Raw genomic sequence first — 144,179 nt, 5'->3', positions numbered from 1 at the left:
TATTGAACCCGGAGTGGATTCAGGAATAGACCTTGCATATTCAGAGTCTAGTGAGGACTCAGATCCAGATGTATGAGGAGTATATAGCGCTTGTGGTTGGAACTGTGTTGTTCATAGTGATCTATGTTTTCAGGACAGTGTGCATCAGCATCAGGACAGAACAGAGAGTTGCAGTACAGCTTATTGCTTTGGAAGCAGGATTGCTGGCTATGATAATAGACCAGTGGGATCCAGCTTATACATAACAGGGCTGAAAATAGGGGTCGCTACCTTTGACAGCTGTTAAGGGTGATAGATTAACCAGGTCAGGACAGATTACAGATCCGAGATATAAGACAAAGGACCTGGTGGGAAATAAGGATACCACCAATTCTAGAAAATGCAGGAATGCCAAGGAATGGATGTTTGGATGCTGAGAGATGGAAGCATTTAAGTAAGAAGCATGCCACATGGATTGATAAAAATGACTATGGGATGCAAGTTGCAGTGGGGATCAGAACCTCTGAACGACATGGTCCATTTTAAATACTGAGAATGAGGAACATGATTGAAGTTACAATGTGAGAATGTATGTAATGCGATTTGCAGCATTCCCCCACAGGCACAAGCAGCCTCCCCCCCCCCCTTACCGAGTCAGACTGAAGTCTCCACAGCTCCCTCTGCCCCTGTAACAGGGGGGATGAGATCAGCCCTCTTCCAGCAGCAGCCCAGTAAAGAGTGAGGCACCATGTGAAAAGGAAGGTTGATTACAGCGTCAGTCCCACTGCAAATGCGGCCAGGCTTCCCAGCATACAATTCCTCTCCTCCTACGTATTCAACTACAAATCAATACCCTGGGCTAACAAAGAGGTCCCGGATAGTTTCTCCACCCCAGTAAACAGACCCCGACAGCAGCAGGAAGCACTTACCTAAGGCAGTGAGGACAGGTTTCACTTACAGACCACCAGCAAACCGCAGGAGATTGGAGAGGAAAACGCAAAGATAGATACCACTGATTAGTATAAAGCTATGGAGGGTACAGCTGATAACTATGATGCTGCGTGGAATGATTTGGAGCCATTATGCTGCATCTCTGATGGGGTGCTAAGAAAATAAAAGCAGTTCAGGTGAATGCTATAATACAAGGAGATACCAGCAGACAAGAAAATAGGGAGTCAGGACAGCAATTTCTAGCCAGGTTACTTGTGGTTGCCAAAAAGCAGACAGAGGACTTAGCTTCAGAATTACCAGAAGTATTTCAGGGTTCGGAGGAGCCTATTGATAGATTTTATGCTAAATGTACAGCAGTGTTCACAGATCATGATTATGACCTGAAAAATACTAGGGAAGCTAGGTTTCTTAAAAATATGTTCTTGACAGGATTAAGAGAAGAGTGAGGCCAGAATGTATCTCTGCTACACTTGATCAGTCCCTTCCCATGTTTAGGAGGATAGAGGACCAGATTATCAGTAGGAAAGCAAAAGAAGCAGCAAAAGCCAACCCCTGTTATGGTGAAGATACCTCCGGATGTATTTAATAATGCTGTGAGAACTGTGGTGCAAGGGACAGGTATATATCACAGGGGAACAGGGGGAGAGAAGAAAAGGAAAGATGGGATAGTTCACCAGAGAAGAGTAAACAAAAATAGTGGTTCCCCCCAGGATGGCTATCACTGTCACACAATTATAATGCCTGATTGATACATGGGCGAGTCGTACTGATATAAGAAAATGGATATGCTACAACGATTCATGACAGTGAAAACAGTAAAGGGTGTAGGGACAGATGGGGCAGTCCATCCCTTGCATGAAACAGAACCCAAGAATGCGTGAATAGCACGTACCACAGACTTGTGTGCCCAATTGCTAGTCTCAGATAAATGTCCTAAGCTTGATAGGTGCTGATATCCTGAGTGCAATGAATGCAGTTATTAATTGTTTGGAAGAAAAGTATTACTGTTACATTGTCTGAAGCAACCCTGTCCACTATGATGTCGCTAATTTAGCTAGATGATGAAAAACTGCAAATTGACAAAGATGAGGACATTCAGCAAATGATCGAGCAAACAGCTGCAGTATGGGTAAAGGATAAGACAGATGTTGGTTTATTAAGGATAACACAAGTATCCATCAAATTGAAGCCAGGTACTGTACCGGTGTGTATTAGACAATATCCCCTGAGCAGAGAGCAACCAGGTATGTCTAATTGAAACAGATTCCTTGCTCATCTTTTTGTACCATGAAGGATGTAAGGTTTCAAGAGACAAACAGCGAAATATAAAAAAAAGAAAAAGAGGAAATAGTTGTTTTCTTAGGCTGGGGTCACACATGGCGTAAGACAATACGCCACGTATTATACGTCCGTACTACGGCCGTAATACGGAGAAATGTTCCCAAAATAGTGATCCGTAGTCAGGGTGTGTCAGCGTATTTTGCGCATGGCATCCTCCGTATGTAGTCCGTATGGCATCCGTACTGCGAGATTTTCGCGCAGGCTTGCAAAACCGACATCTAATGGATTTATGTGCTCAAATGTTAGGGAAAACATATATACAGTATATATATATATATATGTCATTGTGACACATATATATATATTCTGTATTTAGATTTCAATCAGCGCGATATCTGTGAACAGCCGGTAATTCAATTGCCGGCTTTTCATTTCTCCTGCACAAACCCGACAGGATATGAGACATGGTTTACATACAGTAAACCATCTCATATCCCCCTTTTTTTTGCATATTCCACACTACTAATGTTAGTAGTGTGTATGTGCAAAATTTCAGCGCTGTAGCTGCTGAAATAAAGGGTTAAATGGCGGAAAAAATTGGCGTGGGCTCCCGCGCAATTTTCTCCGCCAGAGTGGTAAAGCCAGTGACTGAGGGCAGATATTAATAGCTAGGAGAGGGTCCATGGTTATTGGCCCCCCCGTGGCTAAAAACATCTGCCCCCAGCCACCCCAGAAAAGGCACATCTGGAAGATGCGCCTATTCTGGCACTTGGCCACTCTCTTCCCACTCCCTGTAGCGGTGGGATATGGGGTAATGAAGGGTTAATGCCACCTTGCTATTGGAAGGTGACATTAAGCCAGATTAATGATGGAGAGGCGTCAATTATGACACCTATCCATTATTAATCCAATTGTAGGAAAGGGTTAAAAAACACACACACACATGATTGAAAAGTATTTTAATGAAATAAACACAGCGGTTGTTGTAATAATTTATTGTTCTCTCAAATCCATTTGCAGTCCCTCGCTTGGCAACATAATAAACGCACAAGATACATACCTTCTGATGTACTGTCAGGTCCAACGATGTAATCCATCTGAAGGGGTTAACTAATATTACAGGCAGGAGCCCTGCTAAATGCAGCGGTGCTCCGTGCCTGTAATCCCCGGCGAATGAATGAAATGTAGGTCATTGACCTACATTTCATTCATTCGCGGTGAGGCGCCCTCTGGTGGATGTTCTCATGAACTGCAGCCTGGGAACTTTTTCCCACGCTCCAGGTCATATGAGGACATCCACCAGGGGGCGCATCACCGCGACTGAAGGAAATGTAGGTCAATGACCTACATTTCATTCATTCGCCGGGGATTACAGGCACGGAGCACAGCTGCATTAGCAGGGCTCCTGCCTGTAATATTAGTTAACCCCTTCAGATGGATTACATCGTTGGACCTGACAGTACATCAGAAGGTATGTATCTTGTGCGTTTATTATGTTGCCAAGCGAGGGACTGCAAATGGATTTGAGAGAACAATAAATTATTACAACAACCGCTGTGTTTATTTCATTAAAATACTTTTCAATCATGTGTGTGTGTGTTTTTTAACCCTTTCCTACAATTGGATTAATAATGGATAGGTGTCATAATTGACGCCTCTCCATCATTAATCTGGCTTAATGTCACCTTCCAATAGCAAGGTGGCATTAACCCTTCATTACCCCATATCCCACCGCTACAGGGAGTGGGAAGAGAGTGGCCAAGTGCCAGAATAGGCGCATCTTCCAGATGTGCCTTTTCTGGGGTGGCTGGGGGCAGATGTTTTTAGCCACGGGGGGGCCAATAACCATGGACCCTCTCCTGGCTATTAATATCTGCCCTCGGTCACTGGCTTTACCGCTCTGGCGGAGAAAATTGCGCGGGAGCCCACGCCAATTTTTTCCGCCATTTAACCCTTTATTTCAGCAGCTACAGCGCTGAAATTTTGCACATACACACTACTAACATTAGTAGTGTGGAATATGCAAAAAAAAAGGGGATATGAGATGGTTTACTATATGTAAACCACGTCTCATATCCTGTCGGGTTTGTGCAGGAGAAATGAAAAGCCGGCAATTGAATTACCGACTTTTCACTAACAGCGCTGCGTATTTCTCGCAAGTCACACTGCTGGTCCGTGTGGAATCCGTATTTTTCTCGCCCCCATAGACTTTCATTGGCGTATTATTTGCGCAATACGCTGACAAACGCAGCATGCTGCGATTTTGTACGGCCGTAGAACGCCGTATAATACTGAACCGTAATATACGGCTAATAGGAGCAGCCCCATTGAGAAGCATTGTGCCGTATGTAATGCGAGTTTTACGTACGTAGTTTTTGCGCTCTTACGTACGTAAAACACGCATGTGTGACCCCAGCCTCAGGTCACTGCATTTCACCTCAGCTGAAACACATAACACCAGAAAGGGTAAAAGGTCATAAGCCAAGCAATTGTGCCCACTTCCATAAGTACACTGAGAACATCCCTAGGGCTGATCCGCTACTGTAGAGAATGGATTCCCTCCATCACAAATCATGCACCCTCTATTTGATGTGTTGTCAATGTGAAACAAGGGTCAGCCATACCAACTGACCACAGAAGCAAAAGAGGGATTTAAGGACCGGAAGGAAGCCATTCTCTCAGCCCCAACACTAGCTATCTCAAGTTATGACCTCCCTTTCCATTTGTACTGTCATAATCCAGGGGAACATGTTATGGGTGTACTGTTTTAACACAAATACTTGCCAATATGCAAGATCCACCAATCCCTAATGTAAATCTAGAGCTTTATGTAAATGGGTCACAGTTTTTTTCAAAGATATAGCACCTCATAGAGGTTGTGCAATAGTTGATCAACATGAGGTGGTAAAAAGTGAAGCTTTACCTTCTAGGATGTCTGCTCAGGAAACTGAATTGAAAGCACTCGCTGAGGCATGTATAATGACAGAGCATATACCAATAATGCCACGCATTCGGCATTTTCCATGATTACAGTCCCATATGGAAGAGCAGAAAGTGTATTGGTTCTTCTGGTAAACCCAGTAAAAATGCAGACTTGGTGGCTCAACTTCAAGTTGCTATGGTCAAGGTGCAAGCTCACACTAAAGAGCGCACTAGAGAAGCTGAAGGTAATAACCGAACTGACATTGCAGCAAAAGCTGCTGCTTTTCTTCCTCTCCCCGCAGAGACATACACGGTGCAGGTGTCCGGGGGGGATGTACCTACAACTACTCCAGAGCCTGCAAGATCAGGCCTCTGCACCGAAAAAGAAGGATGGCAAAGGCACTCATGTGCGAAGGAAGAAGATGGACTGAGGAGAGCGGACAGTAAGTACTGCCTTCCTAGGGCACTGTTCCCCATGATGTACGCTCTCTCTCTCATGGACTGTCCCATCAGTCCAAAGACGCAATGGTAAGTCAGGTAAAAGCTAATTGGGTGACCCCAGAATTCCATTGTGCGGCTGCTAGATTCGTATAGGGTTACGTAATCTGTGTATGCCTAAATGTGGAAAAAAGTGCACTGCCTGACCATTGTACCTGCTCCTGCTACCTCAAATTAATTTCATACAGCTTCTAGAGGTAGGCATCTATGAATATGTGTTGGTATGTATAGACTAGGTGACATTTTTTTATAGTATAACTGATTATTTTTTTGATGCTCTAAATGTTAAATCAGCATACATGAAACAGCTTATAGTTATTATTAATCATCATTCTATAGTACATAATTATCTCACATCCTCTCAAGGAGGCTTCTGTCAGGTGGTAAGAACTGCCTGTTGCCGCTATATAGATCCTTCCAGACTAATGAGAGTTACTCATGATATAGAACAACTTGAAATGATAAAGGGAAGGGGTGCGAAAAGCTAATTGACTTGATAATTTACCCCTCCCTGAATGGCTCTTATGGATAAACCCCGTGAACCTGTTCAAAGGAATAGGTGGATGGATATCGGGTGTAATTCATTTCCTAATTCAAGCAGCTTTAGTGATACTGATCATTGCAGTGATGATAAAGTTACTGTATTTTTCGGACTATAAGACGCACTTTTTTCCTCCAAATTTGGGAGGAAAGTGTGGGTGCGTCTTATAGTACGGATGTAGCATGTGGGGAGGGGGCAGCAGAAAGTGGGATCGCACTGTTATCCCACTTCAGGATGTCCCTGCTGCCGGAATCAGCTGCTGGGGAAAGCACGTGGTCCCGCTGATTAAGTGCAGTGAATATTTATTAGTGGCTCCCCGCCCACCGATCAGCTGAGCGGTGAGCCGGGAGCAGCAAATGAATGCTGCACTTAAGCAGTGACACACATGGCTTCCTCAGCTGCTGACTCCTGCAGCAGCTAGGGAGATTTGTGTGTCCTGGGGAGGAGGCAGCAGCAGCAGGGGCCAGAGGAGAGAGGAGATCGCTGCATACCTGCCTGCCATGCTTGGACGCCGAGTGTTGTGCACAAACAGGACCTGTGATGATGTCAGAAGTGGGCGGGCTGGAGCATCACATGGCAGCTCAGAGCCCTCCCTCTTCTTGACATCATCACAGGTCCTTCAGGCTCCCCACTAGAATTTGCAGCTTCCTTTTATAATCTGAGCTGTGGAGAGGCAACAAGAGGGAGGGCTCTGTGTGCAGTCATGGGATGCTTTTACCTCACCACAGTGGCTGGCTGCCACAATTAAGAGGTTAGTCTTTACAATACACAATAAAGCACTCTGCCACTCCTGTGGTGAACTAGAACTCCCAGCATGTCATAGGATCTGCAGGACATGCTGGGAGTTATAGTTCTCCCATGGGATTTTAAAGCAGCACTCCAGTGTTATTTTGCAGTGCTGGAGTGGTGCTTTCACTATAAGCCCTGTGCCCTCATTCTTATACTCACCCTCCAGCGTCTTCACATAGTACTGTACAGCCACCACACTTGTCCCGCAGCTTCCAACATAATAACATACTATTATATGCAATAACACCACATATAATAGTATGTTATTTATGTTATTAAATATTTTACCACATTTTTTTGCTTCAAATATTTTTTTTCCCTATTTTCCACCTCTAAAACCTGGGTGAGCCTTATAGTCCGGTGCGTCTTATAGTCCGAAAAATACGGTATTTGTTATGTAATAAAGAAAATTCTCAGTTCTAATTGTAAATGTTATCCAGGTAAAAGTAAAGCTAAAATTGATCACTACCTTGATAATAAAGCAAACCCAAGTGATGACTACCTCAATAACCGCACTCCATCCTGAATGCATATTCTGCAACAAGCAAACTTCAATAGACTTGGCGGATTGCATTTCAGAAGACCAAAGGTCTGATAAAAGACAAAGAGCCCACAGAGAACTTCCAAAGACTCATTGACAATATGGACTCTATGAATTATACTAACAAACAAAAACTATATTCTATGTTCTAACATATATTTTAATATATTAATATAAATGTCTATATTTCTATGTCATAAAAATGTATCTATATCATCCCCTTATAATAATCCCTCGATAGAAATAGGGTTAGAAGGAACAGAAGGTCTGACCCACAAGTATAATTTGAATGGATACACAGCATGTCGGAATCCCATGATATACACTGGATAAGCCATGCATTTTGTGAAGTAGGGTTATCTTGCAGACCTGAGTAACAGGAAGGGATCAGCTACGGCAAGGTAGATCAGATGATAAAAAGAGGGGAATTGTTAAAGAAATGGTTAATCTTCATCTTTTAAATATCAGAAAAATAGCAGAAAAACAAGTATTGCACAATGTTATCATCTGAGTCTCATTTAGCACGATTTCCGGGAGATTCTACATAGCAGTGGTCAATAATTCCCGGAAACTGTCAAGGGTGTCTGGTTGTTTTTGTCCAGATTCTGTTTTGTCCGAAAACACCCAAAAATCTTGAATGATAAGCCAGAATCTCATAAAACTGCAGACATGTGCAAAGCCTCCCCGCATTCCTTCACCTAATTTATCTTGTATACTAGGATGTGTCTGACAACCCATTGCCAATTTATTATGTAACTCTACATTTCCTTTTGATCTTGGGCCTTTAAAAGCCCAGCCCTGAAAATAAAGACCAGAGACTACTTGGACAGACAACGAGCATGTGTCTCTCTGATTATTGCTTCATCGCTTAGGTACCTATAAGGCCGGTTTCACATGTCAGTGGCTCCGGTACGTGTGGTGGCAGTTTCCTCACGTACCGGAGACACTGACTTACGTAGACACATTAAAATCAATGTGTCTCTGCACATGTCAGCGTGTTTTCACGGACCGTGTGTCCGTTTGAAAAACACGAAGACATGTCAGTGTTCGTGGGAGCGCACGGATCACACGGACCCATTAACGTCAATGGGTCCGTGTAAAGCACGTACCGCACACGGATGCTGTCTGTGTGCCGTCCGTGTGCCGTGCAGGAGACAGCGCTACAGTAAGCGCTGTCCCCCAGCTTGTGGTGCTGAAGCCGCCATTAATTTCTTCTCTCCAGCAGCGTTCGCTAGAGAGAAGATATGAAAAATCTTTTTTTTTTTTTTTTTTTGTGTTTCAAATAAAGATCCCTGTTATCACCCCCCTTCCACCCCCTGTGCGCCAGCCCGCTTGAAATAAAATACTCACCCGGCTCGCTCGCTGCTTCCTCTCAGCGCCGCAGCTTGTCCTGTATGAGCGGTCAAGTGGTGCCGCTCATTACAGTGATGAATATGCGCCTCCACCTCCCATAGGGGTGGAGCCACATATTCATCACTGTAATGAGCGGTACCACGTGACCGCTCATACAGGAAGAAGCTGCGGCGCTGAGAGGAAGCAGTGAGGGAGCCGGGTGAGTATTTTATTTCCAGTGGGCAGGCGCACATGGGGTGGGAGGGGGGTAGTGACAGGGATCTTTATTTGAAACACACAAAAAAAAAAAGATTTTTCATATCTTCTCTCCAGCGAACGCTGCTGGAGAGAAGAAATTAATGGCGGCTTCAGCACCAGATGCAGGGGACAGCGCTTATCTCTAGCGCTGTCTCTTGCACGGTCCATGTGGTACCCAGTCGGAACACGGGCGGCACACGGCTGCCGCTCGTGTGCCACACTGATGTGCCACGTGAGCACACGGACACGGATAACTCCGGTACCGATTTTTCCGGTAACGGAATTATCTGGACGTGTGGGACAGGCCTTAGATAGAACACCTGAGTGTTGTGAAATTGGATTCTGGGCTCCCCCGGTGGCCACTTGTGGAATTTAACTTGTGTGCATCATCCCCTCTGTTCACCTGCTCCTATCAGGATGTGGGAGTCGCTATATAACCTTGCTCCTCTGTCAGTTTCATGCCGGTCAACAATGTAATCAGTAGCCTTTCTGTGCTTGTTCCTGCTACTAGACAACTCCCAGCTAAGTTGGACTTTTGTCCTTGTGTGTTTTTGCATTTTGTTCCTGTTCACAGCTGCTGTTTCGTTACTGTGTCTGGAAAGCTCTTGTGAGCGGAAATTGCCACTCTGGTGTTATGAGTTAATGCTAGAGTCTTAAAGTAATTTCTGGATGGTGTTTTGATAGAGTTTTCTGCTGACCATGAAAGTGCCCTTTCTGTCTTCATGCTATCTAGTAAGCGGACCTCGATTTTGCTAAACCTATTTTCATACTACGTTTGTCATTTCATCTAAAATCACCGCCAATATATGTGGGGGCCTCTGTCTGCCTTTTGGGAAAATTTCTCTAGAGGTGAGCCAGGACTGTCTTTTCCTCTGCTAGGATTAGGTAGTTCTCCGGCTGGCGCTGGGCATCTAGGGATAAAAAAACGTAGGCATGCTACCCGGCCACTTCTAGTTGTGCGGCAGGTTTAGTTCATGGTCAGTATAGTTTCCATCTTCCAAGAGCTAGTTCTCATATATGCTGGGCTATGTTCTCTCGCCATTGAGAATCATGACACCTGAGTAGGTTAGAAATCCCATCTCTAACACGGCGATACTAAATATGTGCACTTTTATTGTTTTTTTATTTATTTACATAAAGAAATGTATTTATTGGAACAATATATTATTTATTTATTTAGGATTTTTTTTTTTTTTTACACATGTAAATATTTTTTTTTAACTTTTTTACTTTGTTCCAGTGTGGGACATCATGGTAAAGTGTCAGATCGCTGATCTGACACTTTGCAATGCACTGTGTCAGATCAGCGATCTGATAGGCACTGCAGGAGGCTTGCTGGTGCCTGCTCTGAGCAAGCGCTTGCAAGCCACCTCCCTGCAGGACCCTGAAGGAGCCCCGCGACCATCTTGGATCTGGGGCCTGCAGGGAGGAGGACGGAGGAGACGCTCGGAGCAATGCGATCACATCGCGTTGCTCTGAGGGTCTCAGGGAAGCACGCAGGGAGCCCCCTCCCTGTGCGATGCCTCCCTATGCCGCCAAAATGCTGCGATCATGTTTGATCGCAGTGTTCCGGGGGTTAATGTGCCAGGAGCGGTCCGTGACTGCTCCTGGCACATAGTGCCAGATGTCAGCTGTGATAGTCAGCTGACATCTGGCCGCGATCGGCCGCGCTCCCCCTGTGAGCGCGACTGATGGCGTTAGACGTACTATCCCGTCGGTGGTCAAACGGGCCCATACCACCTCGACGGGATAGTACGTCTAATGTCAGAAAGGGGTTAAAGTTGAAATCACCCCCTTTAATGCAATAAAAGTTAAGAAATAAAAGATGTTAAAAAGGAAAAAAAAATCAACCTATGTGGTATCATGAAAGTCCAATCTATCAAAATAGAAAATTAATTAACCCAATAAATAACTGATGTGACAATAAAAAGGAAAATAAAATGCAAGAATTGCCTTTTTTGGCAGCAAAAATATGCAATAAGGTGGTTAAAACATTTCATCTACCCTAAAATGGTATGAATGAAAATGACAGCTCAAGGCACAAACTACAAGCTCTCAGACTGTTCTATTACCCACAAATTGAAACCGTTATGGGTTGGACAATGGTGACACATGCACATTTTTTAACAAATTTTCAGAATTTTTTTCACCACTTAAATGAAAACAAAACAGCAAAAACTATGCATGTTTGGTATCATGTAATTGTACTGAGACGGAGGATCATATTTGTGGAATTATGATTGTTTCGCTATTTTGTTGCCCTTGAAATTTCAATAACCTTGATAACATTCCAAAGTGTGTAAGTGAAAGAATTTCTGTCCGTGGTGCTCATAGTCCATACTGAATAAATTCAGATGTTTTGAAAATGTTGTTTCCATTTTTTTCAAAATTTGCATGTCATTAACATATCTATGGATCCTGTGATTTTCAAAACTCCACGAACTTCTTGGTGTTGCAATTTCAATTTTGAGCAGCGTGAAATAATTGTAAGTAAAGGAGAACAAAATTTAACATGTATATTTTAGTGGTCCTTTTGTGGTCATAAAATAAAAAAAAATGTAAAAACTAGACATGCATTTCTTTCATTTTCCCATAAATATGATCCGATATGGACAAAAAAATATTTAAAAAAATATATGAAAGAAAATCCTTGGCAACCACATTAAGAAAAATATGTACAAACTGTTTGAATATACAAACCAGGAAACATTTTACAGCTCTTTAAACCGCATGTACAAAACAAAAACTGAATGTGCCTGATCACGAACGTGTGAAAGTGGCCTGGACTTGAACTGGTTAAAAACCTGGGCACACACCTTATTTATGTGGTTAAAAAAGGCTTGTACTTTCCCCAACCAGGCAATCCGTTCTCTTACATAAATGACTGTAAATGCCACTATGGATCCACTTCCGCACTCTAATATTACCCTTGCATTGCAATGGGGTGAATCCATGCTGACCTCCAATTTACGCTGCAGGTTTTCAGTGTGTGAAGGAGTTTTTGGCAATGCTTTCACGATGCTGTTACTGTATTTGGCTATGTGCGCATGTTGAGTATTTGATTGCAGACATTTCTGAAAGATTTCTGCATTTCTTGGCAGGAAGATCACTGTGGCAAAACGTGTGTTTTTGTCGCTTTTTTTGTTGTGTTTTTGTATAGCAATGAAGGCTTTTTTTTTAGCTAAATAAAGATATTTAAAAAAAAGTTTTGTGAAGTTATTTCTTGGTTCAACACCATCTTTTTCATGCTGATGCAGTGGCATCAGTTTAATAGGATTGGTGTCAGCAGCTGTCATTGACACCTAGTCTTAGTCTTAGGGTACCGTCACACAGTGCAATTTTGATCGCTACAACGGCACGATTCGTGACGTTCCAGCGATGCATTTACGATATCGCTGTGTCTGACACGCTACTGCGATCCGGATCCCCGCTGAGAATCGTACGTCGTAGCAGATCGTTTGAAACTTTCTTTCGTCGTCTAGTGTCCCGCTGTGGCGGCATGATTGCATTATGTGACACAGGTTGTATACGATGTGCGCACAGTAACCAACGGCTTCTACATCGCAAATACGTCATGAAATTATCGCTCCAGCGCTGTGTATTGCAACGTGTGACCGCAGTATACGACGCTGGGCGATACTTATACGACGCTGCAACGTCACGAATCGTGCCGTCGTAGCGATGAAAATGGCACTGTGTGACGGTACCCTTAGGCCAGAGTCACACTACCGTATAATACGGACTAGTGCTATAATATAAAACATCGTATAGCACTCGGACCAATGTTAATCTATGGGGCAGCTCCCATCATCGTTTTTTTTCTCAGCCGTATTATACGTGCGAGAGAAATCGCAGCATGCTGCGATTTGCACCGTATATCAGCTGAGACTCACCAACGGACCAGTGTGACTTGCGAGAGATACGCACAGTTGTCCTTTAGAAAAGCTGGCAATTCAGTGCTGTGTAATGTAAAATCACACTGACAGGTTAAAATAGAATAGATAAAATAAATGACTACACATAGCATAGGTATATATATATATATATACATACTGTATATATATACAGAATATACATATACCGAATCTACTCGAGTATAAGCTGAGATTTTCAGCCCAAAAAAATGCGATGAAAGTGCCCCTCTCGGCTTATACTCTATTCATGGTCGGCGGGGGGGTCAGCGGGTGAAGGGGAGCGACGACGGTCACATACTCACCTGCTCCTGGCGCTTCTGACGTGGTCCCTGCATGTTCCATGGTCTCCGGCGCAGGCAGCTTCTTCCCCGTTCAGCGGTCACGTGGTACCGCTCATTAAAGTAATGAATATGGACTCCACTCCCATAGGGGTGGAGCTGCATATTCATTACTGTAGTGAGCGGTACCACGTGACCGCTGAACAGGGGAAGAAGCTGCCGGCGCCGGAGACCATGTGTCCGGGAGAAGCTGCCAGGGACCGCGCCGGGAGGAGATGAGTATTTCATATTCACCTTTCCTCGTTCCAACGCTGCCCAGTCTTCCTCGTCCTCTGCAGTGACTGTTCAGGTCAGAGGGTGCGGTGACATATTAGTGTGCGCGCCGCCCTCTGCCTGAACAGTCAGTGCGGAGAGACGGGACACTGAGGAGCAGCGGGCAGCGATGAGAGGTGAGTATGTCATTTTTTTTATTGCAGCAGCAGCATTATCTGTGGCACATTGTTATATGGAGCATCTTATGGGGCCATAATGAACTGCATGGAGCATTATATGTGGCACATTGTTATATGGAGCATCTTATGGGGCCATAATGAACTGTATGGGGCATTACATGTGGCACATTGTTATATGGAGCATCTTATGGGGCCATAATGAACTGCATGGAGCATTATATGTGGCACATTGTTATACGGAGCATCTTATGGGGCCATAATGAACTGTATGGAGCATGATATGTGGCACATTGTTATATGGAGCATCTTATGTAGCCATAATGAACTGCATGGAGCACTATATGTGGCACATTGTTATATGGAGCATCTTATGGGGCCATAATGAACTGCATGGAGCATTATATGTGGCACATTGTTATATGGAGCATCTTCTGGGGCCATAATGAACTGCATGGAGCATTATATGTGGCACATTGTTATATGGAGCATCTTATGGGGCCATAATGAACTGTATGGAGCATTATATGTGGCACATTGTTATATGGAGCATCTATGGGGCCATAATGAACTGTACGGAGCAATATACAGGGGTTGGACAAAATAATGGAAACACCTGGAAAGATCAACAAAAGTTAGTTTAATATGGTGTAGGTCCACCTTTTGCGGCAAATACAGCCTCAATTCTCTGAGGTATGGATTCATATAAGGTGTGAACTGTTTCCAAAGGAATTTTAGCCCATTCTGCAGTTAAAACACCCTCCAGTTCTTTGAGCGACGATGGCGGTGGAAATCGACGTTTAGCTTGAATCTCTAAAATCGACCATAAATGCTCAATAATGTTGAGATGTGGGGATTGTGGGGGTCAGATGAGATGATCAACTTCATTAGAATGTTCCTCGTGCCATGCTTTAACGATTCTAGCTGTATGAAGTTGGAGCGCCCCCAGACGCAGGGCCGCGGGGTACTCGATACCGGGCCTCTCTGTCTCAGTTCTGGGGTTGTCACGGTGGCTAGACCCGGTCCGTGACCCTGCTAAGGGGCGTCCAATGAAAGATGTGATGATGGTGCGTGGTGCAGGTCGTGATGAATAACGAGGAAACAGGGTTGCAGTCTCTTTACCTCTTTACTGAAGGCTTCAGGATCCTCAATCTAGAGTTCTGCTAACAGGGCTGGCTGAGACCGGCCGGTCCGAAGGCACATCCAGAGTTCCCTTTGCAGGTGGAAATCAGTGCCTACCTTCTAGCGCCTGTGTGTTGTAGTACCTCCCTGCTGAGCACCACGGGATAGTCCTCACAACTGTTGTGTCTGTTTCTGATGTTCTTCTTTCTCACAACTCGTATCTATTCTGATGTTCTTTCTCCGTCCCCCAGATGATATGGATAGGACGCACCCGTATGACGGGTAGGCCTGGAGTTCTTCCGGGACCCTAGCGTCGCCCCTCTCCCACAATTGCCCCCTATGTCTGCTTAGGTGATTTAGGTGAGACAGCCAACCTAAAATTAACTGTCCTGCCGCTGTTTGAAGTATGCCACCGCATTCGAGTGCAGGCGCGGCTCCGTAACGTTCTGTTCTGTTCGCTAGGCCACTGTCAGGATCCCACCCCTGACAGAGACCCCCCTGAATCTTCCCCCGCAACACCCTCTGCCACAGGATGTTGCCTGGTTCCAACCCAGTCAGCTTCTGACTAACCTCCTATCCAGCCCCCAGTTTTACCAGATTGTGAGGAGTGGCCTAATGCATAGAACCCTTTGCTTCACCTGGTGGCCAGAATGTGAAGTGTAAAGTGTGACTGTGATGCCTGGTCAGGTGAACTCCTTAAGAGGATTACTTACCGGTAATACTCTTTTAATGAGTTCACGACAGCACCCCACATGAGAGAGAGGGATCCGCCCATAGGAACAGGAAACCTACAGACTAAAAGGAGGCGGTCCCCTCTCCTCCTCAGTTTAGTTTTCAGAGTATAAAGGGAACCACAAAGTTTTAGTATTAACTCATAATCAGCAATTAAAATTGTCTTAAACTCTATACAACCATTATTTGTGAGCTTAAAAGAAGGAAATTGTGCAAAATTTGGGAGGGTAGTAAATGGGTGCTGTCGTGGACTCATTACAAGAGCATTACCGGTAAGTAATCCAGCTTTTTACCCTTCGCCACGACAGCACCCCACATGAGAGATTTTCAGAGAGTCATTATCTGGGTGGGATTACTGTACTAAGAACAGCTCTACCAAAGGTCAGGTCAGAAGATGTAGATAGATGAAGTCTATAATGGTTGTAAAAAGTAGAAGATGCAGACCAGGTTGCGGCCTTACATATTAAATGGATTGGTACATCTGCTTGTTCAGCCCAGGAGGAAGCCATTGCTCGTGTTGAATGTGCTTTTATAACCACTGGAGGAATCTCGCCTTTTGATGCAGAGGCCAAGCAGATAGCTTCTCTGATCCACTGAGATATGGTAGCTTTTGTTACCCCATGTCCTTTCTTGTGGCCCTGAAAGGAGACAAACAGAGCCCTACTCTGCCTCCATGTCTGAGACCTTTCTATATAGGTCAGGATGGCTCTTCTGACATCTAAGGTGTGGAACTTATGTTGTTCTGGAGTTGCAGGGGAATCAAAAAAGGAAGGGAGAAAAACTTCCTGTGATCTGTGGTAGGTGGATGCCACCTTAGGGAGGTATGAGGGGTCTGGTTTTAGGACTATTCGATCTTGAAATATTAGTAAGGAAGGTGGGTCTACTGATAGGGCCTGGATGTTGCTAACCCTTCTAGCTGAGGTTAGGGCTACCAATAGGGCTACTTTATATGTTAGGACATTTAGAGGTATGGAATCTAGTGGCTCAAATGGGGAGCTGGTTAAGGCCTCCAGTACTAGATTTAAATCCCACGGAGGTAGATGGGGAATATGGACCGGGTTACTACGTTCACAAGACTTTATAAATCTGGAGATCCACCTATTAGCTGCTATATTGCATCCATATAGGGCTCCTAATGCTGAGACCTGAACTCTTAAGGTGTTTACCGATAACCCTAATTCTCGGCCTTTTTGTAAGAACTCTAGAATAGGTGTCACCGGAACTTGCTTAGTGAACGGTACTGTATAAAAGTTTAAGAATTTATTCCATACCCTACTATATATTAGGGTGGTAGATCTTTTTCTACTTAGTAAAACGGTGTTTTCTAGTTCCACTGAAAACCCCCTTGAACTTAATAGTTGCCTCTCAAATTCCACGCCGTCAAGTGAAGACCTTTCACTTGTGGGTGGAAAAGGGGCCCTGGAACAGCAGCTCCTTGTCTGATGGAAGAATCCATGGGTCGAATAGACATATGATCTGGAGACAAGAGAACCATGGTCTCCTTGGCCAAAAAGGTGCAATGAGGATTACTCTTGCTCGTTCTCTCCTGATTTTTCTGATCACTAGTGGAATCAGAGACATCGGAGGAAAGGCGTATGCCAGTTTGAACTTCCAAGGGTAGAGAAGAGAGTCCAACATGTCTGGATGATCCATGAAGTTCAGGGAAGCGAACCTTTTTACTTGTCTGTTGTCTCTTGTGGCAAACAGATCTATTTGTGGTATACCCCATGTTCTTGTTATCATTCTGAATATGGTTCTGTTTAAGGTCCATTCCCCCTGGCGTAACATGTTTCGACTGAGGTAGTCTGCTTTGATGTTTTCTACACCTCTGATGTGTAGGGCTGTTAGGGATGCAAGATGAGTCTCTGTTAGCTGGAAGATGTCTGCTGCTATGGTCATCAGACTTCCTGACCGTGTACCACCTTGACGGTTCACATATACCACTGTAGTGGAATTGTCCGAGAAAACCCTTACATGTGCTCCTTGAATCTGTGGAAGAAAATGATTTAAGGCATATTCTACCACTCTTAATTCTTTCCATTTGGAAGAACATGTTAATTCTGCCTGATCCCAGGTATCTTGGGCCAGACTATCCTCCATATGTGCACCCCACCTGTCAAATATACAATACAGTCTGTATAGAGTCTTGTGCTTGGGTGCAAGGAAACACAGAAGACACAGGCTTGTTTAAGTAGTTCTTGTATTACTTCATACAAGTAAGGGTTAGCACAGTTGCAGGCAGGATACAAGACAGGCAGGAATAAACCTTAAGTCCATCTAGTCACAGAAACAGGTTAAAGGTTCTCGCTCTACTTCCCTTGCCAATGTTGATGGTACGCTGAGGGATTCCTGAGTCCACACATGTCCAAGGATCTGAAGCAGAAGGTGGTTAGGATAATAAGTCCATGTCTTCCAGGAGCAAGGTGACAGGTAAACTGCAGACTTGATTCTGAAGCACTTATTAAACAGCTGATGCTGCTTTTAAAGGGCAAGTGGCAGAGAACAGGGCAGAAGCATTGAAACTGAGAACTCCATGCTGGTTAAGGGCAAAGTAGATACAGCAGAACAGAAAGCAAAATGGCCGACAGGAAAAACCAGGTTCTACTAAAAATAACAGCAGATATAGCAAATTGTCTAAAACCTTACACCACCCCATAGGGCTGGCGTCGGTGGTAATTATCTTAGAAGGGTCTATTATCCATGGTACACCCTTTGAAAGGTGCTCCATATCTAGCCACCAGGATAGGGATTCTACGACATCTCTGGAAAGAGTTAGTTTACTTTCCAGATGTCCTTCTTTTCCCTGAACCGACAATACTTCATACTGTAATTGACGAGTATGAAATTGAGCCCACGGCAAAGCTGGAATACATGAGGATAATGATCCCAGTAAGGACATAGCCTTCCTTAGTGTCATGTGTGGGTTTTCCATTGCCTCTGACACTCTTGTTATAGTCACTCTTTTTGACTGCGGGAGGAAGCATTTCTGACTTACGGAGTCTAGCTGGATTCCTAGAAATATTTGAACGGTTTCTGGATTCAGCCTGGACTTTTCGAAGTTGACAATCCAACCCAACTCCTGTAGGGACAAGATCGTATTAGATAATCGAATCTTACATTGAGGTATAGAATTTCCTACTACTAGAAAATCATCTGCGTAGGGTATTATCAAAGTGTCCCGTTGGTGTAGATGAGCCATCACTTCTAATATCACTTTTGTGAAGATGCGGGGAGCCATAGAAAGCCCAAAGGGCATTGCTACGTATTGAAAGTGACGAACCTGTCCTGCCAGGATGACTGCTACCCTTAGGTACTGCTGGTGTTCGGCATGTTTGGGAAGATGATAGTAGGCATCTTTTAGGTCTATCCCGGTCATGACACATCTAGGGAACAAAAGTTTGATGGTAGAACTAATGGATTCCATTTGAAAAGTATGATTACGCAAAAAAAGAATTAAATTTTTTGAGATTTATGATGGTTCTGAATGAAACATCTGGTTTATTGATCAAAAATAAAGGGGAATAGAACCCCTTCCCTTCTTGATCCTGGGGAACCTCTATCAAGACTCTTTTAGACAGAAGAGATAGGATCTCTGATTCCAGAGCCCTTTGTTGTTCCCGTCCTTTTGGTGATGTTACTACAAAAAAATCCCAAGGGATTCGATCAAACTCCAATTTTAACCCGTATTGAATAATGTCCAGAATCCATTGGCTAGATGTTATTTGTTTCCATTTAGGAAAGAAAAATTTTAATCTGCCGCCCACTTCATGGTCAGCGGTACTTGCTACGCTTCGTATTATAGGATCTGCTAAACAGAGCACCTTTTTGTTTTGGATCCTTTGTCTCCCAGTGCTCCTTTTGAGTCTCAAATGGTTTGTTTCTGGTAAAGGGGCGTCTTCTGAAGTCTCTCCTGTAAGATGGAAGAGATTGATTAGGGAAGCCTTTCTTTCTCTCTCCCGCTTTATTTAGGAGCTCATCCAATGTTTTCCCAAAAAGGAACTCACCCTGGCAAGGGATCGCACAAAGTTTTGCCTTTGCCTGTGCGTCCCCTTTCCAGTTTTTTAACCAGAGTGCTCGCCGGGCTGTGTTTACTAGGCTGGCTGATCTGGCTGCTAGGCGTAGCGAATACACAGAGGCATCTGCCAGGAATGCTATCGCTTCTTTTATTAGAGGGATTTTCGGTAAGATTAACTCTCTCAAAGTTCTACCTCTAATTTGTTCCTCCAGCTGTTCCATCCACACTAGTAGTGACCTTGCGGTGCAGGTACTAGAGATAGCTGACCTGAATGCCCCCGTGTTAGCTTCCCACGATCTTTTTAAGGTTTCTGCTTTACGGTCCAACGGGTCTGTTAGGACCCCCAAATCTTCAACTGGTAAGACCGATTGTTTAGAAGTTGAAGCAACTGCGGCATCAACCTTCGGCACCTTTGACCACAAATTTAGTTCCTCATCGCTGAAGGGATAGCGTCTCTTAGAGGATGATGGTAGGAATCCTCTTGTATTCTGCTTATCCCATTCTTTTTTAATTAGTTCTTTAATAGTGGGTATGACGGGGAAGTATCTACGTTTTTTTCTGTCCTAACCCCGCAAACATGATGTCTTGAGCTGATTTTTTTCCTTTCTCGTCTGGACACCCCATCGTGCTTCTGACAGATTTTACTAAGTTGTCTACACTGCTGTTAGGTAGACAAAGCCCCCCTTCATTCTCGGATGAACTCGGCTGGGATTCAGATTCGTCTGAGGATCTATGTACATCCTCTGATTCTGAACTTGCTGGAGATCGGGACCTGCTTGGTTGGCGGGTACTGGTGCTACTTGTATGCGCCAAACCCTGCATTTCTTCCCGGATTATGGCTCTAACATCAGATGGAGTAATTATATTCTCCTGCCGTAAGGTTAGCATAATACATTCTGAGCATAACCTCTTAGCATACGAATCCGGAAGGGGCTGCGTACACAGGGTCGGACTGGCGTGTCTGGGGCCCACCAGAGGAATGGACACTAGGGGCCCACCCTACAGCTATATGCAAATATCTGTCATTATAGTGGAGCATCGGCTGTAAAATACCGGCGGCTGCTGCACATCTACCGTGTGCCCCAATAACTGGGATGTATAATTACGGTAGTTTACATTAATGGAGTTCTTGGTTAAAACAAGTTATCACTGATCCATGGGCTCCACAAGATAGGTGATCGCTTAGATCCGACCATTAGAAACTGCACCGATCGGAAGAATGGGGAAGTTTTATCCCTGACAGGACACTTTTATCACTATTTTAAAATGTAGCGGCAGGTGGGATTTCTGACCGCCGCTCCATTCATTCTCTTTGGGGCTTCCAGAAAGAAACAAGTGCAGCCACAGAGTGAATGAATGGATCAGTGATCTAGTCAGACATGCCACTCCAGTCTAATGGGGATAAAAAGTTCCACATTTTGCTGAATGGGTCCAAGCAGTCAAACCCCCACCAATCAATACATTATCACTTATCCTGTGGAGAGGTGATTACTTTTTTCCACAGGAAACCCCCTGTAAGTGCATCTCCACCGCTGTGTACAAAGCATTAAAACTCTAATGGAAATAAAGAATCTTCTCCTAATTAATATCAGAGAGAACAAATGACCGCCATACACAACACAATCCACTATACCAAGACCAATAATACCACATACAGGAAGAAATACCACCACACCATGACCAGACCACATAGTGACCGAATAATACTACATACAAGGGACAAATACCACCGCACCATATCAAGACCGCATATTACCACCACTTGGTGACCAAATAGCACATACAAGGGACAAATACCACAACACCATTTCCAGACCACATATTACCACCACATAGTGACTGAATACTACAATACTGATCAGTAATAAAGAAAAAAAACACAATACTATCACCATAAGAGCCAGTATTCACAGGAGATCTGTACTTAGTATGCAGTGTCTGTGTAGAGGTAATACAGAGATCACTGGTGGTATTATACACAGGAGCTCTGTATATAATGTATAGGTAATACAGTGATCACTGGTGACATTGTACACAGGACCGCTGTATATAGTATACAGTGTATAGTGTCAGTGTATAGGTAACACTGACTCACCAGTGACGTCTCTAGGTGAAGTCCTTCATCTTTCATCCAGCACAGACCGCCATCATTTCTTCCAGCCAGGACTCGTTTCTGCAGGAAATAACACAGTTATCTCGAGCTCCGCTTGCAGAACACATTACTTAATTTTTCCCAACTTCTACATTACACCATATGAAGAAAAAAAGGCGATATAGTGTCACTCTGCACAGTAACAGGACCGCCCCCCCCCCCATTTAAAACAGTATACTGAAAAAATAAAATAAATACATCACTGCAGTAATAATATCCCTTAATTAGCCCCTATGGTAATAATATTCCCCATCCTGGCCCCGTGTGTCTCATTCCTGGCTCCAGCCATGTTCTCGCATCCTGCCCTCATGAGTATCCATTCTACCCCATATGATCTCCCCATCCTGCCCCATCTGTCTCCATCGTATCCATCCTGCCCCATGTCTTTCATTCTGCCCCGTGTCTCCAATCATGCCCGTATCTACCTTCTGCCCATGCCTCCAGTCCTGCCCATAGTGTGTCCAGCAATCTGCCCCAGTGTGTCCAGCATATTGCCCCAGTGTGTCCAGCATATTACCCCAGTGTGTCCAGCATATTACCCCCAGTGTGTCCAGTAACCTGCCCCAGTATGTCCAGCATATTGTCCCAGTGTCCAGCAATTTGCCCCAGTGTGTCAAGTATTGCCCCCGGACAGTGTGTCCAGCAATCTGCCCCAGTGTGTCTGGCAATCTGCCCCAGTGTGTCCGGCAATCTGCCCCAGTGTGTCCAGCATATTACCCCCAGTGTGTCCAGCAATCTGCCCCAGTGTGTCCAGCATTTCCCCCAGACAGTGTGTCCAGCAATCTGCCCCAGTAGGTCCAGCATATTGCCCCAGTGTGTCAAGATTTGCCCCCAGACAGTGTGTCCAGCAATCTGCCCCAGTGTGTCCAGCAATCTTCCCCAGTATGTCAAGCATATTACCCCCAGTGTTTCCAGCATATTACCCCCAGGTTGTCCAGCATATTGCCCCCAGTGTGTCCAGCAATCTGCCCCAGTGTCCAGCATTGCCCCAGTGTGTCCAGCAATCTGCCCCAGTATGTCCAGCACTGCCCCCAGTGTGTCCAGCAATCTGCCCCAGTGTCCAGCATTGCCCTCAGTGTGTCCAGCATTGCCCCAGTGTGTCCAGCAATCTGCCCCAGTGTGTCCAGCACTGCCCCCAGTGTGTCCAGCAATCTGCCCCAGTGTCCAGCATTGCCCTCAGTGTGTCCAGCATTGCCCCAGTGTGTCCAGCAATCTGCCCCAGTGTGTCCAGCACTGCCCCCAGTGTGTCCAGCAATCTGCCCCAGTGTCCAGCACTGCCCCCAGTGAGTCCAGCATTGCCCCAGCGTGTCCAGCAATCTGCCCCAGTATGTCCAGCACTGCCCCAGTGTGTCCAGCAATCTGCCCCAGTGTCCAGCATTGCCCCAGTGTGTCCAGCAATCTGCCCCAGTGTCCAGAATTGCCCAAGTGTGTCCAGCAATCTGCCCCAGTGTGTCCAGCACTGCCCCCAGTGTGTCCAGCAATCTGCCCCAGTGTCCAGCACTGCCCCCAGTGAGTCCAGCAATCTGCCCGTGTCCAGCATTGCCCCAGTGTGTCCAGCAATCTGCCCCAGTATGTCCAGCACTGCCCCCAGTGTGTCCAGCAATCTGCTCCAGTGTCCAGCATTGCCCCAGTGTGTCCAGCAATCTGCCCCAGTGTGTCCAGCACTGCCCCCAGTGTGTCCAGCAATCTGCCCCAGTGTCCAGCATTGCCCCAGTGTCCAGCAATCTGCCCCGGTGTCCAGCACTGCCCCCAGTGTGTCCAGCAATCTGCCCCAGTGTCCAGCATTGCCCCAGTGTGTCCAGCAATCTGCTCCAGTGTCCAGCATTGCCCCAGGGTCTCCAGCACATAAGTCAGACATAAAGAAAAAAAAAAAAAGTAAAATCCTCACCTCTCCCAGCGCAGGTCCAGTGCGCTCAGCGTCTCTCCGGCTCTGCAACGCTCAGGACAGAGAGGCTGAGCGCGCAGTGATGACGTCATCGCACCCTCTGCCCTGAGACGTCGCAGAGTCAGAGGGCGCTGAAGACGCTGCAGCTGCCGCAGGAACCAGGAGAGGTGAGTATTAAAGGGGGGCCCAATGCCAGGGGGGGGGCCCTGGTCGTGGCGGCAATATTGCCTTGCGCTGGCGTGTACTCCGGAGGACAGAAAATGAACTTCAATCCAATATTGCGGCCAGCATGCAGCCAGCGGGTAAGGAAAGGGTGAATCAAACACCCGAAAACCCCGCCCATATGACCCAAAACTGGTCCCGCCAAATTCAGGTGACAGGTTCCCTTTAAGTGTTTAGTACCAGACACTAACTGTCCGGTATGAACTTTGAACTTTTAAGTTCGGGTTTGCTCATCTCTAATAGCCACACATGCGGTTTGCTCGCCAGTGGCTTCTATTTTTTTTATTTGAAACGCTGCAAAGTGCAGAGTTAAATATAGATTGCTGAGCTCATACAGCCCGTGCTGGATACATGCTGCTTGTGGATTGGGTAGAATGTATCAGCTGTCAGGTTCACTTTAAATAAAAAATTTTACATAAAAAAAGGTGTCCATGTAGTACATAGTTAACTGAAGCCCAGTTAATAACGGGGGTGAACTCTTCAATGGCATTCAAATGCCCTACCAATATTCGGTTATTCAGTTGGTACGACCCCTTTAAAAATTAAACAAAGGCAATTGCATGTGTTACTTTGAATACAGTCCTACAAATGAGTCCTCAGGCGGGGTAAGACAGGACACAGTCAGATATCATGCACCCATGAAAGTCGCCACAGTGTTCAAAAGTTATCAAAAATTATTATATGACCGTTGATTGGTAAAGGGGTGTGCTCATGTTCTTGAGTGGTCCGCTCCTCTGCATCCTGCTTGCTGGGGGTGGCATGCTCCTGAAGATTGACAGTTCAGACCAGTGGCATAGTCGTGCTGCTGGTTAGAACTATTCACTCTCTGATGATGCCAACAAAGGCAGCTCTGGATCTGCAATATCGGAGTAGGAGCGATTCGACCAGCTTCAGAGCGGTGATTGCAATCTGTATACCAAACCTCATGCAAGCGCACGTTTTTTGCCTTTTACCAGACATTCTTATTTGCCAGGAAACCTCAGCAGCTACCAAGCACTAAACTATAGATGTAAATACTCCTCCATTCTTAAGAACAGAGAGAAATTTTAATAGAATGTAAATGGCAAAGTTGCCTTATTTTACAAGTACTTTCCAATTTAACCATTAATGAACATGAGACAAACCCTTTAATGGCATGGACTTTCCATTTACAATTTAATGATCAATTAAAAACTGCAGCAACTGCACCTCGGATGTTGCCCTTACAGGTACTCCGTTACTTGGCTTAGAAACATCGGGGGTGTGGCTTGAGCTCTGCCAATGTAGGAGGCAAGAGTTCAGAGCTCCTGAATAAGGCTAGTTTCACACTAGCGTTTACTGCATTACGTCGCAAATCCGTTTTTTTGCCGAAAAAACGGATGCGTCAAAAAATTGAAAAACGGTGACAAACGTATGCCACGCATCCAGCATTTCGACGGATCCGTCGCAAATCCGCTAAACGTTTCCGTCGAAAATACTGGATGCGTTGCATACGTTGTATCCGTTTTACCATCCGTTGTATCCGTTTTTCCGACGGATCCGTTTTTAAAAGGGGAGGCTCCCAAAATTTGATTGGCTACTGGAAAATTTGAAAAACTATATAGTACTGTATTTACAGCCCATCTTTGTGGGTTTTAGTTTTGTGGCAGCGATGGAAGGTGTTCTTGGGAGGATTGCTAGTTTGGTTACCGACGTTATCTTTGAGACAAATCGCCTGGATATCATAGTGCGGGAGAAGGAGGCGGCAGCGGAAAGGCGTAGGATGCTTCTGCAGCAACGGAGACGAAGACGAATGTGGATTCATCCGATTAATCAACTACGGATGACCCGGGGTGTCCAGTCCACTCTGTACCTGGAGTTGCGGCACAATCCACACAAATTCCACAACTACGTGCGGATGAGGATTGAACATTTTGATTTTTTGCTTGCAAAACTGGAGGATGTCATCCGAAGACAGGATACAAGGATGAGGCTTGCCATCACACCGGCGGAGCGGCTGATGGTGACCCTGCGGTAAGCCTCTTTTTTTTATTTCATTGCTGATATTGAATGTTATATTACATGCTGCAGAAAATACTGCGCTGGCATATTGCGCACTATTTTCTGCAGCATGTAGTTTTGGTTTTCTTGGCGGACATTCAACTGCTTTATTTAAATGTCATTGCTGATATTGAATGTTAACAGACTGCAGAAAATACTGTGCTGAAATATTGCGTTGCATTTTCTGCAGTTTTTTTTTTTTTTGGTTTTTTTGGGTTTGATGACATGCAACTGCTTTTTTCCTGTCATTGGTCATTTTGAATGTTATATTACATGCTGCAGACAATACTGCGCTGACATATTGCGCACTATTTTCTGCAGCATGTAGTTTGTGTTTTCTTGGCGGACATTCAACTGCTTTATTTAAATGTCATTGCTCATATTGAATGTTAGATAACAGACTGCAGAAAATACTGCGCTGAAATATTGCGTTGCATTTTCTGCAGTTTTTTTTTTTGGGGGTTTTTTGGGTTTGATGACATGCAACTGCTTTTTTCCTGTCATTGGTCATTTTGAATGTTATATTACATGCTGCAGACAATACTGCGCTGACATATTGCGCACTATTTTCTGCAGCATGTAATTTGGGTTTTCTTGGCGGACATTCCACTGTTTTTTTACACCGGATTCATGCTGGTTTTATTGGGTCTCCTGTCATTTTAAAAAAAATTAACAGTGCCATATTATAAAAAATTGCACAGACAAACAATTTTTAACATTTTTTTTTTTTTTATAAAGTTTCCTAGCTACGGGTGAATCTATGACTTCGCTCCATTATCAGTTCAGGCTGGGCATTTCAACTATCTCTGGAATAGTGAAGGACACATGTCGGGCTGTTTGGACCACTTTGCAACCAGAGTATATCCCCCAACCATCCACGGAAATCTGGTTGCGAAGTGCTGAAGAGTTTCAGCAAATTTGCAATTTCCCTAATTGTGTGGGTGCAGTTGACGGGAAACACATAAGGATTGCGAAACCGGCAGGAACAGGATCGGAGTATTATAATTATAAGAAGTATTTCTCCATCGTCCTTATGGCTATTGCAGACGCCAACTGCAGGTTCCTTGCCGTGGACATTGGAGCGTATGGACGGTCCAACGATTCGCAAGTGTTTAAAAACTCTCCGATGGGTCGTTGCCTTTATGGAGAGAGCTACGATTTCCCGCCAGCCAGACCACTGCCAGGAACAAATGACCCAGCCCTGGAATATGTCTTTGTAGGTGATGAAGCCTTTCAACTGTCGCTGCACCTACTGAAACCGTACAGTAGCCGGAACTTAAACCATACCAAGCGGGTCTTTAATTACCGGCTTACTAGAGCACGAAGAGTAGTGGAGTGTTCCTTTGGCATATTGACGGCGAAGTGGCGAGTTCTGCTGACGGCTATCAAGCTGAAAACAACAACTATAGACGAGGTAGTTAAAGCCTGTGTGGTGCTCCACAACTTTGTCCTGTCAAAGGAGCCCGTTTCTTTGGATGATGAAGAGTTGGAGACCACCTTGTGGGACTACCGCAGCAGCTCGGTTCGCTCTACAAGTTCAGTTACAAGGATGAGGGACCAGTTTGCCGATTATTTTGTCTCACCTGTCGGGCGGATCCCGTGGCAAGACATGATTGTGTAACCTGTTTCCCATGTGTAACCTGTTTCCCATGTGTTTTGGTTATGTAAAAAAAGTGTTTCTGCCCCCCCCCCCAAAAAAAAGGCCCAAAAGCGTGGTTTTCTTGCTAGTAAAACCATTATGTTATACCCTTTACATGTCTGGTGTTTGTTTTTATTAAACCTTTTTTTATTATATTACCTTAATAAATCCACACACACACAAAGAGTAGAATTGTAATCCGAATTTTATTTTAACTCTTTTTTTTTTTTTTTTTTTTTGTTTTGCAAAAAAAATATATATATATTTTCCAACATTTTTATAGAAAAATTAGAACATTTTTTAGAATCTTATTTACACACTTTACAAATTTTCAAAGTGTTGGGTGGAGATATGAGAGGAGGATGTGCCGGAAGGTTGGACCACGTCGATAGGTGGGGAAACCCTACTTGTTTGGGGTGCAGTGGAAGTGGGGGTTAAACCAAGAGGCTGACCAGAGGGGGGTGGTGTTGGGGTAGGTGGAAGAGAAAAGTTCAGTAAGGAAAACATTGGGGAAGTAATTTGGTCTAGGGGCCGGGATTGTTGTGGGGACTGGGTCGGGTATTGTGACTGGGTAGGGTAGTGGGAGTGGCGTGGGGTTTGGTAATGGTGCTGGTGTGGGGATTGGAGCTGGGTTTGGTAATGCTGCTGGTGTGGGTATTGGGGCTGGGTTTGGTAATGGGGGGTATGGTGTGGAAATGGGGCCTGGTGTGGAATTGGAGTGGAGGTGCGGTGAGGTGTGTGGGTCGATTCATTAATGGCCTGCAGTGCAGCATTATGGCAGGTATTCATTACCCGCATCTGTTGCTCAAAAGAAAGCTTCTCCATGCTCATGAGCATGGATTGGAAAAAAAGGTTGGCCGGATCGGGACTTACAGCTGAATGCAGCCTATCCAAGCGACTGCTGGTTTCCTGGCTTGTTTCACTGATGCGTGATTGCACCATGTTGAAACCAGCAGTCACTTGCTCTCCCAAAATTTTGAAAGAGCCTTGGAAGGATGCATTCAGGTGTAAGAACTCAGGAGCATAGCTCCTTTCCTGACCCCTCTGGCGCTGCCGCCACGAACCTAATGGTGGTGTCGAGGTGGCAGGATCAGAGGGGTGGGGTAAAGGGAACGCTAACTGTTCAGCATCAGATGCGAGCAATGAAGCCTGCAATAATGCTCCACTGCTTGGGGCGGATGAAGTGGAGGGGACAGAGGGGTCAGAGGAGAGGACAGAGGGGTCAGAGGAGGGGACAGAGGTGTGGGGCCTACCGACGTGGCCCTCAGTGGCGGACTCAGGAGGGATCGCTCCAGAGGGCGCAGAGGAAGATGCAGGCGCCCGGTGGCTGGAGAAGGTGCTGTGAAAGAAAAAACAAATGAAATTAATACATTGGAATGAAAAAGCCCTGACTGAAAGCAAACTAAGTAGACAGGTTAACATGGTTATTAGTGGGCTGTAGAATACTTACACTCTGCTTAGCATTGTTCGCCTCAGGAAGGAGAGGGCCTGGCCATATTTATATTTGCTCCTCTTCCTTCCTGCAGAGCCACTCGGGGCCTTCATCTCATCATTGAATTCCCTCTTAAAGCGATCCCTCAGTGACCGCCACCGCTTCCTAATCTTTCCAACTGTGAAGACAAGAATCAAAAGAAAAAACCAAAAATTGGTAAATGCAATACATTACAGTCAGCTCAAAACATCACTGGAAAGTGAATACTTACCTAGTTTGCTCTGCTGCTGAGGATGAAGGCTCTCCCGCCTTGGAAACAGGTTGCGACACACTTCGTCCCAGAGCCGACGGGTGACACCGGTATCAGCATGCCTGCGGTCAGCCATGTTCCACAGCGGCTCCCGCTCGCGAACCTCCTCGATGAGACAATCGATGTCAATGTCATCATCATCATCCTCCTCTTCTGCGGGAGCACGCTGTGAAGCCTGTGTCAAAAAAAAAAAAAAAAAGGAAAACAAACAAATTAGTACACTGAAATACTAAAGTACCAATAGAATCCCCCTCCCCCCCAAAAAAAAAACTCACTGATGGCCGACCGTGGCGACGAGTCCGCCGACTCTGGGACTGTCTGGGAGAGCCTTCAGCGGCAGCAGCAGGAGCAGCAGCAGCAGCCTGAAATGAAGGAAACAAATTCTCAGTTAAGGTAGGCAGGTGTTTAGTAATCTGTTTTGTGTATGGTGCAGTGTGATGTGCGAAGCAACTGTTTCACCACTACTTACACTTGGTTCCTCCTCCACTTGCATCTCTCCACCCGTCTCGCCCCCTTCTGACAGCTCCTCATCTGATTCAGCTTCCTGTTGAAACATAATGTATGCATGTAGTTATCCATAAAAATTTAATTTAAAGAAATTTAAAAAAAAAAAAAAAATTTGTGTTAACTTACCGATACACGCTGTTGCTGTGGAGGAGGGCTGTCAGAAGAGGACATCGTTTTGTGGTCCTGGTGGGCAGTGGCTGTGTCCTGGTGGGCAGCGGCTGTGTCCTGGTGGGCAGCGGCTGTGTCCTGGTGGTTCTGTAAGTTAAAGACACACTTGCAATCTGCTCGACACATTGAAGTAGCAGATTGGGGTCTTCAAAACTTACTTCTAGCTCTTTAGCTGTGGTCCTGGTGGGCAGCGGCTGTGTCCTGGTGGGCAGTGGCTGTGTCCTGGTGGGCAGCGGCTGTGTCCTGGTGGGCAGCGGCTGTGTCCTGGTGGTTCTGTAAGTTAAAGACACACTTGCAATCTGCTCGACACATTGAAGTAGCAGATTGGGGTCTTCAAAACTTACTTCTAGCTCTTTAGCTGTGGTCCTGGTGGGCAGCGGCTGTGTCCTGGTGGGCAGTGGCTGTGTCCTGGTGGGCAGCGGCTGTGTCCTGGTGGGCAGCGGCTGTGTCCTGGTGGTTCTGTAAGTTAAAGACACACTTGCAATCTGCTCGACACATTGAAGTAGCAGATTGGGGTCTTCAAAACTTACTTCTAGCTCTTTAGCTGTGGTCCTGGTGGGCAGCGGCTGTGTCCTGGTGGGCAGTGGCTGTGTCCTGGTGGGCAGCGGCTGTGTCCTGGTGGGCAGCGGCTGTGTCCTGGTGGTTCTGTAAGTTAAAGACACACTTGCAATCTGCTCGACACATTGAAGTAGCAGATTGGGGTCTTCAAAACTTACTTCTAGCTCTTTAGCTGTGGTCCTGGTGGGCAGCGGCTGTGTCCTGGTGGGCAGTGGCTGTGTCCTGGTGGGCAGCGGCTGTGTCCTGGTGGGCAGCGGCTGTGTCCTGGTGGTTCTGTAAGTTAAAGACACACTTGCAATCTGCTCGACACATTGAAGTAGCAGATTGGGGTCTTCAAAACTTACTTCTAGCTCTTTAGCTGTGGTCCTGGTGGGCAGCGGCTGTGTCCTGGTGGGCAGCGGCTGCGGTCCTGGTTTATCTGTTATATGTATAATGGATCTATAGTTAGACCACCCCCTGAACTAGGTAATGTTCAATGATAAACACCCTACTAAAATGATGTCAGAAATGTTCATACAGGTGAACACCAAAACCCCCCCAAAAAGTTGCACGTTATACCATTCATTTCCATGTCCCAAAAAACAAAATTTTTTAATGTTAACACCATGAAAAAATATATTTGACACATTTTATTTAAAATAAATAACCTCTCCCCCCCCCAAAAAAAAAAAAAAAATACTTTACAGGTTAACCTTTATTAAAAAAAATGAGCCCTCAACCAACCCTGTATTGCATGTGTAACCATTGGTACATACACCAGTTTTAAATTTACCTTTATGAAATAATACTACGGACATTTTTTTAATAAACATTTTATTATAATTTTTTTTTTGCACTTTTTTTTTTAAAAATCACAAGGAGCTGACATGCTCTTTATTTTAAATACAAGTACTTCAACTGCAAATGGTTATAACTGTAATAAAAAAAAATTCAACACTTTTATTAAATAGAAAAACCCCACACTCACACATTCAAACCACAAGCTGCACACCGCTAGACTTTTTTAAAAAACACATCAGATTTAAAAAAAAAAAAAAAAAAAAAAAAAAAAAATTTAAACCACATGCTGCACAGACCACTATACAGTCAATACATCAGAAAAAGGCAAATAACCAATTATACAGCATGGACAAATGCACATGCCATCAACAAGACGTACCCAAAAAACATGCATGGTATGTGTCCACATTCAGGATCGCATCAGAATTTGGGCAGGATTTCCCATCAGTATTTGTAAGCCAAAACCAGGAGTGTAAAAATTAGGTAAAGTATAATACGAAAACAGGCACACTTTTGCTTTTATCACCCACTCCTGGTTTTGGCGTACAAATACTGATGGAAAATCCTGACCACATCCTGATGCAATCCTGCACATGGACACATACCCTCCCACATGAACAGGCATAAAATTGGCAAAGGCATAATATGGTGCAGGCACATGGTACAAAAGCACACAGCCGTCCAAAAATGCACACATACACATGCACGCACATAGCTTTATGCAAATACACATATGTACAACAAAGGCAGAAAGGTGAAACCAATCAGAAGACGCATACACACACACACATACAAAAGGCTGACAATCCTTTGGCTGAAGCAGCAGGTCTTCACAGTGGCTGGCATCATGGTGGATCTGGACTCTAGCATGGCACTGGCTGGTGCAGGACGATGGCAGGCCTCAGGTTCTCTTCAGGTTTTAAGCTCTTGCTGTAGTCAGTAGTACCTCATACACACAGAAATGCACAGGCACACAGATGCACACTAAAATTGCAATACTCACACTGGCTATGGTGGCTGGAGTCTTGTAGCAGGATGTCTGGAGTCTTGTGGCAGGATGGCTGGAGTCTTGTGGCAGGATGGCTGGAGTCTTGTGGCAGGCTGGCTGCAGTCTTGTGACAGGCTGGCTGGGGTCTTGTGCTTGGCTGGGGTCTTGTGGCAGGCTGGCTCTTGCTGGCAGGCTTCTTTGCTTCTCTGTGTCTTGCTGGCATATGTGGGGTTCAAGGCCCAGGCCAGGTTTATATAGATTTGGGGGTGTCTGACCAATTGGCAACAAAATACTTCTTCTGAGCATGCTCAGTGTAAAAAAAACGTATTGCAGCGCTGCATTGCGTCGTACGACGTGTCCCGACGCATCCGTCGCTCATAGGCTTCCATTGCAGCCAACGACGTATGCCGCAGGATGCGTCGCGACACGTTTTTTAGGCGGAGACAAAAAACGTTACAATCTACGTTTTTTTGAGACGACGTGTCGCCAAATTTCGACGCATCCGTCGTAAAACGTACACGACGTATGCCAATCCGTCGCCATACGTCGCCAATACAAGTCTATGGGAAAAAAACGCATCCAGCAAAAAGTTTTGCTGGATGCGTTTTTTCTGAAAAAAGACGTTTTGAAACGTAATGCAGTTAACGCTAGTGTGAAAGTAGCCTAAGACATCAACAAGCAACTCCTAAATATACAAGAGGATGATATTTTATTATTAACCAGTGTTTTGACCCACTCCTGAATATGGCTGGTCATATTGGACGCAAGTATAAGACTTTAATTCAAGAAATTTTATTCATTTGCCTCAGCTGAGTTAAACCGTGGCTTTGCAAAGGCTGGCGACAGGATATTTACTGCTTATTTATCTGAACAAAAACTTATATACTGGACCCTCAGTTATTTTCTCTACTATTATCTAGTATTTAAAACGGGTCACAAGGAATATTTAAGCTCTAAAACCTGGCTATTAACAGGACCACAAGAGCAGGGTTACAGCATTTGAGGAAAAATAGTCCTGATTTTTGTGTCTCTCTATCTATATTGATATAACAATTTGGAGGCAAGTGCAAGTTCTTTCATTTGCGGATTTCACAGGCTTGGCCCGAAGCATTTCGCATTATAATAGCAAAATTAAATAAGGGCACAATGCTGTTTCTGAAAGTTACCTCAGGTGGAAAGCGGGTGCATTGATACCAGTGACAACGTTTGTAAAGAAGTTCCGGCTGCTTCTCATCTCCATAGACGCTTCATTAACAAGCAGACTGCGCCTCTGAGTGAGGGAAGATTACGGAAAACCTATCTTCATACCACCTGCCTTATCAATTTTTTTTACTGGGATTTATTGGTCTCCTCAGGAAAAAGGTGTGTAACTGTGTCTTTATTAATATAAAGACATTCAGCAACACCACAGAAGAAGATCTGAGACTTGGATCCGGGGGTGATATTCATCTATCCCCTTTTCTTGTTTTTCTCTCTTTTTTTTTTTTTTTTTTAATTTTGTGTGTGTGAGTGTGTGTGTGTGTGTGTGTGTGTGTTGGGACTCTCTCCTGGAAACTTTTATCGGTACATAATCTATTAGAACTTTCAGTGACTTACTACTGCAACAACGATAATAAGATTATTACCTGTGCACAGGTTTGCAATATACTCCTCTCTAAACTCGCAAAATAGAACTTTACTGTTTGGAATATATTCTAGTGATAAGAGACATATATATATATCTCCTTGGGTAAATCTATACAAGTTAACATCTGCCATATTAAGATTATATATTGTTTCTTTCTATTCCTTAGGTTACTCTACAAGTCATAAGGTATATTATATTCAATTGTACTGTATTGTCGTGATACTCTATACACCTTATTTTGGCTAAACTCATTTTGGAAGTATTCTAATCCAAAATGGAGTCGTCGGGGAGAAGAGCAAGTGTTAAACACTACAACAATACTCAGTCAAGTTCAAGTGGGGATATGTCAAATCAACATAGTCCTGAAAAATCTAGGTCTCCCCACAGGAAGGGGGAACAAAATTTCATGTCTGGAAGACCTTCCCACATCCCTTCACATAGCAATGCTGTTAAAAGGGGGGGTAACCAGAAATCTTTACCTTCCAATTCTCAATCTAACATTCCCCTCCAAAAAGGGAATAATAAAGGGGCGTTCAAACCACCAATATTCAATGTTCCAAAAACAGAGGAAATGGATATGTCCAGTTCCTTTAAAAGAAAAGGTTTGGTCAGTCAGGAAAGCAAATTAGACCCTTCCCTCGAGGACTCGATAATTCCTCTGGATGACCACTCACCCAACGGCAGCCCTGATAGACAGAGGTTCAAGAAGGATCATACAGAACCTCCTTTACCAATAAAGATTTCGCCTCCAGCTATTAATTTAGATGATTACATTAATTCCAACAGACAAGCTACTGAGGGTTTTCTTGCCACTCTTTTTAAGTCTTTTAGTGAATCCATGAGGATAGGATTTGAGATACAAAACAAAACCCTCCAAGAAACTTGTACCAGCTTTAACCTAAGATTCGAAAAAACCGAAAAACGAATTACCCTTATAGAAAAAGACACCTCTTCTCTTTCTAAACAGAATGCTTCTCTCCAATCCGAAATTTTATCCCTCAAGAATAAACTAACTGATCTTGAGGATCGGAATAGAAGAAATAATTTGAAATTGAGAGGTGTACCTGAAAGTGTTCTCCAGAAAGATCTTTCGGGATACTCTAAAAATTTGTTTAAACAACTGATCCCAAACCTTACTGATTTAGAGTTGAGCATAGATCGCATACATCGTCTCCCTCGTCCCCAGGAGATTCCCAAGGATAAACCTAGAGATATCATCCTCAGGATACATTTTTTTGAGACGAAAGAAAAAATCCTTAAAACCATCAGAGAAAGAGGGTCCTTCCCAGAGCCATTTAATAACATTAAATTATTTTTGGATTTCTCAAAGGCCACAATGGACCTAAGAAGAAGTTATGGAGAAACAACATCTAAACTGAGAGAATTACACATCCCATATAGGTGGGGGTTTCCTACTAAATTAATAGTTTGGTATAAGAGTAAAAACTATCAAATTAGCTCTCCCCAGGAGGGTTCTAGATTTATTAACTTCCTCCTTGAGGAGATGGCCCTCAAGGACAAAGACTAAAAAGGGTCCCTTTTTCCAAATCTAAATATAAAATTTGCCTTTTAATATTAAAAATAATTACTGTCCTCAAAACCAGAGATGTCTTTTTAGGATCTCTGCCACTAATTTTGTGTTGAAACCCCCTCGTAGGTGAGACCCATTTACTTGGTGTCCTCCAGGAGAACCTTTAAGGTTCACAATTTTTTTAACATTTTTGACAGGTTATAGTGAGGTTAACTATTCTCTGCTTAGTTTTGTTTTATTTGTATTTAAATACCGATGAAGATTCTTTCATACAACGTTCGGGGCATTAATAGCCCAAACAAAAGATTTTCTATCTGGAAGGAAATTAATCTTGCTAATGCAGAGATTATTTGTTTACAGGAGGTAAGACTAATAGAAGATAATTGCCAGGTCTTCCACCATAAGAAGTTTCCTCATTCTTTTAAGTCGCTGCATTAAAAAAAAAAAGCCGGAGTCATTACAATGGTAAATGGCATTGTTCCTTTTCAGCTGGTGAAAGAAATAACAGACCATCTCGGCAGGTTCCACATCTTGGCTTGCTTAGTGAATAATCAGCCTTGCACAGTGGTAAATGTGTACGCTCCTAATAAGAATCAAATTTCCTTCTTAAATAAACTATTAAAAAAAGTTGATAAGATCAAAATAGGAGACACTATTTGGGTAGGAGATTTTAACATCGTTCCAGATAGTGCCATGGACTCTTCATCTCTAGTACGTCATAAATCACCGGTTTTAAAAAAATGGCTGATCAATAATGAATTATTTGACATCTTTAGATGTCTTAATTCTTCCTCTCATGAATTTTCACACTTTTCTGACGTACATCAGACGTCCTCTCGCATAGATTTGGTCTTATCAAATATCTTCACCCTCCTCAAATTTAAGAGTATTCAATTCCTTAAAAAATCCTTATCTGATCATACCCCAGTGTTAGTGGAATTTTTACTAGGTCCTTCCCTTGGCAACAGATATTTATGGAAGTGTAACCCAACCCTATTCAAGATACCTGAATATAAACAAGAAATAGAATCTCTTCTATCCAATTACTTCAAAGAAAATACAACTAATAATATAGACCCTTTCACATTATGGAATGCTCACAAGGCCGTCCTAAGAGGCGGACTTATTCAATTGGCAGCTAGGTATAAAAAGAAAAACAGGGAAAAAATAGTAGATTTGCAAAACCAAATACACTTTAAAGAATCACAGCAAAATAATTTGCAAGTTCCCTCCCCAAGTATACAAAAAGAAATTCTAGAGTTAAGGCAAAAACTAAAATCTGAAATCCTACAAGAATATGACTCTGTCATAAAAGCTTCAAAGTTCAAGGTGTACACCTCCTTGAATAAACCTAACAGGTACATGCTAGCAAAAATAAAAAAGGAACGTATTAACAAAAGAATTTCTAAAATTATTGCTCCCTCGGGTAAGGTTTTGATTCACCCAAAAGATATCGTTAAATCATTTGCTGATTTTTTTAATAGTCTGTATAACCTAAAAAATGATCCAAATTCCCCTTGTATTGATCCAGATTCTATAAACTCTTTTCTATCTAGTATTAGCTTACCTAAGATTACGCCATCTGATTTGGAGTCCATCAACTGCCCATTTAAAGAAAAAGAAATTATCGATACTATCAATAAACTAAAATCCCCCAAAACTCCTGGCCCAGATGGCTTTTCTAATGATTATTATAAATCCTTCTCAAAAATTTTAGCCCCTCATTTAGTCCCCATTTTTAATCTAGCCTCTGCCCAAGGTTCCTTCCCTAAGGAAATGCAGGAAGCAGTAATTATAATGATTCCTAAGAGTGGGGGGGATCCTGAAAGGATTCAGAATTATCGCCCAATTTCTTTAATCAATAGTGACTCTAAAATATATTCTAAAATATTAGCCGACAGGCTAAAATCTATCCTCCCACGTTTACTAGTAGACGATCAGATTGGGTTCACCGAGGGTCGCCAGGCTTCGGACGGGACCAGAAGAGTAATCAACTTAATGAATATTATCAACAGTACGAACTCACAAGCCGTTTTTCTGGCACTGGATGCTGAGAAAGCCTTTGATAGGCTAAACTGGTCTTACCTGAAAGCAACTCTTGAAAAGTTTGGCTTTGATTCCAAATTCTTGTCTACTGTATTTGCTCTATACTCGGCACCCAGTGCCAGGATATACTCTAATAATTTTTTGTCTGACCCATTTACCATCTCCAATGGTACGCGACAGGGGTGTCCTTTGTCCCCTCTGTTGTTCGTCCTCGCAATGGAGCCTTTTGCAGAAAAAGGAAGATCAAATATGGATATTTTGGGAGTCAACCTGAAGTCTCGTCATTTTAAAATAGGGTTATTTGCCGATTACTTATTTTTCACGCTTCTGGACCCTATAACCTCGATTAAAGCTTTATCTTTGGAACTTAAGGCTTTTGCTGATATATCTTACTTTAAGATTAATCCCCAGAAATCAAAATATCTTACCTTCAACATGAAGGACTCTGATATAAGGAAGTTAACAGAACAGACAAACTTCGCTAGGGGTAATGATGAAATACAATATTTAGGAATAACTATTTCTAATAAGCTACAAAATATAATTAAAGTCAACCTAGAAAAAACTCTAAACTCGATCACTAGTGACATTACACATTTTGCTCATTCTGAACTGTCCTTATTTGGCAGAATAATGACTATTAAAACTTTTGTTTTGCCCAAGGTTTTGTATCTTTTCAGGACCCTCCCTCTTACCTTTTCATATCAATCTATTTATAAATTCCAAAAGTTGGTACATTCATTTTTATGGGGCAGGAAAAAGGCTAGGATCTCCTTAGATATTCTATGTAAACATAAACGCAATGGTGGGGCTGGGTTACCAAATTTCTATACTTATTATTTAGCCTCATTAGTTAAACAAACTTGGTATTGGTTTGAAGGCAGATCTTATCCAGCCTGGTTTCAAATTGAAAATGAAATGAAAAGCCCCCAGTCTATTCAACACATCTTTTTCAGCTTCTTATTTCACAGACAGCAGAGGGAATCCTCTCATCCTATTTTTAGAGCTGTTATTTAGGCTTGGAGGTTATTGCTCAAACCTTCAAGGAAGAACTTTAACAGAACCGAACAAATCTTGAAGTTTCCTATTCAACTATTATCCACGATTTATAATTTTTCACTATCCGATTCCTGGAGTAAGTCAGGAATTAAAAAGATTGGTAATATATATGATGGAATCAAATTCCTCACTTTTAGTGAGTTAAAAATAAAATTTAATCTTCCCTCTTCTGAATTAATCCCTTATATAATTTTAAAAGAAGGTGTTCAGAAACTACTAGGTAGCAAACCTCTTAACCTAGATATTCTCGTTTTACTACTGTGCAATATTAAAAATAAAAATATATGGAGCCTAAACAACATCTATAGAATTTTCAATAAAGATGGTGTTGGTTTCAAAAATGTTTACTTGAAGAGGTGGGAATCTGACCTCAATAAATCCTTTCAGGCTGAGAGCTGGGACAATGCTATTAAGACCACTTACAAATCCACCATTTCGTTAGCTTTACATGAGTCCTACTTTAAGGTAATTACTAGGTGGTATTATACCCCAATTAGATTAGCACACATAATTCCGGATTATTCACCAACTTGCTGGAGGAAATGTGGCCACCAAGGTAATTTATATCATCTTTTATGGAGTTGCCCAAAGGTAAAACTTCTATGGTCAAAAGTTTCTAATTATATTAATTCACTCACGGATAATTTTGTGCTTACACCACAAAGAGCTCTTTTTTCCCTGGACATGGAAATAGTTGACCCTCAGGTTAAATTCATTATCATTCATATATTTCTTGTTGTCAAATATATGTTAGCTCTTTGGTGGAATAAGCCAGAACTCCCTAAATTTGAAGACATTATAGATCAAATTCACCAACACAATTTTTTGGAGTGGAGATTCGCTGTAAATAATAGTGGTATTAAAAATTTCTTGAAAAAATGGAAGATTTGGATTGATAAATTCTATACTCCTTAACCTCCTAATAGATTTTCAAATAAAATAAATAATTGTAATTTACTTGTCCTTCCAAAATTTCGCTCTCTTTTAAATGTATTTATGCATTTTGTTACTGTTGAACTATTGTATTACATTTGGTTCTCTATTTTTTTTTGTTTTCTTTAATTGTATCCCTTTCCATTCCCTCTCCCTATTCTTCACTGTTATATTTTCCCTCCCCTATTCCCATTTCCTGTTTTTTTATTCAAAAAATTAATAAAAAATATTTAAAAAGAAACATCAACACATTTGTTTTGTTAGGCGCTTTCACATTGCGTTAAAGTGGAGCGCCCCCAGACGCAGGGCCTTGGGGTACTCGGTACCGGGCCTCTCTGTCTCGGGGTTGTCACGGTGGCTAGACCCGGTCCGTGACCCTGCTAAGGGGCGTCCAATGAAAGATGAGATGATGGTGCGTGGTGTAGGTCGCGATGAATAACGAGGACACAGGGTTGCAGTCTCTTTACCTCTTTACTGAAGGCTTCAGGATCCTCAATCCAGAGTACTGCTAACAGGGCTGGCTGAGAGTGGCCGGTCCGAAGACACCTCCAGAGTTCCCTTTGCAGGTGGAAATCAGTGCCTACCTTCTAGCGCCTGTGTGTTGTAGTACTTCCCTGCTGAGCACCACGGGATAGTCCTCACAACTGTTGTGTCTGTTTCTGATGTTCTTTCTCACAACTCTCGTTTCTGTTCTGATGTTCTTCTCCGTCCCCCAGATGATATGGCTAGGACGCACCCGTATGACGGGAAGGCCTGGAGTTCTTCCGGGACCCTAGTGTCGCCCCTCTCCCACAATTGCCCCGTATGTTTGCTTAGGTGATTTAGGTGAGACAGCCAACCTATAATTAACTGTCCTGCCGCTGTTTGAAGTAATGCTTGGAGCCCAATACTTCCTCGGCGTTCCGGCCACCGGCTACGCGCCTCAGTAGGATGTTGCCGATCTCGGGGCACGACTCCTACTGGTATTATCTCCTTTTTGCTGTGATCTCGTTTCTCACTGCTTCACAATAAACCTCGCTTCTTGTCCTTTCTTAAGATACCGCCGCAAATCAGTGCAGGCGCGGTTCCGTAACGTTCTGTTCTGTTTGCTAGGCCTCTGTCAGGATCCCACCCCTGACAGGGACCCCCCTGAATCTTCTCAAGCAACCCCTTCTCTCACTAGGTGTTGCCTGGGCAAAACCCTGTCAGCTTCTTCTCTCACTTTCTATCCAACCCCCAGTTTTACCAGATTGTGAGGAGTGGCCTAATGCATAGTACCCTTAGCTCCCCCTGGAGGCCAGACGGTGAAGTGTATTGGTGCCTGTGATACCAGTCAGGTGAACTCCTTTAGTGCCATCAGAAATAACATCACTCCCCTTAGCAGCGGAGCGTCAGTACTGCAACGACCAGGACTCTGGGGCGCTGCAAAAGCATCCGTTCACTGGCCCCATTAGGGCTTATGTCTGAACCCCCACAGAACAATTGGGTCATAGCCTATAATGGTGCTGGCAGAGCGAACGTACGCTCTGATGTGCATCATTTTTGGGCATGTATGTCTACTGGAGTCAGACACCTAGATGCAGTCTCCTATGTCTTAGTGTCCGCCTCCAGCAGGCATACACGCCTGAAATGTTGCATGACAGATCACACGTTCGCTCTGCCGGCACCATTAAAGGCTATGTCCTCATTGGTGTATATGTCTGGCTCGCATTTTGAGGAGTGGTTCAGATGCAAGACCTGATGGAGTCACCGAACGGGTGTCTGTACACAATGTGAAAGCACCCTTATTTACATTTGTAGTTTTAAAGGGAATCTGTCACCTCATTTTGGCCCTATAAACTGCGGCCACCGCCATCAGGGGCTTATCTACAGCATTCTTTAATGCGGGGGGGGGGGATGGACCTACAATTACTCCAGAGCCTGCAAGATTAGGCCTCTGCATCAGAAAAAGAACAATGGCAAAAGAACTCAGGTGCTAAAGAAGGTGCCAAAGAAGAGGATGGACTACGGAGAGTGGACAGTAAGTACTGCCTGCCTAGGGCACTATTCTTCATTATGTGTGCCCTTTCTCATGGACTGACGCATCAGTCTAAGGGCTCCTACTCACTTGTGGGAGACTCGGATGAGTCTCGCACGGCAATACCCCGGCACTGCACCTGGTACAGAGGAGCGGAGTGTGCGGCTGCATGTATCCCTATGCGGCCGCACGCTCCGATCTGAGTGCCGGGTTTTAAACATGCGAGACTCATCCCAGTTGCTCGCAAGTGAGTAGGAGCCCTAAGGACGCAATGGTAAGTCAGGTAAAAGCTAATTGGGTGACCCCAGAATTCCATATATAATAGGGTTACGTAATCTGAGTATGCCTAAATGTGGAAAAAAGTGCACTGCCTGACCATTGTACCTGCTCCTGCTACTTCAAATTAATTTCATACAGCTTCTAGAGATAGGCATCTATGAATATGTGTTGGCATGCATCGACTAGGTGACGTTTTTGATAGTATAACTGATTATTTATTTGATGCTCTAAACGTTGAATCAGCCTACATGAAACAGCTTATAGTTATTATGAATCAGCATTCCATGGTACATCATTATCTCACAGCCTCTCAAGGAAATTTCTGTCAGGTGGTAGGACCTGCCTGTTGCCACTATATGGATCCTTCCAGACTAATGAGTTACTCATGATATAGAACAACTTGAAATCATAAAGGGAAGGGGTGCGAAAAGCTAACTCACTCGAAGATTTACCCCTCCCTGAATAGCTCTCATGGTTAAATCCCTTGAACCTGTTCAAAGGAATAGGTGGATGGAGATCGGATGTAATTAATTTCCTAATTCAAGCAATTTTAGTGATACTGATCATTGCTGTGACGATAAAGTTATTTGTTTTCCAGGTAAACAAAGTAAAATCAATACTGACTCAGATAAAGCAAACTCAAGTGATGACTACCTCGATAACTGCACTCCAACCTGATTGCATATTCTGCAACAAGCAAACCAGTAGATTTGGCTGATTGTATTGAGGAAGACCAATGGTCTGATAAAAGACAAAGAACCCAGAGAGAACTTACAAAGACTCATTGACAATATGGACTCTATGAATTATAATAACAAATAAAAACTATATTCTATTTTCTAACAAATTTTAGTATATTAATAAAAATGTCTATATTACATTATAAGAATATATCTATATTATCCCCTCATAATAATCCCTTGATAGAAATAGGGTTAGAAGGAACAGAAGGTCTGACCCACAAGTATAATCTGAATGGATACGCAGCAAGACTGGTATCCCATGATATACATAGGATAAGCCGTGTATTTTGGTAATTTTCGGTTATCTTGCAGACCTGAGTAAGGAAGGGATTAGCTTGGGCAAGGTAGACCAGATGATAAAAAGAGGGGAGTTGTGAAAGAAGTGGTTAATTTCTGTTCTGAATAAAATAGAAGAAAATAGTATTATGCAAGAATGGCCTATGTTCCAGTTATCATCTGTCTACGTGCGGACATTCTTATGGCCAATGGTCAGTTCCTACAATTCCCAGAAATTGTCAAATACATGTCCATGTTTTCAATATGGTCTGTAATCACCCAAGAATTCTATTTCTTCAGCCAGATTCTCTTGAGAACTTTAACTTTTGAACCAGAACACATTGACATGCTGGAGGTACCCCCACATTCTCTTATATAATTTATCTCATATCCCAGGATGTGTTTGACAACCCATTGTATAACTCATATTTCTGCCAAATTATTGTGTAATGCCTCATTTCCCTTTGATCTTGTACTATAAGATAACACCCTAACTCCCCCCATTAAACAGAGACTATTTGGAATGACAAAAAGCAGTGTCTCTCTGATTATTGCTTCATCGCTTGACAGACAGAACACTTGAGTAGGTTAGAAATCCCTTCTCTAACACCTAAAAACACATTAAAGCGGCCTTTCATCTCTCCTCACTAATCTATTCCCTGTACTCCTTTCCATGCACTCAATAGCACTTTGAATTTGTACTTGTACACATACTGGCTGGTAACTGGTTCATTCAGTGTTATTTGAATGCCCCTATTTATTATACTGAAGGCTGGCCCTTACAGGACAAGCACTTTTTACCTTTTCTATCCTCCCATTACCTTGTAGATTGTAATCTTGTGAGCAGAGCCCTGATTCCTCTTGGTACGTGTAGAACTATGTGCTACTCTGCAATGACTGCTACTGTCTGTACAAGTACCTTCTGAATTGTGAAGTGCTGTGGAATACATTGGCACTATAGAAGTAAAAATTATTATTATAGTTGCGTTATCTCCATATACAGTGGGTAGCAATGTTAAAACACAAACATTACTGTTCACGATTGTAAAACATGCTTCACTCAATAAATTGTATTCATGCAGATACATCACAGTCTAAAATATATTTATTAATTACTCATGTGATTGGTCTATCTGGGTTTTATGGATTCTCCCATGACTCCTTGATGTAGACTGCGTAAGGGCGTTCTTCTTAAGCTGGAAACATGTCAGTATTTCATGTGAATCATTTCCTTTGCAAAGTGTTTTTTTAATCTATTCTTGTTATGCAATAAAGAAGATAGCTAGTTTATTCCTTGGATGTGCTGCACTTTTTCTCTATATTTGTAAAGTGGACGGTTCATTGGAGCAATGGTACCGATAAGCTAGGAAACTCTATATAGACTATGGATGTGCTGAGCCTTCATATCAAATCCTTTGTTTTAAGATAATGAATATAACCATAAGTCTTCTCGAATGATACATTTAAGGGTTATACCACCCCAAAATTCAAAATTATCCTCAGAAGAGGGGATACCTTGCCGATTGCTGGAGTTTGGCGGGACTCCAGGGATCTCAAGATTGGTGCTTAGGAACCCCGATAGCAGAGTCTGCAGCACCATCCTGATTTAAGTGAAGGTGTACATGACTTGGCCTCCGCTCTATTAACAGTCTATGACACTGCCGGAAAAAGCCGAGCTCTGCACTCGGCAGTTCCACAAACACTTAACTGGAGCTGAGGTTCAGCAAGTGCACCTCCACTTTATTCAGGACAGGGCTACAGAGCCCAATACTCAAGGTTCCAGAGCCCCAATTTCCAGATGGCTGGAGTCCTCAACAATCAGCATAACTATACTAAGGAGAGAGGATACCTTGATTTTTTTAGGAAGAACCCTTCAAGTCTAGATCATTTGTTTACAAGATATCTCTGAATGAATGACTTGATTTGGATCACTTGCTGATAAAAACGTTTTATTTTTAACATTCTTGAGAAAGTAAGGAATACAATATATTACAACAATAAAATGAGGTAGAACATTTCAAGTCCTCAGAACATCATAAAACAAATGCTTTATTTAAAAATCATGCCTATAGGCTTAAAAGGGGACATCCGGAACTTTGTTAAAAAAAAAAAAAAAAAAATCTGCCCAAGCACTAACAGGAAGGTAGTTGCTACCTTCCTGCCTGCTGTGCCTGGCATGTTCTTTGATGTCAACAGAGCGGCGGCTTCTTTTCCGCTCTGCTCTCTTGACAGGGCGGGACTGCTGACATTATTTTATTGACAGCTAGATCCCCACTGCCTACCTGGCGGAGCGGACTGTTAATCAGAATGACGTTGGAAGTCACACCCCCCTGTTGACATAGCAGAGCGAAAAAGAAGTTGCCACTCTCTAAAAGTGACAGCAGAAGAGGCAGCTGAATCGCCGGCAGGAGTGGTTTATGACGGAAGCAACTACCTGCCTGTTAGTGCTGATGCAATTTTTTTTTATATAAAAAGTGCCGGATATCCCTCTAAGGGAAGCACTCAAGTGAAAAGTTGTAGCTTTTTCCCCTTGTGTTTACGTAAAAGTGCACATTTGCATCACTCACAAATCAGCAGTGTTACGGTCGTCATTGGCAGCATGTGACCAGCACTGTAAATATTCAGACAACAGAGTGTCTTCTGTGTGGAGCGGCAGTCACTTTCTCTCTGCATTTCTAGGTGATTCACCTGCAGACTGTCACAGGAATGCAATGACAATGTGATTTCCAGTCCACACTGAATACTCTGCATGCTCCAGCCTATAACACGGTGGGTCGCATGGTGCAGATGAGGGTTGGGCTGATAGCAGGAGAATGTGGCAAAATTAGTACATTTATTGTCACCAGCACACAACACATTACAAGGGAACTAGAAGTAACACTTTTCACTGGAGTGCTACTTAAAACTGCTAAACTTTCTTAACCAAAACATGGAAGATTCCACTAAGTCTCCCTCATGTAGATATACAGTATAGAGATCAGCACCAGTGAGGAGATTAAACTCTGCTGAGCAGGCACTTTGGTCTTAAATTATTCAACAAACAAATTAATATGTAAACGGGATGACAATTTTCCTGGATTTTGGATAGTCTTCAAATTTCTCAATATACCATCTGTAAAATATGAAAAAGAGTTAGTGATAATATTGAAGGCAGTTATCCTAATATAGCTAGTTTTCACCTACCTAGGGCACCCTATTTGAATGGAGAAATGGCCGTGCATACCCAGTACCACTCCATTCAAAGTATATGGGACTGCCCAGTAGCCGAAGGCTGATACATTAGTCTTATAAGAATGCAACGTAGTACAATATAGTTTATGACAATAGCATATCCTGACAAGCCTATCAAGTTAAAGGGGTATTCACAAAATTAAAAGTATCCTCTGTTCACAGGATAGAGGATAACTTAATGATAGCTGGAGGTCCAACCGCAGGGATCCCAAAACGTGCTATCTATGGAGCTGTGTCTGAATGGAGTAGAGATGTGCATGCTCCATCTCCGCTACATTCATGGTCCATGGGACCACCAGAGAAAACTAGCTATAGCACTTGTCTATTTCCAGAAGTCATAGACAATAAATAGAGCGGAGGGCGAGCATGCGCCTCTCTAATCCATTCAGACTGAAAGCTGAGCAGAGTGGTCTGACCTTCAGCGATCAACAAGTTAGCCCCTTTCCTACGGAATACCTGTCAGTAGGAAGTAATGACCAAGCAGATGCTATTAGGTGACCATCCACTTGTAAGGTGAATACTTTTTATTGCTCAGTCATCTCTCCCTATAAACATTAATGAATACATGAGTGATCTGCCTGGGGAAAATGGAGTAATAAGAGGCTGCCAGCAGGCCCCATATTCCTTTAATGGTCAATGTAAAATGTATATACTGAATTTTTTGGACTAAAAGATGGACTTTTTAGCAAGATTTTTTTTTTTTTTTACTAAAAAGTCTGTGCGTCTTACAGTCCAGAAACAGCTTTATTTGATGCAAGATAACTCGGACACAATAGCTTTCAAAATGAGAGAACAAATATCTGTGTGTGTACCTTCATGCCGCAGACATGTATATACAGGTGCTTCTCACAAAGTTAGAATATCATCAAAAAGTTTATTTATTTCAGTTCAATACAAAAAGTGAAGCTCATATATTATATAGAGTCATTACAAACAGAGTGATCTATTTCAAGTGTTTATTTCTGTTAATCTTGATCATTATAGCTTACAGCCAATGAAAACCCAAAAGTCGTTATCTCAGTAAATTAGAATAATTAGCAAAAAAACACCTGCAAAGGCATTTCTAAGCATTTAAAAAGGTCCCTTAGTCTGTTTCAGTAGGCTCCACAATCATGGTGAACACTGCTGACTTGACAGATGTCCAGAAGGCAGTCATTGACACACTGCACAAGGAGGGTAAGCCACAAAAGGTCATTGCTAAAGAAGTGTGTTTGTATGCATGTAGCAGATGTGTGTGCGCGCGTGCGTGTGTGTGTAGCAGATACACACGTGGTCAAAATTGTTGGTATCCCTCGTTTAATGATAGAAAAACTCACAATGGTCACAGAAATAATTTGAATCTGACAAAAGTAATAATAAATAAAGAAATCTATGAAAATGAACAAATGAAAGGTAGACATTGCTTTTCAACCATACTTCCACAGAATTTTTTTAAAAAATCATGCTGCTCTCAGATACAATAACAAACACCTGGTGACAAATTCACAATGACAGTTCTGACAATTAAAAAGTCTTTGATGGGGGTGGGATGATTACATGGAAACAAACAAACAAACAAAAAAGATTACTGTGACGACACAGCTGTTGGGTGACCGGGGACTAAGGGCTCCTTCCCTGTCCCTAAGCCTAAGGGACGCCCTAGCTCGCCCTATTCCCTGGGATACTTCTGAAGATGAAGATGCTGTGGCCTCCACCCTTGCCTTATCTCCTGAGCTAGCCCTCTGTCTGTTCTCTTCACCCATCCAGAAAAGAGGGGTGCTACTGTGCACTGTAGTACACCAAGCCGACAAACAAGGCTGCACAAACAAGGATTTACTGAAAACAGCAGGCATACAAAATATTCACTCACATATAACAGAGGAATGCACCCGAGTGGACGATGGGGAAAAACAAAATAAGAAAAGGGAAGGGAATTACCATACTTTCAAACCACGCAAGTGTCATAGATCACTCCTCCAAAACTCCTTCTCATATCCTAAGCCATGCAGCAAATGCTAGATCTGACATGGATCTGAATCAAAACCCAGATTATAAAGGGGGTGGGAGTGGCTAATCGAGCTCAGCTGAGACCTCGGAGTTTCCAACATGGCCAATTAACCCGTCTTGTCAAAAGAAATAAACACCATTAATACGAAGAAGAAGAGCTTCTTCTCAGGACAGGAGTAGGAGCAATCAGACGCTGCAGTCTTCTGGCTCCTCTCTGTTGCTGTAACCCTGTGACAGTTAATCTCTGACGGGAATGAAGGTTGCAGAAGAGAAGAGATGACAGCAAAAGACTATGATGTTTCTTCCCGATTTTACCTGCAGTATTCCCCTCCCTTACACGCACAGAACCAGGCGGTCATCCTGCTACCCAATGTCCAACAAGTTCTGCGTCTAGTGAACTAACATTCTACGCTCTTCATAGGGGTAACAATGTAAATATGTTTTACACGGCCATAGTTCCTTATAATAACTGCAATTCCTTGAATGTGAGAAAAGAGAAAAATACTTACTGATGATGTTGCTGTGCTCGAGATAAAAGCACCAGAAATGTGAACACAGCAAAAGCTGCTCCAGGGATGGACCAACCAGCAATAGCAAATCCTGACCATTCCACAATTTCACCAAAAAAGTTAGCACCAGAAACATACTCAAAAAGTCCACCTTAAAATACAATAAAAACAGACATATACATTGAATGTGTAGTACCATATCATATTACTTCAGCAGTACTATATATATATATATATATATATATATATATATATATATATATATATATATATATATATATATATATATATATATATAGCAGAAGGATTCGGGGTATGGTCACACGTTAAGATATGCCTATGCCCTCGTGCTGTTCTGGCTCCATACATTCTTTACAACTAATCAGTGTAGGGTGTTAGCGTCCCACCAATCCACTTTTGATGACCCATCATGAGGATAGGTCATCAATATTGTTAAAACCAGACAATCCCCTTAAATATGAACATTTTGTCAGAAATGAAATATTCTACTCACTAGCGCAACATGTGGAAAGTGAGCAGATGTGATGAGGATGTTGGTGCAGAATCTGCGTCCGAATCAGGAATGTGTTAACGTAGGGGGCATGTGCAAAAAAAAGACATCAATAACCTACAGTGTAATTGCACTTTCAGGAAATGTGTGACCTGTCACAGGCGCACACCATAAGTTTTGTGATTTCCCGTGCTGAGTGAAGGGGAACACCATTTTACAGAGTGGTGCTGCAAATGAGCTCAATAGAAAGTAAATTAGGCCATCTTCAGTTTCAGAGAAGACCTAGATGGCTAGTGTTAGTGAAAATCCAAGAAGAGGTTAAACCGCACCCTATGTCCATACAGCCTCCATGTGCAAAAGGGCGCACGTCAACACAAGGGGATCCAACCCGGATACAAGTCCATATTCAAAAGAGAATCAAAAAGACAGCGCCACAATGGACAGTGATAATAATCTTACGTTTTAATCGCCGCAGGAGGCAGATTAAAACGTAAGATTATTATCACTGTCCATTGTGGCGCTGTCTTTTTGATTCTCTTTTGAATATGGGCTAGTGTTAGTGATCGGTGGTGGTCTCAACACCCCTTTCCTTTGGGGTCCTTGGGTTCTGGGCTCTGCTTTGTGACAAATAGAAACTTATAACATGTCTCTACAACATGTTCAAACATTTTCGGAAAATGCATTTACAAATCAAGATGGGGCAAGTGGTGTCAGGTAGTCTCCCTCATCATTTTACCAGATCATATACGGTATATGCTCTTCTACAGGCAAAGCGGGAGAGATTATTCGGTATACTAGGTCTTTACTTATGTTAGACCAGTGGACATCGCAGCACAGACCACTGTATTGCGCAGAGATAATGTGTCCTCATATTAAGATTTTATATAACTTAATATTTAATATTAAATTCAAGGTCCGGATTTAATAATCATCAAGTGGGAGCTACAAACACTGGGCTTTCTATGCCCCGCCAGAACATTAACAGTCTTCTGCATATTCAGCTATGATTAGTAACGTCCTTTAGCCAAAATAATAGTAAAAATTCCACAATAAACAAAGAAGCAACTTGAGAAAACTTCTAGTCAAAAACAAACAAAAAAGAATTGCTAAAACTCTTATGGCAAAAACTGACCTCCTGACCAAACTGTTAAAAATTTTAAGTAAAATATTGATGAAAATTGGTCATTTCTGTGTTCAAGAAAAATCCCTGACACGTGAATGAAGCCTTATTATGTGCTTTTTACACGGAGTCCACACGTGGCCAGAAAATACTGTGTGGCCGCCCATCCCTTGTCACGTGAGATGGAGCTGTACAATAACAACTTGCCCAGAGAGGCTAGCAGGTCACACTCAGGGCTCTCAATGGCTTCAATCTTCTCTGGGATATTCATTGTCACAATGGAGTTATAAAAAGGGAGACAAAAAACAAAACCTCAGAGAATACCATTTACCGTAGTTACATCGGACTTTGATAGAATAGGAGCCTATTGCTACATTTCCATTATGTGTAGGTTCATCAGCGTAAGGCCTCTGTCACACGTCCGTAGAAAACACGTATGTGAAAAACCCGTACTGTTGTCAGTGTCTTTCATCAGTGTTTTTCCAGTATGGATAGAAATAAATTACATCGCTATACTTTGCAATGTTTAACACAGACAGAACTGTTAGTGCTTTTCACAGACCCATAGACTTGAATTGACCCTTGTCATTCGTGCTGCCGCGAAAAAATACACATATCTCCGTGTGTCCGTGCAAATGACACAGTCCATATATAAACACGGACATGTGCATAGAGCCATAGGTTATAATGGGTATGTGTGGCATCCATGAGAAAGAAAAAAAACAAAACATACCACACGTACTGGAAACACGGAAGAGTGAAGGGGCTCTAAAGAAGTCTGGGATGTCAGCATCATCCATCCCTAATTCCTGATAATGTCTCAATCCTCTTGAAACCATAAACCATGACATGAGGACCAATGGTAATCCTTTTACATCATTTGATCTCACCATCACAAGGAGAGTGAAATTACTCTACAGTCCCTATGCAATCCTGTTCCAGAGTTGCAATTTAGGTGGCAAATTGAAGTAGTGATTTTGGAGGCGCTGTCAGTACTCCTACTTGTCAAGCATGTGTCTATAACACGTTCTGCCATAACCCTGCGTAAGCATAAAACCGGACATACACCACCTGTCTTGTGGTGTGCACAGAACAATCAGTAATAGATTGCTCGTGGCAGCACAAGACTTGTTTATACAGGACGGTGTGCTGCTAAGAAACGTAATTGTTTTCATGTCAGCTTAGACCCCTTTCACGCATCAGTATTTTGCCATCAGTCGCAATCCATCGAATTTTGAAAAAAACGAATCCGACGACTGATGCCGCCAGTTCCGTTTTTTTCTCATAGACTTGTATTAGCGACGGATGGCCTCACGTTTCATCCATCGTTCGCCGGATCCGTCGAAAACTGTTTGTCCGGCGGCTGGAGACAATGGACAAAGTAACACTTTTTGTGTCCGTTGAAAAATCGGACAGTGACGGATGCTCGAATGGAAGCCTATGGGCGCTGGATCCGTCAAATGACGGAATCCGGCGACGAATTCCGTTTTTTTTAACTGAGCATGCTCCGATTTCTTTAGGATCCCATGGAGCTCTGGATTTGGAATGACACTCATAATCAAAGTGGAAAATCAAATTACAGTCTGATTCAACTTCAGTGGAAATGCCTCAAGACAAGGAAATGCTCAGCTGTGTGTGTGTGTTGCCTCCATGTGCCTGTATGACCTCCCTACAATGCTTGGGCATGCTCCTGATGAGGCGGCGGATGGTCTCCTGAGGGATCTCCTCCCAGACATGGATTAAAGCATCAGTCAACTCCTGGACAGTCTGTGGTGAAACGTGGATGGAACGAGACATGATGTCCCACATGTGCTCGATTGGACTGAGGTCTGGGGAACGGGGAGGGCCAGTCCATAGCTTCAATGCCTTCATCTTGCAGGAACTGCTGACACATTTCAGTCACATGAGGCCTAGCATTGTCATGCATCAGAAGGAACCCAGGGCCCACTGGACTTGCATAGTCTCAGAAGGGGTCTGAGGATCTCATCCTGGTACCTAATGGCAGTCAGGTTACCTCTGGCTAGCACACAGAGGGCTGTGCAGTCTTCCAAAGAAATGCCACCCCACACCATTACTGACCCACTGCCAAACCAGCCATGCTGGAGGATGTTGCAGGCAGCAGGATGTTCTCCATGGCATCTCCAGACTCTGTCACGTCTGTCAAATGTGCTCAGTGTGCTGCTGGGTTCTTGCTTTCGTACGGCCCCCCTCTACTGGTATATGCTCCATGCTTTGGACACTGTGTTGACAGTCACAGCTACCCTTCTTGCCACAGCTTGCATTGATGTGCCATCCTGTATGAGCTGCACTACCTGAGAAACTTGTGTAGGTTGTAGACACCGCCTTATGCTACTGTACAGTACATCTAGGGGTGAGAGCAATGACAAAATGCAAAAAAAGTGACAAAAACAGCCAAAAGGATGAGAACAGAGAAATGGACTGTGGTCAACACCTGCAGAACCACTTCTTTATAGGGGTTAGCATGCTAATTCCTTATCATTTCTACCTGTTGCCTTTTCCATTTGCACAACAGCAGGAGAAACTAACTGGACAGGTTGATTTCACAGAAGTGTGATTGACTTGGACTTAAACAACACAATGTAAGTGTTCCCGTTATTTTATTTAAGGTATATATGTATTTTTAGCTGTTCTGCAAGTTATTGCAGTGTTGGCCCATTTAATAAAATTATGGGGGAAACCTGTGTGTATTTTATGTTATATACATTTTATTTGGTATTGAGATTCATTTTTAATAAACATTACAGCTAGTCTCTCATTAACCTCTTATTTATTTTCGCTGTAATGTATTGGAATACATGTGTATGCCAATCAATGAGCATGCAACATTATCAATACATGAAATACATACCTAAGGCATGTTAACATAGGCACTCTCACAGCAAACCCCAGGAGCCTTTTAAAAGAGGACCAGTTATTTGCTTAAATAAAAAAAAAAAAATAGTTAAAAATCTCGGAGCTTGCCTGATTCTGCCACTTATTTACATTTTGTGCTGCATTGCTCCATTGCAGAGATATTAGCATTTGGCTCTTTTGGAGTGCAGAATGTGAAATATCTGCTTGTATATCAACTGTCTCTTAAGAGACTGTTTCTTAAGAGACTTCTCTGGGAGTGTGCGCTTTCAACCCTCCCTCCAAGAAGATGCCAATCAAAAGGCTAGCAGTCTGATGTTGGCAGCGTGTGGTAGGGAGGGATGAAAGTGCACACCCCAGAGACGACTTAAGACTGCTCAGTTGTGATTGGTGGGATCTCAAGGTGAATGTTGAAGACTCTGAAGAAACGCCTAACTGTATTGCAAGGTGAAATTTCACAATAGTGAGCCCTAAAAGCAACAAATATGAATATCTCGGCAATTGAGTGATGCAGCGGAAAATGGAAATGAGCAGAAGAATTAGAAGAGCTCCGGGATCTTTATCATTTTTTAAGCAAGTGACAGGCCCCCTTTAGCGGTTCAAAGTGAGACACTTTTCTTGGACAGAATTTTTTTATATATGACAACAGGAAGTGCAGCCATAGTTGTCATTTCTCTTCTAATAAAATTATCAATTGGCAATGGCTACAGCTTGAATTTGCTATTCATGAGAATGGAAAGCTGTGGCTGACTCCTGTCACTTTAATAAAACATGACAGCAGATAGGTGATGTTACTATATATTGGGATGATGTGTGACTACTTACCTCTGGGAATTTTATACCCCGTCTCTCCAGGTTCTCTCAGATTTCTCAGTATGTAGTCAGAATGAATATTGACAACCATTCCACAGATAAACAGCACCATTCCTGCAAGCAGGGCATCAAAACTGCAGTCATTTCATAGGTATGAGCGAAAAAAAGAAAGTCATCTACAGTACAGTTTATTAGGTGCCATATGTCAGAACCCTCTCCAAGGAGAAATGCCAAGGTAGCCAACGGCAAGCTCCTTCCTCTAAATCAGGGATGGGGAACCTTTATTCTGCTTGAGTTGCTTCTCTTTGGTGCGGCTGTGATGTTAGGTGGTATTGATGATGTTACTACTCATAACTGCTTTTCCAGATTTGCGTCAGTCTAGTAGGCAGGTGTCTCTTTGTGATAAGTTTTGTAAAAAAAACTTGCAGCAGTAAGTCATATTGAACACAAATGTATATTACACTGCAGGTCTCCTCACAGTCGGAAATTCATCACTGCTCAGGTTACATTTATAGAACTCCAGCAGAGTGAGAGCTGCTGTATACAAAACAAAGGAGACAATGAGACTGCTGTATACACATCACATAGGAGACACCGGGGCTGGAGTATATACAGTGGTGAAAAAAAAGTATTCGACGATTTTGCAAGTTTCCCCACCTACAAAGAACGGAGAGGTCTGTAGTTTTTTTTGTAAGTACACTTCAGCTGAAAGAGAAATAATCTAAAAAATCACACTGTATGAGGAGTTTTTAATAATTAATTTGCATTTTATTGCATAAAAATAAGTATCTGATACAATAGAAAAAAAACAGAACATAATATTTGGTACGAAAATCTTTGTTTGCAATTAAAGAGGTCAAACGTTTCCTGTAGTTCTTGACCAAGTTTGCACAGACACTGCAGCAGAGATTTTGGCCCACTCCTCCATACAGATCTTCTCTAGATTTTTCAAATTTTGGGGTTGTCACTGGGCAACATTGAGTTCCAGCTCCCTCCAAAAGATTTTCTATTGGGTTCAGGTCTAGAGACTGGCTAGGCCACTCCAGTACCTTGAAATGCTTCTTATGGAGCCACTCCTAGTTGCCTTGGCTGTATGTTTCAAGTCATTGTCATGCTGGAAGACCCAGCCGCGACCCATTTTCAATGCTCTGAGGGAAGAAGGTTGTTGGCCAAAATCCTATCATACATGACTGCATCCATTCTCCCTTCAATACGGTGCAGTCGTCCCCTCCCCTTTGCAGAAAAGCACTCTCAAAGCATGATGTTTCCCCCACCATGCTTCATGGTTGGGATGATGTTCTTGGGGTTGTGCTCATCCTTCTTCCTCCAAGCATGGGGAGTGGAGTTGATACCAAAAAGTTCTATTTTAGTTTTATCTGACCACATGACCTTCTCCCATGCCTCCTCTGGATCATCCAGATGGTCATTGGTAAATGTCATACAGGTCTGGACATATTCTGGCATGAGCAGGGGGAGCTTGCATGCCCTGCAGGATTTTAATCCATGATGGCGCAGTGTGTTACTAAAGGTAAGGTTTGAGACTGTGGTCCCAGCTCGCTCCAGGCCATTCACCAGGTCCTCCCTCGTGTAGTTCTGGGCTGATTCCTGACCTTTTGAAAATCATCCTTACCCCACGATTCGAGATCTCGCATGGAGCCTTAGGCTAGGTTCACATTGCGCTATTTGAGTCCGTCTAACGGACACGTTTCTAAGTACTCAAAACTCTTTATAACGCACATACTAACGCGGCCATAGACTTGCATTGTCTGACGCATCGTGACGCATGCCAAAATTGGCATGCGTTAGTCACATAATGTTTTTTTCTGACGGACCTTGGAACGCGGTTGCAGCGTTTTCGGGTCCGGCCAAGCTAACGCAATACTAACGGAAGCGTTAATTCTGCCATTGATGGTTATGGCAAACGCATCCAAACGCAAATCTTTAAAAATTTCCAAATAGAACCATACGTTTTAATAGCGTTTGAGGGTGGTCCATGTGGTCATGTGACAGGAAACATGATTTCGGCCATTAATGTCCCAAGCACACATTGTTCCTGAGGCCTGCTGCACGTGAGAGAGAAAGTGTGTTCCAAGAGATCACAGGAAATGTAAGTACATTTGTATATATATATATCTCTGTATACATCATGGGAGTCTGTATTGTCCGACGGATGTGTGTGTACTAAAAATGTATTGCTTTGTTGCAGATGTCGGATAGTGAGGGAAGCAGCAGCAGCAGCAGCGTGTCTGCGGTTTTTTCATCTCAGTCGGTAGGCTTGCACTTTAAAAAAACACTAAAATTTGTGTGAAACTCCAGTGTATTGAGCTAAGCACGTGTATAATCATGTTTTTATTGCAAATAGGAGTCTTCGGAGCCCGAGGCTGCTAGACCCCCCCAAAAAAACAGGCAAAACCCACAAAGGTACATGGCAGACATTTTTAAGTTTTGCAAGCATAAATTTATTGATCCAAGAAATGTAATTTAATTTTTTTCCATTTACATACACAATAGGTTGTGGCACACGGAGGACACAAGAGGAAGAAGGTTCCTCGCCGTCTGTCATCGCCACAACTGCCAGTGGTAAATATAAAACTAGAAATTTTCTAACCAATATTTATCTACAATCTATCTATTAACTTTCTATCTGCTATATCTATAAACTATCTAACCACTATCTATCTCGCTCTCTCTCTATCTTTCGCTGTATCTATCTATCAATGTATCTATGTATCTATCTATGTATCTATCTATCTATGTATCTATCAATGTATCTATCTATCAGTCTACCAATAAACTGAAATTGAACCTTTCAACATAACGTTTTGTGTTTACATAGTCCAAGTCAGCAAGCCAAAAAAAGAAAAGGATTGTGGTTGACGAAGAGCCGTTGACCATTCACAACGAGACACTGATTCAACCTTGTGGAAGCCAACCCCTCAATATGGGACCAAAGCGACAGCTCCCACCATGACATTGTGAAGAACCGAAAGTTGTGGGATCAAATTATGTCACTTCGATCCCCGATACATGGAGAAGTCGTCAACCTCAAAGAAAAAAATTGGTAAATATTGGTGATGTTAAATTGTCTACTATCTATCTCTCAACTACCTATACACTATTTCTCTATCATCTATAAACAACTATCTATCAAGTATCTATCTACTAGCTATATATCAACTATCTTAACTATACACAATTTTTAAACTATCAATATAAGAACTGTCTATCTACTATTTATATATCTTTTTTTTACCTTTTTTTAAAACTTACAGCGGATGCGGTCCATACCCGTTGGAAATCAATAAGGGACCGCTTTGTCCGTGACTACCGGAACAGTCAAAATGCACCAAGCGGATCAGGTGCAAAACGGGTGACCCCGTATGTGCATTACGAGCAATTGCTCTTTCTGCAAAAAACAGTGTCTCAGCGCTCGTAAGTACAAATAGGTCTGTGTGCGAGACAAAATTGTTTCAAAATTAAAGCAAAATAATTGATTTTTTTTGGGGGGGGTTACAGCACGATATGCAGTACCGCCGCGCCTAGACAGACAGAAGAACTGGAGCCATCTCCACTGGAACCAAGCCAGCAGACGGGCGCTGAAGATGTGTCTGGCATCAGCGAGCCACGATCTGGGGAGAGAAGCACTGTTGCTTCTGGTGTGAGTGCCCGGTTGCAATCACAGCGTGGATGCAAGCGAGCATCACAAAAAGATGAAGCTGATGCCATTATTGTCGATGGACTCCAACGGGTTGAGGACATGTGTCGTAGTGAACTCAAAGACCGGAGGCGGGAAATTACCGACTTGCAATCCCGCGAGTCTGTATATTCTGCAAATGAGTGGAAGCTACTTTTTTTGTCCTATGTGCCTGTAGCACAAAATATCCCGGCACACAGAAACCTTTTGTTTAGGCAAAGACTGAATGACCTTCTTGAGGAATTTGTGGGCCCCCAGGAACCCGCTCCATCGAGAACAAGAAGCATAGACATGCAGGCCTACAACCCTCAATATAGAGCCCGGTGCAAAACAAGCATGGAACATCAGAGACAAAGTAGCAGTCCATCATACACCTGGGCAGTTAATACGCCCGCGCAATACCAGAGTCTATAGTACTGCTCACTGTCCCCAGCCAGTTGCAATTACTGCGTTTCACGTTTTGTTGGTTAATTATTTTTTTTCACCCAATTTCGTGTGTGTTTTTTTACATCCCTACGGGATATCATATGTAAAACATGTCTAGCAACAGTTCTTTCATACAAATTTGGAAACTTTAGTAAACTGTTTAAAATCTGCTTCTTGCATGACTTTAACTTTGAACACAACATAATAACATGAATGTAACTTTTTACAAGACATAAGGTTGTGGGAAATAAAACAAACCCAAAAAACCCTAAACACTTTAAACAAAACATCAGGACACAGCTTCAGACTTTAAATAAATTTCACACGTGTCTGTCTTGCCATGGAATATGGCCTTTATGTGTGTAGTACAGTGCAAATTGGTCACGAATCCTCATTATTTGAGCTGTAGACCGAACAGCAGTAGATTCAATGCTAATGAGGTTCGACTCACATTCATCGGGGTCAACCACCTGGGGTTCATGTCTGGCAACAAAATTATGCAGACAGATGCATGCCTTCACAACACGGTCCACATTTTCTGGTTGCAGTTGCATGCAAGTTAGTAGAATTCGCCATTTTAATGTCAAAATCCCAAAGGCACACTCCAAATAATGTCTTGCCCGGCTCAAGCGATAATTAAAAATGCGCCTGGTGGAGTTCAGACTACGGCTTGAGGAGATTTTGTCCAAGTTGGAACGCCTCATCACCAACTAAAACAAAGGGCAAACTTGGGTCTTCGGTCCCCGGTAGAGGTCGTGATGAGGGTATGTTAAAATTGTTGCTGTACAAACATCTCCCCATGTTGGAGTCTCTGAAGACTCGGAATCGTTAGTACGGCCATACGCACCAATATCCACAGCTACAAAACGGTATCTTGCATCCGCAATAGCCATCAATATAATTGAAAAGTATTTCTTATAATTATAGTAGAGGGATCCACTATGCGCTGGTTTCTGAATCCGTATGTGCTTGCCGTCCACGGCACCAATACAATTGGGGAAATTAGCCACATCCTCGAACTGTTGGGAAATCGCTAGCCACATTTCTGATGTCGGGGTTGGTAGCACAAGTGGTTGCAAGTTGTTCCAAATGGCATCACAAGTTTCCCGAACCAGTTGGCAAATTGTTGACTTCCCCAGTCTAAATTGGTAATGCAGTGATGAAAAAGATTCTCCGGTAGCCAGATATCTGTCGGCATTGAAAAAGAAAAAAAAAAAATAAAATTGTTTAGGATTTTAAAGGACAACGAAAAGGCTACATACAATAGAATATACAAATGAACATTATGCCCCACGATACCTATATCTAGTCTTTGTCAATAGAATGATAAAAAAATTTATAATTACCTCACAGTCACTACTAATCGTTTCTCCGCATAGATGCTTTCACGGAAAGTGCTGCAATGATGATGTATCTCATCCTTCACATGTGAGAGCAGAACATCAAAGGTCTCAATGGACATCCGTAGATAGCGTTGGAATTTGGAGGGGTGATCCCGAAGCTGAAGATACAGGGTGTGAAAGGCACCATATGTATGCCGCAATAAATTCACTTCGTGGATCCAATATCTCCTTTGCGAACTACGCTTTCTCTGCCGAAGTCACAACCGCATCAAGCGAAATCGAACGAGCTCAGACACAAACATCTTGCTAGCTGAAGTTCACTCAATGCTTTCAAAATGGAGAATGAGTCTGCTCCCACACCCCGACGATGACAAAAGGAGAAAAAAAAAAGTAAATAAACTTTATTGACAGTGACAAATGCAGACAAACGGATACATCGCGAACGGACATCCAAATGAGAAAAACGCGGTCACACACGTTAACGCAAGCGTTAACGTGATGCCGATTTTTCGAAAAATAGGACCCTTTTCTGTACATGCGTTTAACGGATCCGTTTAACGCCATGTACTTGACGCAATGTGAACCTAGCCTTAGAATGAAGATTTACAGTCATCTTGTGAGTTTCTTCCCTTTTCTAATAATTGTGCCAACAGTTGTCTTCTCACCAAGCTGCTTGCCTATTGTCCTTTAGCCAATCCCAGCCTTGTGCAGGTCTACAATTTTATCCATGGTGTCTTTAGACTGCTCTTTGGTCTTGGCCATGGTGGAGAGGTTGGATTGTGATTTATTGAGTATGTGGACAGGTGTCTTTTTATACAGGTGACAAGTTCAAATAAGTTTATACAGGTGACAAGTTCAAACAAGTGCAATTAATACAGGTAATGAATTTTTGCTGGTTGGTAGGTGATGAAATACTTATTTTATGCAATAAAATTCAATCTAATTAAAATCTAAACAATTTGATTTTTTGTTTTGTATTTTTAGATTCTGTCTCTCACAGTTGAAGTGTACCGATGATAAAAATTAGACCTCTCCATTCTTTGTAGGTGTGAAAACTTGCAAAAATCAGCATTGTATTAAATACTTATTTTCTCCACTGTACCTTTCGTTGGGTATAATGGGACTGGAGTATATACAGTGGGGGAAATAAGTATTTGATCCCTTGCTGATTTTGTAAGTTTGCCCACTGACAAAGACATGAACAGTCTATAATTTTAAGGGTAGGTTAATTTTAACATTGAAAGATAGAATATCAAAAATAAAATCCAGAAAATCACATTGTATAAATTATATAAAAGTATTTGCATTTTGCAGTAGGAAATAAGTATTTGATCCCCTACCAACCATTAGGAGTTCTGGTTCCTACAGACTAGTTAGATGCTCCTAATCAACTCGTTATCTGCATTAAAGACACCCGTCTTACATAGTCACCTTTATGAAAGACTCCTGTCCACAGAATCAATTAATCAGTCAGATTCTAACCTCCACAACATGGGCAAGACCAAAGAGCTTTATAAGGATGTCAGGGACAAGATCATAGACTTGCACAAAGCTGGAATGGGCTACAAACCATAAGTAAGACGCTGGGTGAGAAGGAGACAACTGTTGGTGCAATAGTAAGAAAATGAAAGAAATACAAAATGACTGTCAATCGACATCGATCTGGGGCACCATGCAAAATCTCACCTCGTGGGGTATCCTTGATCATGAGGAAGGTGAGAGATCAGCCTAAAAATACACAGGGTGAACTTGTTAATGATCTCAAGGCAGCTGGGAACACAGTCACCAACAAAACCATTGGTAACACATTACGCCGTAAAGGTTTAAAATCCTGCAGTGCCCGCAAGGTCCCCCTGTTCAAGGAGGCACATGTGCAGGCCCGTCTGTTTGCCAATGAACTCCTGGATGATTCTTTGAGTGATTGGGAGAAGGTGCTGTGGTCAGATGAGACAAAAGTTGAGGTCTTTGGCATTAACTCAACTCGCCGTGTTCAGAGGAAGAGAAATGCTGCCCATGACACAAAGAACACCGTCCCCACTGTCAAGCATGGAGGTGGAAACATTATTTCTTGGGGGGTTTCTCTGCTAAGGGCACAGGACTACTTCACAGCATCAATGGGAGAATGGATGCAGCCATGTACCATAAATCCTGAGTGACAACCTCCTTCCCTCCACCAGGACAATAAAAATGGGTCGTGGCTGGGTCTTCCAGCAAGACAATGACCGAATACATTCAGTCAACGCAACAAAGTGGCTCAAAAAGAAGCACATTAAGGTCATGGAGTGGCCTAGCTAGTCTCCAGACTTTAATCCCATAGAAAACTTATGGAGGGAGTTAAAGCTCCGAGTTGCCAAGGGACAGCCTCAAAATCTTAATGATTTAGAGATGATCTGCAAAGAGGAGTCTAGCAAAATTCCTCTTGACATGTGCGCAACCCTCATCATCAACTACAAAAACCATCTGACTGCTGTGCTTGCCAATAAGGGTTTTGCCACCAAGAATTAAGTCTTGTTTACCAGAGGGATCAAATACTTATTTCTCACTGCAAAATGCAAATAAATTTATATAAATTTATACAATGTGATTTTCTGGATCTTATTTTTGATATTCTATCTCTCAATGTTAAAATTAAAATACCCTTAAAATTATAGACTGTTCATGTCTTTGTCAGTGGGCAAACTTACAAAATCAGCAAGGGATCAAATACTTATTTCCGCCACTGTACACATCACGCAAGACAAGGGGCTTCAGGATATACATCACATGAGACACGGTGCTGCGGTATATACAGAAAAGGAGACACAGGGCTGTAGTATATACATCACATGAAACCCTAGGGCAGCGTTATAGACATCACAGGAGACACTGGAGCTACCGCTGCTGTCTTCTTCCGTGGGACGGCAGCCATTGCGCGCTAACTCTGCCCACGGAGTACGTCCAGACACAGATATTGGTTAGTGTCCAGGTGTAATCTTTCATTGCACACGCAAACAGCGTTCAGTAGTGAGGTTGCGTGCTTGTAGAGCAAGAACAAATTAAAGGGCTGGCAGCTGTGAAAACGTAGTTGCTGGCTCGAGCACAGTGTTCCCCGGGAATATGCCTGGGGAAGATGATCATTTGATATGACAGAAATTGGTTTGTGGGAGAACAGTAGCACAAATCTCAGCTTCCTGGAGCCAGTGATAGTATAGCTTTAATTAGAAAGAATAAAGTTACACAGTAAAGTTTCTAGATAGAGTTGTCATTTTCCCTTTGAATGTGACATAAGGGGGAGAATAAAAAAAAAAAAAAAAAAGACGTCACACCTTTTACATTTTTGGATGGGAACTTGGCTTTAAGTAGATCGGGTTATGGCTGTATTACATCAATCATCCCCCCTCCATGTACATTTATACAATACATACACCATTACGTGCAGCACAAGTCAATTTACCTGTAATTATCATGGATCTCCCCACTACACAGAGAAAACATAAAATATCCCTCTATACTGTGAACTCTCCCCTGGCAGGATGGCATAGAGAGGCACATTACTTTGCTTTATAAATAATAAGCTGTGATTGTGAATTATTAATATCTCACCTATGATAAATCTGGGGTCATATGTCCAGTCAGGAGGGAGATCGGCGTACTTGCACAGATAGCTGCTCTGGAGGTATCCATTGCAACAGCAGAAGATCAGTGCAAGAGAAAATGAAGCTAGTGGTGTAGGCTTTCCTCCACGGATCAAAAATGGGAAGATAAGGGTGCTGTGAAAATACAAGGCAGATTGTCAGGATCAATGATGGCAGCGAACGTATCAATATAGCAGTTCAGGAGACCCCATGTGCTTTAATAAAATAAAAGCTTTCCAGATCTAATCCACACAAGATTATATTATACAGTACACATGACATATAGCAGAGTTCCACAATCTCACCCTGAAATTGAGCACTGAAGCATGGCTTCATCATAAACTGTAAAGGGAAAATGAGCATCCAATGATGTTCCTCAGCTGCAAGTTCTTGCCCTGGGAAGTGACAAACTGTGGAGGAGTGTCTCGCCGTAGTGTGGGACCTGCGGAAACTGCAGCACTACCTTTATGGACGGAATTCCATCATAGTGACCTACCACAACCCTCTCTGCTGGCTGCACTGGATGGCTAGCAACAATGGTAGACTACTGCGCTGGGGCTTGGCCCCCCAGAAGTAGGATTTTACCATTCATCACAAAAAGGGTAGCGAACGTGGCAACACTGATGGGCTGTCCCATCAGGGGGTGCCGAGGAGATGACCTTAGAAGATGGTCGGTGGACAAATCTCTTAGATCATCTCTTGAGAGGAGAAGTGCCACCCTTAAATTTAGCATTTAAGCATGGCTTCCTCATAAACTGTAAAGGGAACAAGGGATCAGATGGAGTACACAGTGTTTGACCTCTCTCATAATTGACATCAAAGAGTTGTGAACTCACGTAAGGGTAAGGTGTCCCAAAGGGCACTAAAAGCCATAACAATTCCTAGAACAAAAAACATTCCAGGACTAGAGAAATCGCACAATAGTTTAAATGTTAATGAACTTTACTAAATAAAAAGATATAAAAAAACATAATAAAATACCAAGTTACAGACAGACAAGTTGGTGGCTAAGTAACTGTAAGGACCCCAATAATGTAAAAGAATTTCCTGGTTGTTCTCTGACACACGGGGACTCATGGGCGGACATACCGCATGTGCAGCCTGTGCGGCTGCATCAGGGACCGTCCCCGAGGCTCCGGGGGGTCCCTGGTCAGATTGCCATCATGTGCGGTGGGCAGAGAAAATAGTGGAGCTGCTGGAATCAGTCCTGCTTCCTGCCCGCGCTTCCTCTCACACAGACAGCAGCACCGCTGGATGCCTTAATCATTCAGCGGCCGGCTGTGGCAGAAAGAGGAAACTGACGGTGACAGTGAGGCTTCAGCTGCGGAAGAGCATGCAGAGAGGTGAGAGGTGCTCTGTATGTGTGTTTTGTTGCATGTATGTGTGATGTGTGTATAGAGATGAGTGGTGGTATGTGCGTGCATGCGCAGCGCGGCAGGGGAATGTGCAGAGAGGTGAATGGTGCTGTGTACGAGTGCGTGTAGGTAGAGGAGAGGGCAATGATGGGGTAAGGGGGAGAAAGCAATGATGGGGTGATGGAGAGGGCAAAGATGGGGATGGTGGGGGAGGAGGAAATGATGGAAGTGGTGGAATGGGCAAGGATGGGGATGGTGAGAGAGGAGGAAATTATGAACTTGGTGAAATGGGCAATGATGGTGGGGAGAAGGCAATAATGGGGATGGTGGGGGAGAAGGAAATGATTGAGGTGGGGAAAGGGCAATGAAGGGGGTGGGGGAGAAGGCAATGATGGTGGTAGTGGAAAAGACAATGATGGGAGTGATGGAAAGGGCAATGATGGGGTGGTAGGGGAGAAAGCAACATGGAGGTGGTGGAAAGGGCAATGATGGGGTGGTGGCGGAAAAAGCAATGATGGAGATGGTGGAAAAAACAATGATAGGGTGGTGGGGGAGAATGCAATGATGTGGTGGTGGAAAGGACAATGATGGGGTGGTGGGGGAGAATTCAATGATGGTGGTGGTGGAAAGGGCAATAACAAGGGGTTGGAGGAAATGCTGGAGGTGGTGGAATGGGCAATGATGATGGTGGGGGAGAAGGCAATGATGGAGGTGGTGGAAAAGGCAATACAGGGGAGTGGGGAGGAGGAAATGATTGAGGTGGTCGAATGCGCAATGATGGGATGAGGGGAGAGGACAATAATGGGATGCGGGGAAAGAGGACAATGAGGGGTGTGGGGGATTGGGATGGAAGGAAGGGGGACTTATAATGGACTTAGGAACACTGGGAGGTGGAGGAAGACATTATTATCGCTTATTATGTCTAACACAGTCCCTTAGTATACAGTGTACTCATTTATGTCTAACATAGTCCCTTAGTAAATAGTGTACTCACTAATTCTGTATAATACCATCATTAGTTACAGTTTCCTCTTTTGTTATGTATAGCACCGACCCTTATTACGTACCATCCTCTCTAGTTATATATGGTGCCGTCCCTTATTATATGTCTTCCTCTACTGTTATGTACAGTGCTGTCTCTTACATAGTGTAAACTTGTTAATGTTATTCATAGCGCCCTCTTTTATTACATAGTCCCCTCTCTTTTTAGATACAAAATGATTGCTGATGGAGTGAAGGAGCAGTTGGTGACCAGACAACCAGTCCATCAGCTCCTCCATTAGAAAAGCTTTCCCGTGCTCCATCAGCCATCATTGCATTATACATCTAACAAGACAGGACGGTATGTAATAAAAAAAGGGCTCTATATAATACAATATGTAAGGGACGGTACTGTACATAAGAGATGGCACTGTATAATAAGAGACAACAATATACATAATAAAGGAGACTATTAGTGATGAGCGAATATACTCGTTACTCGAGATTTCCCGAGCACGCTCGGGTGTCCTCTGAGTATTTTTTAGTGCTCGGAAATTTAGTCTTCCTCACCTCAGCTGAATGATTTACATTTCTTAGCCAGCTTGATTACATGTGGGGATTCCCTAGCAACCATGCAACCCCCACATGTACAGTTGTGGTCAATCATTTTCACATTTTCAGGAAGAAACTGAGTATTATCTGACAGAATTGCAGGGGTGTCAATACTTTTGGCCACAACTGTACTTATGCCGGTTAACAGATGTAAATCATTCAGCTGCAGCGATGAAAACTAAATCTCCGCATTAAAAAAAAATACTCGGAGGACACCCGAGCGTGCTCGAGAAATCTCGAGTAACGAGTATATTCTCTCATCACTAGAGACTATGTAATATATATACACATGTATGCATGTATGTATGTACAGTTATATGAAAAAGTTTGGGCACCCCTATTAATCTTAATGTTTTATAAAAATTGTTTTTTTTGCAACAGCTATTTCAGTTTCATATATCTAATAACTGTTGGACACAGTAATGTTTCTGCCTTGAAATGAGGTTTATTGTACTAACAGAAAATGTGCAATCTGCATTCAAACAAAATTTGACAGGTGCATAAGTATGGGCACCCTTATCATTTTCTTGTTTTAAATACTCCTACCTACTTTTTACTGACTTACTAAAGCACTTTTTTTGGTTTTGTAACCTCATTGAGCTTTGAACTTCATAGCCAGGTGTATGCAATCATGAGAAAATCTACTTAAAGTGGCCACTTGCAAGTTGATCTCCTGTGTGAATCTCCTCTGAAGAGTGGCATCATGGGCTCCTCAAAACAACTGTCAAATGATCTGAAAACAAAGATTATTCAACATAGTTGTTCAGGGGAAGGATACAAAAAGCTGTCTAAGAGATTTAACCTGTCAATTTCCACTGTGAGGAACATAGTAAGGAAATGGAAGAACACAGGTACAGTTCTTGTTAAGGCCAGAAGTGGCAGGCCAAGAAAAACATCAGAAAGGCAGAGAAGAATGGTGAGATCAGTCAAGGACAATCCTCAGACCACCTCCAGAGAGTTGCAGCATCAACTTGCTGCAGATCGTGTCACTGTGCATCGGTCAACTATACAACGCACTTTGCACAAGGAGAAGCTGTATGGGAAAGTGATGCGAAAGAAGCCGTTTCTGCAAGCACGCCACAAACAGAGTCGGCTGAGGTATGCAAAAGCACATTTGGAGAAGCCAATTTCTTTTTGGAAGAAGGTCCTGTGGACTGATGAAACCAAGATTGAGTTGTTTGGTCATACAAAAAGGCGTTATGCATGGCGGCAAAAAAACACAGCATTCCAAGAAAAACACTTGCTACCCAAAGTAAAATTTGGTGTGGGTTCCATCATGCTTTGGGGCTGTGTGGCCTATGCCGGCACCGGGAATCTTGTTAAAGTTGAGGGACGCATGGATTCCTCTCAGTATCAGCAGATTCTTTTCAATAATGTTCATGAATCAGTGACAAAGTTGACGTTACGCAGGGGATGGATCTTTCAGCAAGACAATGATCCAAAACAGCGCTCCAAATCTACTCAGGCATTCATGCAGAGGAACAATTACACTGTTCTGGAATGGCCATCCCAGTCCCCAGACCTGAATATCATTGAACATCTGTGGGATCATTTGAAGAGGGCTGTCCATGCTCGGCGACCATCAAACTTAACTGAACTGGAATTGTTTTGTAAAGAGGAATGGTCAAAAATACCTTCATCCAGGATCCAGAAACTCATTAAAAGCTACAGGAAGAGACTAGAGGCTGTTATTTTTGCAAAAGGAGGATCTACTAAATATTAATGTCACTTTTCTGGTGAGGTGCCCATACTTATGCACCTGTCAAATTTAGTTTGAATGCAGATTGCACATTTTCTGTTAGTACAATAAACCTCATTTCAAGGCAGAAACATTACTGTGTACAACAGTTATTAGATATATGAAACTGAAATAGCTGTTGCAAAAAAACCAATTTTTATAAAACATTAAGCTTAAGATTAATAGGGGTGCCCAAACGTTTTCATATAACTGTATGTATGCATGTACCGTATTTTCCGGTGTATAAGACGACTTTTTAACCCCTAAAAATTGTCCCAAAAGTCGGGGGTCGTCTTATACGCCGGGTACGGGTGCACAGAGCGATCCTGGATGGTTCCCAGGGTCTGAAGGAGAGGACTCTCCTTCAGGCCCTGGGATCCATATTCATGTAAAAAGTAAAGAATAAAAATAAAAAATATGGGTATACTCACCCCTCCGACGGACCCTGACTCTCACCGGTGCAAGAGTCTGCCTCCGTTCCTAAGAATGCAGTGAGTGAAAGACCTTCGATGACGTCGCGGTCACATGAGCGGTCACGTGACCGCGACGTCATCACAGGTCCTTCACTCAATGCATTCTTAGGAACGGAGGCAGACGCTTGCACCGGTGAGAGCCAGGGTCTGTCGGAGGGGTGAGTATATCCATATTTTTTATTTTTATTCTTTATTTTTTACATGAATATGGATCCCAGGGCCTGAAGGAGAGTCTCCTCTCCTCCAGACCCTGGGAACCACACGCCGTATAAGATGACTGGGCGTATAAGATGACCCCCGTCTTATACGGCGGGTATATCCCAAATTCCATATTTTATATGGAAAAGTTAGGGGTCGTCTTATACGCCCAGTCGTCTTATACACCAGAAAATACGGTATGTATGTACGTACATATATACAGTACAGAGCAAAAGTTTGGACACACCTCATTTAAAGATTTTTCTGTATTTTCACGACTAAAAATTGTAAATTCACACTGAAGGCATCAAAACTATGAATTAACACATGTGGAATTATATACTTAACAAAAAAGTGTGAAACAACTGAAAATATGTCTTATATTCTAGGTTCTTCAAAGTAGCCACCTTTTGCTTTGATGACTGCTTTGCACACTCTTGGCATTCTTTTGATGAGCTTCAAGAGGTAATCACCGGATATGGTTTTCACTTCACAGGTGTGCCCTGTCAGGTTTAATAAGTGGGATTTCTTGCCTTATAAATGTAGTTGGGACCATCAGTTGTGTTGTGCAGAAGTCTGGTGGATACACAGCAGATAGTCCTACTGAATAGACTGTTAGAATTTGTATTATGGCAAGAAAAAAGCAGCTAAGTAAAGAAAAATGAGTGGCCATCATTACTTTAAGAAATGAAGGTCAGTCAGTCTGAAAAATTGGGAAAACTTTGAAAGTGTCCCCCCAAGTGCAGTGGCAAAAACCATCAAGCGCTACAAAGAAACTGTCTCACATGAGGACCGCCCTGGGAAAGGAAGACCAAGAGTCACCTCTGCTTCTGAGGATAAGTTTATCCGAGTCACCAGCCTCAGAAATTGCAGGTTAACAGCAGCTCAGATTAGAGACCAGGTCAATGCCACACAGAGTTCTAGTAGCAGACACATCTCTACAACAACTGTTAAGAGGAGACTTTGTGCAGCAGGCCTTCATGGTAAAATAGCTGCTAGGAAATCACTGCTAAGGACAGGCAACAAGCAGAAGAGACTTGTTTGGGCTAAAGACCACAAGGAATGGACATTAGACCAGTGGAAATGTGTGCTTTGGTCTGATGAGTCCAAATTTGAGCTCTTTGGTTCCAACCACTGTGTCTTTGTTTACGCAGAAAAGGTGAACGGATGGACTCTACATGCCTGGTTCCCACCGTGAAGCATGGAGGAGGAGGAGGTGTGATAGTGTGGGGGTGCTTTGCTGGTGACACTGTTGGGGATTTATTCAAAATTGAAGGCATACTGAACCAGCATGGCTACCACAGCATTTTGCAGTGGCATGCTATTCTATCCGTTTTGCGTTTAGTTGGACCATCATTTATTTTTCAACAGGACAATGACCCCAAACACACCTCCAGGCTGTGTAAGGGCTATTTGACCAAGAAGGAGAATGATCGGGTGCTACACCAGTTGACCTGGCCTCCACAGTCACCAGACCTGAACCCAATCGAGATGGTTTGGGGTGAGCTGGACTGCAGAGTGAAGGCAAAAGGGCCAACAAGGGCTAAGCATCTCTGGGAACTCCTTCAAGATTGTTGGAAGACCATTCCCGGTGACTACCTCTTGAAGCTCATCAAGAGAATGCCAAGAGTGTGCAAAGCAGTCATCAAAGCAAAAGGTGGCTACTTTGAAGAACCTAGAATATAAGACATATTTTCAGTTGTTTCACACTTTTTGTTAAGTATATAATTCCACATGTGTTAATTCATAGTTTTGATGCCTTCAGTGTGAATTTACAATTTTTATAGTCATTTAAATACAGAACAATCTTTAAATGAGAAGGTGTGTCCAAACACTTGCTCTGTACTATATATATATATATATATATATATATATATATATATATATATATATATATACACATTATGTGGTTCTGTAACCAATGTCAACGCCAGGGGGCGCTGCATCTGCACTTCAAGATGCACTTGGAGACATAATTGTGTTGAAACAACAACTGGTCATGTGATTGATGGACGGTATGTCGCAGAGGGAGTCTGCGTGGTAAGTCTGATTGTAATGTGGTTGTTCTGGGACCTGTAGTCCCTCAACAGTTGGTGTAGTGTTGTATAATAGGCAAGGGTGACTTACTAGGCTAGTTGTGTGAGATGGGCGGGACAAACTAGCCACACATGTGGTTTCAGGGTATATAATGTGACCAGGGTGTGGGTGTGGGTCACATGGTCTCTGAAGGTCCTGAAGTATGTGTTGGATTTCCTGGGAGTAGGAATCCTGAATAGCACAAGGTGGGACTTTGTTATTGGTGGCCCGGGTATTGGACGGTCCCAGCTGGGGATGGACGCCCTGAATAGTACCCGGACTGGCCACCTGTGTGATCCTGTGTAACCTGGGTGTTGGGAAGTCCTGGGAGTAGGACCGGATCCCTGAATAGCACGAGGTGAGGACCGGGATCTGCAGAGCCAGTGATAGCTACTGTGTGGGGAAGCTACAGTCCTTCGGTGGGTCTGGACTGACTAATGTGTGCCGGCCAGGCAAGTTGGTGATCCCTGTGAGGCAGCTTACCCGGAGGAGTGGACTGACAAGGAGTCAGCAGGTGGAGTAGGAGCTCCCATCAGGTACTATACAGTCTGTTAGTGCTTGTAATGTTCTATGAACTGTGTGGTCTCCCACGGTGACTGAACGGACTGTGGGTCGTGATAAGCTCATGAAATATAACGCAATGGACTGTATGTCATGTGGTTTATGATGTGTAATAAACCAAATAAGACTGTTATGTGTGAGATATCGTGCCTGAAGTGTTTATCCTGCTGCTAAGCGAGTATTCCCCAACCCACTCAGGTAGCGTATTCCCACAATACATACACATACACTGCAGTACAAAACCCTAACCATGGCGTACAAAGCCTTTCACAACCTGTCTCCTCGTCTCCCGATACTTACCTGCACGCAATCTCCGATCCTCACAAGATCTCCTTCTCTACTCTCGTCTTATCTCCTCTTCCCACAATCGCATATAAGATTTCTCTCGCGCATCACCCCTCCTCTGGAACTCTCTACCACAACATATCAGACTCTTGCGTACCATCAAAACCTTCAAAAAGAGCCTGAAGACCCACCTCTTCCGACAAGCCTACAACCTGCAGTAACCACCAATCAACCAAACCGCTGCACGACCAGCTTTACCCTCACCCACTGTATCCTCACCCATCCCTTGTAGATTGTGAGCCCTCGCGGGCAGGGTCCTCTCTCCTACTGTACCAGTCGTGACCTGTATTGTTTAAGAATATTGTACTTGTTTTTACTATGTGTACCCCTCATCACATGTAAAGCGCCATGGAATAAATGGTGTAACAATAATACAAATATAATTATATATATATATATATATATATATATATATATATATATATATATATATATATATATATATATACTAGCTGTACTACCCGGCTTCGCCCGGGTTAATGACTGCTGTTAGCAAAATAGAATGTGTTAACAAAAATTTATTCTGCACACAAAAACCACAAAACAAATAGATAGAAATGTAATTATTAAAAGGCAAAAACTAAGCAAATAGAAGCATTTCACAACATATATTAGCTTTGTTATACTGAGAATGTCTTTGTTGCCTATATTAACCAATCAGAGCTCAGGTTAATTAACTGTAGCAAAATAGAAGCTGAGCTGTGATTGGTTGCTATTGGCAGCCTGATAAATCCCCAGCCAACAGGAAGCCCTCCCCCCTGGCAGTATATATTAGCTCACACATACACATAATAGACAGGTCATGTGACTGACAGCTGCCGTATTTCCTATATGGTACATTTGTTGCTCTTGTAGTTTGCTTATTAATCAGATTTTTATTTTTGAAGGACAATACCAGACTTGTGTGTGTTTTAGGGCGAGTTTTATGTGTCAAGTTGTGTGTGTTGAGTTGCGTGTGGCGACATGCATGTAGCGACTTTTGTGAGATGAGTTTTGTGTGGCGACATGCGTGTAGCAACATTTTGTGTGTTGAGTTGCATGTGACAGGTTAGTGTAGCAAGTTGTGTGCAGCAAGATTTGTGCATGGCGAGTTTTGCGCGTGGCGAGTTTTATGTGTGGTGCATTTTGAGTATGTGCAAGTTTTGTGTGAGGCAACTTTTGCATGTGGTGCAACTTTTGTACATGTGGCAATTTTTCTGTGTGTGCAAGTTTTGCATGAGGTGAGTTTTCCATGAGGTGAGTTTTGCACGTGTGGCGAGTTTTGCGTGAGCCTAGTTTTGCATATGGCGAGTTTTGCATGTAGCGAGTTTTGAGTGGTGACTTTTGTGTTTCGACTTTTATGTGGCGAGGTTGGTGTGTGTGTGTGGTGAAATGTGTGCTGAGGGTGGTATATGTGTTCAAGCACGTGGTAGTGTGTGGCGCATTTTGTGTTTGTGTTCATATCCCCGTGTGTGGTGAGTATCCCATGTCGGGGCCCCACCTTAGCAACTGTACGGTATATACTCTTTGTCGCCATCGCTCTCATTCTTTAAGTCCTCATTGTTCACATCTGGCAGCTGTCAATTTTCCTCCAACACTTTTCCCTTCACTTTTTCCCCATTATGTAGATAGGAGCAAAATTGTTTGGTGAATTGGAACGCGCGGGGTTAAAATTTCACCTCACAACATAGCCTATGACACTCTCGGGGTCCAGACGTGTGACTGTGCAAAATTTTGTGGCTGTAGCTGCGACGGTACAGATGCCAATCCCGGACATACACACATACATACATACACACATTCAGCTTTATATATTAGATATACCTGTATGTAATCTCCTGTATATAGTATATACCTGTGTGTCATCTCACCTATATATAGTATATATCTGTGTGTCATCTCCTGTATATAGTATATACCTGTATGTCATCTCCTCCTATACATAGCATATACCTGTGTCATCTCCTCCTGTATATACTATATACCTGTAGGTAATCTGCTCCTGTATATAGTATATACCTGTGTGTCATCTCCTCCTGTATATAGTATATACCTGTATGTCATCTCCTCCTGTATGTAGTATGTACCTGTATGTCATCTCCTCCTCTATATAGTATATACCTGTGTGTCATCTCTCCTGTATATAGTATATATCTGTGTGTCATCTCCTCCTGTATATAGTATATACCTGTGTGTCATCTCCCCTGTAAATAGTATATACCTGTGTGTCATCTCCTGTATATAGTATATAGCTGTATGCCATCTCCTCCTGTATTAGCCCTCGTTCACACGTTATTTGGTCAGTATTTTTACCTCAGTATTTGTAAGCTAAAATGGCAGCCTGATAAATCCCCAGCCAACAGTAAGCCCACCCCCTGGCAGTATATATTAGCTCACACATACACATAATAGACTGGTCATGTGACTGACAGCTGCCGGATTCCTATATGGTACATTTGTTGCTCTTGTAGTTTGTCTGCTTATTAATCAGATTTTTATTTTTGAAGGATACCAGACTTGTGTGTGTTTTAGGGCGAGTTTCGTGTGTCAAGTTGTGTGTGTTGAGTTGTGTGTGGCGACATGCATGTAGGGACTTTTGTGAGATGAGTTTTGTGTGGCGACATGCGTGTAGCAACTTTTTGTGTGTCGAGTTGCATGTGACAGGTTAGTGTAGCAAGTTGTGTGCAGCAAGTTTTGCGCATGGCGAGTTTTGCGCGTGGCGAGTTTTATGTGTGGTGCCTTTTGAGTATGTGCAAGTTTTGTGTGAGGCAACTTTTGCATGTGTTGCAACTTTTGTGCATGTGGCAATTTTTCTGCGTGTGGCAATTTTTCTGCGTGTGCAAGTTTTGCGTGTGGCGAGTTTTGCACGTGTGGCGAGTTTTGCATGTGGAGAGTTTTGCGCGTGGCGAGTTTTGAGCGGCGACTTTTGTGTTTCTACTTTTATGTGGCGAGGTTGGTGTATGTGTGGTGAAATGTGCACTGAGGGTGGTATATGTGTTCGAGCACGTGGTAGTGTGTGGCGCATTTTGTGTGTGTGTTCATATCCCCGTGGTGGTGTGATTATCCCATGTTGGGGCCCCACCTTAGCAACTGTACAGTATATACTCTTTGGTGCCATCGCTGTCATTCTTTAAGTCCCCCTTGTTCACATCTGGCAGCTGTTAATTTGCCTCCAACACTTTTCCTTTCATTTTTTCCCCATTATGTAGATAGGGGCAAAATTGTTTGGTGACTTGGAAAGCGCGGGGTTAAAATTTCACCTCACAATATAGCTTTGACGCTCTCAGGGTCCAGACGTGTGACTGTGCAAAATTTTGTGCCTGTAGCTGCGACGCCTCCAACACTTTTCCTTTCACTTTTTCCCCATTATGTAGATAGGGGCAAAATTGTTTGGTGAATTGGAAAGCGCGGGGTTAAAATTTCACCTCACAACATAGCCTATGACGCTCTCGGGGTCCAGACGTGTGACTGTGCAAAATTTTGTGGCTGTAGCTGCTACGGTTCAGATGCCAATCCCGGACATACATACATACATACATACATACACACACACACACATTCAGCTTTATATATTAGATATATATATATAATGTCTTTGTCGCCATAAAAGGAAGGGGGCCCAGACACATTTCTTGCACAGGGGCCCCAAGCTGTCAGTGCCCGCCCTGCAGGGTCTGATATATTCTAAATGATAGTCTTTCATCCAATGCACCACCTAAATCTGACAGCGCCCAACTCAGGCTTTAATTGGGTAGAGTAAGTAACTGGGTAAGTAGAGTGAATAAATATAGAAAAGGTTGTCTGGAAGGTTAAATAAGACTTTGCTGAGTGGTGATGCTTTTATTATAAATTGACTCAGTCAGCATAAAATAACTAGTCAAACGAAACACAGGCCTTCGGTGATCCATATGAGTGGCCAAAGAGTTCGATGCATCTTCCGTCCCACTGGTTCACTGTGTATATATGCCCTCCGGAGATAGACTAGAGCACGGAAAGGGAGAACCCGGCATTGGACTAGTCATCCAAGAATTATAGGGCCCGATTCATCAAAGCTTTCATGCCAGAATTCTGGTGGAAAAAAAAAAAAGCTATGAAATGTCACATTATTTTTTCGCAACTCAAAGCTTCATACACCATTTTCACCTAGCTTTGTCAAAGTGGGCAGAGCTGGGTCATGGCGACTGCTGCTCAAATTCATGATGAGCAGTGGCGGCATTCACTACACACCACATATCTTACTCCAGCAGGGACTGGAGTAGGATTTGTGGTGAGGTGCACATGAAGAAGCATGCCACTTGTTCGACACCACTGAATCATTAAGAGGCATATACTTCTATGAATTAAGACCATCTGACTCCAAGCATGTCCTCTCATCAAGACTGGCGTGAACAATGCCGGTCTTGAGGAATCGGGGCCATAGTCCCTGGATGGGGTTTCAAAGTACTCTGAAATGCCAGAGTACAATATACACAGCTACAATAACACAGCTGTGTCTGATTCATGCTGCCTGTGGTTTGGACAGAATTAATTTGATGACACTTTCCCTTTAAATGGATACGGTTAACTGGGAAAAAAAAAATCAGTTGGGACTTTTTTTTTATATACAGAGGTAAAATTAATATTAGGCTTCATTCACAAACATGATTTTCTTTTTTTTTTTTTTTTTTTTTACATACGAGAAAAACAGTTTACGCTGGATCATTTTTGTCAAGAACCGTATTTTTCAGACTAGAAGACACACCTAGGTTTAGGAGGAGGAAATTAGAAAAAAAATTAAAAGCAAAAAATGTGGTCAATTCTGTACCAATACCCCTTATCCTGGTATGCATGGCCTCCTCATGCCCATTCTGGTATGTACGGCGCCATAATCCCTATCCTGCTATGTATGGCCCCATCAGAAAAATAAAAAAAAAACACCCATAAACCATTATAGTTACATTTCTGCGCTCTCTTGCAGCATCTTGCTCCGATGCCAACAGCTGATTTATGCTTGTAAGCAGTGCATGGTAGGGACATTGCTTACAACCCGAGGACAGCTGCCAGAATACTCGCGGCTCTCCACGCCTGGACTATGTGCGTGGAGAGAAGTGAATATTCATTGCTCTTTAGTAGCGGGCATAGTGTTAGCCACAGCCGCCAGCTTCCTTGCAGCTACCGGGTGTTCACAGGTGCCTGCTACTAAAGGGAATGAATATTCACAGCACTGCACACCTATGGGAGTGTAGAGCAGTGAATATTTATTGCCTTAAGTAGCGGGCACACGCAAAAGCCCGGCAGTTGTAGGAAGCCAGCTATTAAAGTGAAATTAATAATTACTGCCCTCCACACCCATGGGTGTGGAAAGCAGTGAATGTTAGTGTCAGGACTCTGAACATTTTTTTACCTTTTGTGCATTACTGCCCTTTTCCAACATGGCGTCTTTGGTCTCATGTGCACTTGTCTTCCTGCTATAAAACTCCACCCCAGCCTTCAGTCTGTGCTAGATTATTCTGCTTTGCATCCAGCTCCTGATTACTCCCTGGCCTTGCACCTGCTCCTGTGAACCTGTGTTGGAGATCCTGCCACTCTGCTCTGAGTTCCTGCTGCATACACCAGTGTTCAGTAATCCTCCTTCATCTGCTGCTCGTGTTACTTCCATCTGCATTTGCTGGACATGTAAGCTGTTTCTGCTCTGCAAAACCTGAGACTATTAACCAGGCCTCCCTGGTTGAGCTAAGATATGATTTGAACTGCCTTATAGCATATCTATCTGTGTCTGGACTAAGTCAAGGATCTATTCGTGTCAAGTTTCCTCAAGTATAACTGTGCTTCATAGACTTTCGGTTTGTTTGCATCTACCTCTGAAGTTTCCTATTGACTGCTAAGCTGCGTTTATTATTTGCACCCAGTGTTGTGGACTTGAGTTTCTCTCTGCACCTGCTTGAATCACCGTGTGATAATATAAACTTTACCACTTATAAAACTGTGTCCTGTAGTTGTCTTGTTCCACGCAAAGAGTCTCCTGAATTATCCCCTATAATTATTACAGTTACTTTCTTTTTAAGCAGTGCTCGCACTGTTATTAGGGGCACAGGCGTATGGTAATTCGAGTAGTAGTCCCATCAGCCAACGCCAGTGACCGGTGGCAAACTTTTTATCTCCGATCACAGCCGCGGCTCTCTGATCGGCGGTAATTATTTTACCGCAGATCAGAGCTGCCAATGTTGCCGGCCCTAAGAAGTCGTCCAACTTTTTTCCCAAACTAAAACTGGCCATTACACGGTATACCACACAATTTATTTTTTTGATTGTAGATCTCCTGGAAAGCCCTTGAGCCACAAGGACCATCTTGCTGCATTGGACAGTTCGGCAGACCTAGTTCTCACAGTCAGCGGATGTATCCGATAAGAATGCTGCGGCTCTGTGCAACAAGGGCAGGTTGGAAAAAATCTTATTTCTTGAGGTTTAACTTTCCAGCTAGTCCTCCAGCTGATGCAGCCAAAGCATAAGGGAACTTGTGGTACAAGTTCTGGCAATCCCCGGTTTCAAACCTCCTGCTGTCGCCTCTCATGTGTGCCTTAGATAGGTGTCCGCTTTCTTATCTAACGAGTCCCTGAGCACCCCTGAATCCTCAAAGGGTAGCGCTGACCTCTTTGATTATCTTGATACAGCGCCATCGATTCTAGGGACCTTATCCCAGAAATCCAAATCTTATTCCTCAAAAGCAGGGGTGGGCAATTAATTTTCCAGAGGGGCCATATGAGAGACCGTGACTGTTGTGGAGGGCTGAACTAATAGCTTGAAATTAATTCTACTCAATATTAATTTATTAATATTAATTGTATCACTTAATATTGAGCATAATTAAGTATGCTGACACCCCCCACAGCCCCTTATATACAGCATGAGCCTCACACAGCCTACTACATATGCAGCATGAGCCCCACACAGCCTCCCTATACAACCCCTGGAAAAAATTATGGAATCACCGGCCTTGGAGGATGTTCATTCAGATGTTTAATTTTGTAGAAAAAAAAAAAGCAGATCACTGACATGGCACAAAACTAAAGTAATTTCAAATGACAACTTTCTGGCTTTAAGAAAAACTAAAAGAAATCAAGAACAAAAAATGTGGTAGTCAGTAATGGTTACTATTTTTAAACAATCATAGGGGAAAAATTATGGAATCACTCAATTCTGAGGAAAAAAAATTATGGAATCATCCTGTAAATTTTCATACCCAAAATTAACACCTGCATCAAATTAGATCTGCTCGTTAGTCTGCATCTAAGAAGGAGTAATCACACCTTGGAGAGCTGTTGCACCAAGTGGACTGACAAGAATCATGGCTCCAACACGAGACATGTCAAATGAAACAAAGGAGAGGATTATCAAACTCTTAAAAGAGGGTAAATAATCACGCAATGTTGCAAAAGATGTTGGTTGTTCACAGTCAGCTGTGTCTAAAATCTGGAACAAATACAAACAACATGGGAAGGTTGCTAAAGGCAAACAGACTGGAAACTTAAAGGGCCACGGTCACCCCCTCCAGCCGTTATAAACTAAAAGAGCCACCTTGTGCAGCAGTAATGCTGCAGTCTAACAAGGTGGCTCTTTTAGTTTTTGATTCATTTATTACCTCAATAAACCGTTTTAAAAATTGGCCACAAATACCAGATATTGTACCTGGAGGCGGTCCGAATCGTCCTCTATGAATCTCCCAACTGCCGTCACTCTTCTCTTCAGGGGCGATGGTCGCCGCCCCCTTCGCGGTGTTTCTTCTTAAATCCGGCGCCTGCGCTGTGCGTGCCTGCCTGGGGCCTGCGCAGTCTTCATTGTCAGTCACAGCTCAGATGCAGGGTGCCTGACTGCGCCTGTGCGGGCAGTGCGGCCAACCTGTTGCTGAATCCCCGCCCCGCACTGTGTTATTCATTATGCACAGTGCGGGGCTGGGGTTCCTGGGAAGGCGGGGGAGCATCTGAGCTGGGGGAGCGTCTGAGCTGGGGGAGCGTCTGAGCTGGGGAGCGTCTAAACAGCGCAGTGCGCATGCCCAGGAATGCCAGCCCCGCACTGTGCATAATGAATAACACAGTGCGGGGCGGGGATTCAGCAACAGGGTGGCCGCACTGCCCGCACAGGCGCAGTCAGGCACCCTGCGTCTGAGCTGTGACTGACAATGAAGACTGCGCAGGCCCCAGGCAGGCACGCACAGCGCAGGCGCCGGATTTAAGAAGAAACACCGCGAAGGGGGCGGTGACCATCGCCCCTGAAGAGAAGAGTGACGGCAGTTGGAAGATTCATAAAGGATGATTCGGACACCCTCCAGGTACAATATCTGGTATTTGTGGCCAATTTTTAAAACGCTTTATTGAGGTAATAAATGAATCAAAAACTAAAAGAGCCACCTTGTTAGACTGCAGCATTACTGCTGCACAAGGTGGCTCTTTTAGTTTATAACGGCTGGAGGGGGTGACAGTGGCCCTTTAAAGCAATATGTCTCCAATACAGGAAATACACAACAAAACAAATGAGGAACGAATGGGTGGAAACTGGAGTCAACGACTGTGACCAAACTGTAAGAAACTGCCTAAAGGAAATGGGATTCACATACAGAAAAGCTAAACGAAAGCCATCATTAAAGGAAACCTGTCACCCCCCCAGGCGTTTGTAACTAAAAGAGCCACCTAGTGCAGCACTAATGCTGCATTTGGACAAGGTGGCTCTTTTAGTTATGCTCCTTGCACACGCTGAAATAAACACTTATAAAATGTGCCCCCTCATACCGTGAAATCGCCAGGGAGGTGGAACTTTCCTTCCTAATCAGACGCAGCACAGCCGTCATTCGTACCCCCTTGGGGCCGGGTGCCGCTTCCTCAGCATTGTTTGAATCTTTCCCGGAGCCTGTGCTGTTATGTGATCCCTTGGGCATGCGCAGTTAGCGCTGCCCGTCTTCTGACATCATTTGATGTCAGGCTGACTGCGCCTGTGCGGCCGCGCTGTTGTGAATTCCGTTCTGGAGCTCCCTCCTGTGGTTGCTAATGGTATTTGTGTGAGTTCTGCCCTTGGGCTCCCTCTGGTGGTTTCGAGTGGAACTGCTGCTCCTTTAGGTAGCTGTAGCAGCTGCCTTCACTGATCGCCTTGCCTGGGTTTGTTATTTAAACCTGCTCTGGGCTTTAGTTCATGCCAGCTGTCAATGTTCTTGGTTGGATTTGGTTCTCTCCTTGGATTTCTCACATGGCCTGTCCTTGTCAGCAAAAGATAAGTTTTTGCTAGTTCTTGTTTGTCCATTTGTTTTGGACTCTATTGCTCTGCAAATATGTCTTTTTTTGTCCAGCTTGTCACTATGTCATATTCAGGCTAGCTGGAAGCTCTGGCGTTGCAGATTTGCCCCTCCACATCGTGAGTCGGTGTGGAGTTCATTTTTGTAAACTCTGCGTGGATTTTGTAGTTTTTTATACTGACCGCACAGTATCCTTTTCTCTCTGTCTATCAAGTTTAGTATTGGCCTCCTTTGCTGAAATCTGATTTCATTTCTGTGTACGTCATTTCCCTCTCCACTCACAGTCAATATTTGTGGGGGGCTGTCTTTCCTTTTGGGGTTTTCTCTGAGGCAAGATAGCTTTCTATTTCCTACTTTAGGGGTAGTTAGTTCTTAGGCTGTGAAGAGGTGTCTAGGGAGAGTCAGGAACATCCCACGGCTATTACTAGTGTTGTTGTTAGGATTAGGGACTGCGGTCAGTAGAGATACCACCTCTCCAGAGCTCGTCCCATGTTGCGTTTTAGCCACCAGGTCATATCAGTGTGGCCTCTTAACCACCAGGTCATAACAGTAATTTCTCTTGTCTGTTACCCTGATTTGCTCATTGTCGTCCTTTTCTGTTATGGCATTTGTGGATTCTGGCGCTGCCCTGAACTTAATGGACTTAGAATTTGCCAAGCGCTGTGGTTTTTCCTTGGAGCCTTTGCAGAGCCCTATTCCCTTAAGGGGGATTGATGCTAGGGGAACATAGCTATAGTAGGAATTAAAACATAACCTTTATTGTTATAAAAGATAAAAATTAAACACCAAAAAGAACAAAAAAGTGTCACCTCAAAAAAGTACCAAATGATACGACCTGTGTGGTAATATACCAATGGATGGTACTAATAGATTATAGTTGGAACAATGATTATACATATAAAGTATGCTGTCCCAAACTTTCAAGATACCTATAGTCTGTAATAGAAGCACATAAAAGTGCAAAAAGTGTTTTACAAGGTAATCTTGTTGTATAGGTATCAGCAGGTATCAAAAATAGATACTAGGCAGGCGGGATGAAAGAAAAATAAGATGAAAATCATATAGAATATTTAAACAGGAATGATCTCACCAAATGCCATAGACCAGGTAGGTGAAGCCCACGGTTCGCTGGAGCGGAGAGTTCCATGGATCAGCGATGTCGGGAGACAATAGCCCCTCAGGGATTGACAGGGTATCAACAAACCTGCGTCCCAAACTCCCGCCCTTACAAGGGCAGTCCACAGCTACCCCTGAGCAATATCATGCCCTGCACTCTCCCTATTGAAGTGTCCCGACGCGTTTCCTTGCAGGCCTGATCATCAGGGGACTTGCCTGCCTGGGAGGTAAAGTGCACGAGTGCTAGACATACGGACAAAAGGACCTGCCACCCTCCTTACTATGCTGAAGAGAGTGGGAGGAATTATAAGGTCCACATTATATGGTAAAATGGCGGACATCATTAGCCTATCGGATCTAAAACCCCGATCATGTGATCAGTGGGTATAGGTAAGTGCTATGTGCGGCGTTATTAATGGTTAAACCAATGATCGGGAAAGAGACAGAAGTCAAACAAACCCGCAGATTACTGCAAACCAAATTACCTGTAAAGGAGCTGTAAAAGGTATAGCCGCAATGGTGCCAATGAAAAGATGTGAGCACGCGCCCTCCGATGGTAGCGGAAGTTAGCGTTACTAGGATACCAGGACGCTAAGCCACGTCAGGACCCGACAACTTCCGGTTGTGACAGAAGTGGTGGTTGCTAGGACGCTACAGCGCTGTGTTATGAAGACCACTAGATCGCTGTGGCGCTAATATTATTGGAAATGCTCACGCCACGCGGTATCTATTAGAACGCTGGAGCGCCCAAATTGCTGCAATTTAAATAACCTCAAAAAATAGCGGTAAAGAGTATAGCCACCATAGTGCCGATAAACAGACATAGATACACTGTCTCCGGTGATGGCGGTTATTAGTATTGCTAGGATCCCAAGACGCGCCCTCCAATGATGGCAAAAGTTAGCGTTACTAGGATTCCAGGACGCTAAGCCGCGTCAGGACCCGACAACTTCCGGTTGTGACAGAGGTGGTGGTTGCTAGGACGCTACAGCGCTGTGTTATTGAGACCGCTAGATCGCTATGGTGCTGAAATTATTGAGAATGCTCTCGCCGCGCGGTATCTGTTAGAACGCTAGAGCGCCCAAATTGCTGCAATTTAAATAAACTCAAAAAATAGCAGTAAAGAGTATAACCACCATAGTGTCGAAGAGCAGACATAGAAACGCTGTCTACGGTGATGCCTGTCACCTCCCTTTTGGTTTATTTGTATCTGTATTAACTGTTATCATTTTTGAATTTGCTTTTGGTGGCCATTGATGTGAGCAATTGTTCAGTTTCCAGATGTATTTGCGCCGTTTTAGTGTTCTGATAGATACGTGTGGCAGTAATACTTTCACTAATTGTAGCGTTGTAATGCTTTAGTGGTTTTTGTAAATATAGCGCTGTAGCGCCTTAGTATATCATTCTTCCACCATAATCGTATTCTGTCAGGTCCTGACGCGACATAGCGTCTTGGGATCCTAGCAACACTAATTACCGCCATCACTGTAGACAGCGTTTCTATGTCTGCTCTTCAACACTATGGTGGTTATACTCTTTACTGCTATTTTTTGAGTTTATTTAAATTGCAGCAATTTGGGCGCTCTAGCGTTCTAACAGATACCGCGCGGCGGGAGCATTCTCAATAATTTCAGCGCCATAGCGATCTAGCGGTCTCCATAACACAGCGCTGTAGCGTCCTAGCAACCACCACCTCCGTCACAACCGGAAGTTGTCGGGTCCTGACGCGGCTTAGCGTCCTGGTATCCTAGTAACGCTAACTTTTGCCATCATTGGAGGGCGCGTCTTGGGATCCTAGCAATACTAATAACCGCCATCACTGGAGACAGTGTATCTATGTCTGTTTATCGGCACTATGGTGGCTATACTCTTTACCGCTATTTTTTGAGGTTATTTAAATTGCAGCAATTTGGGCGCTCCAGCGTTCTAATAGATACCGCGTGGCGTGAGCATTTCCAATAATATTAGCGCCACAGCGATCTAGTGATCTTCATAACACAGCGCTGTAGCGTCCTAGCAACCACCACTTCCGTCACAACCGGAAGTTGTCGGGTCCTGACGTGGCTTAGCGTCCTGGTATCCTAGTAACGCTAACTTCCGCTACCATCGGAGGGCGCGTCCTCACATCTTTTCATTGGCACCATTGCGGCTATACCTTTTACAGCTCCTTTACAGGTAATTTGGTTTGCAGTAATCTGCGGGTTTGTTTGACTTCTGTCTCTTTCCCGATCATTGGTTTAACCATTAATAACGCCGCACATAGCACTTACCTATACCCACTGATCACATGATCGGGGTTTTAGATCCGATAGGCTAATGATGTCCGCCATTTTACCATATAATGTGGACCTTATAATTCCTCCCACTCTCTTCAGCATAGTAAGGAGGGTGGCAGGTCCTTTTGTCCGTATGTCTAGCACTCGTGCACTTTACCTCCCAGGCAGGCAAGTCCCCTGATGATCAGGCCTGCAAGGAAACGCGTCGGGACACTTCAATAGGGAGAGTGCAGGGCATGATATTGCTCAGGGGTAGCTGTGGACTGCCCTTGTAAGGGCGGGAGTTTGGGACGCAGGTTTGTTGATAGCCCCTCAGGGATTGACAGGGTATTGTCTCCGGACATCGCTGATCCATGGAACTCTCCGCTCCAGCGAACCGTGGGCTTCACCTACCTGGTCTATGGCATTTGGTGAGATCATTCCTGTTTTAAATATTCTATATGATTTTCATCTTATTTTTCTTTCATCCCGCCTGCCTAGTATCTATTTTTGATACCTGCTGATACCTATACAACAAGATTACCTTGTAAAACACTTTTTGCACTTTTATGTGCTTCTATTACAGACTATAGGTATCTTGAAAGTTTGGGACAGCATACTTTATATGTATAATCATTGTTCCAACTATAATCTATTAGTACCATCCATTGGTATATTACCACACAGGTCGTATCATTTGGTACTTTTTTGAGGTGACACTTTTTTGTTCTTTTTGGTGTTTAATTTTTATCTTTTATAACAATAAAGGTTATGTTTTAATTCCTACTATAGCTATGTTCCTCTAAATATTGGTGGGATTTGTTGGATTATTCCAAATAGATATATATTCAGAATTGCTGTTTTTGTGGATTGATGCTAGGCCATTGGCCAAGAATAAACCTCAGTACTGGACACAGTTAACCATGTACATGGCTCCAGCACATCAGGAAAATATTCGCTTTTTGGTGTTGCATAATTTGCATGATGCTGTTGTGCTGGGTTTTCCATGGTTACAGGTACATAATCCAGTGCTGGATTGGAGATCTATGTCTGTAACTGGTTGGGGTTGTCAGGGGATACATAGTGATATTCCTTTGATGTCAATTTCCTCGTCCCCTTCTTCTGAAGTTCCTGAGTTTTTGTCGGATTTCCAGGATATATTTGATGAGCCCAAGTCCAGTTCCCTGCCTCCTCATAGGGACTGCGATTGTGCTATTAATTTGATTCCTGGCTGTAAGTTCCCTAAGGGCCGACTTTTCAATCTGTCTGTGCCAGAGCATGCCGCTATGCGGAGTTATGTAAAAGAGTCCTTGGAGAAGGGGCATATTCGCCCGTCTTCGTCACCGTTGGGAGCGGGATTTTTTTTTGTTGCCAAGAAAGATGGCTCCTTGAGACCCTGTATAGATTATCGCCTTCTCAATAAGATCACGGTCAAATTCCAGTACCCTTTACCTTTACTTTCTGATTTGTTTGCTCGGATTAAGGGTGCCAGCTGGTTTACTAAAATCGACCTTCGAGGGGCGTATAATCTCGTGCGTATTAAACAAGGTGATGAATGGAAAACAGCATTTAATACGCCCGAAGGCCATTTTGAATATCTTGTGATGCCATTCGGGCTCTCTAATGCTCCATCGGTATTTCAGTCCTTTATGCATGATATCTTCCGGAATTATCTGGATAAATTCATGATTGTGTATTTGGATGATATTTTGTTTTTTTCCGATGATTGGGAGTCTCATGTGAAGCAGGTTAGGATAGTATTTCAGGTCCTTCGTGCTAATGCGTTGTTTGTGAAGGGGTCTAAGTGCCTCTTTGGAGTTCAGAAGGTTTCTTTTTTGGGTTTCATTTTTTCTCCCTCGGCTATTGAAATGGACCCTGTTAAAGTTCAGGCCATTCAAGATTGGACTCAACCCACATCTGTAAAGAGCCTTCAGAAATTTTTGGGCTTTGCTAATTTTTATCGCCGCTTTATTGCTAATTTTTCTAGTGTGGTGAAGCCTCTGACCGATTTGACCAAGAAAGGCGCTGATGTGATGAATTGGTCCTCTGCGGCTGTTGAGGCCTTTCAGGAGCTTAAACGTCATTTTACTTCTGCCCCTGTGTTGCGTCAGCCAGATGTTTCTCTCCCTTTTCAGGTTAAGGTTGATGCTTCTGAGATTGGGGCAGGGGCCGTTTTGTCTCAGAGAAATTCTGATGGCTCTTTGATGAAACCATGTGCTTTCTTCTCCAGAAAGTTTTCGCCTGCTGAGCGTAATTATGATGTCGGCAATCGGGAGTTGATGGCTATGAAGTGGGCATTTGAGGAGTGGCGACATTGGCTTGAGGGAGCCAAGCATCGCGTGGTGGTCTTGACTGATCATAAGAATCTGATTTACCTCGAGTCTGCTAAGCGGTTGAATCCTAGACAAGCTCGGTGGTCTCTGTTTTTCTCCCGTTTTGATTTTGTGGTCTCGTATATTCCGGGATCTAAGCATGTGAAGGCTGATGCCCTTTCTAGGAGTTTTTTGCCTGATTCTCCTGGAGTTCTTGAGCCGGCTGGGATCCTCAAGGAGGGGGTGATTCTTTCTGCCATCTCCCCTGATTTGCGGCGGGTACTTCAGGAGTTTCAGGCTGATAAACCTGACCGCTGTCCAGTGGGGAAATTGTTTGTTCCTGATAGATGGACTAGCAGGGTAATTTCTGAGGTTCATTGTTCAGTGTTGGCTGGTCACCCTGGGATTTTCGGTACCAGAGATTTGGTGGCTAGGTCCTTTTGGTGGCCTTCCTTGTCGCGGGATGTGCGTTCGTTTGTGCAGTCCTGTGGGACCTGTGCTCGGGCTAAGCCTTGCTGTTCCCGTGCCAGTGGGTTGCTTTTGCCTTTTCCTGAGAGGCCCTGGATGCATATTTCCATGGATTTTATTTCTGATCTTCCTGTTTCTCAGAAGATGTCTGTCATCTGGGTGGTTTGTGACCGGTTTTCTAAGATGGTCCATTTGGTACCGTTGCCTAAGTTGCCTTCCTCCTCTGATTTGGTTCCATTATTTTTTCAGCATGTGGTTCGTTTGCATGGTATTCCGGAGAATATTGTGTCTGACGGAGGTTCCCAGTTCGTTTCTAGGTTTTGGCGGTCCTTTTGTGCTAGAATGGGCATTGATTTCTTTTTCTTCAGCATTCCATCCTCAGACAAATGGCCAAACGGAGCGAACCAATCAGACCTTGGAAACCTATTTGAGATGCTTCGTGTCTGCTGATCAGGATGATTGGTTGACCTTTTTGCCGTTGGCCGAGTTTGCCCTTAATAATCGGGCTAGTTCGGCTACCTTGGTTTTGCCTTTCTTTTGTAACTTTGGCTTTCATCCTCGTTTTTCTTCGGGGCAGCTTGAGCCTTCTGACTGTCCTGGTGTGGATTCTGTGGTGGACAGGTTGCAGCAAATTTGGACTCATGTGGTGGACAATTTGACATTGTCTCAGGAAAAGGCTCAACGTTTTGCTAACCGTCGTCGGTGTGTGTTGGTCCCCGGCTTCGTGTTGGGGATTTGGTCTGGTTGTCTTCTCGTCATGTTCCTATGAAGGTCTCTTCCCCTAAGTTCAAACCTCGCTTTATTGGGCCTTATAAGATTTCTGAAATTATCAATCCGGTGTCTTTTCGTTTGGCCCTTCCAGCTTCTTTTTCCATTCATAATGTGTTCCATAGATCCTTGTTGCGGAGATATGTGGTACCTATGGTTCCCTCCGTTGATCCTCCTGCTCCGGTGTTGGTTGAGGGGGAATTGGAATATGTGGTGGAGAAGATTTTGGATTCTCGTTTTTCGAGGCGGAAGCTTCAATATCTGGTCAAGTGGAAGGGTTATGGCCAGGAGGATAATTCTTGGGTTGTTGCCTCCGATGTTCATGCTGCCGATTTGGTTTGTGCTTTCCATTTGGCTCGTCCTGATCGGCCTGGGAGATCTGGTGAGGGTTCGGTGACCCCTCCTCAAGGGGGGGTACTGTTGTGAATTCCGTTCTGGAGCTCCCTCCTGTGGTTGCTAATGGTATTTGTGTGAGTTCTGCCCTTGGGCTCCCTCTGGTGGTTTCGAGTGGAACTGCTGCTCCTTTAGGTAGCTGTAGCAGCTGCCTTCACTGATCGCCTTGCCTGGGTTTGTTATTTAAACCTGCTCTGGGCTTTAGTTCATGCCAGCTGTCAATGTTCTTGGTTGGATTTGGTTCTCTCCTTGGATTTCTCACATGGCCTGTCCTTGTCAGCAAAAGATAAGTTTTTGCTAGTTCTTGTTTGTCCATTTGTTTTGGACTCTATTTGCAAATATGTCTCTTTTTGTCCAGCTTGTCACTATGTCATATTCAGGCTAGCTGGAAGCTCTGGCGTTGCAGATTTGCCCCTCCACACCGTGAGTCGGTGTGGAGTTCATTTTTGTAAACTCTGCGTGGATTTTGTAGTTTTTTATACTGACCGCACAGTATCCTTTTCTCTCTGTCTATCAAGTTTAGTATTGGCCTCCTTTGCTGAAATCTGATTTCATTTCTGTGTACGTCATTTCCCTCTCCACTCACAGTCAATATTTGTGGGGGGCTGTCTTTCCTTTTGGGGTTTTCTCTGAGGCAAGATAGCTTTCTATTTCCTACTTTAGGGGTAGTTAGTTCTTAGGCTGTGAAGAGGTGTCTAGGGAGAGTCAGGAACATCCCACGGCTATTACTAGTGTTGTTGTTAGGATTAGGGACGGCGGTCAGTAGAGATACCACCTCCTCAGAGCTCGTCCCATGTTGCGTTTTAGCCACCAGGTCATATCAGTGTGGCCTCTTAACCACCAGGTCATAACACCGCGCTGCCAGAGATCCCGCCCCGCAGTGTCTTCTGATATATTCACACTGCGGGGCTGGGATTCATGGGCATGTGCAATGCATATCTTCGCATCTCACTCATCTCCCTCCGCCTTCTTCAGACTGTGCGGCGTCAGCTGATCCCTAATCGCTGTGGCATGCGCATGCCCATGAATCCCAGCCCCGCAGTGTGAATAAATCAGAAGACACTGCGGGGCGGGATCTCGGGCAGCGCGGCCGCACAGGCGCAGTCAGCCTGACATCAAATGATGTCAGAAGACGGGCAGCACTAACTGCGCATGCCCAAGGTTTAAAATAACAGCGCAGGCTCCGGGACAGATTCAAACAACGCTGAGGAGGCGGCGCCCGGCGCCAAGGGGGTATGAATGACGGCTGTGCTGCGTCTGATTAGGAAGGAAAGTCCCACCTCCCTGGCGATTTCACGGTATGAAGGGGCACATTTTATAAGTGTTTATTTCAGCATGTGCAAGGAGCATAACTAAAAGAGCCACCTTGTCCAAATGCATCATTAGTGCTGCACTAGGTGGCTCTTTCAGTTACAAACGCCTGGGGGGGTTACAGGTTCCCTTTAACACCTAAACAGACAAAAACAAGGTTACAATTAGGGTTGAGCGACTTTCATTTTTTTAAGATCGAGTAGGGTTTTGGGAAACCCGATTTTGTCCAGAGTCGAGTCGAGTGCAGTCGGCCGATTATCGCTAAAAGTCGGGGATCGACCGAAACACGAAACCCAATGCAAGTCAATGGGGAAGCATAGTCGGCAGTGAGTGGAGGCCAGGAAAACACCTACAGTGCCCATTTTAATGCCAAAAACATCCATTCTTGTTTCTGAAGCTTGCCAATCTTAATTAACTGTATAATAATAGTTGGGCATAGGGAATTGGGGGAAAGTTGTGGGGGGAGTAGGGCTGGCTCAAGTTTTTCGTGGGCCCAGGAAATGCGGACTACGTCACGGCGGTGTTGCAGGGAAAGGTAAGTATTTAAAAGTTGCAAGTGCTGTGATCCTGAGCAAGCAGGGGGGGCCCACTCGTTCGCATTGCCACTGGCACAGGGCCCCTCAAAGTACGGCGGTGTGTTTGCATGGCGGGGGCGCCTCCCACCAGCAGCGACACTTTTGCGTACTCTGAGGGGCCCTGTGCCAGTGACGTCGCCAACGAGTATGCCCCCCCACCTGATGAAGGAACCTGCACTTTCATCTGCACCTTCCTCTTTGTCCCTGTGTAAGGTGGTATAACATGCGGGAAGGGGAACCTTACTTTCAGCAGGGACAGATTCTGGCTGTGTAGAGTACAAGGGGAATGTAGTGGTCTAGGTCAATGTACCAGCAGACTCATTTAGCAGTGGCTGGGCAATGGGCAGGATGAGGAGGAAACAGATATAGGGCCAAAGAATAAAGTAGGCTACATGCAGTTCAAAATTGGTAACAGGACTAAACAGGCGGCATTGCTTTGTTCAGTGGAGTAGCAAACCCAAGAGCAGCAGACACTGTTTCAAGGGCCTAACCACACTAGTAGGCCAAATGCAGTTTAATATCTGATAGTATAGGGCGAAAGCCAGAATGTGGAAGCTCAGCTTTGTTCAGTTGAGGACAACACCAGGGAGGGGCAGACACCTTTAGTAGGCCGGAAAAGCCTATTGCATTTTTTAAAATGGTAATTTGGAGCAGAAGGTTGAAGCTCAGCTTTATTTAGTTGAGGGCAACACCAGGGAGGGGCAGAAGCCGTTAGTAGGCCCTAACCACCATTTTTTTTTTTTTTAAAACCACTTAATGAGAGCCGGAAGGTTGAAGCTCAGCTTTATTTAGTTGAGGACAACACCAGGGAGGGGCAGAAGCCGTTAGTAGGCCCTAACCACCATTTTTTTTTTAAAACCACATAATGAGAGCCGGAAGGTTGAAGCTCAGCTTTATTTAGTTGAGGACAACACCAGGGAGGGGCAGAAGCCGTTAGTAGGCCCTAACCACCATTTTTTTTTTAAAACCACTTAATGAGAGCCGGAAGGTTGAAGCTCAGCTTTATTTAGTTGAGGACAACACCAGGGAGGGGCAGAAGCCGTTAGTAGGCCCTAACCACCATTTTTTTTTTTTTTAAAACCACATAATGAGAGCCGGAAGGTTGAAGCTCAGCTTTATTTAGTTGAGGACAACACCAGGGAGGGGCAGAAGCCGTTAGTAGGCCCTAACCACCATTTTTTTTTTTAAAACCACATAATGAGAGCCGGAAGGTTGAAGCTCAGCTTTATTTAGTTGAGGACAACACCAGGGAGGGGCAGAAGCCGTTAGTAGGCCCTAACCACCATTTTTTTTTTAAAACCACTTAATGAGAGCCGGAAGGTTGAAGCTCAGCTTTATTTAGTTGAGGACAACACCAGGGAGGGGCAGAAGCCGTTAGTAGGCCCTAACCACCATTTTTTTTTTTTTTAAAACCACATAATGAGAGCCGGAAGGTTGAAGCTCAGCTTTATTTAGTTGAGGACAACACCAGGGAGGGGCAGAAGCCGTTAGTAGGCCCTAACCACCATTTTTTTTTTTAAAACCACATAATGAGAGCCGGAAGGTTGAAGCTCAGCTTTATTTAGTTGAGGACAACACCAGGGAGGGGCAGAAGCCGTTAGTAGGCCCTAACCACCATTTTTTTTTTTAAAACCACATAATGAGAGCCGGAAGGTTGAAGCTCAGCTTTATTTAGTTGAGGACAACACCAGGGAGGGGCAGAAGCCGTTAGTAGGCCCTAACCACCATTTTTTTTTTAAAACCACTTAATGAGAGCCGGAAGGTTGAAGCTCAGCTTTATTTAGTTGAGGACAACACCAGGGAGGGGCAGAAGCCGTTAGTAGGCCCTAACCACCATTTTTTTTTTTTTTAAAACCACATAATGAGAGCCGGAAGGTTGAAGCTCAGCTTTATTTAGTTGAGGACAACACCAGGGAGGGGCAGAAGCCGTTAGTAGGCCCTAACCACCATTTTTTTTTTTAAAACCACATAATGAGAGCCGGAAGGTTGAAGCTCAGCTTTATTTAGTTGAGGACAACACCAGGGAGGGGCAGAAGCCGTTAGTAGGCCCTAACCACCATTTTTTTTTTTAAAACCACATAATGAGAGCCGGAAGGTTGAAGCTCAGCTTTATTTAGTTGAGGACAACACCAGGGAGGGGCAGAAGCCGTTAGTAGGCCCTAACCACCATTTTTTTTTTAAAACCACTTAATGAGAGCCGGAAGGTTGAAGCTCAGCTTTATTTAGTTGAGGACAACACCAGGGAGGGGCAGAAGCCGTTAGTAGGCCCTAACCACCATTTTTTTTTTTTTTAAAACCACTTAATGAGAGCCGGAAGGTTGAAGCTCAGCTTTATTTAGTTGAGGACAACACCAGGGAGGGGCAGAAGCCGTTAGTAGGCCCTAACCACCATTTTTTTTTTAAAACCACTTAATGAGAGCCGGAAGGTTGAAGCTCAGCTTTATTTAGTTGAGGACAACACCAGGGAGGGGCAGAAGCCGTTAGTAGGCCCTAACCACCATTTTTTTTTTAAAACCACTTAATGAGAGCCGGAAGGTTGAAGCTCAGCTTTATTTAGTTGAGGACAACACCAGGGAGGGGCAGAAGCCGTTAGTAGGCCCTAACCACCATTTTTTTTTTAAAACCACTTAATGAGAGCCGGAAGGTTGAAGCTCAGCTTTATTTAGTTGAGGACAACACCAGGGAGGGGCAGAAGCCGTTAGTAGGCCCTAACCACCATTTTTTTTTTAAAACCACTTAATGAGAGCCGGAAGGTTGAAGCTCAGCTTTATTTAGTTGAGGACAACACCAGGGAGGGGCAGAAGCCGTTAGTAGGCCCTAACCACCATTTTTTTTTTAAAACCACTTAATGAGAGCCGGAAGGTTGAAGCTCAGCTTTATTTAGTTGAGGACAACACCAGGGAGGGGCAGAAGCCGTTAGTAGGCCCTAACCACCATTTTTTTTTTAAAACCACTTAATGAGAGCCGGAAGGTTGAAGCTCAGCTTTATTTAGTTGAGGACAACACCAGGGAGGGGCAGAAGCCGTTAGTAGGCCCTAACCACCATTTTTTTTTTTAAAACCACATAATGAGAGCCGGAAGGTTGAAGCTCAGCTTTATTTAGTTGAGGACAACACCAGGGAGGGGCAGAAGCCGTTAGTAGGCCCTAACCACCATTTTTTTTTTTAAAACCACATAATGAGAGCCGGAAGGTTGAAGCTCAGCTTTATTTAGTTGAGGACAACACCAGGGAGGGGCAGAAGCCGTTAGTAGGCCCTAACCACCATTTTTTTTTTTAAAACCACATAATGAGAGCCGGAAGGTTGAAGCTCAGCTTTATTTAGTTGAGGGCAACACCAGGGAGGGGCAGAAGCCGTTAGTAGGCCCTAACCACCATTTTTTTTTTTAAAACCACATAATGAGAGCCGGAAGGTTGAAGCTCAGCTTTATTTAGTTGAGGGCAACACCAGGGAGGGGCAGAAGCCGTTAGTAGGCCCTAACCAAAGTTGAAGGCCAAATGCAGTTTAATTTCTGATACTATAGGCCGAAAGCCAGAAGGTGGAAGTTCCGATTTAGACAGTGGAGGACAATTTGAATTAGGGACTGCAGACAGACTTAGTAGGCTGTCCCCTGTGGACCATGCATCCACCACATTAACCCATTGCGCCGTAATGGACACGTAATCTTCCGTGGCCATGCCTACAGGTCCATGCGTCTGTTGTCAGGTGCACCTTTGTACTCACAGATTGCCAGAGTGCATGGACAATGCGGTCTTCTACATGCTGGTGGAGGGTTGGGATGGCTTTTCTCGCAAAAGAAGTGTCGACTGGTTAGCTTGTAGCGTGGTACAGCGTAGTCCATCATGGCCTTATTAATAGTAAATAAAATATATAACTAGGCTCTATGAACTTTTAAATAGGTTCCAGGGGTACACGGGCAGCATTGGTGTGGTCAGTGGAGGAGTATTGCAAGTAGGGGCTGCAGACAGGCTATCAAAGGCCTAAAATAACAAACAGTAGGCAGTCATGGCAGTTTTACATCGGTTACATGGATACACAGGCAGGCACTCCAGGCAGCATTGTGCTCAGTGGAGGAGTATTGCAAGTAGGGGCCGCAGACAGGCTATCAAAGGCCTAAAATAACAAACAGTAGGCAGTCATGGCAGTTTTACATCGGTTACATGGATACACAGGCAGGCACTCCAGGCAGCATTGTGGTCAGTGGAGGAGTATTGCAAGTAGGGGCCGCAGACAGGCTATCAAAGGCCTAAAATAACAAACAGTAGGCAGTCATGGCAGTTTTACATCGGTTACATGGATACACAGGCAGCTAGGTGGTGAGTGGAGGAGTATTTAAAGTAAGGACCGCAGACAGGCTATCAAAGGCCTAACATAACAAACAATAGGCTCATGGCAGTTTTACAGCGGTTACATGGATACACGGGCAGGCAGCTTGGTGGTGAGTGGAGGAGTATTTAAAGTATGGACCGCAGACAGGCTTCGAAGGCCTAACACAATAAAATGGGCTGGCTGTAGGCACTTTAAAATTGGTTCCAGGGGTACACGGGCAGCAGTGGTCTGGTCAGTGGAGGCCTAGTGGAAGTATGGACCGCAGACAGGCTTCGAAGGCCTAACACAATAAAATGGGCTGGCTGTAGGCACTTTAAAATTGGTTCCAGGGGTACACGGGCAGCAGTGGTCTGGTCAGTGGAGGCCTAGTGGAAGTATGGACCGCAGACAGGCTTCGAAGGCCTAACACAATAAAATGGGCTGGCTGTAGGCACTTTAAAATTGGTTCCAGGGGTACACGGGCAGCAGTGGTCTGGTCAGTGGAGGACTAGTGGAAGTATGGACCGCAGACAGGCTTCGAAGGCCTAACACAATAAAATGGGCTGGCTGTAGGCACTTTAAAATTGGTTCCAGGGGTACACGGGCAGCAGTGGTCTGGTCAGTGGAGGCCTAGTGGAAGTATGGACCGCAGACAGGCTTCGAAGGCCTAACACAATAAAATGGGCTGACTGTAGGCACTTTAAAATTGGTTCCAGGGGTACACGGGCAGCAGTGGTCTGGTCAGTGGAGGACTAGTGGAAGTATGGACCGCAGACAGGCTTCGAAGGCCTAACACAATAAAATGGGCTGGCTGTAGGCACTTTAAAATTGGTTCCAGGGGTACACGGGCAGCAGTGGTCTGGTCAGTGGAGGACTAGTGGAAGGAGGGAGCGCAGAAAGGCTTCAAAGGCCTAACATAACAAACAATAGGCTCATGGCAGTTTTACAGCGGTTACATGGATACACGGGCAGGCAGCTTGGTGGTGGTGAGTGGAGGAGTATTTAAAGTAGGGACCGCAGACAGGCTATCAAAGGCCTAACATAAAAAAACAATAGGCTCATGGCAGTTTCACAGCGGTTACATGGATACACGGGCAGGCAGCTTGGTGGTGGTGAGTGGAGGAGTATTTAAAGTAGGGACCGCAGACAGGCTATCAAAGGCCTAACATAACAAACAATAGGCTCATGGCAGTTTTACAGCGGTTACATGGATACACGGGCAGGCAGCTTGGTGCTGAGTGGAGGAGTATTTAAAGTATGGACCGCAGACAGGCTTCGAAGGCCTAACACAATAAAATGGGCTGGCTGTAGGCACTTTAAAATTGGTTCCAGGGGTACACGGGCAGCAGTGGTCTGGTCAGTGGAGGCCTAGTGGAAGGAGGGACCGCAGACAGGCTTCGAAGGCCTAACACAATAAAATGGGCTGGCTGTAGGCACTTTAAAATTGGTTCCAGGGGTACACGGGCAGCAGTGGTCTGGTCAGTGGAGGCCTAGTGGAAGTATGGACCGCAGACAGGCTTCGAAGGCCTAACACAATAAAATGGGCTGGCTGTAGGCACTTTAAAATTGGTTCCAGGGGTACACGGGCAGCAGTGGTCTGGTCAGTGGAGGACTAGTGGAAGTATGGACCGCAGACAGGCTTCGAAGGCCTAACACAATAAAATGGGCTGGCTGTAGGCACTTTAAAATTGGTTCCAGGGGTACACGGGCAGCAGTGGTCTGGTCAGTGGAGGCCTAGTGGAAGTATGGACCGCAGACAGGCTTCGAAGGCCTAACACAATAAAATGGGCTGGCTGTAGGCACTTTAAAATTGGTTCCAGGGGTACACGGGCAGCAGTGGTCTGGTCAGTGGAGGACTAGTGGAAGTATGGACCGCAGACAGGCTTCGAAGGCCTAACACAATAAAATGGGCTGGCTGTAGGCACTTTAAAATTGGTTCCAGGGGTACACGGGCAGCAGTGGTCTGGTCAGTGGAGGCCTAGTGGAAGGAGGGACCGCAGACAGGCTTCGAAGGCCTAACACAATAAAATGGGCTGGCTGTAGGCACTTTAAAATTGGTTCCAGGGGTACACGGGCAGCAGTGGTCTGGTCAGTGGAGGACTAGTGGAAGTATGGACCGCAGACAGGCTTCGAAGGCCTAACACAATAAAATGGGCTGGCTGTAGGCACTTTAAAATTGGTTCCAGGGGTACACGGGCAGCAGTGGTCTGGTCAGTGGAGGCCTAGTGGAAGTATGGACCGCAGACAGGCTTCGAAGGCCTAACACAATAAAATGGGCTGGCTGTAGGCACTTTAAAATTGGTTCCAGGGGTACACGGGCAGCAGTGGTCTGGTCAGTGGAGGACTAGTGGAAGTATGGACCGCAGACAGGCTTCGAAGGCCTAACACAATAAAATGGGCTGGCTGTAGGCACTTTAAAATTGGTTCCAGGGGTACACGGGCAGCAGTGGTCTGGTCAGTGGAGGCCTAGTGGAAGGAGGGACCGCAGACAGGCTTCGAAGGCCTAACACAATAAAATGGGCTGGCTGTAGGCACTTTAAAATTGGTTCCAGGGGTACACGGGCAGCAGTGGTCTGGTCAGTGGAGGACTAGTGGAAGGAGGGAGCGCAGAAAGGCTTCAAAGGCCTAAAATAACAAACAATAGGCTCATGGCAGTTTTACAGCGGTTACATGGATACACGGGCAGGCAGCTTGGTGGTCAGTGGAGGAGTAGGGACCGCAGACAGGCTATCAAAGGCCTAAAATAACAAACAATAGGCTCATGGCAGTTTTACAGCGGTTACATGGATACACGGGCAGGCAGCTTGGTGCTGAGTGGAGGAGTAGTGCAAGGAGTGTCTGTCCCAGTACTCCCAAAATATAAATAGATGTTAATGTCTCGCAAAACAACCAAAACAAAAAAAAAGATGGCATACTTAGGTACAGGGGTGGGCTCATCTGCTGTGTTTCTGACATAGTAATTTGGCAGTAACTATTTAATGGTGCCAATATAGGACACAGACACAGACTACTTTAAGTTGCATCATAGATGTCTACAAATTTGTATTGTCAGTGCCAGACATTGAATGATGTCAGCGAATAGACTAAAGATTGGTGGAGCTGTGCGACATAATTTTGCACGTAGTAGAGCCCAGTTTGAGCTGGGGTAGGGGGGAACTCTCTTGAGGCCGGCGGGACCGCCCCAGGGCCACTCATGTTACAACGGTGTGTCTGACGTTGGGTGCGCACCACCACCGCCAGAGACACTACATTGTACTATGAGGGACCCAGTAGCAATGCCGTCAACCAAAAGCGAGCACACCCACCTCTTCAGACAAACAGCAGTCTCACGGGTGCTTGCGCCAAGTCGCGATACCACGGCCCCGTGTGGGGAGTTTGGCCATTTAGGGAGGTGTAAACATGTCGTATGCTGTACAATCTGCAGCAGCAAATTAGACATTAGAAAAGTAATTCACAGGCAAGAGCTTTTCATAGGAAAGCTAGGTGTCGGCCGGGCAAGGTGGGGCAAAAGATTTTGAAATCCAGTTGTGGTTCATTTTAATGAATGTTAGATCGTCAACATTTTGGGTAGCCAGACGAGTCCTTTTTTCGGTTAATATTGACCCTGCAGCACTGAATACTCTTTCTGATAGGACACTTGCTGCCGGGCAAGCAAGCTCCTGCAATGCATATTCTGCCAATTCTGGCCAGGTGTCTAATTTGGAGGCCCAGTAATCAAATGGGAATGACGGTTGAGGGAGAACATCGATAAGGGATGAAAAATAGTTAGTAACCATACTGGACAAATGTTGTCTCCTGTCACTTTCAATTGATGCAGCAGTACCTGTCCTGTCTGCGGTCATAGCAAAATCACTCCACAACCTGGTCAGAAAACCCCTCTGTCCAACGCCACTTCTGATGTGTGCACCCCTAACACTCCTAGTCTGCTGCCCCCTGGAGCTCGTGTGAGAACGATCACGTGCGCTGTGTGCTGGGAATGCCTGAAGCAAACGGTCAACAAGAGTTGATTGTTTGGTTGCTAATATTAGTTCCAAGTTCTCATGTGGCATAATATTTTGCAATTTGCCTTTATAGCGTGGATCAAGGAGGCAGGCCAACCAGTAATCGTCATCGTTCATCATTTTCGTAATGCGTGTGTCCCTTTGTAGGATACGTAAGGCATAATCCGCCATGTGGGCCAAAGTTCCACTTGTCAAATCTCCGGTTGTGATTGGTTGAGGGGCAGTTGCAGGCAAATCTACGTCACTTGTGTCCCTCAAAAAACCAGAACCCGGCCGTGACACGCAACCAATTTCCTGTGCCCCCGTGAAAGTTTCCGCATTAAAAATATACTCATCCCCATCATCCTCCTCGTCCTCCACCTCCTCTTCGCCCGCTACCTCGTCCTGTACACTGCCCTGACCAGACAATGGCTGACTGTCATCAAGGCTTCCCTCTTCCTCTGGTGCAGACGCCTGCTCCTTTATGTGCGTCAAACTTTGCATCAGCAGACGCATTAGGGGGATGCTCATGCTTATTACGGCGTTGTCTGCACTAACCAGCCGTGTGCATTCCTCAAAACACTGAAGGACTTGACACATGTCTTGTATCTTCGACCACTGCACACCTGACAACTCCATGTCTGCCATCCTACTGCCTGCCCGTGTATCCTCCCACAAATAAATAACAGCACGCCTCTGTTCGCACAGTCTCTGAAGCATGTGCAGTGTTGAGTTCCACCTTGTTGCAACGTCTATGATTAGGCGATGCTGGGGAAGGTTCAAAGACCGCTGATAGGTCTGCATACGGCTGGCGTGTACAGGCGAACGTCGGATATGTGAGCAAAGTGCACGCACTTTGAGGAGCAGGTCGGAGAACCCAGGATAAGTTTTTAATAAGCACTGCACCACCAGGTTTAAGGTGTGAGCCAGGCAAGGAATGTGTTTCAGTTGGGAAAGGGAGATGGCAGCCATGAAATTCCTTCCGTTATCACTCACTACCTTGCCTGCCTCAAGATCTACTGTGCCCAGCCACGACTGCGTTTCTTGTTGCAAGAACTCGGACAGAACTTCCGCGGTGTGTCTGTTGTCGCCCAAACACTTCATAGCCAATACAGCCTGCTGACGCTTGGCAGTAGCTGGCCCATAATGGGACAACTGGTGTGCAACAGTGTCATCTGCCGATGGAGTGGTTGGCCGACTGCGTTCTGTGGAAGAGCTGTAGCTTCTGCAGGAGGACGAGGAGGAGGAGGAGGGGGTGCGAACGCCTACAGCCAACTGTTTCCTAGACCGTGGGCTAGGCACAACTGTCCCTAAATTGATGTCGCCTGTGGACCCTGCATCCACCACATTCACCCAGTGTGCCGTGATGGACACATAACGTCCCTGGCCATGCCTACTGGTCCATGCATCTGTAGTCAGGTGCACCTTTGTACTCACAGATTGCCTGAGTGCATGGACGATGCGCTGTTTAACATGCTGGTGCAGGGCTGGGATGGCTTTTCTGGAAAAAAAGTGTCGACTGGGTAGCTCGTATCGTGGTTCAGCGTACTCCATCAGGGCTTTGAAAGCTTCGCTTTCAACTAACCGGTAGGGCATCATCTCTAACGAGATTAGTCTAGCTATGTGGGCGTTAAAACCCTGTGTACGCGGATGCGAGGATAAGTACTTCCTTTTTCTAACCAGAGTCTCATGTAGGGTGAGCTGGACTGGAGAGCTGTAGATCGTGGAACTTTCGGGTGTGCCGGTGGACATGGCAGACTGAGAGACGGTTGGAGACGGTATTGTTTCCGCCGGTGCCCTACATGCAATATTTCCTCCTACAAAACTGGTGATTCCCTGACCCTGACTGCTTTTGGCTGGCAAAGAAACCTGCACAGATACTGCCGGTGGTGCGGAAAATGGTGGCCTTACAGTGACGGAAGGGATGTTGCGTTGCTGACTAGCTTCATTGGCCGAGGGTGCTACAACCTTGAGGGACGTTTGGTAGTTAGTCCAGGCTTGAGAATGCATGGTGGTTAAGTGTCTATGCATGCAACTAGTATTTAGACTTTTCAGATTCTGACCTCTGCTTAAGCTAGTTGAACATTTTTGACAGATGACTTTGCGCTGATCAGTTGGATGTTGTTTAAAAAAATGCCAGACTGCACTCTTCCTAGACTCTGATCCCTTTTCAGGGATTGCAGACTGAGCTTTAACCGGATGGCAACGCTGTGCTCCAACAGGTTTTGGCTTTGACACGCGTTTTGGTCCAGATACGGGCCCGGCAGATGGAACCTGTTGCGATGTTGATGCCTGCTGCGGCCCCTCCTCCACCTCCGCTTCTGAACTACTGCCGCCTGCACCCTGTTCCCCCAATGGCTGCCAATCGGGGTCAATAACTGGGTCATCTATTACCTCCTCTTCGAGCTCGTGTGCAACTTCGTCTGTGTCACTGTGTCGGTCGGTGGTATAGCGTTCGTGGCGGGGCAACATAGTCTCATCAGGGTCTGATTGTGGATCTGTACCCTGAGAGGGCAATGTGGTGGTCTGAGTCAAAGGAGCAGCATAGTACTCTGGCTGTGGCTGTGCATCAGTGCACTCCATGTCAGAATATACTTGTAATGGGCATGGCCTGTTAAATGTTTCACTTTCTAAGCCAGGGACGGTATGTGTAAAGAGCTCCATGGAGTGACCCGTTGTGTCGCCTGCTGCATCCTTCTCTCTTGTTGTAGTTTTTGCTGAGGAGGACAAGGAAGCGACTTGTCCCTGACCGTGAACATCCACAAGCGACGCGCTGCTTTTACATTTACCAGTTTCGGAAGAGGAGGCAAAAGAGCTAGAGGCTGAGTCTGCAATGTAAGCCAAAACTTGCTGTTGCTGCTCCGCCTTTAAAAGCGGTTTTCCTACTCCCAGAAAAGAGAGCGTTCGAGGCCTTGTGTAGCCTGACGACGAAACTGGCTCCACAGCTCCAGACTTAGGTGGAATATTTTTATCCCCACGACCACCTGATGCTCCACTACCACTACCATCATTACCAGCTGACAATGAACGCCCACGACGACCTCTTGCACCAGACTTCCTCATTGTTTTAAAATCTTAACCAAAGTAACTTTATTTGTTGCTATCAAACAACTTACACGGTGAGCTATAACTTCAGTATGATTTCAATATCCCTTAACAGGTTGGTGAGACCACAAGGAAAATCAGGCACAATGTTACACACTCTGTTTTCTGTGGCACAAAATCACAGAGATGACACACACGCAGGACTGTCACTCAAGCACTAATGTCAATATTAATCTCCCACCTAATTTATTTATTTTTTTTTCTCAGGGAGACTTTAGAAACCAAATAATATTAAAAAAAAAAAAAAAAAAGGCTTTCTATGGCCCACAATTAGAGAGAGAGAGGTGGCACAACCAGGAGTCAAGACTGGCGCACAAGCTGAAAGGGCAATATTACTCTCCCACTGTTTTTTATGTTTTTTTTGTTTTTTTCAGGGAGACTTTAGAAACCAAATAATATTAAAAAAACCAAAAAAAAAAAAGGCTTTCTATGGCCCACTGAATGAGAGGGAGAGAGGTGGCACACCCAGGAGTCAAGACTGGCACACAAGCTGAAAGGGCAATATTACTCTCCCACTGTTTTTTTATGTATTTTTTGTTTTTTCAGGGAGACTTTAGAAACCCAATAATATTTTAAAAAAAAAATAAATAGGCTTTCTATGGCCCACTGAATGAGAGGGAGAGAGGTGACACACCCAGGAGTCAAGACTGGCACACAAGCTGAAAGGGCAATATTACTCTCCCACTGTTTTTTTAGGTTTTTTTTTTTTTTTCAGGGAGAATTAGAAACCAAATAATATTAAAAAAAAAAAAAAAATAGGCTTTCTATGGCCCACTGAATGAAAGGGAGAGAGGTGGCACACCCAGGAGTCAAGACTGGCACACAAGCTGAAAGGGCAATATTACTCTCCCACTGTTTTTTTATGTATTTTTTGTTTTTTCAGGGAGACTTTAGAAACCCAATAATATTTAAAAAAAAAAATAAATAGGCTTTCTATGGCCCACTGAATGAGAGGGAGAGAGGTGGCACACCCAGGAGTCAAGACTGGCACACAAGCTGAAAGGGCAATATTACTCTCCCACTGTTTTTTTAGGTTTTTTTTTTTTTTTCAGGGAGAATTAGAAACCAAATAATATTAAAAAAAAAAAAAATAGGCTTTCTATGGCCCACTGAATGAAAGGGAGAGAGGTGGCACACCCAGGAGTCAAGACTGGCACACAAGCTGAAAGGGCAATATTACTCTCCCACTGTTTTTTTATGTATTTTTTGTTTTTTCAGGGAGACTTTAGAAACCCAATAATATTTAAAAAAAAAAATAAATAGGCTTTCTATGGCCCACTGAATGAGAGGGAGAGAGGTGGCACACCCAGGAGTCAAGACTGGCACACAAGCTGAAAGGGCAATATTACTCTCCCACTGTTTTTTTAGGTTTTTTTTTTTTTTTCAGGGAGAATTAGAAACCAAATAATATTAAAAAAAAAAAAAATAGGCTTTCTATGGCCCACTGAATGAAAGGGAGAGAGGTGGCACACCCAGGAGTCAAGACTGGCACACAAGCTGAAAGGGCAATATTACTCTCCCACTGTTTTTTATGTTTTTTTTGTTTTTTTCAGGGAGACTTTAGAAACCAAATAATATTAAAAAAACCAAAAAAAAAAAAGGCTTTCTATGGCCCACTGAATGAGAGGGAGAGAGGTGGCACACCCAGGAGTCAAGACTGGCACACAAGCTGAAAGGGCAATATTACTCTCCCACTGTTTTTTTATGTATTTTTTGTTTTTTTCAGGGAGACTTTAGAAACCCAATAATATTTTAAAAAAAAAAAAAGGCTTTCTATGGCCCACAATTAGAGAGAGAGAGGTGGCACAACCAGGAGTCAAGACTGGCGCACAAGCTGAAAGGGCAATATTACTCTCCCACTGTTTTTTATGTTTTTTTTGTTTTTTTCAGGGAGACTTTAGAAACCAAATAATATTAAAAAAACCAAAAAAAAAAAAGGCTTTCTATGGCCCACTGAATGAGAGGGAGAGAGGTGGCACACCCAGGAGTCAAGACTGGCACACAAGCTGAAAGGGCAATATTACTCTCCCACTGTTTTTTTATGTATTTTTTGTTTTTTTCAGGGAGACTTTAGAAACCCAATAATATTTAAAAAAAAAAATAAATAGGCTTTCTATGGCCCACTGAATGAGAGGGAGAGAGGTGGCACACCCAGGAGTCAAGACTGGCACACAAGCTGAAAGGGCAATATTACTCTCCCACTGTTTTTTTAGGTTTTTTTTGTTTTTTCAGGGAGACTTTAGAAACCCAATAATATTTAAAAAAAAAAATAAATAGGCTTTCTATGGCCCACTGAATGAAAGGGAGAGAGGTGGCACACCCAGGAGTCAAGACTGGCACACAAGCTGAAAGGGCAATATTACTCTCCCACTGTTTTTTTATGTATTTTTTGTTTTTTTCAGGGAGACTTTAGAAACCCAATAATATTTAAAAAAAAAAATAAATAGGCTTTCTATGGCCCACTGAATGAGAGGGAGAGAGGTGGCACACCCAGGAGTCAAGACTGGCACACAAGCTGAAAGGGCAATATTACTCTCCCACTGTTTTTTTAGGTTTTTTTTTTTTTTCAGGGAGACTTTTGAAACCAAATAATATTAAAAAAAAAAAAAAAAAAAAATATAGGCTTGCTATAGCCCACTGAATGAGAGATAGCGCACACACAGCAGTGGCACACAAGCCCTGACTGAGGCCAATATTTTTCTCCCACTGATTGATGTAGTGTTTCTGTGTTGAGGTAGATTTTAGAACACAAATCACGGAAAAAATAAATAGGCTTTCTATGGCCCACTCAGTGAGAGATGGCACACACAGGGATGGCACTGTAGCAGAAATGCCAATCTTAATCTCCCACAAAAAAAAAACAAAAAAAAAAAAAAAACTGTCCTACAATTACTATCTCCCTGCAGTAATGTAAGCCAGGTATGGCAGGCAGCAATAGGAGTGGACTGATGCACAAATTAAATAAAAAGTGTGGACAAACAAAAAAGATAGCTGTGCAGAAAGGAAGGAACAAGAGGATATGTGCTTTGAAAAAAGCAGTTGGTTTCCACAGTGGCGTACACACAGCAATACAGCTATCACGGAGCCTTCTAGGGCAGCCCAATGAGCTACAGCGCTGAGGGGAAAAAAAAAAAAAAATAGCTTCCACTGTTCCTGCACACCGAAGGTGGTGTTGGACAGTGGAAATCGCTGCAGCACAAGCGGTTTGGTGGTTAGTGGACCCTGCCTAACGCTCTCCCTGCTTCTGATGAAGCGGCAGCAACCTGTCCCTAAGCTCAGATCAGCAGCAGTAAGATGGCGGTCGGCGGGAACGCCCCTTTATAGCCCCTGTGACGCCGCAGACAGCAAGCCAATCACTGCAATGCCCTTCTCTAAGATGGTGGGGACCAGGATCTATGTCATCACGCTGCCCACACTCTGCGTTCACCTTCATTGGCTGAGAAATGGCGCTTTTCGCGTCATTGAAACGCGACTTTGGCGCGAAAGTCGCGTACCGCATGGCCGACAAGCACAGGGGTCGGATCGGGTTTCATGAGACGCCGACTTAGCCAAAAGTCGGCGACTTTTGAAAATGATCGACCCGTTTCGCTCAACCCTAGTTACAATGGTTTAAGTGGTTTAAGGACAAGTAATCGTGAACTGTGGATGACTGGATGAAAGTCATATTCAGCGATGTATCATGAATCTGCATTGGGCAAGGTGATGATGCCGGAACTTTTGTTTGGTGCCGTTCCAATGAGATTTATAAAGATGACTGACTGAAGAGAACATACAAATTTCCAAAGTCATTGATGATATGGGGCTGCATGTCAGGTAAAGGCACTGGGGAGATGGCTGTCATTACATCTTCAATAAATGCACAAGTTTATGTTGATATTTTGGACACTTTCCTTATCCCATCAATTGAAAGGATGTTTGGGGATAATGAAATCATTTTTCAAGATGATAATGCATCCTGACATAGAGCAAAAACTGTGAAAACATTCCTTGAAAAAAGACACATAAGGTCAATGTCATGGCCTGCAAATAGTCCGGATCTCAAACCAATTGAAAATCTTTGGTGGAAGTTGAAGAAAATACGTAAGCTACTTACGGGTAGCGGTGTTTTTCAGGAGCCCATGACAGCACCACGAGAGAGGGGATCCGCCCTTCAGGGACAGGAAACCTTCAGACATAAAAGGGCGGCACCTCTCTCCTCCGTCAGTTGGTTTACAGAGCATGAGAGAATCTCCTAGGTTAGTAGCATATCAACATTAAAACATGGTACAATTCACCCAGTGAATAAAACTTAGGACCCAATGTAAAGAAGGTGCTGACCCAAACAAGAAAAGAGGGTAGGGAATATAAGGGTGCTGTCATGGGCTCCTGAAAAACACCGCTACCCGTAAGTAGCTTACGTATTTATTCAGTCGCCATGACAGCACCACGAGAGACTTTCAGAGAAGTAAAAGAGACTAGGGAGGGATAACTGCTTCAAGCACCCTTCTCCCAAATGTGAGATCTGAGGAGCTACCCAAATCTAGTCTATAGTGCCTAAGAAAAGTAGACGGAGAAGACCATGTGGCCGCCTTACAAATGTCTTCAATCGATACTTCCGATCTTTCTGCCCAGGAAGTAGCCATGGCTCGAGTGGAGTGAGCTTTTATACCCTCCGGGATCTGTGCACCACCTGCTGAATAAGCCAGAGAAATCGCCTCCCTGATCCATCTAGCTAATGTGTTTTTGGACACCCTAAGTCCTTTCCTAACCCCCTGGAAGGATACAAATAGGGAATTATCCTTCTTCCACGCATCGGTAACCGAAATATATTTAAGAAGACATCTTCTCACATCTAGCAAATGGAATTTTCGTTCTTTATCATTAGTGGGGTTAGAACAAAACGAAGGCAAAACAACTTCCTGTAGCCTATGGAACTTTGAGGCTACTTTCGGAAGGTAAAGAGGATCAGGTTTTAAGATAACTCTGTCTTCTCTAACCTGCATGTAAGGAAGCTGTCTAGATAGAGCCTGCAGGTCACTAACCCTTCTTGCGGACGTGAGTGCGACTAATAGGGCAGTTTTGAAGGATAGGATTTTAATTGGCACTGTGTCAATAGGTTCAAATGGTGTTTCCATTAGAGCGGAAAGCACAAGATTTAAGTCCCACGGAACCAATTTTTGTTTAATTAGAGGTCTGGACCTAGACGTGGCCTTGAAAAATCTGGATATCCAGTAATTATTGGCTAATTTATTATTATACAAAGCCCCCAGAGCTGATACTTGGACTCAGAGTGCTTGTGGCCAATCCCATCTGTAACCCTTTTTGCAGAAATTCCAAAATTTTCTTGACACAGATTTTTTGGTCAATACGTGACCCTGAAACCTCTAAAAAATGTTTCCAAATTCTAACGTAGATATTTGTTGTGGATGGTTTTCTACTTTTTAGTAGTGTGTTTACAAGGTCCTGAGAAAACCCCTTTGCTCTTAATAGTGACCTCTCAAATTCCACGCCGCTAGGTGTAAATTGGCGACTCGTGGATGGAGAATTGGGCCCTGGGAGAGGAGATCCGATGTTTCTGGGAGAATCCACGGCTGAGAGATAGACATTTTCCTCAGCCAAGGAAACCATGATCTTCGAGGCCAGAACGGGGCTATCATGATTACCCGGGCCTTGTCTTCCCGTATCTTCCTCAGAACTAATGGTATTAAATTTAGAGGGGGAAAGACATAAGCGAGATCGAAGTGCCATGGAATTAGGAGAGCATCCACTGCGTAAGGGTTTTCTCTGGGATTTAAGGAGCAGAAACGGTGTAGTTTCCTGTTTTCCTTGTTCGCGAAAAGGTCTATGTCTGGGCACCCCCATAAGCGAACAATCTGATTGAAGATAGTCTGGTTCAAGCTCCAGTCTCCCTGACCGAGTTTGTTGCGGCTTAAGTAGTCGGCCATGACATTGAGTTTCCCCTTTATGTGGAGAGCCGTGAGAGACAGAAGGTGTTTTTCGGCCATCTGAAAAATATGATCCGTAACATTCATTAATGAATTTGATCGAGTACCCCCTTGGTGATTAATATAGGCTACAGTCACTTGGTTATCTGAGAGCACTCTGACATGTCTACCCTGAAGATGTGTGAGGAAACTACTTAAGGCACGTTCCACTGCTAACAACTCTTTTAAGTTGGATGTCAAGTTCTGTTCTGATTGGGACCACAGTCCTTGAGTGCAGCTATTTCCAATGTGCGCTCCCCATCCCCTGGGGCTAGCATCTGTAGTTATTATTCGCGACACGTCGTTTGTCCAGGGAACCCCTCTACGTAAATTTGTTGTGAGTGTCCACCAATATAAAGATTGTATAGATTCAGTAGATAGTGAAAATATACTGTCCAGGTGTCCTGACAAGCAACGGGTGTTATGTAATATGTCCCACTGCAGCGGCCTAGTGTGATATTGGGCCCAGAGAACCGCCGGGATACACGATGTAAGGGACCCTAAAAGAGACATTGCTCTTCTTAGCGAGATTGATGGGTTGTTAATTATTTTAATCACCAATTGAGAAATCTTATCTACTTTTGTATCTGGAAGGCGGCATTCCTGTATGCTAGAATCTATGACCAGACCCAAAAACTCCTGTATCCTAGAGGGTTGTAACCGGGATTTTTTAAGATTAATTATCCACCCCAATTCCTGTAATACTGATGTTACTTTCCCCAATTGGTCAGTACAGTGAGATTCCGAATGACCAACGATCAGCAGGTCATCCAGATAGGGTATTATTAAGATGTCCTGCTCATGAAGGTGTGCCATGACCTCCACCATTACTTTAGTGAATACCCGGGGTGCGACCGCGACTCCAAAGGGAAGTGCTCGGTACTGGAAGTGTTCTATAGAGCCATTAATTGAAACTGCCACTCTGAGAAATTGTTGGTGGTCTGTGTGTATTGGGATATGGTAATAGGCGTCTTTTAAGTCCAAGACAACCATGAAGCAGTTGTAAAATAAGAGCTTTATTGCCGTTTTTATCGACTCCATTTTGAAGGAGGGAATCAGTAGAAATTTATTCAGACCTTTCAAATTAATGATTGTACGGAAAGATCCATCAGGTTTTCTGACCAGAAAGAGAGGGGAATAGAACCCCTTACCTTTCTGTACCGTGGGTACTCTAACCAGCACACCCTTTTGCTGTAGATCTCGGACCTCCGATTCTAGAGCCAGCTGTTCTGTGGAGGAAGAACGGATGGGCGTTATACAAAATTTGTTATAGGGAAAAGTCTGAAATTCAAATCTTAGACCAGCCGAGATGACACTGAGGATCCATGGGCTGTTAGAAATTTTCAACCAGGCAGGGAAGAAGGCTGAAAGTCTTCCCCCCACCTGGTCCAGCAGTCATTGAGGCTTTTTATAGTCCCGAGAGGTGTCAAAGATATAGCCTCTACCTCTTTTTCTGTTACTGTCCCGTCTGGATCTTTCTCTAAATGATCTTCTACGGTTGTACCATCCTTTGTTGTATTCCCGTCTATATGGGGGTTTTCCCAGGAAGGGGAACCGTTTTTTATTATCACCAGCTTTCTCTAATAATTCGTCCAGTACAGGCCCAAACAAATGTGTCCCTTCACAGGGAATGCCGCATAATTTTGACCTTGCCTGTAAGTCTCCCGGCCAACATTTAATCCATAAAGCCCTGCGGGCTGCATTTGATAGAGCCGAGGACCTTGCGGCTAATTTTACCGAATCTGCCGAAGCGTCTGAGAGAAAAGCTGCTGCCTCCTGAATTATAGGAAGGGAAGACAGGATTTCACTCCTAGGGACTTTGCTCTTAAGCTGGTCTTCTAGCCGGTCAAGCCACACCATTAGTGACCGAGCCGTACAAGTGGCTGCAATTGCTGGTCTTAGAGATCCTGCCGCTGTTTCCCAGGTCCCTTTAAGAAAAACGTCAGCCTTTCTATCTAACGGGTCTTTTAAGTTGCCCAAATCTTCGAATGGTAGCGAGGATTTTTTACACGCTTTGGCCACTGCGGCGTCTAATTTCGGGGCTTTATCCCAAGAGGACGATGACTCTTCCTCAAAGGGATACCTTCTCTTGAATGCCGGTGGGAGTGAACCTTTCCTTTCAGGCTTCTTCCACTCCTTTGTAATTAGAGTTTTTATTTTTTCAATCACCGGGAAAGATCTACGGGACTTTTTGTCCAACCCTTTAAACATTATGTCCTGCATAGACCACTCTGACTGAGGCTCCTCAATCCCCATAGTGTTATTTACCGCTTTAACTAGCCGATTCACTTTATCAAGTGGCAAACAGGAATATCCTGATTCAACGTCTATAGATGAAGAGGAAGACGGAGAGGAATCCGAGGTTAACTCAGCCGAGTCTGACTCAATTTCTGAAACTGGAGAAGCAAGTTTCTTCCCTTTAGATTTTGTCTTTTGGGAGAGAGACCTAATAGAACCCCTGACCTCTTGTCTAACCATATCCCTCAAGGAAGACGTAAGGTCAAAAGCTTCTTCCTCTATAAGGCGCTGTATGCAAGGCCTGCACAGTTTTTTCTCATAAGCATCCGGGAGTAGATCCCCACACTCGCCACATTCCCTGTGTTTGGATTTGGCGGTACATTTTCTCCCCTAATAGGATAAAGGGGGACATAACAGGGACAAAGGATCACTAGGTGAACTTTCACGTAGATCACTTACCCAGATGCGTAGTGAATGGTACCGTAGATAATGGGGTGTCCTTCCTGGCCAAGGTAGTCTTATGACCTGAGGACTTGCTTGACTTTTGAACATTTTTTACTCCACCAGCGCGACTACTGCCACTAGATCGACGCTGGGAGATGGCACGGGTCTCTTCAAGAGGCTGAGGCTGCTGCCGCACCTGCGGTGCTTCCTGCTCCGGTGACTCCATTATAATAAAGGGTCAGAGACATGCAGCGGCCGCCATATTGCCCTTAAATACTGCCCCCAAGCGGTACCACCCCCAGGTGGGGGTCAGCAGGATAATCCAGGTGTCCTGCCCGGTATACATCCAATTGGCCCCCACTACTAGAGCCGCGCCCCCAGCCCAGGCCTCGGCACATCACCGCTCCCGCCCCATAACACCGATAGGCCCGCACGGCGATCGCGCGTGCGCAGCCGCGCCAATGGGCCACACCGCTGCGTCACCAGGAAGCGCCGACGAGGACGTCACCCGGGAACGCCCCTTCCGGTTACAGGCGCTCCCATTGAAAGGCAGGAAAAACAGAACCGCCCCGTCCGGCGCGGCCACCGCGCATGCCCAGCCGCGCTAATGGACCGCGCCGGCCGCGTCATTAGGAAGCGCCCCAGAGACACCGCCGGGACGCCCCAGCACACGCGGCGAGCCCAGAGACATATGGCCGGTGCGGAGGCAGGATGTGACCGGACCCGAGGCGCAGACACAGCTCCAGAGCAGGTAGCGTATACTTACCTCGTACCTGTGGCAAAAAAAGGGTCACCCAGAAGCAAGCCATGTCTGAAGGCTGCTTCTCTCTGCTGCCACCTGACACAAGCAGTCCCCCTGCCGTGTGGTGCTTCCGGCGCCCTGGCTAGTCCGAGGTAGGGGCCCTCCCGCTACCTGCATCGGACTACCAGGACTGGGAAATCTTCCTTAATCTTCAACCTTCTTCATGAGGTCTTGTCTGAAGAGGTTCCCTGTCAGGGACAGGAAACCAACTGACGGAGGAGAGAGGTGCCGCCCTTTTATGTCTGAAGGTTTCCTGTCCCTGAAGGGCGGATCCCCTCTCTCGTGGTGCTGTCATGGCGACTGAATAAATGGTCATGACAAGGCTCCAAACTGCAAAGCTGCTCTGGCAACAGCAATCAGAGAAAGTTGGAGCCAGATTGATGAAGAGCACTGTTTGACACTCATTAAGTGAGTTTTGGAGTGTTTTTTTGTTAGTTTGTTTTTCATGATTCCATAATTTTTTCCTCAGAACTGAGTGATTCCATAATTTTTCTCTTATGCTTGGTTAAAAAAGTAACCATTACTGACTACCGCATTTTTTGTTCTTGATTTATTTTAGCGTTTCTTTAAGCCAGAAAGTTGCCATTTGAAATGACTTAAGTTTTGTGCCATGTCTGTGATCTGCTTTTTTTCTACAAAATTAAACAACTGAATGAACATCCTCCAAGGCCGGTGATTCCATAATTTTTGGCAGGGGCTGTATACGGCATGAGCCCCACAAGCCACCCCATGTACGGCATGAGCCCCACACAGCCACCCCATGTACAGCATGAGCCCCACACAGCCTCCCCATGTACGGCATGAACACCACACAGCCTCCCCATGTACTGCATGAGTCCCACACAGCCTCATGTACAACATGAGCCCCACACAGACTCCCCATGTACAGCATGAGCCCCACACAGCCTCCCCATGTACAGCATGAGCCCCACACAGCCTCCCCATGTATAGAATGAGCCCCACACAGCCTCCCCATGTACAGCATAAGCCCCACAAAGCCTCCCCATGTACAGCATGAGCCCCACACAGCCTTCTTATATACAGCATGAGCCCCAGTCTCTCCACATACTGAAAGAGGCCCCACACAGCCTCCCATATACTGCATGAGGCCCCCATAGCTTCCCTATACCGATTGAGCCCCACACAGCCTCCCCATACATTGCATGACAGTACACAGCCTTTCCATAACCTCCCCATGTGCAGCATGATACCACCATAGCCTCCCAATGTGCAACAAGACATCACCATAGCTTCCCCGTGTGCAGCAGGACACCCCCTTAGCCTCCTCATGTGCTGCATGTCACCCCCATTGAATACCTATATTCACACCCATAGAATCCCCATATTCACCCCCCATAGAATACCCATGTTCATACACATGGAAAAAAAACCCCACCAAATACTCACCTTGGTCCCATTCCCAGGCGCTATGCTTCTGTTTCTGTCTCCAATGCGCTGACTCTCCGGCGGTACACATGACGTCATCGTGTCAGCAGTTTCACACGCTGATTGGTGGAGGAAGTGGCCAGAGGCCCCTCCTCCACCAATGCTGACTGCGGGAGACAGAGAGCGAGTGGGCAATACGGTGCGGCCCGCAGACCTCAGGTTCAGCCCCACGGCTGTCTCGGCTGCACTTTGCTAGGTCTGCTCAAAAGCATATCTCCTTTTTGAGGATGAGGGCAAAGCACTAGTCTTTTCCGGTTTCCCCCACTCTCTAATAATGAGTGCCTGGATCTTACTAATGACCGGAAGGGTGCATTATTTTTCTCCTCTAAGCCTCCAAACATCAAGTACTCTAAGGATTTAGCAATCTTCATCTCTAAGCTCATTGTTGATCAAATGGCTTTAAAAGTGAACCTGTCAGCAGGACTGTGCTCAGTAACCTACAGACACTGTCAGGTCGACGTCGTTATACTGATTAAAATTATACCTTGGTTGATGAAATCCCTCTTATGGTTGATTCTCAAAAAAATAAAGGGAACACTAAAATACCACATCCTAGATATCACTTTCTGAAATATTCCAGTTGTAAATCTTTATTCATTACTTAGTGGAATGTGTTGAGAACAATAAAACATAAAAATGATCAATGGAAATCAAAATTAACATCCTATGGAGGTCTGGATTTGGAATGATACTCAAAATCAAAGTGGAAAATCAAATTACAGGCTGATCCGACTTCAGTGGAAATGCCTCAAGACAAGGAAATGATGTTCAATTGTGTGTGTGTGTTGCCTCCACGTGCCTGTATGACCTCCCTACAACGCCTGGGCATGCTCCTGATGAGGCGGTGGATGGTCTCCTGAGCAATCTCCTCCCAGGCCTGGACTAAAGCATCCGCCAACTCCTGGACAGTCTGTGGTGCAGCGTGACGTTGGTGGATGGTGCGAGACATGATGTCCCAGATGTGTTCAATCGGATTCAGGTCTGGGGAACGGGCGGACCAGTCCGTAGCTTCAATGCCTTCATCTTGCAGGAACTGCTGACACACTCCAGCCACATGAGGTCTGGCATTGTCCTGCATTAGGAGGAAGCCAGGGCCAACCGCACCAGCATATGGTCTCATAAGAGGTCTGAGGATCTCATCTCGGTACCTAATGGCAGTCAGGCTACCTGTGGCGAGTACATGGAGGGCTGTGCGGCCCTCCAAAGAAATGCCACCTCACACCATTATAGACCCACTGCCAAACTGGTCATGCTGAAGGATGTTGCAGGCAGCAAATCATTCTAAACGGCGTCTCCAGACTGTCACATGTGCTCAGTGTGAACCTGCTTTCATCTGTGAAAAGCACAGGGTGCCAGTGGCGAATTTGCCAATCCTGGTGTTCTGTGGCAAATGCAAAGCGTCCTGCACGGTGTTGGGCTGTGAGCACAACCCCCATCTGTGGACGTCGGGCACTCAGGCCATCCTCATGGAGTTGGTATCTAACCGTTTGTGCAGACACATGCACACTTGTGGCCTGCTGGAGGTCATTTTGCAGAGCTCTGGCAGTGCCCCTCCTGTTCCTCTTTGCACAAAGGCTGAGCAGTAGCATTCCCGCTGCTGGGTTGTTGCCCTCCTACGGCCCCCTTTACATCTCCTGGTGTACTGGCTTGTCTCCTGGTAGCGCCTCCAGCCTCTGGACACTACGCTGACAGACACAGCAAACCTTGTCACAGCTCACATTGATGTGCAATCCATCCTGGATGAGCTGCACTAGTTGAGCCACTTGTATGGGTTGTAGAGTCAGTCTCATGCTACCACGAGTGTGAAAGCACAACCAACATTCAAAAGTGACCAAAACATCAGCCAGAAAGCCTTGGTACTGACATGTGGTCTGTGGTCCCCACCTGCAGAACCACTCCTTTATTGAGTGTGTCTAGATAATTGTGAATAATTTCCATCTGTTGTCTATTCCATTTGCACAACAGCATGTGAAATTGATTGTCAAACAGTGTTGCTTCCTAAGTGGACAGTTTGATTTCACAGAAGTTTGACTTACTTGGAGTTATATTCTGTTGTTTAAGTGTTCCCTTTATTTTTTTGAGCAGCGTATTTAAATTAAAAAAAATTCAGATTTAGCAGGCAGGTGCCGGCTGTGGCAACTGCACTGTATCATGATCACATCTATAATTTGCATTTAATTATTTTGTGATATAAATTAAAAAAAAAAAAAAACTCTCTCAAAATGGTGACGGCCGCGCCTGCGCAGTAGCATGTTTCGGCAATTTGATAGATGCTATTGTGCAGCGCCGTTATCTTGGTGGAGATAATTTTTCCCCCCTCTAGCAAAATGGCACCGGTGGTTGCTACTGCGCAGACGGCGCCATTTTGAGTGTCTTTATTTCTGAATAAATTGATATCACTAAATTAAATAACTAAATGGACATTATAGATATGATCATGCTACACCGCAAGCGCCTCCTTCCTGCTGAAGGTGAATTTTGTTTTCCCAAAGCATATTATATTCAGTATGTAAAATGGGGGCAGGTCACTGAGGGATCAGTGACCTGTCATAAGCCATACAGGTGAATATCTAAGCAGAGAACCACATAAAGACCACCCCCCACAGGCTGCCCCAGAGCACGAGCATATCATTAACTGGAAACTGAAAATAAAGATGAAAGAACAGCCACAAGACGGATTTCATCAACCAAGCTATCATGTTAATCAGTATAACGGCGCCGACCTGACACTGTCTGTAGGTTACTGTGCTCAACCCTTACAAGTTACAAGTTCACTTTAAGTAGCTTATCTGTATCCTCCACTGGGAAGACCAATCTGCCCTCCATATCACTGTCTAAGGAGTATGAGGACAAGGACTCCCTTAGGGTACTGTCACACATTGGCACTTTGATCGCTACGACGGTACGATCCGTGACATTCCAGCGATATCCATACGATATCGCTGTGTCTGACACGCAGCAGCGGTCAGGGACCCCGCTGAGAATCGTACGTCGTAGCAGATCGTTTGGAACTTTCTTTCGTCGCTGGATCCGTTCGCTTGTAACCAGGGTAAACATCGGGTTACTAAGCGCAGGGCTGCGCTTAGTAACCCGATGTTTACCGTGGTTACCAGCGTAAAAGTAAAAAAAACAAACAGTACATACTCACATTCCGGTGTCTGTCCCCCGGCGTTCTGCTTCTCTGCACTGTGAGCGCCGGCCGGAAAGCGAGCACAGCGGTGACGTCACCGCTGTGCTTTCCGGCTGGCAGACACAGTGCAGAGAGGCAGAACGCTGGGGGACAGACACCGGAATGTGAGTATGTACGGTTTTTTTTTTTTTACTTTTACGCTGGTAACCACGGTAAACATCGGGTTACTAAGCGCGGCCCTGCGCTTAGTAACCCGATGTTTACCCTGGTTACCCGGGGACTTCGGCATCGTTGGTCGCTGGAGAGCTGACTGTGTGACAGCTCCCCAGCGACCACACAACCACTTACCAACGATCACGGCCAGGTCGTATCGCTGGTCGTGATCGTTGGTAAATCGTTTAGTGTGACAGTACCCTAAGGTATTGTGCTTCTGATAATGGAGAGCTGTCAGAGTTTTTTCTTCCTTTATTTAATAAGTTTTTAGGGAGCCCTCCACTTCAAATCTGATGACAGACTTAGGGCTTGCTGCAAAGTCAGGTGTCTCCTCACTAATAGTCCTGTGGATGCAGTCGGTGCAGAGATCTTTCTGCCAGTACACTGCTAGCGGGTTTTTACATAGTGCACACTCCCTGTTCCTCTTCTTAGCTCTAGCTTTTCTAGGCCTCTCCTAGTGATTTAAACAACCAATATGGGACCTATTAACAAATGGTGACATTCATGAAGATCACTCACCATCCGCTCTCACTTAAAAGTACCGGATTCGGAGGCTGTTATGGAACAAGTAACGCATCCTCTCTGGACAACGAGGAGTCTTGAGATGCTCTGTTTCTAGCTGGGATGGCTGCTGCTCCTGCCACTGGAACAGCTGCCTCCCCTGTGTCTATGTTGATGGTGAGCTGGTGGCTGCTGCTGCCGATTGCCATGGTCCATGACAACCAGGCAAGGTGAGCTGGAGTCTAAGCAGCATTCTGCGTCTCTGCTCTCCCATAAGAAGGGGAAGCCAGCGCCTCGTCCAGTCCTCCAATGATTGCCTGTGACCCCCACCCCTGCAAAAAAAGACCGTACACGCTGCCCCCGAGTGCCCTGGCCGGCGATGCATAGGGAGCTGCCATTTCCTTCCGGCGTGCCCCCTGACGTCACTCGGGCATGCCCATTCCCAGCGGTGCGTTTCCCGCTTGTGTTACTTGGCTGCTCTATCATACAGATACCAGCAGAGTATCAAACTTGCCGGATTGTGCCTGAAACACAAAAACAGATGTGTGAAAGTACCCTTATGTGGTAATAACTCTGGAATGCTTAGGCTTCTTTCACACTTCAGTTGTTTGGCGTCAGTCTGCTCCGACATAGTGACGGATCGACGGATCCGTCACAATTGTTGAGAAAACGGTTCTAACGGATCCGTTTTTTTGACGGATCAGTTACTTGGGGGTTGTCTGGGAAAAGTATCTACTTTTTGGAGCATGCGCAATTGAAAAAGCGGATTGGGGCGACGGATCCGCCGAAATGACGGTCGCGACGGATCCGTCGCCCATAGGCCGCCATTCTATGGAACGGCGGACGCAACAGATCCGTCGCAAACCGCCATTTCAGCGCAGACAAAAAAAAGTTATAATGTCCGTCTATGTCTAGATGACGTCCGCCAAATTTCGACGGATCCGTCACATGGCAGATGGGACGGACGACCATCCGTCACAATCCGTCGCTAATGCAAGTCTATGGGAAAATAGCGGATCCGCAAAAAAAAAAAAAAAGGCGGATCCGCTATTTGATGAAAACGGCGGATTCAAACTGACGCCAAAAGACTGAAGTGTGAAAGAGGCCTTAACCATATCACCTTGATTTTGAGACTGTTTTTTTCGTGACATATTGTATTTTATGATAATGGTAAATTTATGTAGATATTTTCTTCATTTATTTATAAAAATATCAAAAATTAAAAAAAATTTGCAATCTTCAAACTTTGAATGATTACGGTATCCCTTTAATCCAGATAGTCATTTCACACAAATATTAATAAATAACATTTTCTTCATGTTTACTTTACATCAGCACCATTTGTAAAATGTTTTTAGAATTTTAGAAGGTTTCAAATGTAGAAGGAATTTTTAATTTTTTCAAGGAAATTTACAAAACGTATTATTTTTTTATGGACCTATTCAGGTTTGAAATGACTTTGGGGGGTCCTATATATTGGAAACCCCCAAAAGTGAAACCATTTTAAAAACTGCATCCCTCAACGTATTCAAAATTGGTTTCAGGTACTTTATTAACCCTTCAGGTGCTTTTCAGGAATTAATGCAAAGTGACATGTCAGGAATGAAGAAGTTTATTTTTACAACCTAAATGCTGATAACTTCTGAACATGCCACTATAGCTGGAAACTTTAAGGCCATTATTTGGCCATGAACTTCCATGGCAAAAATCAGGACCATAAGATCAAGATCTCAGGACGCTAATGGGGTTAAAGAAGGAGGCCCCACATTATTTATCATCTAGATGCTGTAGTTATTATTGACAGCATTATTTAAGGGGTTAAATGACTATAATCGTTCCCAACACTGATTGGGGCTGATGCAGCAAGTTGTCAGCTGAAGTATACAGCTGAGAGCTGCTAGAATGTCACACGTGGTGGGATGCTAGTCTCTAATATCTCAGGTCAGTAAAGTCTTAGTTACATACCGGTAATAGGATTTTTTGACGCCCATGACAGCACCACGAGAGAGGGGATCCACCCTTCAAGGACAGGAAACCTACAGACATAAAAAGGCGGCACCTCTCCCACACATCAGATGGATTAGAGAGCACGAGAGGACCTCCCATGGTTAATTGCAAAATATACATTAATCTGAGCACCAAATAATTACTCAACCGTGATTTTATACAAGTGACAAGTGCTCACCCACAGGTGAAGGGAGAGAATATAAGGGTGCCGTCATGGGCTCCGAAAAATCACATTACCGGTAAGTAACTAAGACTTTATTTAATCCCCCATGACAGCACCACGAGAGAATTACATAGAAGTAAGATTACAGGGAAGGACAAAAGCATGAAGCACCCTTCTTCCAAAAGTGAGGTCGGAAGAGGCACCCATATCAAGCCTGTAGTGTTTATACAAAGTGGAAGGAGAAGACTATGTAGCTGTCTTACATATTTCATATATTCGAAACCTCTGATCTTTCTGCCCAGAAGGCTGCCACTGCCAGCGTGGAGTGAGCCCTCAGACCTTCTGGTGCCTCATTATCACTTGATGCATGAGCTAATGCAATGGTCTCCCTGATCCACCTAGCTAAAGTGTACTTTGAAACCTAAAGTCCCTTCCTAGCACCCTGAAAAGGACACAAAGAATTATCCCTTTTTCAAGGATTTGCAACATATATATTCTAATAGGTATCTGCTGACGTCTAGTGAATGGAGCTTATCCTCCTTCAGATTTTTAGGCTTAGCACAGAAGGAGGGAACAGCTATCTCCTGTAATCTATGAAATTTGGAAGTTACCTTAAGCCCCTGTCACACTAAGCGAGGTCGCTAGCGAGATCGCTGCTGAGTCACAAGTTTTGTGACGCAACAGCGACCTCAGTAGCGATCTCGCTATGTTTGACACGTAGCAGCGACCAGGCCCCTGCTGTGAGATCGCTGGTCGTGTCGGAATGGCCTGGACCTTTTTTTGATCGTTGAGGTCCCGCTGACATCGCTGAATTGGTGTGTGTGACACGGATTCAGCGATGTCTTCACTGGTAACCAGGGTAAACATCGGGTTACTAAGCGCAGGGCCGCGCTTAGTAACCCGATGTTTACCCTGGTTACCATCGTAAATGTAAAAAAACCCAAACACTACATACTCACATTCCGGTGTCCGTCAGGTCCCTTGCCGTCTGCTTCCCGCACTGACTGACTGCCGGCCGTAAAGTGAAAGCACAGCACAGCGGTGACGTCACCGCTCTGCTGTTAGGGCCGGCGCTCAGTCAGTGCAGGAAGCGGACGCCGGGGGACGCGAAGGTGAGTATGTACTGTTTGTTTTTTTACATTTTACACTGGTAACCAGGGTAAACATTGGGTTACTAAGCGCGGCCCTGCGCTTAGCAACCCGATGTTTACCCTGGTTACCCGGGGACCTCAGCATCGTTGGTCGCTGGAGAGCTGTCTGTGTGACAGCTCCCCAGCGACCACACAGCGACTAAACAGCGACGCTGCAGCGATAGGCATCGTTGTCTGTATCGCTGCAGCGTCGCTAAGTGTGACGGGGCCTTTAGGTAGGTAAGATGGATCTGGCTTCAAGATCCACCATAACCCTATCCTCCAAAAACTAGGTGTAAGTCTGGAAAGGGCCATGACCTGTGCAATTAGTTTGGTAAAAACCCGTGGGGCAATGGCGCGACCAAATTGGAGGGTTCCAAACTTAAAAAGTGTCTCACAGCATCCTCTAAGGAAACTGCCACCCTGAGGACCTGTTGATGATCTGCATGTATAGGCACATGGTAGTACGCATCTTTGGGATCTAACACCGCTATAAAACAATTTTAAAAGGGTAGTTTTATTGCTGTCCCTATGGACTCCATTTCAAAGAAGGGCAGTATTAGGAATTTGTTTAAACCCTTTAAATTTATAATGGTTCTAAAAGGAACTGCCTGACTTCCCAATTAGAAAGAGGGGAGAATAAAACCCCCTTCCTCTTTCTGACAAGGGAACCTCCACCGCCTTGTGCAACAGTTCACAGACGTCCGCTTCCAGGGCGTGTTGTTCCGCCGAGGAGAATCGAGGGGGAGTTATCATGAATGAGTCCTGTGGAACTGAACAAAACTCCAGCCTCAGACCTGATCTTATGCTATGGATTCAGTCACTACTTGATATCTTTGTTCAGGCAGGGTAGCAGACCGTTAGCCCCCCCCCCTTCATCTGGGCCAGAAATCATTGGGGTTCTATCTTATGCTCTTGGAGTGAGTTTCCAAACAGGATACCCCTACCTTTCCTTCTTCTCTCATCCCATTTGATCCTGTCCCTGGAGGGCTTTCCACGGATGAATCTCCTCCTGCTGAAGGGACATCTGTAGTATGGAACCGACGGACTAAGGAACTTTTTCTTGTCGTCCCCTGCTTTCTACAAGAGCTCATTTAAGACTGGCCCGAACAGGTGTTTTCCTTCACAGGGGTTGGCTCACAGTTAAGACCTGACATGGATGTCTCCCGGCTAGCACTTCAGCCATTCCCTCAGCGTATCCAGTTCAAATGACTAATAATGACCTACAAAGACATCCACAACCTGTCTCCCCCATATATCTCTGACCTAATCTCCCGATATCTTCCCTCACGTAATCTCCGGTTCTCCCAAGACCTCCTTCTCTCCTCCACATTTATTTGCTCCTCACCTAATCGCCTCCAAGACTTCTCCCAAATATCCCCCATCCTCTAGAATTCTGTGCCCCAACACATCCGACTATCAATCACATTCAGATCCTTCAGACGGAACCTGAAAACCCACCTCTTCAAGAAAGCCTACAGCCTGCAATGACCCCACTGCCTCCTCACCACCACCGGAGCTACCCCCTCACCAACACCAGAGCTGCTGCAACCCCCCAACCCATTGTCTTCTACCCCAGCATCCTGTAGAATGTAAGCGGGCAATGGCAGAGTCCTCGCCCCTCTGTATTAGTCTGTCATTGTTAGTTTGCTTACTGTAAGTGATGTCTGTAACTTTTATGTAACCCCTTCTCATGTACAGCACCATGGAATCAATGGTGCTATATAAATAATGATAAAAAATAATAATTCTCTGAGGGCTGGGTTCGAGAGGGCTGAGGCTTTTGTTGCCAATCTGACAGAGTCCGCCGAAGCATCAGACAGAAAAGCTGCAGCACCTTATTATTGGTAATTAAGCCAGCATGTTCTCTCTAGAAGCCTTATTCTTTATTTAGGCTTCCAGTTGATCCAGCTAGACCATCAATGATCTGCCCGTGCACGTAGCCTCCACCGCCGGTCATAGATATCCCAATCACATCTCCTAAGTGCCTTTAATAAAAGCATCCACTTTCTTGTCAAGCAGGTCTTTTAAATTCCCTATATCCTCAAAGGGCAATGAGGATTTCCTGGCTACTTTTGCTACTGCAGCATACAGCTTTAGGGTTTTATCCCCTATTGATGATGCAAGCTCCTCAAAAGGATATCTCCTCTTGAAAGCTGGAGGGAGCCTTTCCTCTCCAGTCTCCTCCACTCTCGCTGTATAAGAGAGTGGATCTTGTTATTTAAGGGGAAAGATTTGCGTGTTCTCTGGTCAAGAGACCCAAACATAACGTCCTGCACCTATCTCTCAGGCTTGGAATCTATTATCCCCATGGTGTTTATAACCGTTTTCACCAGCTTGTCTATTCTGTCGATAGGGAAGCAGGAGCAGCTTGAGCCGTCATCCGAAGAGGAGGAAGCCGAAGCAGAGGAATTTTTTTTGAGAGTCACTACATGCAGCTGAACACTCCAGTCCCGAGTGCCGGCAGCAGTGTCAGATATTGATGCGCGAGTTTCTCGCATTGCACATGCAAGTGTGACCCCGGCCTAAATATTCAACTCCGGGGACCTAGCCTTTCTCTTCAACAATCTCCCTTAAACTGGTAGCGAAATCAGGCGTTTCCACTGCTATCGTCTGCTGACTGAATGATTGGCCCAGTCTCTTTTGATAAAATATATTATAAGTAATTCTCACCCATATTGATGTCCATCTGTAGCCGTGGCTACAGATGCATATCAATATGGGTGAGAATTACTTATAATATTTTATGACCCCACAGTGTATTAGGTTGGGAGTTCTATGTGACAGGTCACTGACCGGAGAACTGTGAGAAATCTCCATGCTATTAGAGTATTACTTACTTCTATGGCATTAAGGATTTGGCCATCCCTATATCTTTGGAGAATATGCACTGGCACTTTAGTTTGAACTGTTATTTAGATTGGGGATACTGTTGATAACTATATATTACCTTTTCCCATGATTTTGTCTCGTTTGTAGCATTATGTCTTAGATCTTGGCATCTGTGGCCATATTCGAATAGCTCTGTTTATATACACTGCTCAAAACAATAAAGGGAACACTTAAACAACAGACTATAACTCCAAGTAAGTCAAACTTCTGTGAAATCAAACTGTCCACTTAGGAAGCAACACTGTTTGACAATGTCACATGCTGTTGTGCAAATGGAATAGACAACAGATGGAAATTATTGGCAATTATCAAGACACACTCAATAAAGGAGTGGTTCTGCAGGTGGGGACCACAGACCACATCTCAGTACCAATGCTTCATGGCTGATGTTTTGGTCACTTTTGAACGTTGGTTGTGCTTTCACACTCATGGTTGCATGAGACGGACTCTACAAATCACATAAGTGGCTCAGGTAGTGCAGCTCATCCAGGATGGCACATCAATGCGAGATGTGGCAAGAAGGTTTGCTGTGTCTGTCAGCGTAGTGCCCAGAGGCTGGAGACGCTACCAGGAAACAGGCCTGTATACCAGGAGACGTGGAGGGGGCCGTAGGAGGGCAACAACCCAGCAGCAGGACGGCTACCTCAGCCTTTGTGCAAGGAGGAACAGGAGGAGCACTGCCAGAGCCCTGCAAAATGACCTCCAGCAGGCCACAAATGTGCATGTGTCTGCACAAATGGTTAGAAACCAACTCCATGAGGATGGTCTGAGTGCCCGACATCCACAGATGGGGGTTGTGCTCACAGCCCAACACCGTGCAGGATGATTGGCATTTGCCACAGAGCACCAGGATTGGCAAATTCGCCACTGGCGCCCTGTGCTCCTCACAGATGAAAGTATGTTCACACTGAGCACATGTGACAGACGTGACAGAGTCTGGAGACGCCGTGGAGAGCGATCTGCTGCCTGCAACATCCTTCAGCATGACCAGTTTGGCAGTGGGTCAATAATTGTGTGGGGTGGCATTTCTTTGGAGGGCCGCACAGCCCTCCATGTGCTCGCCAGAGGTAGACTGACTGCCATTAGGTACCGAGATGAGATCCTCAGACCCCTTGTGAGGCCATATGCTGGTGCAGTTACATAGTTATTAAGGTTGAAGGAAGACTTTAAGTCCATGTAGTTCAACCTATAGCCTAACCTAACATGCCCTAACATGTTGATCCAGAGGAAGGCAAAAAAAACCCATGTGGCAAAGAGTAAGCTCCACCTTGGGGAAAAAAAATTCCTTCCCGACTCCACATACGGCAATCAGACTAGTTCCCTGGATCAACGCCCTATCAAGGAATCTAGTGTATATACCCTGTAACATTATACTTTTCCAGAAAGGTATCCAGTCCCCTCTTAAATTTAAGTAATGAATCACTCATTACAACATCATACGGCAGAGGGTTCCATAGTCTCACTGCTCTTACAGTAAAGAATAATCGTCTGTTATTATGCTTAAACCTTTTTTCCTCCAGACGTAGAGGATGCCCCCTTGTCCCTGTCTCAGGTCTACAATTAAAAACATCATCAGAAAGGTCTTTGTACTGTCCCCTCATATATTTATACATTAAAATAAGATCACCCCTTAGTCTTCGTTTTTCCAAACTAAATAGCCCCAAGTGTAATAACCTATCTTGGTATTGCAGACCCCCCAGTCCTCTAATAACCTTGGTCGCTCTTCTCTGCACCCGCTCTAGTTCAGCTATGTCTTTCTTATACACCGGAGACCAGAACTGTGCACAGTATTCTAAGTGTGGTCGAACTAGTGAATTGTACAGGTCCTTCTCAAAAAATTAGCATATAGTGTTAAATTTCATTATTTACCATAATGTAATGATTACAATTAAACTTTCATATATTATAGATTCATTATCCACCAACTGAAATTTGTCAGGTCTTTTGTTTTAATACTGAGGGTACCGTCACACAGTGAAATTTCCATCGCTACGACGGTACGATTCGTGACGTTCTAGCGATACCGTTACGATATCGCAGTGTCTGACACGCAGCAGCGATCAGGGACCCTGCTGAGAATCGTACGTCGTAGCACATCGTTTGGAACTTTCTTTCGTCGCTTGATCACCTGCTGACATCGCTGGATCGTTGTGTGTGACAGCGATCCAGCGATGTGTTCACTTGTAACCAGGGTAAACATCGGGTAACTAAGCGCAGGGCCGCGCTTAGTAACCCGATGTTTACCCTGGTTACAAGCGTAAACGTAAAAAAACCAAACAGTACATACTTACATTCCGGTGTCAGTCCTCCGGCGTCTCAGCTTCTCTGCACTGTGTGAGCGCCATAGCCGGAAAGCGAGCACAGCGGTGACGTCACCGCTCTGCTTTCCGGCTATGGCGCTTACACAGTGGAGAGAAGCAGAACGCCGGGGACAGACACCGGAATGTAAGTATGTACTGTTTTTTTTTTTTACGTTAACGCTGGTAACCAGGGTAAACATCGGGTTACTAAGCGCGGCCCTGCGCTTAGTAACCCGATGTTTACCCTGGTTACCCGGGGACTTCGGCATCGCTCCAGCGCCGTGATTGCAAAGTGTGACCGCAGTCTACGACGCTGGAGCAATATTCATACGACGCTGTGACGTCACGAATCGTGCCGTCGCAGCGATGGAAATTTCACTGTGTGACGGTACCCTGATGATTTTGGCCTACAACTCCTGATAACCCAAAAACCTGTCTCAATAAATTAGCATATCAAGAAAAGGTTCTCTAAACGACCTATTACCCTAATCTTCTGAATCAACTAATTAACTCTAAACACATGCAAAAGATACCTGAGGCTTTTAAAAACTCCCTGCCTGGTTCATTACTCAAAACCCCCATCATGGGTAAGACTAGCGACCTGACAGATGTCAAGAAGGCCATCATTGACACTCTCAAGCAAGAGGGTAAGACCCAGAAAGAAATTTCTCAACAAATAGGCTGTTCCCAGAGTGCTGTATCAAGGCACCTCAATGGTAAGTCTGTTGGAAGGAAACAATGTGGCAGAAAACGCTGTACAACGAGAAGAGGTGACCGGACCCTGAGGAAGATTGTGGAGAAGGACCGATTCCAGACCTTGGGGAACCTGAGGAAGCAGTGGACTGAGTCTGGTGTGGAAACATCCAGAGCCACCGTGCACAGGCGTGTGCAGGAAATGGGCTACAGGTGCCGCATTCCCCAGGTAAAGCCACTTTTGAACCATAAACAGCGGCAGAAGCGCCTGACCTGGGCTACAGAGAAGCAGCACTGGACTGTTGCTAAGTGGTCCCAAGTACTTTTTTCTGATGAAAGCAAATTTTGCATGTCATTCGGAAATCAAGGTGCCAGAGTCTGGAGGAAGACTGGGGAGAAGGAAATGCCAAAATGCCTGAAGTCCAGTGTCAAGTACCCACAGTCAGTGATGGTGTGGGGTGCCATGTCAGCTGCTGGTGTTGGTCCACTGTGTTTCATCAAGGGCAGCATCAATGCAGCTAGCTATCAGGAGATTTTGGAGCACTTCATGCTTCCATCGGCTGAAATGCTTTATGGAGATAAAGATTTCATTTTTCAGCACGACCTGGCACCTGCTCACAGTGCCAAAACCACTGGTAAATGGTTTACTGACCATGGTATTACTGTGCTCAATTGGCCTGCCAACTCTCCTGACCTGAACCCCATAGAGAATCTGTGGGATATTGTGAAGAGAAAGTTGAGAGACGCAAGACCCAACACTCTGGATGAGCTTAAGGCCGCTATTGAAGCATCCTGGGCCTCCATAACATCTCAGCAGTGTCACAGGCTGATTGCCTCCATGCCACGCCGCCTTGAAGCAGTCATTTCTGCCAAAGGATTCCCGACCAAGTATTGAGTGCATAACTGAACATTATTGCTTGATGGTTTTTTTGTTTGTTATTAAAAAACACTTTTATTTGATTGGACGGTTGAAATATGCTAATTTATTGAGACAGGTTTTTTGGGTTATCAGGAGTTGTAGGCCAAAATCATCAGTATTAAAACAATAAAAGACCTGACAAATTTCAGTTGGTGGATAATGAATCTATAATATATGAAAGTTTAATTGTAATCATTACATTATGGTAAATAATGAAATTTAACACTATATGCTAATTTTTTGAGAAGGACCTGTATAGAGGTAAAATTATGTTCTCCTCATGAGCATCTATGCCTCTTTTAATGCATCCCATTATTTTATTTGCCTTTGTAGCAGCTGCCTGACACTGGCCACTGAATATGAGTTTGTCATCCACCCATACACCCAGGTCCTTTTCATTGACGGTTTTACCCAGAGTTTTAGAATTAAGCACATAGTTATACATCTTATTACTTCTACCCAAGTGCATGACCTTACATTTATCCCCATTAAAGCTCATTTGCCATTTATCAGCCCAAGCTTCTAGTTTACATAAATCATCCTGTAATATAAAATGGTCCTCCCCTGTATTGATTACCCTGCAGTTTAGTGTCATCTGCAAACATTGAAATTCTACTGAATGCCCCCTACAAGGTCATTAATAAATGTTTAAAAGAAGAAGGCCCAATACCGACCCCTGTGGTACCCCACTGCTAACCGCGACCCAGTCCGAGTGTGCTCCATTAATAACCATCCTTCGTTTCCTATCCCTGAGCCAGCTCTCAATCCACTTACACATATTTTCCCCTATCCCCATTATTCTCATTTTATGTAACAACCTTTTGTGTGGCACCGTATCAAAAGCTTTTGAAAAGTCCATATACACTACATCCACTGGGTTCTCTTGGTCCAGTCCAGAACTTACCTCTTCATAGAAGCTGATCAAATTAGTCTGACATGAACGATCCCTAGTAAACCCGTGCTGATACTGGGTCATGAGGTTATTCCTCTTCAAATACTCCAGTATAGCATCCCTTAGAATGCCCTCCAGGATTTTACCCACAGTAGAGGTTAAGCTTACTGGCCTATAATTACCGAGTTCAGTTTTTGTCCCCTTTTTGAATATTGGCACCACATTTGCTATATGCCAGTCCTGTGGTACAGACCCTGTTATTATGGAGTCTTTAAAGATTAAAAATAATGGTCTATCAATGACTGTACTTAATTCCTGCAGTACTCGAGGGTGTATCCCATTCGGACCCGGAGATTTGTCAATTTTATTGATTTTTAGACGCCGCCGTACTTCCTGCTGGGTTAAGCAGGTGACATTTAATTGGGAATTTTTATCACTAATCATTTTGTCTGCCATGGGATTTTCTTTTGTAAATACTGATGAAAAAAAGTCATTTAGCATATTGGCTTTTTCCCCATCCTCATCCACAATTTCACCCAGACTATTTTTAAGGGGGCCAACACTATCATTTTTTTTTAGTTTCTTACTATTTATGTAGTTAAAGAATATTTTGGGATTATTTTTATTCTCTCTGGCAATGAGTTTCTCTGTCTCAATCTTTGCTGCCTTGATTTGCTTTTTACAGAATTTATTTAATTTTCTATATTTATTTAATGCCTCCTCACTACCTACTTCCTTTAATTCTCTAAATGCTTTCTTTTTGTCACTTATTGCTCCCCTTACAGCTCTATTTAGCCATATTGCTTTCCTCCTATTTCTAGTATGTTTATTCCCATACGGTATATACTGTGCACAGGTCCTATCCAGGATGCTAATAAACGTCTCCCATTTTCTTTGTGTATTTTTATGTCTCAGGATATCGTCCCAGTTAATTGCACCAAGATCCTCTCTCATCCGTTGGAAATTTGCCCTCCTAAAGTTTAGTGTCCTTGTAACCCCTCTACTACCCATCTTATTAAAGGATACACGAAAACTTATTATTTTGTGATCACTATTCCCCAAGTGACCCCCAACCCTTATATTTGCTATGCGGTCTGGCCTGTTGGTTAATATTAGGTCTAGCAGTGCCCCCCTTCTTGTTGGGTCCTGAACCAGTTGTGAAAGGTAATTGAATCTCATAGTTGTCAAAAACCGATTACCTTTGCTGGAACTGCAGGTATCTGTTCCCCAATCTATTTCAGGGTAGTTGAAGTCCCCCATAATAATGACTTCTCCTTGAGTCACAGCTTCATCTATTTGCTTTACGAGGATATTCTCCACTGCTTCCATTATTTTTGGAGATTTATAACAAACCCCTATCAGTAATTTATTATTTTTTCCCCCTCCCCTTATCTCCACCCACAGGGACTCTACATTCTCATTAAATTCACCTATATTATCACGCAGGATAGGTTTTAAGGACGATTTTACATATAGACACACCCCACCCCCTCGCTTATCTGTACGGTCATTTCTGAACAGGCTATAACCCTGCAAGTTAACAGCCCAGTCATGGCTCTCATCCAGCCATGTTTCAGATATCCCCACCATGTCATAATTATGCTCCAACATTAGTTCTAATTCGTCCATTTTGTTGGCGAGGCTTCTGGCATTAGTATATATGCACTTGATGTTCCTCTCTGTACCTCTATTCTTTCTTAAATTATTAACTGTTCTAACCCCACCCCCCCATGCCACCACCACCCCCAACTTCCTTATTTGTGCCCAGGTCTCTATCTACACTATCTACCCCTCCTATAAATTGAATACCCTCCCCCCCAATCCCTAGTTTAAACACTCCTCCAACCTTCTAGCCATAGAAGGCCCTGGGTTCCTCCTAATGCAGGACAATGCCAGACCTCATGTAACTGGAGTGTGTCAGTAGTTCCTGCAAGATGAAGGCATTGAAGCTATGGACTGGCCCGCCCGTTCACCAGACCTGAATCCGATTGAACACATCTGGGACATCATGTCTCGCACCATCCACCAACGTCACGTTGCACCACAGACTGTCCAGGAGTTGGCGGATACTTTAGTCCAGGTCTGGGAGGAGATCCTTCAAGAGACCATCCGCCGCCTCATCAGGAGCATGCCCAGGCGTTGTAGGGAGATCATACAGGCACGTGGAGGCCACACACACTACTGAGCATCATTTCCTTGTCATGAGGCATTTCCACTGAAGTCGCATCAGCCTGTAATTTGATTTTCCACTTTGATTTTGAGTATCTTTCCAAATCCAGACCTCCATGGGATATTAGTTATGATTTACGTTGATCATTTTTATGTTTTATTGTTCTAAACACATTCCACTATGTAATGAATAAAGATTTACAACTGGAATATTTCATTCAGTGATCTCTAGGATGTGGGAATTTAGTGTTCCCTGTATTTTTTTTTTAGCAGTGTACATTATTAATTTATTGACTGTTGTTTTTAACCTATTTTGTTATTAAATATTATAATATTTTATTCAAAAAAAATTTGATCTTTTGGTTTTGTCTTTGCTCCATGTTTTGGTGTCCGAAAGCATGTCCATTGTTTCAGCCTTTTTCACCCATTCAAGAGAATGGGGAAAAATGTTCAACTAAAAATGCATCTAAAACTCAAAAGTGTATTTTATACAGTGTTTCTGTTGCCAACATTGTAGTTTTTGGTTCAGAAAAATCTGCTGCATATACTCAGTATATGCACGTACCCTACAGCTATGTTCTCATGATGGGTGGTTGGTGAATTTTTGCTGTTGCAGATTTTCTGCACATATAAGATAAAAACAATTCAATTTGTTTTTTGTCTTTTTTAGTGTGTCATGGATTAAATAAAGCTGCTTGGTTTTTGATACTTCCTCGTATTTGACAAACCTTTCGGCTAGTTTCACGCTAGAGTTAATCCGGGCTGAGGAGGGATGTGGACTTCCTCCGTGACGACCCGCCCACTGCCGCGACTCTTCGTTCAGCCGTAGGCGGAGCTGAGCGAAGAGGCGCGACAGTGGGCGGGGCTTCACGGAGGAAGTCCACATCCCTCCGCAGCCCAGATAAACGCTAGTGTGAAACTAGCCTTATTGATACAGACATGTATGGATTACATGCATTTTAACCTGATGATTCTATGGGGAAAATCAGCACATAAAACTCTGCACCCACAGGAGACATTGACACGCTGCGGATGATGTCAAACACGCAACACAGGTCAGTTTATGCCGTGTAACAAAAAAAAAAAAAAAAAACCTACAGTGAGCAGGAGATTTCTATAAATCCCATACACTGTGCTAAAAATATGAAACAAAGTAAAAATGACATGGAAGTGTGAAAAATCCCATAGGAGGTAATAGGAATGTGCGCTACCAGTGAGAATCACGTACAACAACAATACCGACATGTGAGGGAATGAAAAGCACATTCTGAACGGGTGTGAATCGCATGAGTTCCAGGATCAGCGTCGGTAGTGTGAATGAGCCCCAGGACAGGCTGTCACTCCCGGTCCACTGTGCACATGGAGCAGCGATCACACATGGAGCAGCGATCACCTCTGTGCCACATACAGGTCACGGTACAGCTGAGAGGAGAGATCCTACTACAGGTCATGGTACAGCGCAGAGTACAGCGCAGAGCGCAGAGTACAGATCACGGTACAGCGCAGAGGACAGTGCACAGATCACGGTACAGCGCAGAGGACAGTGCACAGATCACGGTACAGCGCAGAGGACAGTGCACAGATCACGGTACAGCGCAGAGGACAGTGCACAGATCACGGTACAGCGCAGAGGACAGTGCACAGATCACGGTACAGCGCAGAGGACAGTGTACAGATCACGGTACAGCGCAGAGGACAGTGTACAGATCACGGTACAGCGCAGAGGACAGTGTACAGATCACGGTACAGCGCAGAGGACAGTGTACAGATCACGGTACAGCGCAGAGGACAGTGTACAGATCACGATACAGCGCAGCGGACAGTGTACAGATCACGGTACAGCGCAGAGGACAGTGTACAGATCACGGTACAGCGCAGAGGACAGTGTACAGATCACGGTACAGCGCAGAGGACAGTGTACAGATCACGGTACAGCGCAGAAGACAGTGTACAGATCACGGTACAGCGCAGAAGACAGTGTACAGATCACGGTACAGCGCAGAGGACAGTGTACAGATCACGGTACAGCGCAGAGGACAGTGTACAGATCACGGTACAGCGCAGAGGACAGTGTACAGATCACGATACAGCGCAGCGGACAGTGTACAGATCACGGTACAGCGCAGAGGACAGTGTACAGATCACGGTACAGCGCAGAGGACAGTGTACAGATCACGGTACAGCGCAGAGGACAGTGTACAGATCACGGTACAGCGCAGAGGACAGTGTACAGATCACGGTACAGCGCAGAGGACAGTGTACAGATCACGGTACAGCGCAGAGGACAGTGTACAGATCACGATACAGCGCAGCGGACAGTGTACAGATCACGGTACAGCGCAGAGGACAGTGTACAGATCACGGTACAGCGCAGAGGACATTGTACAGATCACGGTACAGCGCAGAGGACAGTGTACAGATCACGGTACACCACAGAGGACAGGTCGTGGCACAGAGTACAGGTCGTGGTACAGACCATGGAACAGCGCAGAATGCAGACCATACTACAGGGCAGAGTTATAGTGCAGAGTACAGACCACAGTGCAGAGCACAGACCACAGGCAGAGCACAGACCACAGGCAGAGCACAGACCACAGTGCAGAGTACAGTGCCGAGTTCTCACCGGTGCAGGTAGTGGCAGATGAAGGCCCCCAGCAGAATCCGGCTCGCTGCTGCTGCCGCCTCCCCATAGACGACCAGCTGATACACCGGCACAGCTAAGGACGGCAGCTCCTGGATGAACCAGGCCACGCGCACTGGCACCGGCGGCCCATAGGTGGAGCTGGAATAGCGTCCGTACGGCACCTGGATAAACCGGAGAAGACCGAAGGAGAGCACTCCCATCAGGACCATGAGGACGGCCAAGACCTCCAGCAGCCGCCGCTCATCCTGGAAGTCAGAGACCTGCGACATGTCGCCTCAGAGCTGCCGCCACTACTTGGACTAAAGACACTGGGTACAACCACCACACCGCGCGTCCTACACTGGCTGCTGGGTAACGGCCAATCACACATCAGCGGACGGTCAGTTGTCGGCCAATCAGACACGAGACTGACCTCCTGCTCACAAATGAAAACTGTCATAACCGAAAGGCGACCATCTCGTGTGCGGCCCCAAGGGGGCGCTGTGCTGGTAGTGCCAGCAGTTCTGTAGTGCCGGGTGCTGTCATATGGGGAGTGTCGCTGAGTCAGCAAAAACTATGACCCATAGCCTGCACTAACATGTAAGGTAGAAATACAGGCAGATTGTACTGATACATTTATACATAGCAGTGGATTTCTACAGACCTGTATTCTAAAGGGAAAATAAAAGGAAGTTTTTTTCTTCCTTTAAAATTACAAAAAATAATTACAGTAATAACATTTTTAATGCACTTAAAAAAAATAACCATAACAAATCGGCAGATAACAACTAAGGCTACGTTCACATTTGCGTTGTGCGCCGCAGCGTCGGCGCCGCAGCGCACAACGCAAACAAAAACGCAGCAAAACGCATGCACAACGCTGCGTTTTGCGCCGCATGCGTCGTTTTTTTCATTGAATTTGGACGCAGCAAAAATGCAACTTGCTGCGTCCTCTGCGCCCCGACGCGGGCGCCGCAGCGACGCATGCGGCGCAAAACGCAAGTGCGCCGCATGTCCATGCGCCCCCATGTTAAATATAGGGGCGCATGACGCATGCGGCGCCGCTGCGGCGCCCGACGCTGCGGCGCTGGCCGCAAATGTGAACGTAGCCTAACAGATTTACGGTGATTGGGAAATGGCATACAAATCGGTGTGGTTGACTTTTTTTTCTCTATCAAAACATAAATTTAAACAAAAATGCAACGCTGAGGCCATGTTCACCCAAAGAGTAAATGTGGTGTCTGGTGTTTTTTCTACAGGTGTCCACACCTATCTTCTCTGATTACCGAGTTTTTGTCGCACTTTTTATGCCTTTTCCCTCCTTACTTGATACATTTTTCAAGTAGCGTCTTTAATAGTACAGAGAGCTTTGATTCTGCACTTAAAAATGCAAGCTTCCCATAGAAGCGTAGAGAGGAAAAGCCCCCAGTCCGCACAGTACAACAGCATGTTTAGACGCACCGAGAGCCGGGTTTTCATGAAACCACATCCAATTTGCTTTGGATGTGAAAGTCTGTTATGTTATGTAACTGTCCAAGGAAAGTGATGTGATTTCATGAAAACTGCGCTCGCTGTGCGTCTAAAGACGCTGCTGAACTCTGCAGTTTTGGTGCTTTTTTAACCTCTAGAGGTTTCTATGGTGTGCCTGAAAAAAATGCGTTGAAAAATACAGTTTCTTTTTTAAGTGCAGAATCAGTGCTTTTTTTGTAGTAAAAAACATTAAGTCCAAGTGCACATATTAAGTATTTGGTGAGTTTTTTACCTCAGTATTTGTGAGCCAAAACCAGGAGTGGGTGATAAATACAGAAGTGGTGACGTGTTTCCAGGGCCGGACTGGGACTAAAATTCAGCCCTGGCATTTGAAGTTACACAGGCCCACTTGTCACATGGTGACTGTATAATATCTTTGTACACTTGTAGGCAGGGCCGGTTTTAGGCAAAGTGGGGCCCTAGGCAAAGTTTAAAATGGGGCCCCAAATGCTAACATATTGCACATCACACAAAAGCATTTCGGTTGTATTTACATGCGCTGATCTCAGGCGGCTAAATGAGTTTGATCGACAATACGGAAGTTGTTCAACGCTTGTTTCCCGGCCTCTTTCCACCAACTGAGGAATAATGACGGGACAGAACGATCACTAATAGATCACTAACAGATCACCATACAGTATCATGTTATCAGCAGCACATCTACAGTTTACACTGGCAATGTGCTGCTGAGAACAATGATTTTTGTTCCAGCAAGAACAATCTGAATATGCAGCATTTTACTTGTTTAGTAAAATACACCCCATAGTCCTCCATATATTATAATGTGCCCCACAGTCCTCCATATAGTATAATACACTCCCTATAGTCCTCCATATTAAAATACACGGCTCAGTCCTCCACATAGTATAATACACTCCTCACAGTGCTCCATATAGTATAATGCACCGCCATAGTCATCCATGTACTACAATTCACTTCCCATAGTATAATGCACCCCATAGTTCTTCATATATTATAATGTATTCCCCATAGTCCTCGATACAGTATAATGCAGCTCACATATAGTATAATGCAGCCACCCCACAGAGTATAATGTAACCCCCCATAGAATATAATAGAGCCCACCTCCCCATAATATATAATGTAGCCCCCCATAGAATATAATGCAGCCCCCCATAGTATATAACACAGCCTCCCCCATAGTATATAACACAGCCTCCCCCATAGTATATAACACAGCCTCCCCCATAGTATATAATATACCCCCACAATAGTATATAACACAGCCACATAGTACATAACATGGCCTCCCCCATAGAATATAATATACTCCCCATAGTATATAGCAAAGCCCGCATAGTATATAGCACAAACCGTATAGTATATAGCACAGCCTGCATAATATAGCACAGCGCGTGTAGTAGATAACACAGCCCATGCAGTAGTATACAGCACAGACCAAACAGTAGTATACAGCGCAGCCCAGAGTACTATATACAGCACAGCCCACAGAGTACTATATACAGCACAGCCCACAGAGCACTATATACAGCACAGCCCACAGAGCACTATATACAGCACAGCCCACAGAGTACTATATACAGCACAGCCCACAGAGCAATATATACAGCACAGCCCACAGAGCAATATATACAACACAGCCCACAGAGTAATATATACAGCACAGCCCACAGAGTACTATATACAGCACAGCCCACAGAGCACTATATACAGCACAGCCCACAGAGTAATATATACAGCACAGCCCACAGAGTACTATATACAGCACAGCCCACAGAGCAATATATACAGCACAGCCCACAGAGTACTATATACAGCACAGCCCACAGAGCACTATATACAGCACAGCCCACAGAGTACTATATACAGCACAGCCCACAGAGTAATATATACAGCACAGCCCACAGAGTAATATATACAGCACAGCCCACAGAGCAATATATACAGCACAGCCCACAGAGTACTATATACAGCACAGCCCACAGAGCACTATATACAGCACAGCCCACAGAGTAATATATACAGCAAAGCCCACAGAGCAATATATACAGCACAGCCCACAAAGCAATATATACAGCACAGCCCACAGAGTACTATATACAGCACAGCCCACAGAGTACTATATACAGCACAGCCCACATAGCAATATATATAGCACAGCCCACAGAGTACTATATATAGCACAGCCCACAGAGTAATATATACAGCACAGCCCACAGAGTACTATATACAGCACAGCCCAGAGAGTACTATATACAGCACAGCCCACAGAGCAATATATACAGCACAGCCAAGAGTAATATATACAGCACAGCCCAGAGTACTATATACAGCACAGCCCACAGAGCAATATATACAGCACAGCCCAGAGTACTATATACAGCACAGCCCACAGAGCACTATATACAGCACAGCCCACAGAGTACTATATACAGCACAGCCCACAGAGTACTATATATAGCACAGCCCACAGAGTACTATATATAGCACAGCCCACAGAGTACTATATACAGCACAGCCCACAGAGTAATATATACAGCACACTCCACAGAGTACTATATACAGCACAGCCCACAGAGTACTATATACAGCACAGCCCACAGAGTACTATATACAGCACAGCCCACAGAGTACTATATATAGCACAGCCCACAGAGTAATATATACAGCACAGCCCACAGAGTACTATATACAGCACAGCCCAGAGAGTACTATATACAGCACAGCCCACAGAGCAATATATACAGCACAGCCAAGAGTAATATATACAGCACAGCCCAGAGTACTATATACAGCACAGCCCACAGAGCAATATATACAGCACAGCCCAGAGTACTATATACAGCACAGCCCACAGAGCACTATATACAGCACAGCCCACAGAGTACTATATACAGCACAGCCCACAGAGTACTATATATAGCACAGCCCACAGAGTACTATATATAGCACAGCCCACAGAGTACTATATACAGCACAGCCCACAGAGTAATATATACAGCACAGAGCACAGAGTACTATATACAGCACAGCCCACAGAGTACTATATACAGCACACTCCACAGAGTACTATATACAGCACAGCCCACAGAGTACTATATATAGCACAGCCCACAGAGTACTATATACAGCACAGCCCACAGAGTAATATATACAGCACACTCCACAGAGTACTATATACAGCACAGCCCACAGAGTACTATATACAGCACAGCCCACAGAGTACTATATACAGCACAGCCCACAGAGTACTATATACAGCACAGTCCACAGAGTAATATATACAGTACAGCCCACAGAGTACTATATACAGCACAGCCCACAGAGTACTATATATAGCACAGCCCACACAGTAGTATACAGCACAGAGCACAGCCCGCATCTCTTCTCTTCCTCCACCCCCCCCCCCCGAGAATGGCCCCACACAGTCCAGTAAAAAAAAAAAAAAAAACTCTCCTCACCTCTCCTCGTGCCCCGCGTTGCCTCCTGGTTCCTGCTCCTGTCTCAGCAGCTGCAGTCTGCCCGGGACACAGCAGGTGCGCGATGATATGACGTCATCGCGCACCTGCAGTGTCAGAGGCAGAGCGGGGAATGATGGGAGAGGGAGCGTCAGCGGACGCTCTCTCCTCCATCATTGCGTTCAACTGTACCGGTGTCTATATGCCGGTATAGTTGAATGCAACGGCGGGGGCGGGGGGAGGCGGATCGAGCGGCCCACTACTGGCACCGGCCCTTCTGGCATTTGCCAGAAGTGCCCGATGGCCAGTCCGGCCCTGCGTGTTTCTATTATACCTGATTGTCCCACTCCTGGTTTTGGCTTACAAATACTGAGGTAAAAAACTCACCAAATACTGAATGTGTGAATGTGGCCTTAGGCTGCCGTCACACTAGCAGTATTTGGTCAGTATTTTACCTCAGTATTTATAAGCCAAAACCAGGAGTGGGTGATAAATACAGAAGTGGTGCATATGTTTCTCTTATACTTTTCCTCTATTTGTTCCACTCCTGGTTTTGGCTTACAAATACTGATGTAAAATACTGACCAAATATTGCTAGTGTGACGGCAGCCTTACACAAATGCTGGCTTATAAATACAAAATGCAGTACTGGCACAAAACATAGAGGTACCAATGTTACCCCAGACAAGGGGCAAAGTCGCAAACCACAAGTGCTTAGAGGGGCACATCCCATGTTGCAAAGGTTTCTCACAAAAAGTATTTTCATATAAATGATTAGAGCCTCAGACCATTATGTGGAATGAAAGGGCCACTTTGACCCAATACTAACAGATGTTATGAGGAGCAGGGCCGGACTGGCCATCGGGCACTTCTGGCAAATGCCAGAAGGGCCGGTGTCAGTAGAGAGCCGCTCGATCCCTGCATGCTGTGCCACTGTTAGCGGCACCAGTGCCGACTCAACCCCCACCAGCGCCACTGCATTCAACTATACTATGATGCCGGTACAGTTCAATACAATGATGGAGGAGAGAGCGTCCGCTGACGCTCCCTCTCCCATCATTCCTCGCTCTGCCTCTGACACTGCGGGTGTATGACATCATCGCTTACCTGCTGTTTGTCGGGCAGACTGCATCCGCTGAGACCGGAGCCGAGCCTGGAGCACCAGGATCAGTGCGGGGCATGAGGTGAGGTGAGGATTGTGGGTTTTTTAATATATCAATGAGTGATAACTGGATTGTGGGGCTATTGGGGTGCTACATTATATTCTATGGGGGGCTGTATTACATTCTATGGGGAGTTGTATTATATTCTATGGGAGGCTTTATTACATTCTATGGGGGCTGTATTACATTCTATGGGGGGATGCATTAAGTTCTATGGGGGGCTGTATTATATTCTATGGTGGGCTGTATTACATTCTATGGGGGCTGTATTACATTCTATGGGGTGCTGTATTACATTCTATGGGGGGCTGTATTATATTCTATTGAGAGGTGGGCTGTATTATATTCTATGGTGGGCTGTATTAAATTCTATGGGGTGCTGCATTATATTCTATGGGGGGCTGTATTATATTCTATGAGGGAGGATTGCATCATACTCTTTTATGGGGCTACATTATATTCTATGGGGAGCTGCATTATACTATATGAGGAGGGCTGCAGTGTATTCTATGGAGGGGCTACATTATATTCTATGGGGGGCTGCATTATGCTCTATGAGGGGGCTACCATATATTATATATGCAGGGGCTGTATTATACTATATGAGGGGGCTGCATTATATTCTCTGGGGGGTTACATTATACTCAGGGGGCTACAATATATTCTGTGGGGTGGCTGTGCAGCGCCCCAGAGTCCTGGTCGTTGCAGTATTGTCGCTCTTCCACTAGGGGGAGTGATGGTACGTCTGAAGGTACTAAAGGAGTTCACCTGACCAGGTATCACAGTTACACACTACACTTCACACTCCAACCACCAGGGGGAGCAAAGGGTTCTATGTATTAGTCCACTCCTCACACTCGGGTAAAACTGGGGGTTGGATAGGAAGTTAGAGGAGAACGCTACTGGGTGAGACCCAGGAAAGACCTGTCAGGCAGACAGGGAGAGAAGGAGGAACATCTGAGCTGCAGACAGAGGTCCCTGTCAGGGGTGGGATCCTGGCAGAGACTGAGCGAGAGATAGAACGTTATGGAGCTGCGCCTGCACCTCATTGCGGCAGCATCCTAAGAGAGGACAAGAAGTGGAGTATATTGTGGAGAAGTGAGAAACAAGATCACAGCACAAGGAGATAATACCGGGAGGAGTTCTGCCTTAAGATCGGCAACATCCTTCTGAGGCGCGTAGCCGGTGGCCGGAACACCGAGGGAGTAATAGGCTCTATGCATTACTTCAAACTACTACCGGATTCAGCCAGCCCTGTTAGCAGTGCTCTGGATTGTGGATGCTGAAGTCTACAGTAAAAAGGTAAAGGTAAAGAGACTGCAACCCTGTGTCCTCGTTATTTACTGCGACCTACACCATCATCATCTACCTTACTGGGAAGCCCTGGGGACATACTTCACCTGTGGGAAGGTATACCATCTAGCTGCCATTCCATCACCCCAGTGGACCCCTAGCAGCGTCGGTCATCCTGACCGAGAACCACAGGTGGCGTCACGAACACTTGACAAACTTCACCCTTTGATTGGGCACCCCTTAGCAGGGCCATGGACTGGGTCGGGCCACCGTGACATCCCCAGAACCGAGACAGAGGGACCCGGTACCGAGTACCCCACTGCCCTGCGTCTGGGGGCGATCCAGCTGCATTATACTCTGGGGTGGCAGCATTATACTATATGTGGGCTGCATTATAGTGTATCGAGGACTATGGGGAATACATTATAATATATGAAGAACTATGGGGTGCATTATACTTTGGGAAGTGAATTGTACTACATGGATGACTATGGCGGGGCATTATACTATATGGAGCACTGTGAAGAGTGTATTTTACTATATGGAGGACTGAGCAGCGTATTTTATTATATGGAGGACTATGAGGACTGTATTATACTATATGGAGGACTGTGATGCATGATATGGTGTTCAAAAGTCCTGCATAGGCGTGAAGAAAACTATATGTTTCATACTTCTGAATCTCTACAGTGAAACTGGTGGAACATATATGTTTTTGTAATCCCTCATTGTATGCCATACTCATTTTTTAATGTCCCAAGTATATAAATTGTTATGGTATGCGCATTTTTGATATTTTTTTTTACAGCATAACCATACCTACACCAGTACAGTGTGTAGAATGGTGAACAGGTTTCTAAGTTCATTAACTTCCAATGCAAGTTCACACAGACTTAAATTTTACTTTTTAAGATTTATTATTTTTTATTTAATTCAGAGTGCTGAAAAGGGCCTTTTGAGTGCATCTTTAGCTTCTAATACTTTATTGGCCAGCCTTTGCTCTTGAGCACCAGCTTGCATCTCTGTGGCATTGAGTGAACAAGCTTCTGCAGATGTTCACATGTGATGATGTGGTTCCAGGCCTGTATCAGAGCCTCAATCAACTCACTCTTGGTCCTTGGCTGTTTTTTAGATATCTCTAATGATACCTTGTGCCACAAATTTTCAATTGGATTGAGGTCCGGGGACTGAGCTGGCCAGTCAATAGTAGCCACCTTGTTCTTCCAACACCAATGGCTGCCATACAGCCCCAGACCATTACTTTCATCGGATGTTTCACAGAGAAGCTCAAACACTCTGGCTTGTACTCTTCATGTGGGAACCTTCTCACATAACACTTGCCATCATTTCCTAAAATTCAAAAAGTGCTTTCATCACTAAATAGCACTTTTTCCCACTCCTCCTTCCTCCATTTTAAATATTTCAATGCCCACAGTTTTCGCCTTTGTCTTTGTATGGCTGTCATCAATGGCTTCTTTCGGGCCTTGCACCCTCTCAATCCTGCTTCCAAACATCTCTTCCTAACAGTTGATGTTGCTACCTCAATATTGCACTTTTCTTGCCATTCTCGCAGAAGCTGAGGAGAGGTGAGCTTTCGATTGGCAAGGGATGTTCTTATCAGTACTCTATCCTCCCTTTTAGTTGACTTTCTGGGCCGACCAGATCTGGGCCTGTCCTGGGTAATTCCAAGCTGCTTATGTTTCTGCAAAATTCTTACGACTGTACTCTGATTACAGCCGACCTTCCTTGCAATCTGGGGGCCAGTATAACCCTCTTCATGTAGCACCACAACTCGCACACGATCCTCCGTTGACAAAAATCTGAAGGCTCCCATCATAAAACTCTACAGTATGATTCACTAGATAGACCAATAGATAAAACAAACAAACAAAGCAGCAGATGTGATGCAATGTAATGCAATGTGATTGGCTGCCATATCCAGGTAATGATTGGTCACAAGAACCTCATCTGTGATTGGCTAATTTTGGATCTGAAGCTGTACAATATTTAGTTGTGCTTTCAATTCCCATATTGTTGCAATAATTTCAGGCAAAACTGCTTCAAAAGCTAAAAATATTACAGGGAGAGAATGCAAAATTGTATTCTGAACAAAACCATATATAATATGTCATATTAGCATCGAAGATATTCGACAGAAAACGTTTAAAACTTGAAAAATCAATTTATCCTATGCCTATGCAGGACTTTTGAACACCACTGTATGTGGGCTGCATTATAGTGTATCGAGGACTATGGGGAATACATTATAATATATGAAGAACTATGGGGTGCATTATACTTTGGGAAGTGAATTGTACTACATGGATGACTATGGCGGGGCATTATACTATATGGAGCACTGTGAAGAGTGTATTTTACTATATGGAGGACTGAGCAGCGTATTTTATTATATGGAGGACTATGAGGACTGTATTATACTATATGGAGGACTGTGATGCATGATATAATATATGGAGGACTATGGGGTGTATTATACTAAACAAGCAAAATGCTGCCTATTCATCGAGTGATTGGATTGTTTATGTGGGTACAGAAACCCTTGTTCTCAGCAGCACATCGCCGGTGTAAACTGTAGATGTGCTGCTGATAACATGATACTGTATGCGGACAGATTGATCTAATTGTGATTGTTCTGCTCCATTTATTCTTTCTCAGTTGGTGTAAAGAGGCCAGGAAACAAGCGAACAACTTCAGTATTGTCGATCATACTCGTTTAGTGGCCTGAGATCAGCGCATGTAAATACAGCAGAAATGCTTCAGAGGGAGACCAGGCAATGATGATGATAGTTGTAGTTAGCACCAGGTGCCTGGGAATAGCGCTAGCTCTACTGCTTTTCCCAGCCACCAGAGCATATAATTCTGGTATGTGTAATGATTTTTAGGGTTGATGTCAGCTCCGTAATGTCAGCTGCTATCAATCCCTGGTGTAAGTAATGGAGAGGTGTCTATCAGACACCCCCACTACTAGCCCAGACCTGGTGAGACCCAGCGACTCTGAAGAGCGGTGATGGTAGTAACAATACCGCTCTCCACAGTTGCTGAGCTCAGCGCAAGACCCGGAATATCTGAAGAGATGTTACTGATGTCACCGCTCTTCAGAGTCACCGGGTCTCGTGCTGCGCAGCGGAATCAAAAGTGGCTGTAGGCAAAGTTTATGGAGCATCAGAATGAGGTTCTATAGCCTTTGGTCATCTCAATCCCTTCATTATCTACTAGATCCAGTTATGTAGGTAAAGTAGCGGCTTTTGTTGGTACTGCAACTAAAAACAATAAATAGGACCGAGCTGTAGTGCTGGATACAGCTGTGATTATATGTTATATAGTCGTGTTACACTCCCCTCACTTCTTGTAACCTACAAGTGTACAAAGATATTATAGAGTCACCATGTGACAAGTGGGCCTGTGTAACTTCAAATGCCAGGGCTGAATTTTAGTCCCAGTCCGGCCCTGCTGAGGAGTCAATAATATAAGTGAGTCTGTGGCACAAACTCACAACAAGGAGTGCATATATAGATAAAAGGTTCTATGCAAACATGGAGGACACATACCGTAAAAGGGATTCAACCCTACTATTATTCTCAGGTCAGCCCATCCACAAATCAGATCTTGGTGAGCATGCCGAGATGAAATTTGGGAGAAAAAATCTCTCTGAAATAGATGAAGAAAATAAATATAAAGCACTACTTATGTGGTACTTTCATACGAAATAATTATGTAAGATGAAACAGACACAACTGGTCCAAACGGAGTCTTATCAAATGGGTTCCAATATGATTAAACAGTAGGAGGGAATCTGCATAAATTCTTATAATACTGCATATCTCAAACCCCACAGGTAGTGCCAAGTTCAACGAGATTTATCAGAAAAAATATTCTGTAAAAAAAGCCATGTACAACATGAACCATAAGGACTTACAGGGGAAACACCATAAGAAAGTATACATGGTCATCCCATAAAGAATCAGCTCATTGAGCAATTAAGATCTGCAAAAATCTCAAATAACCAGGTTATATATTTAAAAAAAGGATATAATATTTATACAGTAGTGATTTGGTTTGCTGCTTGATACTATTTTTACAACTAGGTACACATTGGTTTCCTTATTTGAGGTTGTGCCTGTAGTACTTAATTTTGATTACCGTATTTGAATTCTTCAAACTTGATTATGGCTTTTCAAATGGAAATCTATTAAGGGTGGAAGGGTGGTTTGCAGGGTGACCTTTGTTTGATTCATTTAATAATGGTCATATAACTACAGAATTTTTCCTCTCTTGCCATTCATTCTCAGGTGCCAAAAACTGCCATTTATATGTATGTTATCATTTGCACTCAGGTCTGTGGGGTGGTACCCCCCTTTTTTTCATTGGGCAATATGTTTTTTTAAATGTTTTTAAATGTGTTTGCTCTGTATATTCCAATAACATTTGTATTTTTTTGTATTATATGATTTTTTTTTTGGTGATCGCCGTCGTAGCATGTTCTTTTTTTTTTTTTTTAGCAAATTGCAAAAAACCCAGGCCAAGTTAGAAGGACAAACAGGTCATAAAGTGCAAGTGCATAGTGTTAAAAATGTGTATCATAGTACAATAACAATATAGAGACCACTGTGGTAAAATACTCATTGCGCACAGAATACACGTGGACTAGCAGCCATCAAGGCAACAAAGTACTAGACCTGAAGTCATTGATGTAAAGTATATAAAAAAGGCAAGGGGGTAACCGTATAACCGTGGAGACACCCACGCATCTCCCTCCGCCTCTTTCCTACTGTGCAGCGTCATAGGAATCTTCAGATATCGTCAGATTCCTATGAGGCTGCACAGTAGGAAAGAGGCGGAGGGAGATGAGGGAGAGCCGCAGATAAGTTCTGCACATGCCCCAGAATCACAGCCCCGCAGTGTGAATAAATCAGAAGAGACTGCGGGGCAGGATCTCGGGCCGCGCGTCCACGCTGGCGCAATAAGAAAGACATCATGTGATGTCAGTGGATGGGCAGCACTAACTGCGCATGCGCAAGGACTAAGATTACAGTGCAGGTGCCGGGAAAATGCCATAATGCTGAGGAGGCGGCGCCCAGAATAAATGAGGAAGTAACTGATGGTTGTGGTGTGTCTGTGTAAGTGGGGAAAGCCCTGCCCCCCCCCCCCCGACAATTTCAAGGTATGAGGG

General features: G+C 44.4%; 2 protein-coding genes across 2 annotated transcripts; both read right to left on the bottom strand.

Moving 5' to 3' along the window:
• Nucleotides 1-27,144: 27,144 nt before the first annotated feature.
• On the bottom strand, nt 27,145-29,765 carry LOC143782339 (uncharacterized). Its single transcript, XM_077269694.1, has 5 exons — nt 29,731-29,765; nt 29,537-29,623; nt 29,223-29,436; nt 28,970-29,129; nt 27,145-28,858 (listed from the first exon to the last, which is right to left on the bottom strand). The coding sequence occupies exons 1-5, from the start codon at nt 29,752-29,754 to the stop codon at nt 27,841-27,843; spliced, it is 1,503 nt and encodes a 500-aa protein (XP_077125809.1). The 5' UTR covers nt 29,755-29,765; the 3' UTR covers nt 27,145-27,840.
• Nucleotides 29,766-44,680: 14,915 nt separating this feature from the next.
• SRD5A1 (steroid 5 alpha-reductase 1) lies at nt 44,681-132,048 on the bottom strand. The gene is made up of 5 exons (XM_077269693.1): nt 131,563-132,048; nt 62,839-63,005; nt 53,806-53,907; nt 48,479-48,629; nt 44,681-45,864 (listed from the first exon to the last, which is right to left on the bottom strand). The coding sequence occupies exons 1-5, from the start codon at nt 131,850-131,852 to the stop codon at nt 45,798-45,800; spliced, it is 777 nt and encodes a 258-aa protein (XP_077125808.1). The 5' UTR covers nt 131,853-132,048; the 3' UTR covers nt 44,681-45,797.
• Nucleotides 132,049-144,179: the final 12,131 nt, after the last annotated feature.

This window comes from Ranitomeya variabilis, chromosome 6, assembly GCF_051348905.1.
Source record: "Ranitomeya variabilis isolate aRanVar5 chromosome 6, aRanVar5.hap1, whole genome shotgun sequence".
Lineage (NCBI taxonomy): Eukaryota > Metazoa > Chordata > Amphibia > Anura > Dendrobatidae > Ranitomeya > Ranitomeya variabilis.
The sequence above is the reverse complement of the archived record's forward strand: the minus strand, read 5'-3'. Positions and strand labels throughout refer to the sequence as shown.

Bases quoted from the DNA above. Each gene is read 5' to 3' on its own strand.
- SRD5A1 (XM_077269693.1), bottom strand. From the start codon at position 131,852: ATGTCGCAGGTCTCTGACTTCCAGGATGAGCGGCGGCTGCTGGAGGTC. The intron at 53,908-62,838 runs GTGAGATATTAA...CCCTGCTTGCAG, and splicing joins TGACCCCAGATTTATCATAG to GAATGGTGCTGTTTATCTGT. The intron at 48,630-53,805 runs GTAAGTAGTCAC...TTGTATTTTAAG, and splicing joins GGGGTATAAAATTCCCAGAG to GTGGACTTTTTGAGTATGTT.
- LOC143782339 (XM_077269694.1), bottom strand. From the start codon at position 29,754: ATGCAAGTGGAGGAGGAACCAAGT. The intron at 29,624-29,730 runs GTAAGTAGTGGT...CCTTCATTTCAG, and splicing joins AAGTGGAGGAGGAACCAAGT to GCTGCTGCTGCTGCTCCTGC. The intron at 29,130-29,222 runs GTAAGTATTCAC...TTGTCTTCACAG, and splicing joins TCAGCAGCAGAGCAAACTAG to TTGGAAAGATTAGGAAGCGG.